At 31.0% G+C, this 144179-nt stretch overlaps 8 protein-coding genes, 2 long non-coding RNA genes and 1 pseudogene across 25 annotated transcripts; 6 read left to right on the forward strand and 5 right to left on the reverse strand.

Annotated features, from left to right (window-relative positions):
* Positions 1–5816: 5816 nt before the first annotated feature.
* LOC149885510 (uncharacterized) lies at positions 5817–6701 on the reverse strand. Its single transcript, XM_090093331.1, has one exon. The coding sequence runs from the start codon at positions 6699–6701 to the stop codon at positions 5817–5819; it is 885 nt and encodes a 294-aa protein (XP_089949457.1).
* Positions 6702–22681: 15980 nt separating this feature from the next.
* On the reverse strand, positions 22682–23888 carry LOC149885511 (uncharacterized; annotated as a pseudogene).
* Positions 23889–28715: 4827 nt separating this feature from the next.
* Positions 28716–32398, forward strand: LOC145184365 (sphingosine kinase 1-like). Of its 3 annotated transcripts, none has more exons than XM_090093072.1 (6): positions 28984–29142; positions 29224–29499; positions 29576–29719; positions 29835–29929; positions 30420–30535; positions 31086–32398. In XM_090093072.1, exons 1-6 carry the CDS (start codon positions 29121–29123, stop codon positions 31870–31872), a joined length of 1440 nt encoding a protein of 479 aa, XP_089949198.1. In that variant the 5' UTR covers positions 28984–29120; the 3' UTR covers positions 31873–32398. The 3 variants fall into 3 exon arrangements, with proteins under 3 accessions (XP_089949197.1, XP_089949198.1, XP_089949199.1); XM_090093073.1 differs by having other exon boundaries at positions 29020–29142; positions 29220–29499; XM_090093071.1 differs by having other exon boundaries at positions 28716–29499.
* A 446-nt stretch (positions 32399–32844) lies between these two features.
* Positions 32845–33299, forward strand: LOC145184151 (prefoldin subunit 1-like). Its single transcript, XM_080059763.2, has one exon. It carries the CDS (start codon positions 32900–32902, stop codon positions 33257–33259), a length of 360 nt encoding a protein of 119 aa, XP_079915889.2. The 5' UTR covers positions 32845–32899; the 3' UTR covers positions 33260–33299.
* Positions 33300–33391: 92 nt separating this feature from the next.
* LOC145184085 (adenylosuccinate lyase-like) lies at positions 33392–37749 on the forward strand. 4 transcript variants are annotated; one of them, XR_016454125.1, is made up of 10 exons: positions 33392–34030; positions 34130–34333; positions 35443–35487; positions 35960–36039; positions 36241–36412; positions 36500–36641; positions 36746–36963; positions 37033–37240; positions 37320–37496; positions 37567–37749. XR_016454125.1 is itself a non-coding variant. In XM_090093075.1 (10 exons), the coding sequence occupies exons 1-10, from the start codon at positions 33896–33898 to the stop codon at positions 37651–37653; spliced, it is 1437 nt and encodes a 478-aa protein (XP_089949201.1). In that variant the 5' UTR covers positions 33392–33895; the 3' UTR covers positions 37654–37749. The 4 variants fall into 4 exon arrangements, 1 of the variants encoding a protein (XP_089949201.1); XR_016454124.1 differs by having other exon boundaries at positions 37060–37240; XR_016454123.1 differs by having other exon boundaries at positions 36500–36637.
* Positions 37750–39646: 1897 nt separating this feature from the next.
* Positions 39647–41795, forward strand: LOC149885512 (uncharacterized). Its single transcript, XM_090092374.1, has 2 exons — positions 39647–40039; positions 41219–41795. Exons 1-2 carry the CDS (start codon positions 39908–39910, stop codon positions 41768–41770), a joined length of 684 nt encoding a protein of 227 aa, XP_089948500.1. The 5' UTR covers positions 39647–39907; the 3' UTR covers positions 41771–41795.
* A 2340-nt stretch (positions 41796–44135) lies between these two features.
* LOC145184556 (uncharacterized) lies at positions 44136–91880 on the reverse strand. 7 transcript variants are annotated; one of them, XM_090092372.1, is made up of 42 exons: positions 91726–91880; positions 91517–91635; positions 88919–88949; positions 83202–83398; positions 82618–82843; positions 81285–81488; positions 80372–80544; positions 79640–79859; positions 75676–75951; positions 75375–75576; positions 69556–71123; positions 68548–69456; positions 66705–66899; positions 66344–66565; positions 65977–66139; positions 65288–65544; positions 64665–64928; positions 63979–64118; positions 63844–63886; positions 63603–63724; positions 63296–63463; positions 62529–62660; positions 62057–62272; positions 59608–59917; positions 59138–59303; positions 58269–58449; positions 57668–57901; positions 57208–57507; positions 54109–54403; positions 48799–48990; positions 48405–48691; positions 48229–48325; positions 48026–48123; positions 47568–47777; positions 47114–47282; positions 46591–46785; positions 46235–46474; positions 45848–46051; positions 45620–45754; positions 44991–45455; positions 44655–44869; positions 44136–44575 (listed from the first exon to the last, which is right to left on the reverse strand). In XM_090092372.1, the coding sequence occupies exons 2-42, from the start codon at positions 91568–91570 to the stop codon at positions 44474–44476; spliced, it is 10077 nt and encodes a 3358-aa protein (XP_089948498.1). In that variant the 5' UTR covers positions 91571–91635; positions 91726–91880; the 3' UTR covers positions 44136–44473. The 7 variants fall into 7 exon arrangements, 5 of the variants coding, with proteins under 5 accessions (XP_089948498.1, XP_089948496.1, XP_089948494.1 ...); XM_090092370.1 differs by having other exon boundaries at positions 48026–48120; positions 68548–71123; XM_090092368.1 differs by having other exon boundaries at positions 68548–71123.
* A 5639-nt stretch (positions 91881–97519) lies between these two features.
* On the reverse strand, positions 97520–100438 carry LOC145194746 (uncharacterized). Its single transcript, XM_080072415.2, has one exon. The coding sequence runs from the start codon at positions 100436–100438 to the stop codon at positions 97520–97522; it is 2919 nt and encodes a 972-aa protein (XP_079928541.2).
* A 14630-nt stretch (positions 100439–115068) lies between these two features.
* On the forward strand, positions 115069–116869 carry LOC149885513 (uncharacterized). Its single transcript, XM_090093341.1, has 2 exons — positions 115069–115518; positions 115646–116869. The coding sequence occupies exons 1-2, from the start codon at positions 115069–115071 to the stop codon at positions 116867–116869; spliced, it is 1674 nt and encodes a 557-aa protein (XP_089949467.1).
* Positions 116870–124560: 7691 nt separating this feature from the next.
* Positions 124561–127455, reverse strand: LOC149885514 (uncharacterized). 3 transcript variants are annotated; one of them, XR_016454132.1, is made up of 4 exons: positions 127052–127300; positions 126853–126968; positions 126679–126714; positions 124561–125641 (listed from the first exon to the last, which is right to left on the reverse strand). It is a non-coding gene; the product is annotated as an uncharacterized LOC149885514 (long non-coding RNA). The 3 variants fall into 3 exon arrangements; XR_016454131.1 differs by having other exon boundaries at positions 124561–126714; positions 127052–127328; XR_016454130.1 differs by having other exon boundaries at positions 124561–126714; positions 126853–127455.
* Positions 127456–127458: 3 nt separating this feature from the next.
* On the forward strand, positions 127459–135027 carry LOC149885515 (uncharacterized). 3 transcript variants are annotated; one of them, XR_016454134.1, is made up of 4 exons: positions 127475–127671; positions 127810–127845; positions 128883–128952; positions 129105–135027. It is a non-coding gene; the product is annotated as an uncharacterized LOC149885515 (long non-coding RNA). The 3 variants fall into 3 exon arrangements; XR_016454135.1 differs by having other exon boundaries at positions 127459–127671; positions 127810–128178; positions 128307–135027; XR_016454133.1 differs by having other exon boundaries at positions 127474–127671; positions 128883–135027.
* Positions 135028–144179: the final 9152 nt, after the last annotated feature.

The following is a 144179-nucleotide window of genomic DNA, read 5'->3' on the forward strand; positions in this document are numbered from 1 at the left end:
GCTATCACTGCCAAGTCGATATCTTCTTTTTAACCTTAACTTATTCTAGATTTTAAACGATTACTTAAAACGATACGATTAAACGAACGAAACGATTATTAGAGGATTAGTTTTCCGTGTCCTTATTTAGTAGAGCTAAAAAATGTTTTTCACTATTTTACCACTTGAAAATCTTACTTCAAAACATTTCCGAATTTTTTTGTCGCAAATTTTTGTAAATTACAAGACAATCTTAGTGCAGACTTTATATAGGATTATTTTGAATGCCTATTTTATAGGATTATTTGATAGGATAACTTGATAGGATAACTTGATAGGATTATTTTGTAAGATTTAGAAAGGGTTCAGAATACATAGAGTTTTGTGAAGATGGTACTACTAGGATATGCCGATTCTAGCGCATTGATACTGTATTATATTGGAGGGTTTGATGTTATCCAAGATGACGCTGAGAATAAAGAATGAGGTTCAAATTTTTTTCCAAGATGGCGTCTTATTTCGAACCTCTTAGTTTGTAGTGTCCATTGGCTAAGGTGTGAATTCCGTCATCTAAGATAATTCTTTTGTCGTCGTTAGCGCTGAGTGCTACTTTGTTGATTTCTTCGGTGTGAATATCGTGAAGATGGGAACGGATAACGTTCATGGTTGCGAGCTTTTCTGTCTTGTTCATTAAGCAGTCGTAATAATCTTGGTGAGTGATTTTCTTTTCAACTACGCATTTCTGAATTCCTTTGCATTTTTTGCGTTCTTCTTTTTCATTAAAGACCTCATAGGAGTAGAGTTTCGGTCTCAGTCCAACAAACTCTTTAATTTGCTTGCCAGCAGCCTCATCCTTGAACATTCCGATAACTTTTTTGTTTAAACCCACTTTGAATCCAACGTTTTGAATGGCAGGATGATCTTTAGGAAAATCACTCGTGTCAAATTTGTTTTCTACATCGTCAGCAATGTCTTGATAAAAATCTTCCGTTTCGATTTCGTAAAAGAGCGAGTCAGTATCAGTCATTAACAATTTCAGCTTATCCCCGTATTTAGGCTTCATGTAGTCGTAATGATGTTCAAACATGAGAGTTTTGCTTATGTCTAGGACGCTAATTCCTAAGAAAATAGGCTTGTTGTAGTAGACACTTGTTCTTTTCATATGAATCGCGATTAGGTTTTCATCAAAAATGGTGTTTCGATCATATCGTGGACTTTTGGATAATTTTAGAGCATCTTTTTTCGTGGTGACGAGTCTAACATCAACTCGTTTTAGAATATTCTCCATGGTTTTTCCAAACATGGAGTTGTTCATGAGTTTGAAAAATTCTTTATCAGATTCGTGTCGACCTGGTTCTGCTCTTAATCCAGTGTTGAGGTCAATGTATGATTTCATGAAAGGTTCTTCTTCAAAGGTGATACCACGATGAATTTTGGTGGTGACAAGCCCCAACCGTTCATATAGTTTTAGGCTTTCATGGTGAATAACATATTTTTCTTTGTTGTTTAAATTGGGAACGAGCTTATCCACTTTTCCAATGGTTAGTCTTTCAGGAGCTAAAGGGTAATCATTTTGTTCATCGTGAAGGTGTGTAGGGTATTCTAAATCCACTTCGAGAAAGCAAGGCATGGATTTCCAATTTAAAAGTTCGTCATCAATCAACCATCAGAATCCTCTAACAGGAAGAGGTTTACACATAGCCCATCCATATAAATTGTTAGCGTCTAAATACTGAATGAATGTAGATGGTTTTGAAGGATCGTAGGAATCGCCCATGTATTTGTTATTGCCAGTTCCATGTCTGTTGGAGATCATGCATATTCCACCACGTACACCTTTTTGTATCATGTTGAGCATATTAATATCGGTTAGAAGCTCTATTACTACTTCAGTTTTCTTTAGCATAGCGTCCCAAGCTAAACCAGGAGAGGTGTAATACCAAGCAGGATCAAGACCGTAATGTTTCAAGCAAGTGCCTCTGAAATCTTCAAAGACATCTGCAAGTATCAACACGTCGGACACGTTGTACAGTTCATGATAATCTTTAAACGTTTCACATCCAAATTCGTTCCAAACGTTTTGAGCATGCGCATAGTCTTCAACTTTTGCTGATTCATCTTTCAGTTTTGAATGGAATGCTTCAATAGGAGGCAATTGTGTTTCAGAGAATTTTTCAATGGAGTCTACCCAATCATAAGGGTAAATACCGTTTTTCCTTAACAGACTGAACTGTTTTTCTTTGTAATATTCAGCCACGTTTTTGCACTGATTATTGGTGAGATTTTTAGATAGTTTGTCTAAACCGAAGATTAAGAATCTGATGCTGTCAATAAACCTTAGCTCTTTCTTTACTTCACGACGTTTACCTTTCTTATCAGTGAATTCTCTCACTTTGATTTTTTTAGAGAAGCTAATATATTTTTCTTCATTGTTGGGGATGCAATTGAGCTCTCTACCTAATTTCTTGATGAACAAATGGCTGTCGTAGCCGGACAAATTATGGAAAATGATGGGTATGAATTTCGGAATTTTATAATCCAAGTTGCATTTGTAATGCGCGGCTCCACGGTACTTTCCAGTCAAATGGCAATGTTCTAAGACTTTATCACCATTAAGATTTTTATTGCAAATGTGACATAGGACTGCATCCTTAAAATTATTTTTATCCTTAACAGTCATCACTCTCTTTTTTATTAAATCAATCTTGTCGAAAATCTTTATAAGATCAGCTTCAAGACTGGTTATAAATTTTTGAGCTACGTCGTCATCATCGCTTTCTGCTGTGTATGTAACAGGCTTTTCTTTATATAGACTTTCGTCGAAGCATTTGATATAATAGCAGAAGGAGCTTGGAATATGCTTTTGATATTGTTTGGTATACGACTGTTTAGAATTTGGGGTGCAAGTGTTGATAGGCTTGACGAAACTTTCAAAGTCTGCGTATACAACATATGGAACTTTCATACCCTTGTTATAGTTTTTAAATTCAACAGTTGCTCCTTCTTTAGGAAGCTCGATTCTCATTGGTGCATTATCATAGCAGTCTTCTCGATGTTTTTGAAGCTTTTCTTCCTGGTCATAATCTTGAAGGCATCTTCTGCAAAAATATCTCTTGTGTTGATGTTTCGATACTGAGGAACCAACAAACCGACTGAAATTTTTAATGAGACAATAATGTTCTGTGTCTTCGTTTGTAATATACAGCAAATCAACACAGTGCTTTCGATCAACAAATTCAGATATTCGCAAAGGGTAAGGTTTTTTATTTTCATACCCAAAGACGTTAATGCTCATAGTTGGATTATCCACTTCAAATTCGTCAATTTTATGATAATCTACAGGAAATTTTACACCTTCCCAATTCAACTCTTCTGATTTTTTAATCAAGTCTTCATCAATTCTTTCGTTGTCTCTATTTTTAAGATTCAACGCTCGAGTGACCGACCATTTAAAGCATTGATCGTCATCGTTTTTCATGTTGATGATCGCCTTTTTGTCTTTCAGCTCTTTAGACAGCTCAATATAGGAAGAACCGCTGAGAGGTACATAATCAATAAAGTTAATATCTATTCTTAAAATCTTAGATATGGTGCTATTGGAACCTAAAGCATTGTATTTGGCACTACTTTCCAAGACTTTTTCTTCCATTTCGCTCATTAACTCTCTTACATCTTTAGCCGCTAGAATAATCTCTGATCTTGATGAAAAGGTTGCTTCCCGAGTCACTTCTTCACCAGTCATGATACTTACGGATTTCATTTCACACGTTAAAATAATTCTTACTCTGGTGTTTCTTTCTCCTTCCATGGTTTGAATGGCAGACTCTCTTACCAAATTAAAAAAGGATGCAAGGTCTTGATATCGAGAAGAAGGTGTGTAAGAAAATAGTTTAGCAGCACGCTCTGCAGAATGTTCAGTCATTTTAAACTTTACTGTAAATGGTTTTGGTGCAGGATGTTTATACACTGTTTTTAATACAAGTGATTTGATAGACTTTATCTTTTTATCGATTTGTTTCACTGATTCGCTTACATTCTTCTTGACTATTTCAGGAACGTAGGGATCTATCCATTCTTTAATATCATTAAACTTATTTGCAACATAGGACGTCACACTTTTTGCAGCTGCCGTCAGACTTGAAAATGAAGGTCTTGGTGGAATGACTGGTTTTGGTGTCATGGCAGGTGTTAAATCTGAAACAGGCTCATCAAGGATGTGTCTTTGCAAATGAATTGGTTTCGGAGCAATAGGAGGTTTTACTACAGTAGGTCTTGGTGGGATGATTGCTGGTTTCAGAGCAATGACAGGTCTTACAACAACTGGCAAAGGTCTCGCCTCAGTCGTTCGTCTACGAGTAGAAGCAGCGACAACTCTAGGAGGAGCAGCAGACTGCAAAGCCATTATAAGTTCCTCCTTTCTCATTTTATAATACCCTTTTATTTTTTGCTCTTTAGCAATTTCTTTTAATTCTTTCACCGTTTTGTTTTCCATTTTATTAACACAAGATTTTTATTTATATCATTTTCAAATTTTTAAATTCAATATTGAATTTAAAAACTTCTCACGCTAAAAATCTCATACTTGTATCCATCATCTACTTTTCCATTTCGTCTCGCAAAGTACTGCCAACCATGTCCCGTCTTTTTCTTCGATTCATAAGCAGACTTGTATTCCACCACCTCACCAGTATCAACATGAGTTATTCTCAAACTTAAAGGATTATTTCTAATTAAACCAAGTCTCGCATATTTAGGATCAAGAGGTTTCTTTTCTTTTTTCTCATATTTTCTAGGTCTTCCAACAGGTCTCACCTCTTTCGAGTTTTCCAAAAATGCATCTTTACTAATCAAGTTGTTTTCAACCGCAAGCATCATGAGCGACATTTTATTGTCAGACGTTTTGGAAACACCATTTTCTTTCAGTAATTTTTTCAAAAGCTTTCTTGTGTAAGTCATCTTTTATTATGCTAAGATTTTATTTAAATCAAATTCGATTTTTTTCATTTCTGACATCTGAAGTATTTTAAAGTTTTCATACACAATGTCTTTGGAACCGAGTGAATGATTTAAAATTGCGCTTTTTAGATTTCCAGAAATCTTTTTTTTCTCCTCGAAATCGCAATCCAAATCAAGCACATACTTGTCAATCATTCTTAGCTTTTCTTCTTTAGCCAAACTTTTCCAAGTACTGAGATGTTCTTTGATTTTCTTTTCCATTCGTGAATATTCTGTCTCACCACTCCATACAAGTCGGTAAAGCTTGTCTCTCTCTCCATCACTGTACTCTTTTGGAATATTAAAATCTCCGTTTTCAGTGACGTAAACAGATTCACCAAAAACACCTGTTTTTCCAAATGCAAGAAGCTCAAGATGTCTTTTTTTATTTGCGTCAGTCTCTTTGATACTACATTCTAGAAAAAACGGAAAAAACTGTTTCATTTTATTCTTCTTGTAACCGATTTAATCCATTTTGGATTAATGAAAATCCTTTTTCGGTCTACCCACAGGTCGCTCTTCTTTCACGTCTTTAATCCATTCGTTTTTATCAATCAAGTTGTTTTCAACCGCAAGCATCATGAGCGACATTTTATTGTTTGACGTTTTAGAAATTCCGTTTTCTTTCAGTAATTTTTTCAAATCCTTTTTCGTATATCTCATTTTTTATTAAAAAAATATTATTTTGAAGAACATCAATAAACAATATTCATTCTGCTTCCATCTGATTTAAGTCTAAGCAATTTATCGGAAATGAGAACAGCAAAGGCTTGAGTGTTTGCAGGAACGTTTGCGTTAAATGTAGCTTTTATTTGCACATCTATCACTGAAGTTTTTAACCTCTAAGCCTGCTTGCTTACATCAAAAACAAAAAGAGGGCAAATGTATCTATAATTTAAGGCAGACAAATTGGGCTGAGCTATAATTTCGTTTGTTCCATAAAGTCTATTGTCAAACTTAGATGCGTCTCTATAAGCTCTTGAGTATTTGTTGTTATTAAAGTCTAAATTGTAATCGACAGCAGGATACCTTTCACTGTTTAAGGTGACATACATGTTTTTCAAGTCGCAGTGATCAAAGACTGAAGGATTTAATTCTTGACTTCCAGATTTATTGGTTTGGAATCCAACAATGACGTACCTCGGTCTTTCACTAGCAGATCTTGCGCTTAACCTCCAACTAAAGTTGTTTGATACAGGAACATCTATGGTATCACATTGTCTAGATCTGAACGAAAATGGAACATCTACTTTTGATTCAATGATTTTGTAAAGATTGTTACTACTAGCGACAGAGGGTGTAACATGAGGCATAAACAAAGACAATTTAGTCAAATCCACTTTTCCTGCAGCTGTTGCAGCTGTTCTAAAAATAGCATCACTATCGCTCTTTCTCACAAGAGTAAGTGTATGCTTAAATCCATAGAGAACTTTATCGTAATCGTCGCAAAATCCAAAAATGTGCTTTAAAGGAATGCAGAACGAAAACGTTCCTTTTTCTTCAGTCTGTGCAATGATGTAATTTTTTCTTTGCTTAAATCCAGTGTTGTTGACAAGATCTGCTAAAGCTGTTATGTCTCTTTGCCACAGCTGGTTCATACCCTCTGAAATTTGAAACTCTACTGGATATTTTAGATATCCAATCATGGTGGTGGCTTGTCCAGGTTCGTAAATGGTCTCCACCTCTTGATTCGACAACTGATAAGAAATCTGACTGAACATGTGCATGATACCGTTGTTAACCAAAGTAACGACGTCTGTATCAGCGTAGGAAGTTCCATCCGCTTTTAAAAGTCTTCCTTCAACCAAAATGTACGCCTCAGATGGAAGCGTGAACAAATCTTGCTGCTCAATATTGATTCTTATTTCTCCATCAACGTTTAGATTCTTATTCACTGGTTCGTATTCATGAAACTCAAATCTCTCAATTTCTTCATCAACAATAATCTCTTCTGTAAAATTTAAAACATCGGAATTTGCCATTTTTATACATCAAAGAAAAAAAAATTTAACTCATGCAATCAAAAGCCCATTTCCCTTTTTTACCAGGTCTTGTATTCTAATCGCTTTGTTCTTCGACAATCCTGATCCAAACATAGAATATTCATCTATAATCGGTGCTGCTCTGTTAACAATGCTTGAAATAATTTCTTTGCTTTTAAGGCTGAGATCATTCTTTGCAGCTTCATGTGGTTTTGGAGTTCCAGTCTTGGAATACAATTTCTCAATGGTCTTTTTACCTTTATCAATAGCCACATCTCTAGCAGTGGAAATGGCTGTAGAAGCTAGCTCTTTTCCTGCTGATTTAGTAGCCATGATTGCTTCTCTTCCCAGTTCGGTTTTTGCAATTTTATTAGCCAAAGTAGATGCTGCTCTTGAAGCGCTTGAAGATGCTGCTCTTCTCAAGAAATTCTTAAGCGTGTCAATTATCCCACTTCCACCCACAATATGCTTCTTAACATATCTATTTCTATAAACGATCATTTTTATTTCCATAGATTTTTTTTATTTCATATCGATATACGCGATCATAGCCTTGTACTCGTCTTTATTAATCCTATTCTGTCTCAACAGCTCATCGCAAATGGAAACAGCCACATTTCTCGACTCTTTATTTCCAGCATGCCATGCAGCGATACTCAAGTTGAGCTTTTCCACAAGAGCATTTGGATCGCTCGGAAGAATAATGACGCCATGACCTTTTTTACCCTTTTTATTCATCATGAATTTTTCCCAAATTGGTTTTATAATCGTGACGTATTTTTCAGCTCTCGAAGCTTTTGGTCTGTTTGGATTTACATCAGATTCCATTGCTTGAGTGTTAATAAGTATATCTTCATAATTTTTAAGGTCGTCATCAGTGTACTTGGTTTTATCAGGCTTGGATCTTGAGATCAGCTCCCAAAGTCCTATTGTTCCATTACACTTTTCTCCACCAATAATGACGTCGTTTTCATCGATGGTTACTTCTTCTTTACCGATATGCAATTTTCCACCTTCTGCATGAATTCCAAAAACTCTATCGCATAATTCTTTTTTCGATACATATTTAGCCATGTAGTAACTCGCAATACCTCCTAAATTCATTCTTTTAATTGACGACGGCTCGCTTTCTGGATAAGTCAAAGCCAGTGGAGTGTTTTCAGCCTCTTTGTATGCGATGCTCTTTAGTTCGTTTTGCATCTTTTCATTGCTTTCAATCAGAGGCTTGTAAAGCTTGCTCAAATCAGTCTGAAGATTAGCATCATAAATATTTTCATTCAAACTATCTTGATAGATTCTTTTTCTTCTTTCAACAAATTCTCTCACAATTTCATCCCTCTTGTTAGGATCTAGTATTTTAAAAAAGGATATTTTTTAAAACACAAGAAAAAAAACGTAAAACACAAACTTATCTATGTTTTTTAAATTAGTTTTTTTAAATTAGTTTTATTAGATTCTTTGAATCCGTGGAAATCTACGATTTCTTAGATTCTTTAATTTTTCTTAGATTCTTTGAATCCATGGAAAATCATGATGATTTTTTAGATTCGCTTACGAATCCGTTGAAAAGTCTAATTTTTCTTAAACATATTGAACGCTTTTATCGCGTCTTCTCTTCCTTTTTGGATCAACGACTCTTTGGTTATCTCGTCAATGTTGATTTTTGTTTTAGTTCTTATTTCTTTCATCAGGCTCTTAAACTTTTGAAGCTCGTCTAAAATCAATTCATACTCTGAATCGCTCACAACGTTGTCTACTAAAGCCTTTGAAATGTGACTGTTGATGGTGTTCAATTTCGACTCTGCCAACACTTTGATGTTTTCATGCTTCTCCGCTTTTAATGCTAGTTTTTTGTTGACTTGTCCTCCTACAATGGATAAAAACCCCATTCCAATAGCCACACCTTCACACGCAATCGCAACAGGGGCAGCAGCGATGGTGCTCAAAGTTCCAATTCCAACAACTCCAAGTGCAACACCACCTGCTTGCAACGTAGTGTCTACAAAAGAAATGATTCTGAAAGCGCGATGGTACTTTTTTCTCATATGTACTCTCTTTTTTCTCTCGTTGTCCATCTCTTTTTGGATTTCACTTATTTTCTGAAGACGGTAACTATGTCCTTCATCTGCAGGAGCTGTTGGAAGAACTGGATAAAGTTTAGATTTAGCATCGTAATTGTATTCCATTTTTATTAAACGAAAAAAAATATTTTTTTTCACTCATTAATGAAATTGACAAAGCATAAACTTTCCCCTTTTTTAATAATGACATCTGACTTGCTGTTATTTAAAATCTCCATGATCACATTATCCACCGACTCTGATATCATCATGCTGTGGCCGAAATAATCCAGTTTTGATTTTAGGCTTTCCCTCAAATTCACTAAAGCTAATCCGCTTTTAAGTTTTATTCCAAACATAAAAGTTATTTTCTGATGACTCAGTTTATTTAGTGTAATGTCTTTTTGAGCAAATATTTCATATCTAGTTCCTACTTTTGAGGGAGGGTGCTTCAAATACTTGTCGAAAAAAAGAAATGATTTATTACACATCTTTCGATCATAATGAAAAAATTTTTTATATTGAGTCTCCATTTTTATTACAAAAAAATTATTTTTTATGCACCATTTTATTCTATACATGCAATAGTGTAATATGAATATATTACATTATTTTCCCTTCATAAGTTTTTGAAATAAATGTATTAGCTGTTCTCCATTTCAATTCTGCGAATATATTCTTGTTCTTCCCAATATTTTTCTTCACAATATTGATCATCAATTTCGTCATAATAATATTTTTCATCTTTTTTTCGTCTCTCCATTTCAAAGCTGTCAACATATTCTTGTTCTTTTTCATCTAGTTTTTCATAATGCTCATTAAGTTTATTTAGGAGTCTTGCTACATAATTAACATCTTGTTTTTTATTACTTAATACTATGTCATGAAATAACAATAAATCGAGCATATTATTTATTCTTTCTTGAGAATTCATTATTTTATAACAATAAAGAATTTATTTAAGTCATTTTAAAAAATTTTTTTTTCATCTGTACATTAAGCGTAATAATAGACTTGTCCGAGAAGAAGGTAAAAGCTTCCAGATTGACCGACTTGTGCATCACAGAGTTGAGCGTGACAACGAGTCTTCTACCAGCTGCGACAGTAGGCATAGAATCTGCTTCTCCAAAATTTCTGTAAAAAGAAATGGTGGATGTAGAGCCGATGGATGAAGTGGATTGATACAACAGCCCAGTGGATTTGTTGTTGAATGAAGTCACATTTGATCCGTTCCACGAGGACAAATAAAAATCTTCCAGTCCTGATGATGAAAAGATGCATGTGCTGTCACCGTCATATCCTGGAAAATACGTGTAATTGTTGGTGTTATACGTCGTCCAAGGAGTGAGAACGGTTCCGTTGCCTGGAGGTAAATCTCCATCGTACATTCTAACTCTAGACTCCCACCAGTTTCCAGAGGAGCCAATGATGTGCATCCTTATGTATTTCAACGACAAACCATTTCCTTTCCCTTTGGTATTCAGCAAAACATATTCGCTGCCGTAAGTGGTGTTCAAATATCGAAACGTTCTGCAGTACAGCTTGTAAAGAGAGATGGTTGCAGGAATAGAAGCAAGTGTGGAAATGAACGGTTGAATCCATACGTGATAGCAGTAGCATTTCCGTTCACGAGTTGAATGGAGATGTCGTTTCTGAAAGGCATGTCCAACGTGAAATATCCTCCCAAGGAAGTGACGTTAAACATGTTGCAACCTTGCAAAGAATTGGTGTAAAAAGGACCGCCGAGAGGAGAAAAAAGCAAGTCGCAGGCAAGAGCAGCGGCGTCCACACCAACAGCGTCAGTGGTTGATGAATAATTCCCTACATTGATCTCCCCGTCTGTAAAGATTCGAATGAAAACATTTCCAGAGACGTTTGTTCCAGTTCCACTAAAAGCCAACCATAATCTTCTCAACACTCCAGATTTTCCAGAAAACGCAAACACAGGAGAAGTCGTTAACGCTGCTACCGTCTGAGACTTTAAGCCTAAACTGGTAAAACTAGAGCTTGGAACGACACTGGTCAGACTCGATTTTTGCAACAACAAGTCCACATAATTTTTTGTCGCTCCATCTTGTGCGCTGGTTGGATCAAGCACGTTGATTAATTTGTGCGAATTCAAATCCAAATCTGCAGTTCCCACAGTCGTTCCACCTGAAGCATGCGTGTCTACGTAATTTTTCGTAGCTGAATCTGAGGCTGATGTAGGTTCAGCTAAATTAATCAATTTATGAGCTGTCATGTTAATGTCTACGTAAGAAATAGTATTGTAAGAGACTTTGGTGTCTACATACCCTTTTGTCGCTGCGTCTTTTAAATTGGTAGGATCGCTCACATTAATCAACTTGTGAGAGTTCATGTCGATGATTCCCATGATTGTGCTGGATCCATCTGTTTTAACACACAGACTCGAGCTGACGTCCACATAATTTTTTGTAGCAGCGTCGTGAAGATTGGTCGGTTCGTTCAAATTGATCGCTTTATGAAAATTTAAATCCAAATCTGTTGTACCTACAGTCGTTCCTCCTGACGCATGCGTATCCACGTAATTTTTAGTAGCAGCATCGTGTGCGTTAGTCGGCTCAGCCATATTGATGATTTTATGAGAGTTGTAATCCAAATCTGCAGTGATGGTGCTGTTTCCATCTTTTCTGACGTAGAGATCACCTGTTATAGCTGTTGATGAAGAAGGATCATAAAAATACCTTCCCAATTCAGTTCTTCCAAATTTGTCAATCATTTTATATAGTCACGACTTTTTTTTCACCAAAGTGTGTTAACAACGCTTTGAAAGTCATCCCCTTCCTGTAATTTTTTCAAGACGTAAAGACACAAGTGACCACAATAAGGCGTATCACCAAATTGAACTCTTTCACTGTTGTAAAAGATAGGACTTTTCAAGTAGTCTACGAGCTCTACAAGAGGAGGCTGAGCATAAGAGTCAAAGCTGTATTTCTTATCACCGTCTTTAAACCAACAGACCCAATGAAACCCATCTGTGCTAGAATCTCCCGTGTTGACAATTCCACATTCTTTTTTTCTTGGATTTTTTGGTAACTCGTCCCTCACAAAAACACCTCGAAAGTTTTTAATTTTAAGCTTTTTAACAGCATCTATTAATTGAAAGTTGGTTAGAGGTTTGTTCGGTAGTACAATTCCTTCAACGTTGATCATTTTAAAATTCAGAAAAATTTTAAAATTTAGAAGAATTCCATAGAGTTTACATTTCATCATCGTCCGATTCTTTAACCTCTAAATCCAAGTCTCCCATCATACTGATATGAGAAAAAGTTACATTTTTCACGATGACTGCTTCTACCAGTTTAACTTGAATAGACATAATAGAGGCGCCTATATACACTCCCTCAATTCTAAGTCCTCCAATGACATAACATTTTTGATTGAGGAAATTATGTCCAGAAGAACATACTAAATTTCTATTATGACGTTCTCCTTTGAGACCATTTTTTATATCAATATCTGTTTTCTTTCTATAAAATACAGAAGTAATGAGTATTTCGTCATTCTCATATTTATTTATAAGCATTTTAGCATAAAACACTGGCGCTGCTTCCGGATGATCAGGCTTATATTTTAAAATACTCAATTCGTCTGAATTAATTTGCTTTTTTCTTCCTCCCTTTTTAAGTTTGGGTGACAATTTATCCACTTCACCTCTAATGAACAAAGTGATCTTTTCCATTATGCTAATAAACTTTTCTTCTGTCTTTTCCTTTTTAGCATCATAGCAAACAAAGGACATGGAATATCCATTCAGTTTTTGCGTCGTAGGATCTTTATTCTCACATGCACCATATGAAAATAACATAGGTGTTACAAGTGGACCATCTCCAGCTGAATAAGAATATTTTAATGGTATTTTTTGATAGACTACTGGTTTGGTTGCTGTGTAAATTTCTCCAACTGATAATTTGCTCTCATCAAAATTTTCAATTGTAATAAAACTCATTTCTTTTCTATATACAAGATTTTTATTTAACTCAAAATCAAAATTTTTTTTTCACTGTATTATTTTTTTTAAATCCGTTTGCGGATTCATGGAAAAATCTTTGATTTTTTAACACCTAATCCGAATTTGGCTTTGGCTTTGATGATGGTTTCGATGATTTTTCGCTCGCTTATTTCTCTCTGAGTTGGATTTTGTATAGAGTCCATTTCTTCAAGCATCATTCAATCTGCTAAATTTCTGTTTTGCTTGTCATTAAAATACTTGTAAGCTAAATCATGGTGATATGCTGCATTGTCTACTCTATCCACCGGTTTGCTCCACTCTTGATACATGTCTGTGGAAGTGAGTCTTTTGTCTAAATTGGTTCCAGGTCCAGCAAAGTTCATACCTGGAACGTGCATTTCTCCTGGAAACTTTGCCCATGGAAGTTTGATTTTGTTTGAGAATTTATTAATCGATTCCACCAAGTCTCCTCCGCTAATCGCATGCGCAGAAATAAATTTGTTCTTTTTTATCCCGCAGATGACGCAAGTTCCTTTAAGCATATTTCTATTGCTTTTGCTTATAGCATGGTGCAAGTTGTCCGTTTCTGTTATTCTTTTGCATTTGACGCAATACATTTTTTTATATTCAACATAATAAAAAATGGAAGTGATTGATTTGTCATGGAATGTAAATAAAAGCAAAAGGAAAAACAACAAACTTTTGCCTAGAAGTATACGTGGAATTATTATTGGAAAATCAGGTTGTGGTAAAACGACGCTGCTACTCAATTTACTTTTAAGACCTGGCTGGCTAGACTATAATCATTTACAAGTGTTTGGAAAATCTCTTTTTCAGCCGGAATATAAAATATTAAAAAACTCGTTCGAGAAGAAATTACCGAAAGAGGTTATTCTTGATTTGTTTAACATTCAAAGCAAAATTGAACAATTAAACGTAAGTCCTGAATGTGTTATTGATGAAATTTCAAAAAAATGGAATAACACAGAGGATATGGAGTGTCAATTTTTCAAAACTGCTGACGATGTACCAGAACCAGAAGATCTTGATTCATCCAAAAACAATTTAATGATCTTTGACGATTTGCAATTGACCAAACAAAACAAATGCGAAAAATACTACATCCGAGGAAGACATTCTAACGTCGACTGCTTTTACCTCGCTCAAAATTATTTTATGTTGCCTAGACAAACCATACGAGAAAACGCTAATTTCATTTGCTTGTTTCCTCAAGACTCAAAAAACATTAACCACATTTACCAAGATCATGTTTCAAGCGATATGAAAATAGAAGAGTTTAAAAAGTTTTGTAAATATTGTTGGTCTCAAACTCATGGATTTGCAGTCATTGATTTATCCTAAAAAAGGATTGTGGAAAATATCGAAGCGGATTTGACAATTTTTATTTTCCCAACTCTATATAAAAAGATGAGCGGATTTTATCTCCTTGCAAAAGCAAAAAAAGAAACTCCAACCGTAAGAAACAGCGTCATTCAAACTGAGTTTGATAACCCCATCGAATTCGAGCCTAATAAAAAGTATGAAATGGCTCTTGTCGGCTTTGACACTGTTCACAGTTACACCAACATCAATTCGACAAATAATGTTTTCAGATACAGTCCCAACGCCGGTTCAAACAGCTACACCATTTACATCGAAGAAGGAGCGTATGAAATTAGCGAGATTAATGATTATCTTCAGAATGAAATGAAAAAACAAGTTGGAAACTTGTATAGAGTGGATGGTGTTGTTATCGGTGCAAACCTAACCACTTTAAGATCTACACTGAAATTTGGAAAACCCGGATCTACAACAAAATATTGGGTGGATTTTAACGTGAATAACAGTTTAGCCACTGTTCTTGGATTTAATAAAGCAGAATATACCTATGTAGAGAAAAAAGAAGATCCGGCAGATCCAAATAAAGTCACAAGTTATATTGACTATTACGAGTCTGAAGTACTTTCGAGAATAGACGATGTAACCATCATCAGAATCACAAACGATGTTATCGGATCATCTTATGATAACGGAAAAAGAACATCTGACATTTACTCTTTTCATCCTGACTCTCCTCCAGGCTACAAAATTAGCGAAAAACCTTTCCACTTGATATACTTACCCATCATGGTGGGTAGAATTTCAAGAATGGAAACAAGAATTGTAGATCAAAACGGTAACTTGATCGACTTTAGAGGTGAAGACATTATCCTTAGATTTCACGTTAGAGAAAGAATAACCTCTGTGCTTCAAGACCTTTTTACGAGCAGCGCAGTTCAACGATAATTTTTTTCTTTTATTTAAAAAATGAGTTACCAAAAAGTAAAAATAAACATTTCACAAAGTCAATCTGACAAAATAAAAAAAGCCATTCAAGAAAAGACTGATGTCAATATAAGATTATCCCATTCAGATCTAGAAGGTGAACATGTTCTCGCTATCACTAATGCGCAATTGAACAAAATTAAAAAAGCGTATGAAGCTGGTAAAGGAGTCACACTCAAACTGAGCAAAAAACAATTATCATACAACTCAACCATTGAAGGTGGATTCATCGGAGCTCTTTTACCGTTATTAGGTATGATAGGCAGCACTCTTGCAACAAGAGTAGTTCCTGCTCTAGCCACAGGATTGTTAGCAGGTGTAGGATCTTCTGCTGGTTCTGCTATGGTTGATAAAATTGCTGGAAGAGGTGTCGTTTACTTGAAAAAGAATGGAAATGGAATGAAAATGACTGCTGCAGGATCAGGAATCTTTTTAAGACCTTGGGTAAAACCTACTATTGGTGAAGGACTCTTTGTTAAAAATGGAAAAGGTTATCAATCTGTTGGATCTGGATTATTGCTCGGACCTAACTCACCCTTCTCAAACATTCCCTTTTTAAATTTAATTTTGTAAATTGTACGACTATTTTATATATTTTTCACTGATATATAAAATCATAGAAAATACACTTTCACCGTTCCAATCTCTCCTATCGATGAAATCATCAACGTCTCTCCTACAAACACATCCAACACGTATGAAAAAGAAACTATTTTTGAAACTTGATACAACTGCTCAGACCGACGCATCAAATTCACCTTCAATTCATCTTCAGTTTCTTCTCCAAACTTAAAGCTCTCAGTAAATACATCGCATGTATCCATTGAAAATATCAACAGCCCTTTCTCTAAACACACTCTAAATTCAGAGACCGGATTTATCATATTACACATATCCCTAAACCTAGAAGCCGAAATTCTTCTCTTTGACTGAAAAGAATAGCGCTCACTCAAATTCACGTTTTGAACGCTTTCTATCACCACCTTAATATTATACGCAAACTGGTCTAAAGATCTCACGGCGATTTCCAAACTTCCCGCATTCAAAATCGACAATGTCAACTCACAACTACTTTTCACCGTTTTAAACACCTTACTCATATAGCTTTCAATTCCGGCATACAACGGTTCTTCAAACGTAAATATGTACTTGTCAAATTGAGAAGCATTTAAATTTACTTCAAACATTAAATCTATCGTTGTTTTTGTTTTCACACAAATTCCTTCTTTACTTATCGTTAAACACACCATCTTCATGTTATTGAACAAAAGATCAAACAGCGCTTTCATTTCACTTGCATGCTTTGTTCTCGCTAAAAACATTTTTTTAAAGAAGAAAATGTTTTTTAAATCATTGATCTTTAATTTTACTCATATTGAAATTTGCTTTCGTATTCTTAACAATATTTTCATTATAAGCACGATAAATTCTTTTTACTGAGTTGCCATACACTAAACTTCTATTCACTGATTTTTTAATTTCAATACAATGATATGAATTAATAACAGATTTTAATCTTATTAAAACTTCTTCGAATGGCAGCATTTGAATCATTTCTATAAACGATATTTTAATACACTTTGGAAGCTTTCTAACGTTTCTTTCTAATTTAAGATATCTTCTAGATTTCTCATTACAATATCTCACTTCTTCACCACTAAGAATATCAATAAGGTCAAATTCATTTATTTCATCCATTTTTAATTACATAAGAAATTTATTTAACTCAAAAATCAATAAATCTTAATCAACAAAGTAGCACTCAGCGCTAACGACGACAAAAGAATTATCTTAGATGACGGAATTCACACCTTAGCCATTGGACACTACAAACTAAGAGGTTCGGAATAAGACGCCATCTTGGAAAAAAATTTGAACCTCATTCTTTATTCTCAGCATCATCTTGGATAACATCAAACCCTCCAATATAATACAGTATCAATGCGCTAGAATCGGCATATCCTAGTAGTGATGGTCATAAAACTATGTATTCAAAAATAATAATAATAATAATAAAATTAACTAGATTAAAAATTTTTGTAAGTTAAAATCCTTAGGTAAAAAATTCGGAACTCATAAAAATTTTCTTCAACTTTCCCATAAGTTAAGTGTAAGCATGTTTTATACTTAAAATTTCTCCAAAGTTCTGATAATAGAGACAATGAAAACTCTGTTGTTCAACACAGGTTTTGCGTAAGGATAATGCAAAATGATTATACAATAGAATAATCTATTGATGCGACTTCTGAGAAACCATGAAATGAAATAAAGATTTTTGATTATTAAATTTGACTTGAAACTCTGTTGTTCAACACAGACTTTTTTTAAAAAATCTTTTTACGTTAAAATAAGAAGTACCCCCTCTATACATGTTTTTTTATTTTTAAAGTTAGTGTAAATTGATTGTGAATTCAAACAGAAATTTTTGTAAATACTATCTTTATAGGGTAATTTTAAACTTACGAAAAAAATAAAGATTCTGGGTCTAAGAACCTTTTTGACTAAATTAATAATTATGTTAATTTATGTTAATTATAGTAAAATAACTATTTATGACTAAATTTCATAATATTTCATTTAAACTATATTTAAGAAAATTTTCGGGTGTAAGAATTTTTTGTTGATTCTCTTCCAGGGAGTCAATTTTGACGGCTGACACGTTTTGATTGGGCCATACATGACCATAACCAATTGTTAAAAACCATTGTTTTAAACAATAACTTTTGAGTTTTTTATTAATCAAAAATTTGATAGTAGATTTTTTTGTTATTCAAAATCGAATCATAAGTGAGAATCTTATTTTTGTTTAATTTTGGTATTTTTTGTAATGAATGTTGGCACTTGTGTGCATTCTATAGAAGTAAGTATATAACTATAAAGCATGGCTTACCAAACCCATGATAAAGATTGCTGTAAATTAACGAAGCTAATTGACACAGCAAACAAGTTCTTAGAGTCTGCCAAATTTTAAGAGTTGTTTTAAAGTATGATATTTTTCGTAGAAGAATTGAAAAAAAATGAGGGTAATATGAGGCAAACTTCCAAGAAAATGTGGACCTCAGCATAAGGTTTACTCCTTTGATAAAAAGTTTCTTCAATTATCTTCGAACAAAAATATTTCTATAGAAAAATCGCAAGATTAAACGTGTTCACAAAGAACATTATTTTTATAAAATATTTTGTAAATAGTAACAAGTTCTTAAGATTTGACCTGAGAAAAAAAAAACCTCAAATAATATTTTTTATGATCTTTTAATAACATACTCTAGGACCACCTCCTTTGTTGTCAGCACTCATACCAAACAATTTTCTGCTTGAAAAAATCAAATATCCAAGAAGTGACAAAGCTGGTATATTTTTTGTAATGTCTACCCAAAAAAACTTTTTAATAAAGAAAACAGTGAGCAGCTGCATCAACAAATACTTCAACGTTAAAAGCAGTCAAGGATGCAGGTTATGTAAAGGATAATGTTCCTGATATAAGCCTAGCTTTGGATTATAAGAATATTGAAAGATCAAAGAAAAGAGTTATGAAAACCTGTGAAGAAAAGAATAATAAAAAAATCAAGGGTGAGGATATACAATAAATAATGTTTGACGGTTGAAAAGATCTCACAAAAGCCATTGTATATCATTTAAATGGTAAGCCACACCAAAGGGAGATCTTAGAAGATCCGTATTGTATTTGTTCTGAGCCAGGCACAAAGTACTTATTTCACTTTGTAATTATTCCAAAGGAGATACAACCACGCCTGAACATATTACTCAAAAGTTATTTAAATGGTTAACAGACTATGAGTGAAAAGAATTTAGTTAAAAACAACGGTCAGAAAAGACATGCATATGATGACTCGTCAACCCTTCATATAAATAGATGATAAAGCAAAAAGAGTTAAGTAAAAACAACAGCTTCGAAAAGACGAACACACAAAGACTTAGTCAACCTTCCATGTAAATAAATGATAAAGCAAAGAGAAGAAAAGTTAAAAACGACGACCGGAGAAGACGTACACACGATGATTTATCAACCTGCCACGTAAGTAAATGATAAAACGGAAAGAAGAAAAGTTAAAAAAAACAACTGAGAAAAGACGTAAACACGAAGACTCATCAACCGGCCATATAAATAAATGATGAATGGGTATCGCAACCGAAAACAACCATAAACTATAAAGCTCAAAAAAATAGAGTTTTACAGAGAGAGGAGGGAGAGGAGGATGGAGAAGGATGGAAGGAAGAAAACGGAATTTTAAAAAAGAAGTAAAAGAGAGTTTTAAGAAAAGTTTTCAAGAAGAATTTTAAAGAGAGAGAATTTTTGTGATTGGAAAATATTGGAATAAAGAAGAAGTTTTATGAGTGAATAAAAGAGAAATAGAAGTAAGGAATTAAACAGAAGTCAGAAGAAATATTAATCAAAGAAAAATAATCAATAGATTTTAGCCGTTTCAAATAAAGAGGAGATATTCGTATAAGAAAAAGGAAGAACAAAATGAATAATTGATAAAAACAGTATCAAAAACTACAAGTAGAGTAAGAGAGTATTATTTGTATTCATATAAACGTAATAAATAAGAGAGCACTAACCATTAAATATTAATAGAACGTTTATTGAGCTATATTGTATAATAGAATATACTGAAGACGGCAAACACAAACTTAACCTTTTACACATAACACTAGACCTATACCTCCCTAAATCCTAAACCTTACTATAGCTACTACAAGCAGACAAACAGTTAAACCAACTAACCAAAAAACATTTTAACCATTTAATAACTTTTAAAAACGCCGCCCTCACCATACTGAATTCTTGGTTTTGGGAACAACTAACAAATTGTTTTCCATCAAATCCAAAGCAATTAAAATTAAACTCGTCAGTCCAAAGGACATTTTCCCAAAAACGTAAATCCTTGTGTATGTACTGTTTTACAAACTTCAAAAAACTGACGAGATTACGTTTTGAGACCAATGGTTTTTCGCGGTCAAACCTTCCAAATAACTTTTTTTTGAGCAAGCGACAATCGACATTGCTGAAGACGGATCGAGTTTTAAATTTTAAGCAATTTGTTCTTTAATTTTTGGTGAGCAACAAAAGGATTCAGCTCAGCGATACGGATAATGGCTTCGTCTTCTCTGAGGGTTGTCTTTCGTTCGCGAGATTTTGCTTAATGAACCAGTGTCGTTAAATAAATTAACAGAATTGATAACTTTCTTACGAGAACAAACTAATCTTCGAGCTATTTTAAAATTTTTCAATCCTATATCTTGAAATGCCTGTACTTGTCCTCGAAAAACATCTGCTCCGTATCTACCTCGTCCCACAGTTGATAGTTGGAAATGTACGGGTCCCGATAGGAACAGAACGAGTCCCGACCCGATCGGGTATCGGACACCGATAAAAGCTAAAAATAATTTTATCGAACTCCGATTACCCGAACGGGTATTACCCAATAACGCCGATAAAATCGGGTAATCGACATTTTTCATACCCAACCCTGCTCAATCTTTCGGGTAATTTAAATAATCGGCATCCGAAAGTTAGTAATCCTATCGGTTTCCGAACCCGATAACCCAAACCGAACCTGATTACCTGAAGGGTTCTGTCGGGTGTTCTGTGAAAAAGGTCCATTTTGTTAAAAAATAATTGATATTTCTAAAAAAGTTACCAAAGTGGAATATAACCGTAATAATCGCAATAATTAGATTTTCACTTGGCCTTTTGGCAGTTAACAAAAGTTTAATGTATTTCCTTATACTTTTCACGTAATCCGTTTGACAAAATTACTTTATCTCACCCTTTATTTGAAATGATCAATTCTGATTGGTTGTTACAAAAAATCCCAGGTAGGCCAAAACCAGTAAAAGCGATCGAAAAGTATCATTGTGTGTCAGAATTGTTTCCTTTTCCGTTTCTTGAAATGATGTTAGAAAGGTTGTAATTTTAAAATTTTAAATTTAAAATCGGGCGTGCGTAAAAGAGAAAAACATTTCGAAAATGTTTGCTAGCCAGTCATCACAAAGTCTAGGCGATGTTGATACTGAAAACGAAGAAGGAAGTGAACCTGAAAAAGAGAATCCAACACTATCTTCAGATCCGGATGACCTGCCTCCCCATGAATGCGAAGCCGAAAAACAAGGTAATAAATTGCCAATAAGTTTAATTTCTTTGTCTAACGCCTGTAAATTTTACACAGGTGCTTATTTACAGGTTGCTACTTACCTTCAAGCATTGTTTAGAGTTGCAAAGTATTCCAGACAAGTTGTCTACCTTGTAGCTAACTACTTGTTACAAATGTGAGTGAAAATCATTTAATATAAATAAGTGCCAGAAATGATCTAAAGTAATGCATTTGCGAGTTATTAAAAGAAATGGGAGGGAATAGTTGCGAATAATTCCAAAAATGCAAATAGATGTAAATATTTGGACACAAACTCAGTAAAAATTGGTAAAAGTATGAAAAAGTCTGACCATCTGCTCTTAAAGTCTGTCTTTTTGCCCATGAAAGTCTAACTTTTTAAATTCTCTTTTATATTTTTCAGACCAATACATCAAGTTCTTGAAAGCCAGGCTCAAAGAAACAAAATTCAGTTTCCAGAATGTGGGCAAGGATCCTGAAGAAGCTGTCAAAGAGTTCTTGTCAAGTTTGTTTGGGAAAAGTGGGGAAGAAAACTCTAAGATTGAACCATTCCTTGTCGATGACAGCCTTCAGCACTCACAATATGGGAGCTTCTCTTTGAGCTTTATCCAGCCAAAGAAGCAGAAAAATAAGCGCGACTGGATTGAAAGGAGATTTTTTTGCCTATGAAAATGATATTGAGGCAATTTCTGCATGGATGGGAAAGCCAAAGCATTCTGGGTGACAAAAAATGGAACATCTATCCAATTCTTTCCAAGGCTGCCTTTGCTATCCTGAGCATTCCTGCAAGTTCAGCATCCTTAGAGCGCTTGTTCAGCGCTGCCAACCTGACAGTCACAGATGGAAGAAACCGTATGGATCCTCTGAAAGCTGAAAAACTGCTCTTCATCAAGACTTCTCTCAGTTTAAGAGAGAAATGTTGCTTAAATTCTGCTTAGAAACCAAAAGCTCTTCATGAATTCCAAATGAGGACCCAAATGATGAAATTGAGGAAGCCCCTGTTGATGCAATTAACGGCGGACATGTAATCAGCGCACCCCCATTAAGTTCAGTAAAACCGACAGTTTACGAGTCTGCTGGTTTAGTGTGTTTTACAGAATCAGTGGGTTTCTATTCATGGTACGGAAGAAAAAACTCACTCATAAATAAACAGTTTCATTTTTCAACTAAATTTTATACAGAAAAAGCTTTTTATAAACTCTGATAAAGTAAAATAAACTGAAAATATTTTTATTTCATTTCATTAGAGAGAATACTTGTCTGTATATGTTACAAATAAAGTGTAAAGTTTTGCCAAAGATTCTCAGCCTTGAAAGCAAAATACTCTCTGTATATAGTTTCATCAAGTCAACTCCACTTTAAATCACCTTGTGATCCGCAAACAAACTTAAATCTTTACTTTATTCGACTCCAAAAGGCCTCAACATGGTTTGATGTTGCTTGGGTCATAGGGTCAATAAAGTTAGTTGTGTGATTTACTGTCAGATGGTTATAGCCTATGTTATTCAAATTATTGTAGGCACCCCATTGATCTGAATGAATGGTAGAACCAACAGCCACCCATCTTTGAATTAAGGGAATCAATAATGCAGCAGATCGATCCTCTACATGGGTTAAATATCCGTTTTTATTTGTTACATCATATACTCCAAATATCAAATGTTATTCAACATGCTCTACATTGTTCTTTCTTTTAAACATTAATGACTCGTCTATTTCAACAACATGGCCAGGGCCACCTAACTGATTTATATTAGCAACATCAATTAATTTAAAGGAACAGATGTTCCTGAAATACTGGCACTACTGAATTGATGTATTGCTGCAAACACCAACTTTATCACTGGCTATTATAACAGGGACCTCTGCAACCCATAAGAACAAAAGTGGTAGAATATCGCTAATACTTAGTGAAGAAGAACTTTGAAAAAAACCATTTCTTATTGTTTTTGCCCTCTTACATTTGCAACATCTCCAGATATATTTATCCTAAATGAAAAGTAAACTTGATAATTCTATTTATCTGATAACAAATATTAATACAAAAAGTTAAAGCTTAAAAAAGCTTTGTTTATCTTTATTATTTAAGTTAAACAAAAAAATCAAAACTTATCTTAAGAAAGTTTAAAACAAAGCAAAAGTAAACAATAACTACACTTATGTAAAGATTAACAAAGTTTATGGACATTATGAACATGTATGACAGTGAAGGAGACAAGGAATTTTTCGAAAATGATTTTTTAAAACTTGGTTCAGAATTCTTCCAATTTATTTCTTGCTAAGAAACTCATGAAAATAGTATACGGAATCAGTACATGTTTATTTGTAATCAGTTTTAGATAAAAATTCTAAGGTGAAATTGCTATACTTGCCAGTGTTTTATTTCTATGATGACTAAAGGAACTAATGTGTTCAGAAAGTTAACCTTTGATACCATAACCGCATTAATTTTCACATCATTTAACCTCTTTCATTTACTCATGCAGTTTATTTAACTATGAGCTTTAATCAAATACTTCATTAATTAACTCCCAGCTTAAGTAAGTTTAATTTAGCAAATTTTTTAAATTTTACATTATACATTTCACAGACTCTTCCAAAGATGCTAAAATTACCGTAGGCAATAACTCGTAGCAAAAATTTAGTGACTTAGCGATTTTCGCAACTTTTAAAAATTAGTTTCTGGACCTTCCGGTTTTCGGGTAAAAAAAAAACGGGTACCGGTGACATTCCTTAGTCGATCGATGATTTTTTTTTTTGCTAAATAAATTACAAGAAAATCCTTAAAATACTGAATGATTATCTATTGATAAACTAAAAGAATTGAGGTTTTTTTAAAACGACCGCAAAAATGTAAACACGACCGACCGTAAAATAGTCAAAAAAATCAATTTTGACAGTTATAAATGTCAAATGGAGTAGTTTCGTTTAAAAAGTCACACCGTTGATGCTTTAAATTTTTTTTTGTTTTTACTATCATATAATATAATATAGTTATATATGATATAATATAGTTATATAAAACTGATTATTGTTTTGTTGATGTTGGTTTTACTTTTTGATACCAAACTTTTTTTGATACCAAAAAAAATTTAATATCAAAAAGTAAAACCAACTGGTCGTGAAAGTGTGCTATTTATGTTCTCTGTATAAATATGAGCTAAAAAATGTTTATTTAAACGTCAAACTACTAGATTCAAGATCCACTACATATTCTTAAACAGCTAGCCCTGGTGATGAAGCAAAATAAGATTGTGTAGGATATTATATAGCCGTATGTCTATTTCTCTGCCTGGAACGCAGACAGTGAAAACATTCTCCAGACAAAGTCATGTAGCTCAGATGAAAGAGAAAGAAGATATACAGTGCAGAAAATCCTCGAAGTGAGAAAAGTAAGAGTATTGGAGATAAAATGAAGAAGTAGAAGAATACTAAGAATAAGTTTTGAAGCTAGAAGGTTGTCTGATCATAAAGTTTATGATGACTGATTCACTGGAAAGCTGAAGAGATCACTGAAAAAAAAAATTGTTGCCTAGAGAAGCCTCTTTTACAATGCATTCAACAGATTAACCATGGTCTTTCCTGACCATTTTCTTGACCATAGAATGCATTGTGAATCTATTGAATGCATTGTGAATCTATTGAATGCATTGTGAATCTATTGAATGCATTGTGAATCTATTGAATGCATTGTGAATCTATCGAATGCATTGTAAAAGAGATCACAATGTCTTCAGTGGTGGTGTATAGGACTGAGAAGAAGAGAGGTTAATAAAGACTACTATAGCTCAAAGAGAACTAATACCTGTGTACCAGTCAAAGAAAGATTTGCTAAAAATGATGTAATAGTTATATAATATAACGTTATTATGTGCCAAAAATATATTATTCAAAATTCACAAAAACTAAAATGCATAAAGTCGTCATTTATCGTCCAATTTTACCATGTGACGGAACTAACAAGAGGTAATTGAGGGCGGTGAATCGATTTAAAACGAAGTTTTTTCCGTAAAACACGATGTTTTTACCGTAAAAAGCGAAGAAAAAAAAAGTCCATTGCTATAAACATTCAAAAAACTCCGTTTTTAAGATAAAAACTTCGCTATTAAATCCAATGCTATAAACGAACAAGGGAATCGCCTTTTCAGATAAAAAATGCGTTTTTTCGAAAAAAAACTTCAGATAGATTTTTGATCTCAATTTTAGATATTTTCTTCGTGATTTTTGGCGGCCATTGTTGGAACAACGTTAGCGCTTCAAAATCATTGAACATTCTTTGTTTGTGTTTTTATGCAGATATTTTATAGATAAAGCTTAAAAGGATTTTGGTAACTTCATAATAAACTAATTACTTAAAATCTGCATTTAATCGATTATTCAGTTCCTTGTTGTGCTTCGTTAACAATGCATGCATGAATTTAAAATTCCATACTTATTTATGAAGGTTTTCGATAGTAATTCTGGTTAAACAAATTTTTCATAGTGTTTGACTAAAGAAAAGTATAAAGAGTTGATAAATATGCCATATAATACACAAATACACAACAAAATAATACACAAATACACAACAAAATAAAATGCTGTTTAAAGAACTTAAAATGTTACTAGCAATAAAGATCAGAGAAAACAAAGAGGTTCTTCTTGGGAAGCTTAGTATGTTTTAATTAGCAAACTATTTAAATAAAAAAATGTATTGCTACATTATATTATATATATATATATATATATATATATATATATATATATATATATATATATATATATATATATATATATATATATATATATATATATATATATATATATATATATATATATATATATATATATTTACAAATGTTATAGTATAAGTATGTAATATATAGTATATATTAAAATAATATAAGTATGTAATCAATCAATCATATTTCTAAATAAAGATTTTACATTCGAGTTTATATACAAATAGTTATAAACTAATGTAAAGTAAGCTACTAACAGTGCTAATGATATATAACAAGGGTAATAATAATGGCAATTTAATCATTCTATTCAAAAACAGCAGAGATATATTACAGTATATAAAATTAACAGTGATAACATGATGTAATGTATAGTATATATCAATTTTATATATATCTAAATATATATATATATATATATATATATGTAAATATATATATACTTCCAATAGTTTTATTAACTTAATACACTAACATTGAAAATAGCTTCTCCTACACTGTATAATACGATAAATTGTGTTGGTAAAGATTCCATGACAGTCTCTGAGAACATGAAAAAAAACATTTGTGCCAATAAAATGAAGAAATGCTTAGTATAATGTTGCAAATCATCTTTAAGCCTAGTTTCTAAAAAATCTAATACAGCTCTTGGGACTCGATACTGCTCTCGAAAAACGTTGTCAGAAACATCTTCGTTAAAAAAGCGACCATTAAACTAAAATGATATTGAAAAACAAAACAAAAATATAATTTCTGCGCCTATTTAGTTTGATTTCTGATTTTGTTCGATAAAAAATCATTATATATATATACATATATACATATATATATATATATATATATATATATATATATATATATATATATATATATATATATATATATATATATATATATATATATATATATATATATATATATATATATATAGTAATTTTAAGTAATGTTTTAAACACCAACCTCTCGAGGCAATCGGTGGCGAAGCTAATTTTCTGCAACTTCGAAATCTAAGTCTTCGCCCGAAAAAATTAAATTCATGTTCCTACTTTAATTTTACACAGCTTTTTTAAACACCAAATACTAGAATGTAAAAATATTCATAAAAGTAGAATAGACAGCACAGCATACTTAATGACTAATAAAATTCATTAATTAGGCCTAATAAATAAAAATTACAATAAAAATTACTATTATATAACTACTATGTACTACGGATAAAAAAGTTCGTGAATTTTAGTGACGTATACGTTTTATGCTTTATAGCAATGGCCGAAAAAAATACAAACAGCGATAAATTCTTCGAGATTACGAACTTTTTTTCGTACGTGAAAAATTGCGTTTTTACGAAAGATTTTTTTTCTCGAAAAAAACTTCGAATTGTTTATAGCATTGGCCCCTGGTTTTAGCATTATCGGAACATTTCCAAAAAAGTTATTAAATTACGCATAAAACTATATTTTTTAGATAAAACGAATATTTTGAGGCTCAAATTTACCTGACCATTTTTACCTGATTAAACATTCGATTTTTAAAATAAAGAGGATCAGCTTTAATTATATAGGTAAAAGATATAAGAAAAATGGCCGGCCAAGCTTCAATTCAAAAATCTTTGAAAAATGACCCACCCTACTGTACGATTTTTCTAATTGTGGTCTAATTCCCTGTAAAAGCAAGGTAGTGACCTTGAGAAACTCAATAGTTAGTTTATAAGATCACATTGGTGACTAGCAAATTTTGGAATTAAGCGTTTTTACATTATACGCTATCAGACTGAAACAGAGCGGTAGCATCTCGAGGAATGCTCGAGTTCTAGCAACTTTTAACTTAGAAGCTAACCTAAAAAATCGTTAGATTTTAAATAACTTATGGAGGAGCTGGTGTAGAGGTGCATAAACAGGAAATCATCAGGATGACTTCCAGTTTACCCAAGCTTTTATTGCAACTTCTGTAGCAAGGAAAATGAGAAAGAACAAGCACATCACAGCTGCAACGAAAAAAGTCGTCTAATTCTATTTTAAAAAGCTCTGTTTACATTATTTACAGAGATGTATGTCAAAATTAATGACAAATATAGTAATTTCAAGAAAAATATATCTGTATGAAAACAATAACTATCAGCAACTACAATTTTTTGACAAATACGCGACAAAACTGGATAGGATCGATTTTTTCTAATTTCCCACAAGTTTGGAGACGTTCTTTAATTGAAATTCCTAATAAAAAAAGATAAGAAAAAAATAGTTCATTAACAAATGCACATCACTTTTGAAAGTAAAACATAAGCTCAAAATGTAACTTCTAATGCAAATATGTGAACAGCTATGGAAAGTAAAGGAGTACTAAATTACGTATAAGTGAATGTACTGCATATATACATATATACATATATATATATATATATATATATATATATATATATATATATATATATATATATCTATATATATATATATATATATATATATATATATATATATATATATATATATATATATATATATATATATATATATATATATATACTTTTAATAGAAGTTCATTTTCAATAGCAGTTTATTTTCTCACAAGGGCTGCTCTTTCTTGTAATGGTATAAGTACTGTGTAAAATTCAGTAGGTTTAATACTAACTGCATAAAAATTATAAAATTTTTTCCTTTTCTCAAATTAAAATGTAATTGGAAGGTGTTCATATTAAATTTGAATTGCCTTTTATTAGTGATTCACTACTGGCAATGATCTGTAATTTGTAACACAAATAGCCTTTTAAATAAACTTTAAACTTCTTTGGATTATATAATTTTTGTATACATTGCAGTTTATCATTTTAGGGCATTCAAGATAAAACATTTATTTTATACTGTTTCCCAGTACTTAGTACCTATTAATTTTTAGGCTTGTTAATATTCTACATACAAACATAGTTTTCTTAGATCTTTATTCAGGAAGAAATGGAGGAGAAACTACTTGAAGGTGAGTTTCAAATGCATCCAAAAAATGGTGACATGTTTTTGGTTCAACTAATGCGTCAAAATATTATTTTTTACAAGAAAGATCCTAAAAGCTCATTGAAAGGATTTACGTCAATTTTACTTAAAAATGTTATTGGCTGTAAAGTTTATGAAAGTTGTGACAAACAAGATCCTTACCCATGCTTTAAAGTTATAACAATGGTTAAAAAGAAAAAGGGAGTAAGGATAAAAGAAAATATAATATTTCGAATTGTTGATTATCATTATAAAGAAGGCAATGTGGCAATTGCTGAGCTTTGGATGCGTACAATACTTTGGTTACTTCAGGAGCCTGACATCAATACTCAGCTATTGAAAGGTAAGTGAAGTCGAATATAAAAATGTTTTTTGTTTTGAAAACCTTTCAAACACTGTAAATGGTGAGGGATTTTTAGAAAAAACTGATTGTCCACAACCAAAAAGATATTTAGTTGTCATCAATCCCAAAAGTGGTCAAGGGAAAAGTGAAAAAGTCTTTCATGAACAAGTTGAACCATTTCTTAATGATGCCAATATTACATATGAAACATTAATTACAGGTTTGAAAAATATGTATTTTTAATTTTCTGTTTGGTTTTGAGTAATTGTTCTAGCATAAAAATGAGATTTTTATTTATTTTTTCTTTAAACTTTTTTTTTATTTTGATTTGTTAGAATATGCAGGTCATTGCAGAAAAATGGCTTCCACATTTGATTATAAAAAGTATGATACTATAGTTGTTTGTTCTGGTGATGGATTACTACATGAGGTAAGCAAAATAAATTACTACTGAAAATTTTTTTTATTTTTTAACATTATTATTGTACAAACAATGATTTCAGAAATCATTTTTCTTGCTTTTATTGAATACTTCTTACTTACCTGATAATTATTCAAACTATAAGAGAAAGAAATATTCATTGATTTCAGATAGAGTTGACTAATCTTGCTTGTAAACAAATTGTAGAAGCCACTTTATTTACAAAAGATGTGCCAAAATTAACATTGCAGGATTTCAATTTTCAATAACACTTCTAGTTCTGTAAAATACTTTCCAGAATCTTTTAGTTACTTATGCAAAGTGTGAAATATGACTTTCAAGTAGTATTTCATGCTTTCATCAAAAAATTCTACAAAGTAAGAATTTTAAAAGTGTGTTTATGAACCAAAAATTAAAATAATATTCAACAGTTTTTTGTTATCATAATATATTTATTTTTCTGGAGTATTAATCTCAAATATATTTAATTCTTCTCTAGTATTTTAATGGAGTGTTTGATCGCCATGATTGGAAAGATGTATTAAAGGTTCCAGTTTCTATTCTGCCAACAGGATCTGGAAATGCTCTGGCTGCATCTGTGATGTTTTTTTCAAAGTAAGTAAATATACAAAGAAAAAAAAACTGACACATTTGTTAGAATAATTAGAATAAATTAAAAAATTGATTAGAATAATAAGAATAATTAGAATAAATTAGAATGAATTAAAAAATGTTCTCTTTCAAGTAAAAAACATTGTGTTTGCAAATAATCTGACTATAGCGTGTAATAATATTTTCATTGGAGCTTTTTAACATACAACACTAACACATTTATAAAGAAATTTTTTATAAACAAAAAATGTTCTGATATTCTTTTCATGTTCTGTAATCTTTCATGTTCTGTAATTTATTTAAATAGTTATTTTAGTCAATAGTCATAAAACACATTTTACTTTTCTGTTTTTATTTGTATTTACATAATAAGGTTCTTCTGAGTACTAATTTCATGTGTTATGAATTTCCATTTTAATTGTCATCATAGTGTCATTGCAATAATTCTCATAAGCATTCATGATTTTAAAGCTTGTTATGGTGTAATGGAGTGATAATGATATAAATTGTTAATGAAATATGTCCTTTTTATTTTATTTTTATTTTGGTTTAGAGAAGCTTTTGAAATCACAAGTGCAGTTTTTATCTTGCTCAGAGGAAAACCTCACCCTCTTGATCTATTTTCCATACAAAATGAAAAAGAAAAGCGTTTTGGATTTCTTAGTGTGACATGGGGAATAACATCAGACATAGATATTGAATCTGAAAAATTTCGAGCTTTAGGCAGTTCAAGGTTTACTCTTTGTTTCATGCAGAAACTTTTTCAAATGAGACATTACAAAGGAAAGTTTGAATATTTAGAATCTAATGAAAGCCTTTGTGATCAAGGTGCCAAAGCGATTGACTCTAAAGATGATGTGCTTAAAGAAGGCGATGTAAAAAGTTGTGACATTAATGAAATAAACACGTCAGCTGATGCACAAACTAACCCAAAACAATATGGACCTCCTAGCTCACTTGTTCCTTTAAACTCTAAAGTTCCTTTAAACTGGAAAGTGGTTGAGGACAATTTTATAATGCTGAACTTAACATCAATTTCACATTTAGGATTAGATCTGCACAGTTCTCCTGGTTCGTTATTTAATGATGGCTGCTTGAATGCACAGTTTGTTTTGCTTGGAATAAGTAAATCTAATATTTTAAAAATGTTTCTAAAAATTGAAAATGGCGATCATGTAAATATGCCAGAACTTTACACTAAAAACATAATTGCTTTTCGATTGACACCATCTCCTGACAGAATTGGTCATATTGCTGTTGATGGAGAAGAAGTGCATTATGGGGTTATACAAGGAGAGGTTTTTCCATCACTGGGAAGTGTTATAGTATGTTATAATTAAATTTTTTTATTACTGGTCTGTTTTAAAGATCAATTTGTTAACTTTGAGATATACCGATTGTTCAATGAAAAAAACAAAAAAAAGTCAATCACAATATTTATTATTATTTATTGTTAAGAATTTTTGTTTTTTTTTTTCTTCAATTTTTTAATATTTGTTTTGATTCATACTGAAATAAATTATGTTTGCATTTTGTATAACTTTTGCATAAATCTTATAACTTTTACATGAATTTTGTAAATATTAATAGCATATTTCCAGATCTAAAGTTCAATTTTGGCTTCATTTTTAGTCTGTTATGTCTTTAAGATATTAAGTTATCTTTAAGATTTTGATAAGTAATTATTTTTTCAGATAACAATGTAATTTGTATTTACTTTTTTTACCAGAAATAAATTTAAGCTGGTGTAACTTATATAAGGTATATATATTTGATTATCTTTAAGTATTTTAATTGTGTAAGCATTTTCTGCTTGTTATTTTTAAGATGATGTATGATTTTTAATCAAATCAATTTTTATTTTTTTAACTCTTGGTGTCATCTTCAATTATTTCATTATCAAATCTATATTTTTTTCTCTCTTTTATATTTTTTAAGGTTTAGTAATGAATCTTTTTTATGTCTTCATTGTTATGTTTTAAAAATAATTTTAAAATATTGTTTTTTTTTAATATATATATATATATATATATATATATATATATATATATATATATATATATATATATATATATATATATATATATATATATATATATATATATATATAATTTAAAAAATTAAGTGTCATGAAAATAATTTGAAAAAAAATTATACTATTTCATGAAAATAGTTAAAAAGTAATTATAATGTTTCAAAAAATATTTTTAAAGGTTTTAAAAACAATTAAAAAGTTGTTAGATTTATTTTTATCAACACAATATGATAAAAAAAAACTAATTGTTGTATAAAATGTTTCAGTTTTATTGAATAACTTTTAATTTTTAACAAATAAAATAGAAAAATTTTACAGTTTAGGTTTCTAAAATGTCAAACTTTGATTCAGAACTGAAAAATGCTTTCCAGCAACTCCAACTAAAAGTGGCAGTTACAACGCAGCAAGTTAAATTAGCAGAAGCACAAATAGCTCAAATCAGTAGAAATATCACACATGCAAAATTGACTGATCAAGAGCTTTCTTTACTTCCAAAAGAAACTAAAACATATCAGTCAGTTGGACGAATGTTTATATTGGAACCGATTGATCATGTTCGATCTAACTTAAAAACAAAAATTGAAGAGGGAGAGTTGAAAATAAAAGCCATAGAGCAAACAAAAGAACGATTGCAAAAAAATGTAAAAGATCAAGAAGATAGTATTCGTGAGATGCTGTCTGCCAGACATTGATTTGTGTAGTTACTGTGTTCAAATAAAATGTCAATAGCAACTCTTCTCGTTTTGTTTATTAATGTAAATAATAGCCTAATAAATAAGAAAAAATTTTCATGTAGCAAGTTAGTTTTCCGTTCTTTCTTTTGTTTAGGAATATAAAACCTTCTTTAACACATGTTATGTAATTATAAAATATTTCATAACACATGTATAGTGTTGGGGAGTTAAACATTAATGTAAAGCTATTACACTTTTTAGTAACTCAAAGTATTAATGATTTCTTTTTTAATAAGGTGTACTCCATATATGCTCCATATATGCTCCATATATACTCCACTATTACAATGATGTATTATCTTAGATTTTGAGTACCATTTTGTGGAATTTTATTAGGAACTTAACGTTTGTTCACTATTACACTAAAGGAAATAGGTTGTCTCTAAAACAATAAAATTACACTTTGGAAAATTTAGAGTGTTTTTTTAATAATTAAGGATTGTTATAGTATAAAAAATGCATGCTTGTTATTGGTAACATTTACACTCTTCATGTTTTTTGTCCAAGTTTTGTATTTTGAAATATTGTAAAAAATTGATAATGAAATTGAAATTTTTTTACAAAAAGTAATTTTGAAATTAGTTCTAACACGTCATGATGAGTCACATGACATATCAAAGTCAATTAACTACACGATATGCTAGTAAGGAAATGGGTTACAACTTTTCTGATCAAAAAAAATTTTCTACATGGCGAAAACTGTGGGTCATCTTGGCAAAAGCAGAGCAGGTTGTGTTTTTTTATTGACCAAGTTTTATAAATATTCACTAGAATTTTCGTATATACAGCAATATAACAACTCAAAATACTTGTGTTTTTCTTCCACAGAAATTAGGTCTAAATATTTCCGATGAACAAATAAAGCAAATGGAAGAAAATGTAGATAAAATTGACTTTGAGATGGCTGCTAAAGAAGAAACATTATGTAGACACGATGTCATGGCACATGTACATACATTTGGACATGTTGCACCACTGGCTGCTCCAATAATACATTTGGGTAGTACCTCCTGTTATGTAGGTGATAATGCTGTAAGTATTTTGGATCAGTTGCAACATTTTTTTCAAATTTTTTGCCAAATATTTGATTGTTTTTTAGATTGATTTTTAGATTTTTGCTAAACTTTGTTTTGTTTTTTTTCCCAAAGTGCGATAAGTTATAACTCATGGTAATTTTTCTTGCTAAAGCACCATAATAAGCACCAGTTTTTTTTAAAAAAACCAGAATCAATAATGTAAATTGCAATAACAAAGGTCTTTCTAAAAAAAAAGGTTGTTTTTGCAGTATACAAACATTCCATCAACAATATGTTCAGTACCTCATGGAGAAGGGCTGCTAGCTCTAAAAACACCTGAATCTTTCATTGTTGAGTTCAGCGAGGAAGAATCTCAGGAAGCTTGTAGTAAACCAACAACCTTACATGAATCAAATTATCTACCATCTACATCTGATGAACTGTAACAATCTGATGAAATCTTGGTCTGAATTAGAAGAATCCTGGCAAGTGATGTTTATACATCTCTATACTATGACCATCAGAAAGATCATATTCCATTCTTTATTCAGGAAGGTGAAATTGTTGTTTGTAACAACATCTTTGGTTTAATATCAGTTATCAACATTAGTTATAATCCAGCTAAGTGGAGATAATTGTTGCTTCTACAATCAACATTGTTTTCAATTTGTGGTATACTTAAAGTGGTTGGTCACTGCACATTATTATTAATGTTGATCCTAAAAGAGACTGTCAGCTTCATCAAATATTGTAAACAGACATTAAAAATGTTAAGTGTACAAAGTTGTAGCCAATTATTTACTTATTAACTGTATTTGGAATATGTAAACTTTCCATTTACACAAAAGCCAAGTAACAAATTTCGTTGTTATGTTTGAATTCAGCATGTAAAGTTCTTTAAGAAGTGGCACATTTCATGTGAAAATTTGTAGAACAGTGTTATCATATTTGGATCTTTTTTGTTTATTTTACATACTATATTATGTTGTAATTTTGTTGTTGTTTATGTTCACTTTGTTAGTTTGGTATGGATAAATTTAAATTATTTGCATTATAACTACAATTTGCAAATTGTTGGACATAACTTTTCACAATTATTTCTTATAGTTATTTGTTTTGTCTTAGGATTTAATTATAATCAAGGATGCATTTGATATTCTCTTACCCAAGGTAACAATAAAATGTTGAAATTTTCTTTGAAATATTTCTAATAAACAAAAAAAAATTAAAAACTATATATAATTATAAATTACAGTAATTATGATTATAATTTTAGTTATGTAATAATAATTTTAATTATGCTATAAGATAATGATTAAATTTTTAAAATTTTTGAATGATTTTAAAAATTAAAATGCGTTCAAAATGATGCACAACATTCCTTATTAACATCCACAAAAGTAAATAACAGGTTGATGAAGTGAACCAATGAAGGATCTACTCTCTAAAGTGCACAAATTTCTTTAATCATCACTATCGTTGTTTTTTAATTGTGTGCATACTGTTTTTATATAGCTTAAAATGCCTTATCTCAATATGTTTTTTCTTTAAAGTCGATAGTTTTAGTTTTGAAAAAATGGTTTTTATTAGTGCAGTCTCCATTCATCGCATCTTTTTTTTTTATTATGTCTATTTTTTAAAGCTTGCTCGATGTATTGACAGGCTATCAAAGTTTGCTATGGAGTATAAGGACCTCCCTTGTCTTGGTTTTACACATTTACAGTATGACTTTTCTTTGTTATGATCTTTCAAAGGTTTAAAAATTTTTAGTACAATCGATAAAAACTTTCTGTAACTTGTTTTTACGACATTATGTAATATCGATATGGCATGGTGTTAAAACTATTTGATGATAGTATTTTATTTTTGCTGGTTTTTTTAAATTTATACGCAATGTGTTGGTTTAAGTTCAATTTTATTTAGACCAGCTCAATTAACCACGGTCGGTAAACGTACAACTTTGTGGATCAGCGATCTTTTGATGGATTTGGAAACATTAACCAGTTTAAGAAATAACCTCAAATTCCTCGGTGTTAAAGGTACAACCGGAACACAGGCTAGCTTTTTGACTTTATTTGACGGCAGCCATGAAAAGGTTCGTTCTTTAAAATTTTGGTGGACTTGAAATTCTCTTTTTTTTGTTGTTGTTGTTTCTAAAACTGTTGAATGACTTTTTCTTAAGGTCGAGGAGTTAGAAACCTTGGTGACGCAGTTGTCTGGCTTTGAAAAGTCTTTTTCTGTAACTGGTCAAACTTACCCGAGGAAAGTTGATTATAACATTCTAGCAGCTCTCGGTGGACTTGGAGCCTCTGTTCATAAAGTTGGTCAGCTTTGCTATAGAGCTCTTGTCTCGATTTTCTCTTTGTTACCTTAATAAGCTTATAATTTTTTCAAATTAGAATCTTTATCTATTTATTTATATATACAGCTATGCACAGATTTGCGCATCCTTGCCAGCATGAAAGAAATAGAAGAGCCATTTGAAAAAAACCAGGTTGGTTCTAGTGCTATGGCTTACAAACGAAACCCCATGCGAAGTGAGCGATGTTGCGGGCTAGCAAGGCACCTCATGGCACTTGTGTCAGATGCCCAAAATACTGCAGCAGTGCAATGGTTCGAAAGAACTTTAGATGACAGCTCGAATAGGTTTGTGTTCATGTTTCACCAAGTTTTCGTTTGAATGTATTAATTTCCTATATGTTCCTCTCTTATTAGTTTGTTCAACATATTTGATATTTAAAGACGGTTGTCTATTCCTGAATCGTTTCTAACTGCTGACGTCATCTTAAATACGTTACAAAACATAAGCGAAGGATTGGTTGTTTATCCGCGTGTTATCGAAAGGCACGTGGCTCAAGAACTACCTTTTATGGCAACAGAAAATATCATAATGGCTATGGTCAAAGCTGGGGGTAGCAGACAGGTAATGATAAAAACGTATTATAACTTTTCTTTTAAGTGCTCTTTAAAATTTGTATGTTATTATTCTTTTTTTACTATAGGAGTGTCATGAAGAGATCCGTCTGTTGTCTCAAATTGCTTCAAAGGAAGTCAAAGAGCATGGAAGAGATAACAATCTAGTCTGCCTAATAAGAGAGGCCAAATATTTTTCATTAATTCACGATGAGTTAGATCAATTGCTGGACGCTAAAACATTTATAGGACGAGCTCCAGAACAGGTAACACTTTTCTTGATCCCATCCTAATAATTTGGAAACTTCACGCTTGATATCTTTTAGCGTTTTTTAGGTTTTGAAGTTTCTTGAAACGCACGTCCGTCCTGCACTTCTGCCTTACGCCGATAAACTTGATGGAGTTGCGGAAGTCCGGATTTGAACATTTTGATTTTCTTTTTCGATTCCTGATAATCTTTGGTTTTTTTTTTGTTTTTTTTTGATTGGTTAAAAATATAGACTCTTTTGATTGGTTAAATCTTGTTTGTTTTAAGAAGGAATAATAAAGGAATAATGATGTTAGACCCATCGTTGAAGAGTTTATTCAAAAAGATTGTATATTAAGCAAGTTTTGATTGGATTCCTTACTTTGAAATCTCAAATGTATTCAACCTTCTCTGGTGGTATCCTCGTCATGCTCTCACTAATCTTCACAAAAGATGATTAATTAGAGCATAACGTTTATGTTTATTTTAAAGAAACGGCACCGAATATAAACGAATACCTTTCATTTAAAGTTTTCCGTTATCTAAAAATTCGTGACTCTCATGATGACGTTGTTTTTATTTATTGTTACTTGCTAATCATCATGTTTTAGCAGCCATTATGAAACCTGTTGAAATAATACTTTTTCAGTGTCTACAGGGGTGTCTATAAGATAGAGGCATAAAAAACTTAATCATCTTTAAAAATAAAAAATTTGGTGCGCTCTTCATCTGCTGCCTTAGCAGCCTAGGGGTCTCATCCAATAGATTCGATTCTTTGGTAATAAAGTGTTAGTGTGCGTGATACACACAATAAGACTTTTAGAGCGTTATGGTCTTGATAATATTGCTGATCTGACCCGGTTTCTCGCCTTAAGTCTGAGAATACTGTTAATTAGATTGCGAAGGTGCTGAGTTTTGTGGCCAGAGTTTTCCTCGCAACTTGTTATAAATTTTTTCAAGGTAAAGACTACCCAAGGTAATGGATAGGCTATCTAGATGTCCTACAGTCTGGTCTGAACGTCTAACAGTCGATATTAAAACCCATCCCACGTTCATGCGGTCATTTAGGTAGCATGTACTTCAAAAAGATGGTAAAAACCTGCAATTAAATCTTAAAAATCAAGGGCTTAACTATCTATAAAATTTTTATGTCTCGCCTAACCTGTTAATATCAATAGCAACTTGCCTATGATCTTTATTCTTATTTTATGAGAACTGTTTCTGTTCATTTGTTTTTTCGTTATCATGAACTTCATTTAAAGACTAATCAGTTTTCAACTTTTCCTCTTTTTACATGAACTCGGCGAAGAAACAGAGACGATCTGACTTTAAGATGTTTAATGCTGAAAGTTAATCCTATAAAAACTTGTACATTTTCCGGTTAGGAGAATAGCATAACTGGTTATTTGTATTATTGTATAAGTTACTAAACAACTTTGTTAAGAAATAATTTGATTCAACGTGGATCCCAAGTTTCCTAGGACCAAAAAAATAGCATATTTGAAACTTTTTCAGGCAATAATTTGATAGTTAATTTTTGTTTGCTTGGACTTAAAACCATATTTATGCAGGAGATCATCAACTTAATGTTAGAAGTTAATCAATTGGGCGGATCTTCTATCAACCCTTTCCAGTCCTTTTAACTGTTGACTTCACCTGTGTTGAAAAGATCGTAGAGTTTTTTAAAAAAAATTCTTTTGTATTCTATTTTGATTTCTGATATTTTTATTTTATATATATATATATATATATATATATATATATATATATATATATATATATATATATATATATATATATATATATATATATATATATATATATAAATTCATATCACACCAATTTACCTACCAAATCATTTTGTATTAAATCTATAATATATATCTTTAACCAATTCAATAAATATCAACCAAAGTTATTTCAATAAATATCAATAAAAAAAAAAACAGCACAGAAAATTGCTCTTTTTTTTTTATAAAAGCTTTGTTTAAATCAATAGGATATAGATGTATCATTCCGATGGTGTCTACATTTGTTAAAAAAAAATTGTAATGAAGAACAATTTTAAATGACATGCGCTCGATTTATAAATAACTTCAACAAAAAATAACTGCATAGGATTAAGTGTACTTCCGCGTTTACGTGGAAATGATTTTAATTATTTTAGTTATGCTAATTATCTAGCCATTTAAGATGAAATCATAACTCCTAATGACTTTTATTGCAAAGAACAAGAGGCTTTTTAAAAAAAAAGATTCATTTCTAATTTTGGAACTATTGTGGAAATTGTATAGAGCGGCTCAACTATTAAATGACTTTATCAAACGTAAAGTGCACCGTATTCATTTTATCCAAAGACCATCACCAACTATTTTGAACAGCCAATGACTATTAGATGCAAGATTTAATTTTGTACATTTATAAAGAAAAATGGACCTCAAAATTCCAGAATCAGTTTTAATGAAGGATGAAACAACCATAGACGTGGCACAAAACTTGGTTACTTTTATGACGGACGCCACATTTAAAATAAAGACGATACTGAATGAATGTCCGTATTACGTAAGTACCTTTACTTGAGGAGACTAAAAATTAATTTTAATGCATCAATTTCTTAGTTAACAGCCTTTAAGATTAGTACTAGACTTTTTCCTGCTGAATATAAAAATCCAAATCTAAGTTAATTAGGGAAGTTTATTTTACAATTTTTTTCACGTTTCATTTTAAAGAAAATGATAAACAAAACAACCATATTATGTCACCAAAACGAGTTTTAAAGATATTTCTCATAAATTTTCTTTCTGTTAGATAATTTGAATTATTTTTAGGTGACATTCGATTCCCAGCAAGCACACAACGTTGAAACAACGTTGAAATAACGTTGATCAACGTCGATCAACGTTATTTCAACGCTGTTTTTAATGTTATGGTGCTTGCTGGGTAATTTATAAAAACAAAAAAAAAAACAAAAAAAAAATAAAGCGAAAACCCCGAAATGAACATGAAGTTTGAAACGGGCATAAAAATTTTTCTTTATCTTTATGGCTTTTAGTAATGCAAATATCGATTAGCTGAACGGTCATTACAAAACCCGTTTTAAAAATTACAGTTTTTAAACTTCAAAATAAGTTAGAAAATATTCAAGTGATTCCTTTTTTTTGAATATTGAAGCAAGACAATTTAGCCCATAAAATATTAAATTTCCTCATTAAAAAGCAATATTGATAACTTTTCTTTACAAATAAAACTATATATATTGTATTGTATTACATTTTATACATTGAAAGCTAATAATCTTTTCCTTTTTATGATTACTTTAGTATTTTATCGAACTTCGGTTAATTTCAGTAGCAAAGTTAAAATTAAACGGCAGGAAGCCACTAAACAACAACATACAAGCAAAAAAAGATTCTTCTAATGAAAATGGAATGATAATTCGACTACAGCAAATAAGCCATAGTTGGTACATACGTGGGGAGGTGTTTCGAATGACACCTTTTTCACAATGAATTAACAACAAATGTTCATTCAAAAATTTTATTTCATTTTCAAAATACAACCATTTTCTATATAATTTTTACATAAGTTTAATATAAGTTCTATATAATTTCTATATAAGTTTTATAGGCATAAGAAGTTTTTTGTTTCAATATATATAATTTCCTTTTTAATATATTTGCACAAATCGTATTTATAATGTATTATTATGTACATAAAGAGGATTTTGATTTTTGTAAACAGGCGAAAGTAAAAAGACTCCAATCTGCAGAATTAACACAAAAGGAAATAAAGTCAATTAAAATAAACGATGCGTTGATTATAAAAGAAGAAAATTTAGCTCCACCGAATCGAAAGCGAAATATAGATAATTACCATCGCAACTCTCTTTCTTTTGCCAATGACCTGAAAGATTTCCATCCGTGCATTGTTAAAAGCAATCAGAAGTTGCTGAAAAATGATTTTATGATAAAAAAAGCAAGAATGGAATACCCAATGAAAATACCACATTCGAAAAAGGCTACCAAAAATTTCCTGAAGTGTGTTGACGTTCTAAAAGAAGATTTCTCGTTTTCCTCTTTTTATGGTTCAATTAGATGTGGTTCGAGTTCAGAGTCTAAACAATATAAATCCGAACCATCGAACGAAAATGCACTTTTCAAAACCTGGAAATCGAAAACTGTAAGCTTTCCCAATATCTTAGCAACTTGCGAAGCGAACTTCGACGAAATAACTGATTGTATCTTATTGACGGAGGTAATTCCGCAAAATGAACTTAGAAAGTATTTATTATGAAAGAATCAGTTTAACGCCAAAAGAACTTTGGTTGAGCCTTCTTTTTCCCTTTTATTTTATGTAAGCGCGTTTTAAAATTTGATTGTTTCCAGGACTCCTTAATAATAATCTTAACTTTAAAAACTGAGCTGTGGTCGGATGTACTAAAAATAGTCTTTACTTAAAAAAGAAATTACTATATAACGTTTTCTACACGTATCTTTTCGAAATTTAATGACATTGTAAAAAAATTTTCAACAAGAGAAGTTGCGTTACTTGAGCGAACATGCGCAGTAAAAAGATTTGTGGCTTTTTGTGATTAAAAACTTTTTATTGCAGCCGTAAATGTAACTGCAAATCGAACAAACCTTTGATGTCTTATTATGTCGCAACAGATGATGCTGCTTGCGTAATATTTTATGTTTAAATTAACTTTAACAACTTTAAAGTTCTAAAAAAGGTCAAGATCAATAACCTCGAGCAAAAACAACATGGTTACATGGTTACAACTAGAACAGATTACGATGTTCAAATAAATGAAAAAAGCTACACTGTAACTGTGATGTAATAAAAACAAGTCGAGTTTATTTACATTAAAAAGAACATAAATTTTAAAAGAATATACGTTTCAGCTGATCAGAATTTTCCATATAACTCAGCTGAAGAAGATTTGATTTTGATATATAGCCTAAGCTAAAAAGCTGGAAAAACTTATGAACAATCGAGACTTCAAATATTTCATTGGCAAGAATTAGAAAGGAGCTTGGTTTTTATTAATATTCCGTTAATAACGAATACTCCGTTAATAACGAATTTCCGTTAATAACGAATACTCCGTTAATAACGAATAGTAACAGGTAAAATACAAATCTCTGCTCAATGTCTTGAAGGGTTGAAACAAAATAATATGAGGGATGCGAGATATCGCAATTTGTTTTCTGGAATCTTATCGCGTTTTATGTCTAAAACGTAAATTATTTTAAACTCAATTTATTTCAAATGACTTATAAAGAAATTTTTTACTTTATTTGCTATTATTCGTTATTATTATTTGTGGTTAAGTATGCAGTATTATAGAGTATATGCTATTTGGTGCAAGTAATGGTCAAAATGTTGCTTACAGTTGAAGTTTCATGCAATAAGAACCCAACTACAATAAAGGAGGAATTTTACAGGTTTGGTCAGAAAATGAAAAATATCTTTTTCATTTTCTTCCCATAAACAGAAAAAAGAAAGCAACATTAAGTTTCTTGATACTAGAGATATTTGTGGTTCACTTAATGCAATAGATGGGGATTCTTCTGTGATGGATCCTGTGATGACTGTCAACACAGGATGGAAAGAAGGACAAATGCACTATTTGAAATTTTCACTTGCAAGAGAATCAGTTTGAATTATCTGTACTGTTCATATCGAAGAATTTAGAAGCTTTGAGAAGCAAGCTTTGTGATAGAACACCAGTTGATCTGAGAGGGAAAAAAATGCCGTTTCAATGTAATGGCCGCCCATCAAGCAAATTGTTCACTATTATACTTCATCATGCAGTTCTCTAAATTGTTGCAATTTGAAGAACTGCATGATGAAGCCACGAATCTTTCTTCACAAAGATTGACACAAGTAAATTTCTGATTAAATTGAGGAATATTGTGGCGAATGGTGATTTCCCCACTGATCAAAATTATCACTTTCTTTGAACTTCTCATCTTGTTCTGCAAAAAAAGTTCTTAAGAGCTTAAGAAAGTTGGCTCAACTCATTGAGTTTACTTCAGTCCAATTAGATTATATTGTAACGTGGTTTGAGATGAAGATAAAATCCACTCAAAGAACGAAGAAAATTTATCAATTTAAAGAGTAGGGCTACGGGGAAAACGTTGACATTTAAGAAAACCGAAAGTTTTGGTTTCTGGACATTTGCATACTAAACCAAATATTTTTTTTTTTTTTAAAGTATACCTATATAAACTGTATAACAGTACGAATTTCAGCCTTTTCAGCACGGTTTATCCTCACTACTAGAGAATTTATTAACTCCTAAGTCGTAAATGCAATCAAATCCAATTCGCGTGTATTCTCGTCCACAAAGCACCTTCAGCCTTGGGGCAGTTTATGTAAAAGTGTGCGGCATACTGAAGCTTCCAATTTCTAAACAATAGTTTCAAATTTATCATATTTAATAATTGCAAGGTAGTTAAATGCTAATTGCAAAAATAAGTCAAATGTGAGTTTTTTTCTTTTTTTCCTCATAGGAACTTTTTAAATCAAAAGTCTGTTAAAGAAATTATAACTGAATGTGTTAAAATTCAAAAAGTCTATTTTTATCATGTTTCTAAGATAATATAAGGTCAAAAGTTTCAAATAGACGGCGGTACAATAAAAACTCAAAACAACAAAAAAAAAGTTAAATTTATTGATAACTTGTATGCGTTACAATTGTTGTAGATAGGTAAATAATATTTTAAATTAATTTTTTATTAAATATGTACAGGAGTTCCCTTTTCATAATATCGTTATAAAAAAGTTCATCGATAACAGCAAAATAAAAAACATTAAAAAACTTCTACGCGCAAAATGAACTTCTGATGTCAACGCACATCACTGATACAATTCAAGTTCTACATGCGAATCCATATTTATCTACTCGTTGCGTTTAATACCTCAATAGTACCGTCAGATTTGCAGTTGACATCATTGTAGTTGTTGCCCGGAATAAAAGTATCATTTTGATCAAGATGCCTTTATCAAAGCCGCTTTTAAAACCAAAATATTTGCTTCTTCCAAAGAAATTTCTTTCAGTTTTCGTTCTAACGCAACTATGCCGTCGCAGAACTAAATAATCATCACAGATTTACAAATACAAAAGTAAAAGAAAAGAAAAAAAAAAAAAATCATCATTTTATCGCCTTACATCATTTTCGTAGACAAAGTAGTCTAAACCTAACACCGCTTTTAACAGGTTTATTTTCTTCTCATCAACATTCTCAAAGAACTTAACATGACGTGTATCTTCGCCCTCGATGTTTCGCATTATGTACACACAATTTTCACAAAGATTAGAAAAACCCATCATCATGCTGTCCCAGTCGTCCAACCAGTCCGAATAAATTGGATTCTGAGTAACTTCTAAAAATAACGAAAAAGCAATTTAATTAGATTTGCAAACATAAGTAATGTGGATAAACTAAAAATTATCAGAGAAGATGAAATTGAAAAATTCGAAAAAGAAAAAAAAACAAAAAAAAACCAGCTCCAGTTGCGATAGTTTTGACACGAGTGGATATGAACTCCATCACATCAGCAGGTTCTTCCACTTCTTCTTGCTTGCCTATCTCCACAAATCCATCACAAATTACACCGACGAACAAATTAATCATCACCATTTGTATCAACAACATGTACGAGGCAAACATCAACGGCCCAAAAAAAGGGGCATTGTCAAAATAAGCATGAACGTCAAACTTCCCAAGAAACATTGTTGTAAGGGTAACGAAGCTTGATAGTATACTATCGAACTCCTGTAGCTTATCAACATACAAAGTGTATGCAAATGAGACGTAAGCCATAAAAATGACCAGAAATATGATTGCAAATGATCCAAGAGGAACTCCAAGTATACCAATTGTTTTTATTAACATAGATATTTGATAGTTGAAACGCAGGATTCTTAAAAATTCCAAGTTTACGAAGAACAAAGCGAAGCCCATGGAACCTATGCAAAAACTAAAAGTCATCATCATAATCATGATGATAATCATAATCATGATCATTATGAAAATGCCGATCTTAATGAACATGATCATGATAGTTAAGATCATCATTTTCATAATGATCATGATATCGATCATAGTCAAACTAAGTAAAGATTAGACTCGCCTGTGATAAGATATTCCATAGTACCGACAAATTGGAAACTAACAAACACTTCCGGATCTTCAGTGTAAAGTGCCACTGCTGCATTCACTGCAAGCATGCGTCCAATTTGCACAACAATGGCAGTCATCGAAGAAACTAAGAGGAGATTTTATAAAACATTTTCTTCGAAAAATAAGAACAACCAAGACGAAAAACTAACGTATAAGACGAAAAACTTAAAAAACTTACCAGTTACAACAACGTGCAAAAGATTCCAAACGTTAAAAATATATGTTTTAAAACCATTTCTTCGAATTGCTTTGAACATTTTATAACAACCAACCAGCGTCACAAAACTGAAAATAATGTCGAACAAAATACTTAGTTGCCCCATTCCTCCGATGTACCGATACAATCGCAAAGACTGAATATTTGAGTAAAAATTCCAACCGCCTAAAAAATTATAAAAACAAACAAAAAACAAAAACAAAAATATATATTTTTGTAATTTACAAAACTTATAAATTTTTGATTGTGTAATGGATCATATAAGCTTAGTCAAAACTGCTAGTCTGTTCATCTGTTCACAGTTTAAAAAAAGCACCTGTTCATCTGTTCGCAGTTAAAAAAAAGTACCTGTGGGAAGGATTTCGTGCAAATAGATCACAATCAACATCATGTTCGTGTTGGCATTGTATATATTAATTTCAGTAAAGAGGGCTCTTGTGTATCTATCAATCCAAAAGTTGTCTTTCATATCGTTTAAAATACGTTTTGCAAAACGTTTTGCTGGGCCAATACTAACTGAATACGACGCACCATTGTAAATTGCAAATTTGCCGGTAAATGGAAATGGATTATTTAAAACGCTTGAACCTGAAATGATCATTTAAAAAGCTTCCTATAAACATTAACGATAACAAAATGCTAAAGAAATTATAAGAATCTCAAACATAAATTTAATAAAAATATCGAAAAAGAAAAAATATTACTTTGGTACAACCAAGGATCCTCAAGACCCTTCCATATTGCCTTCCTCTTTCCTCTTCTTCTTCTAAACCTTTCGCTTTGATTTAAAGGTGGCAACCAACCTGCTTTAAAATTGAAAGTTTCTTCAACATACCAACTGTATGCAGCATTGCATTGTTCAATCAAATACTCAAAGACAGGAGCTTTTGTACATGAATCTGCAAATAGAATTTTAACTAAAAAAGTTACTAAATAAAATAAAACATTAAACTAAACTATATTAATACACTTAATTATATCGAACCATATCAAGACTTATCAGCAACATATTTTTAAATATAATTCTGCAAGTTAAAAAATAACTATCAAATTGATAATTTAGTTTCGGCATCAGTGAAGTTTAAGAATTAAAGATTTTTTTATTATACTTAATATAATAATAAACGTACCTTTCAGAAATATCTCTTCAGAATACCTTATTTGGCGGAATTCATTCACATGATAAAAAAAATATTAAAAAATAAATAAATGAAAAAAATAATTCACTTGGTTTCACTCTAATTTGTCTAATTCTGGCCATAGAAAGAACTTTTGAAGCAGAGCTATCAGCCACAAACCCTTCATCATACTTCATTTTATTGTACCAACCATCAGGAAATAAATATTCAACTACTGAATACATAATCCAATCCCACCAATCAGAAACAGTAGCTATCTAAAAAAAAACGTCATTCATTTTTTTAGAAACAGTTGATTTTACACTAAAGGTAGAAAAAAACGAGCATTTTGTTCTTAAAACGTCTTCTACCATTACGACTACCATAGCAACTTACGACTACCATAGCAACTTACGACTACCATAGCAACTTACGAATACCATAGCAACTTTTTTTGTTACTATTTTCAAAAATTTTAAATTTCTTTAAAAAAGTTAAAAAAAAACAAAAAAAAAAACGAGTATTTGAAAAAGTGTTGAAACAAAATAAAAATAATAAGAAACCCCATCCGCAGTTGGAAACGTGGTGGAACCGTCAAGCGACTTTGGACCAAAATATTCTTTTCTAATACCATTATTAGTGCACAATTGATTTACAGAACTATAAAGCTGGTAAGCAGATGGATCTAATGCTGAATATGCAACAACTAAGAATAAAACCACCAATGAGGCATGGATCAACGCTTCCTTTATAATTATCTTAATTTCTTTTTCCTAAATCAAAAAATCAAGTAAAAAAAAAATTTTTTTTTACAAAATTTTTAACAATTTTTCTGAAGGAAAAAATTTTTTTTGAAAAAAAAATATTAAACTAAAAATAAATTTCAATATAACTTAAGTCAGCTGATCCTTGTATTTCAATCATTTTCTATTTATAAAATTCCTTTACATCAGACAGGCTTTCTGTCCGTCATTGGTGCATTGACATCTGCCTACATTAACTTTAATGTGAAAAAAATTACCTTGAGTCTGGTTTTTCTTGCTTCATCTAGTTTTCTGGAATCTGGAACCTTGTATTCATTATCAAATTGATCAACTACCTCTTTGTAAATAACTCCTGCTAAAATAACATAAATAAAAAAAAAAAAAAAAAAGTTTAAAAACATTTAGTTAAAACAATTAGTTTTAAGAACAAAATCATTTGTAAAGAAGCAATCGTAAGTACCAGTGTTTTTAGATTTTTTTAATGGGTTGATAACAGAAGGCTGCATTTTTGGAGTACTCTTTAACAGCAATGCAAAAAATATTGAAAGAACAACAACCTAAATATATAGAAAGAAGAACCTGTAAAGTATGAACAACAAAAAGCCAAACAATAAATAATCAAAATTAGCCACTCACTTTTATAGTTTCAATGATAAAAACAGATTGCAAAAAAGCAAAAAGCATTGAAACCATCCATTGTTCTGCTTTAACTTTTCCAAAAGAAAAACTGTAGATGACAATAAAAAACGAGCAGGTTACAGATACTACAAATGCAACAAAATAGCCAACATATATCAACCAATGAGGTAGAGGTTTACTTTTTATGTGTATTTTTGCTTCATGACTATCTTCTTTCCCCAAAAACAAAATTGATTGGAAAAATTTTATGACTCTTAATCGCAGTGAGATTTTTTTGGTTGGACCTGTATCAAATAATATATGAAAATGATTATATAATTAAGGGAAAAAATCATGATAAAAAGAAAGCCTTTATATTACAATATATAAAAAAAAATATTAATGAACGCACTGTGATTTTTGATATTGTTGAAGACTTTATACTCCTCAGAGTTATTTCGATATGGACTGGCTTGTTTAAATAATGTAATAACAAGAAGATTCACAGGAGTGACAATTACAATACTTGTGAATGCTACTTTCAGTTGATCAACAGAGAATGTTATAAACCAAATTGTAATTGATTCTGAAGGCTTTCCAGTATCTAAATATTCAAACATTAGAAAACAACCAACTGTTTAGGTTTCGATACATTCTATACAACTGGTTGAATTTGACAGCAACACAGAAGGTAAAGATGAACACCAAAAGAAGTTAAACGCTGACAAAAATTTTCTTAAATCAAGCAGTTTAAGAAAATTTTTTAAAAAAATATTACTTATAATATTTTTTAAAAACAGTTAATATGTTTTAAATTTAGAGAAACATATATAAATAGTTCTATTCAATATCCAGACAAAATTCATTATTTTTGTAATATCCGTGTTTGGCGGAATACACACATGACTTGTATTATTAACAGCATGACTTAAAATAAATATGGCGGTCAACACATTTCAAACTTTATGTTATATTCTGTTATTTTCCTAACATTATCCTCAGAATATTACATGGTACCAGAAGTAAACCTGTGTTTAAAATAAAATGGAACAACTTAGACCATTAGAGGCATTGAATTTAAATGGCAATGTTTCAGAAAACTGGTGAAAATGGAAGCAGAGATGGAATCTTTATAAAGTAGCTTCAGGAGTCAATGACAAAATGAAGATATTCAATGTGCCATCTTTCTCCATATGATTGGCGAAGACGCCTTAAGAGTATATGATACATTCATCTTCACAAGCGAAGAAAACGATAAATTAGCACCTTTAGTTCAAAAGTTTGAATGTTATTTCAACCCAAAAAAAAACATAACTTATGAACGTTATTTATTCAATACATGTATGCAAGACAACAGACTATTTACTGACTTCTTGATTGATTTACCAAATAAAACTAAAACATGCGAGTTTGGAACCCTCGAAGAAAGCCTTATACGAGACAGAATAGTCTGTGGTATCGACTCTAAAGCTGCCAAAGAACGACTACTTCGAAACACTGATCTCACTCTAGAAAAAACAATCAACTTTATGAGAGCATATGAAACATCAAAAATACAATTAAAAGCCCTCAAAAATACAATCCAGGCAGATTCTATAAACAAACATGGAAACAGAACTAATTTTAACAGCGCTTGTCTGGTTTCGCACCCCCCCCCCTTTTTTTTTTTTGCAGATTCTGGAAGATCTTTGTCTGAAACGGAAAAAAAATGGTATTCATTTTTGTTTTTGACAAAGAAAAAGTACTCGAATTCTTCACATTTGAATATTCCATTTTTCCGTTAAAAACGACACTGCTTTTAACTCCATTTTGAAACTTTTTAATGATAATTTTAAAACCATAAATTCAAACTGCTGAAAATATTTACCTGGTTTTTACAAGCGTTAAGAAATACAAAGAACAATGATAAGTGAAGCTGTCTTAATATGAGGGGTCTCATAGCAGTTGGTATGACTATTTTATTTTCTTTTAGGATTATTCCCTCTGCTAGGTGTAGGTTATTTCTGATGGTCCAATATTTCTTTTCTTCACCGCAAAGCAATTGTCGGTGTAGGGGCCAACGATGAGTTATATAGTTTGTTATTTGAGAGAGCGCAGGGTCAAGTTTAGTGTCGTGTTGCAATTGCTTTAGTCTATCTATTGATATTGGCAAATTTTGAACTAAAGTGTGGATCATAATGTTGCAGTCCTCATTTAGGCTATCATCCTCATCAAAAATGTTGAGGTGGGCACGTGATAGAGAGTCAGCAATGTGTAGATCTTTTCCTGGAACATATTTTACTGCAACTTGATATTTTTGAAGTCTTATCAGAAGTCTTTGTATGCGAGGTGGTGCTTCTGATAGAGGCTTGTGCAAGATATATTCAAGAGGTTTGTGATCACTTTCTATGGAGACCTGTTGCCCATAGGTATATTGGTTGAAACTTTCACAAGCAAAAACTATTGCTAAAAGTTCTTTCTCTATCTGGGCATATCTCTGTTCTGCTATGGTTAAACTACATGAAGTATAGCTGATCGGGTGATCTTCTTGCATAATACAGGCTCCTAATCCATGTGAAGATGCGTCTACCTGAATCTGGACATCTTTTGAAGAGTAGAAGAATGAGAGTACAGGAGAAGATGAAAGTACTTGTTTAATTTTTTCCATAGCACTGGTCGTTCATGGTTCCATGACCAGAGTATGTCTTTTTTAAGCAGCTGGCGGAGGGGAGCTGTTATCTCTGACATATTTGGGATGAATTGTTGCAGATAGTTGACCATTCCTAAAAGTCATTGCAAATTGCAATCAAATCAATTCTTATGTCTTCATGGTTAATTATGTTGCCAAGATACTTGACCTCAGATACTCGAAATTGTATTTTTTTAGGTTGAATCTGATGTTTCTCTCACAAGCTCGTTGTAGGATTTGTTGAAAAATGATATCATGCTTGGCATTTGTTTTAGCTGCAATAATCAAGTCATCATGGATAGCCAAAACATTGGGGATATCACCAAAGTTAAGTTCAATCATCTCCTGTGCAGCATCTGATGCGCATGATATGCAGAATGGCATGCAATTGAATTTGTATCGACCATATGGAGTGTTAAATGTACATAGCTCTGAAGAAGGTTCATCTAGTTTTATATGCCAATAGCAATCAGCCATGTCTATAACAGTGAAAACTTTGTTGCCGCAAAGTTTGCTAGAAATTTCTTCTGTAGATGGAGTGGTTTTGTATTGTCTTAAAACAGACTTGTTTAGTTCTTTCGGATCAATACATAATCTTAAGGACCCATCTTTTTTTTCTATAATGAGCAATGAGTGTACCCAAGGTGTTGGTTTAGGAATTTTTAAGATAACAGTGGCTTTTACTAAATGGTCAAGTGTGCTTTTAAGTTTAGGTAGGATAGTCATTGGTACTTTCCTTGGTGAATGAACGACTGGGATTGCATTTTTAGCAACTGCAATATGATAGTTTCCTTTAACTAAACCAAGGCCAGTAAAAACGTCACCATAATATTTTAAAATGTTAGCTTTATCAATTTCAACATTGTTAATGTTTAGTATTTCAAGAGATTTGCAGGAACTTAGACCAAGAAGTGGTTTTGCATCAGACAGAGATACAACAAAAAACTGGCACACTTGTAAAATGTTATTATTTTTAACAGTTAGATTGCAAGTTCCTAGTACAGGAATATTGTTTCCTCCATATGATTTTAGTCTAGTTATTGTTTTTTTGAGAGGAGGTCTTCCAGGAATAGAGTTGTAGACATTGTATGGAATGACATTACATTGGGCTCCAGTGTCTAGTTTAAATGTTATATTTTTGTTGTTGACTGTAAAATTTGCTGTTAAATCGTTAGCACATTCCATTGATGCTGCAACATGATGAATATATAACTCTGCGACGTTGAGGTTGGTTTCCTTTTGATCAACTTGGTCTACACGAGTAGTATTAAAACGGTTAGTTTTGGATCTGCATACTTTAGCAAAATTGTTTAGTTTTCCACATGTTGTGCACTTTAGGCCATATGCTGGGCAAAACGAGGTAGTATGTTTCGATCCACAGCAATAGCAATGTTTTTGTAAGGGTCTATCAAACTTTAGGGAGTTAAAATGGCGCTTGTCTGGTTTTGCACCCCCCGTTGTTTACTGGCCAGGACTTACAAGTGACATTGATAAACTAATACTCAACTGCCAAAAATGCCTTAAGTACCGTAATAATAACAAAAAGGAAAAAATCATTCAACACGACATTCCTGACCTACCGTGGAGTAAAGTAGGATCAGATATATATGAACTGCATGGAAAAATCTATGTGATTGTTATCGACTATTTTTCTAAATTTATAGAAAACAGTGTCAATCCAGACAAAACGGTATTCTCTGTTATCAAGTTCATGAAAACCATTTTTACTCGTCACGGAATACCCTCAAATCTTATTGCCGACAACAACCCCAACAACAGCGCAGAGTTCCTTAACTTCTCAAAAGAATATGGGTTCAACTTCACTCCATCAAGTCCTAACTTTCCCCAATCAAATGGTCTCAGTGAAATGGGTGTGAAAATTATGAAGAAAATACTAAAAAAATGAGATAACCCTGAACTTGGTCTTCTAGAATACCTCAACACGCCTCTTACAGGTATGGAATACTCTCCATCCCAACTTCTCATGAACAGAAGAACGCGAACAACCCTACCTGTCCACCATGACTTACTTATACAGCAGTTCCATTAAATGGTTATAGCCAGATCATCAAGTCCAGAAATCGTCAAAAACAATACTATGATCGGAACGTATCTGAACTCCCAAATCTCGTAGCAAACGACACCGCCCGGATGAGAAAAGATGGAATATGGAGGAAAGTGACAGTTAAAGAAAAACTAACACTACCCAGATCATACAACGTGGTAGATAAGTACGGAAGAGTATATCAACGCAATCGTAAACATCTGATTAAAACCAATGAGCAACCACTAGCATATCAGCATGAGCAACTTGATTTACCATATGATTTACCAGCAGTTATCACACCTCCTACATCAAATGAGGAAACAGCAAATAATGAAATAGAAGAAGCTATAAGTATTCCTGAAACTCTATCAACTGAACCGCAGCCTGACGTGCAAAGATCGTCAAGGACTAAAAACAGACCTGCCTACTTGAAGGACTTCATTCAACTGTGTATATTATGAAGAATTTATTAACTATAGGTATATACATAGATCTCTAAAAAAAAAAAAAAAAAAGTGGTAGAAGGAAGATGTAATATCCGTGTTTGGCAGAATACACACATGACTTGTATTATTAACAGCATGACTTAAAATAAATATGGCGATCAACACATTTCAAACTTTGTTATATTCTGTTATTTTCCTAACATTATCCTCAGAATATTACAATTTTTTTCACCAAAATCCAGACACAAATGTGCATCATAAACTACATATTTAGAAACAATGGGCATTATCAAACATATACTATCTGTTCTTCACCTTTGAAATGCAATGATTAAACAATATTTTGTAATAACAAAACCGAAATAATAATAGTAATGTAAGTAACAATAAAAAGTAACAAAAAAAAAGTAATCATCAAAACTGAAATAGACTTAAAAAATAAATGTGTAAAGTCATAAATAAAAAATTACCAAAACTCTGTTTAAACAGATGCAAAAAAAAGTCATAAGAGTTTTTTTCGTTATATTAAACATTGACCAAAACAATGTATTAAGTTACTACCTCCTCTATAAAACATGCAGTTTGCCATCATTGCAGTCATCAGAAATGATGTACAAGTTGCTAATCGCTGACACCGAGTGAATGTACTAAGTGTGGGTTTTGTAAATAAAGACAACCATATGTGGCCATCATACAAATTTTGGATCAAATTAATTGGAAACAAGAAACGGAAATTTTCTTTTTCTTCTTTTTCTGCAGGGCGAAGTTTTTTAAAAATAAGACCATCGCCCTCTACCAAGTCAAGCCAAGAATTGCAAATAAAGTCTGTAACTGTTTGATTTTGCAGATCATGTATCTAAAGATTTTGATTGATGCATCATCAAAACTTGAGGTTTAATAATAAAGTTACAAACAACTTTATGGTGTTAAAATAGCCTATTCATAATTTAAAATTGTTTAATACTTGATTTTTCTGTAAGTTCAGAAGGTAATAAAATATTACAAAAATATTAGACGTGGAAGCAATTGCCTCTCAAAACTGTAGTTTTATTATTGAAAAGAAAGCAAGCTTCTGCTTTTCCAGTGTTGAAGTATTTTGAAGCTGAAGTTTTGAAGCTTACATTTTTGACTTTGAAAATAAGTCAAAGTTTTAGAGTTTATAATGCAAACTTGAAATTTAAAAACTTCTAAAATTTATTTTGAAGTATTTTGAATTTTTTTTCCAAAGTATTAGAAAGATTTTCCAAAGTATTTCAAAGTTTAACAAACCTATTTTTAGACCATTAAACGCATAAACTTACACATACTGCAAGCTTACATGTTTCTTAACTTTATATTGTTGCCAACAGAATGAAAGAGGCACAAGTTATAAAAAAGCCATCAAAAAGATTGATGGCCCCACTGCTTGTCTGATTTCTCTTGCTTTTTGGACTGGAGTCTGGAGTCTGGAATTTGGATTGGAGACTGGAGCAGATTGATTTTTTCTTTTTTGTGATCCTTAGATTCTCTTTTAACTTTCTCTTCTTCTGATTCAATTATCACAGCAGATAATGTACAATCTATCTTTCAATATTGATTTGACGGCAGAAAATTTTGTCAACATTTTTGGGTACCAATCTAGAATTAGAGACCACACTAGCTGCTGCTTAAAAAACCTTCTCACTTGAAGCAGAAGATAAAGGAATGACCAAGCAATTATTTGGAAAAGCAGTGGAATCATTTTTTTGGATGTCAATATTTTAGGAATCTGGACAGTGAAGTCCTTTTTATGTGTCAATATTTAATTTTTTGTCCCTGAAAAAAAACTACTCAGACATCTCTAATTTTTCAGTTTCAAATTTTTTATTCTGCAGCTTATAAATTGCTTTTTAAGCTTTCCAAAAAATTCCAAACTTGGGCAAAATCTTTTGTGGCAGGTTGAACATTTGATTGTACAATGGAGGTAAGTTTTATGTCAAGATTGACCAGTTTGCTGCAGGAAAGATGAACTTTGGATGTTCTTCAGCTGAAAATGTTTTTCTGACTTTCCTGATTGAATCCAAGACAGGTTGAATATATGCTGAAACTGACTCTATGGGTGGATAACATCTGCAAACTTGGATTTGTTGTCTTTCATTTCTTCAAGGACTTCCCTCCATGACAGAGTTGATCATTATTGACTTTGAGTTCCATCTGGTCAATCAGTCTGAGATGATTATGATGCAAGTAAGTAAAAACATAAGTAAAATATTACATTAAAGTTATTCTTGGAAGGTAGTTGGGGAGAGGGACCATAAAGCTTTTATATAGAGCAGAGTTGCTGATAGTGGTAAGTGTAATATAGCTGGGAAATATTGTCAAATCAAACATCAAACTTTTGACTTTAATCTTTCAAATATAAAAACCCATCCCCTTATATCTTGAATTAAAAATTTGTCCAAAGTTCTTTGATTTAGGAGTTGTAAAAAAAAAAAGCAATAGGAGGGAGTCAGGTATTATCAAAATAAATGAGACATAATCAATGGGCCCTACTTAAAGATATACCCTAACAAAAAGTTGTTTATGTAAAATGTAATTTAATAGAATATTAAAGCAAACGTGATAAATGCTACATTTATTTTTTGACTGTTTTTTCTAAATATCATTCTGACAATTTGAGTTTCTGTGAACCTCTGATGCTGATACATTCTGTGCTTTTATGATTGTTATGGTATCATTGTTATTTTGCTCAGAAGAGTTTCGTTGCACTGCACACAGATATTCTACAGACTCAAAAATTATCTTCTTGCAATATTACACACAAAGTTGATCAACTGATCAGGAAAAATAAGAGAATCTGTAACCTCTGGCAACAACTTTTTCTGTTTGTATGCTTTCAAAGGAGTGTTGTTGGATTTAAATAAGATAATAAATTTTGAGTGTGTTGAGTTTTCTCACTATCACAGCTCTTCTTATATTCAACCACATAAATTAAATTTAGGTGAAATTCTAGTGGCACCTTTTTGCTTGTTCATCAGGAAGAGCTTTGCCAGGAGCCTTTTATTGTCATGCTCTTTCCATAATGACTTAGTTGTTGGAGCCATTTCTTTTAAGCTTCAAAAAAGGCTTTTTTTTCTTGTTTTATTCATCCAGTACAAGTAATTGTTTGATGTTAAGTAAATTTAACACTTTATTTTAACTACTATATTAACTTAAGAAACATAGAAAGAACATTGCTGTTGGGATTTTTAGCAAAATGTTCATATTTTCCAAATAAACTAAAATTTTTTTTTTTGATATTAAAAAAGTAAATTATGCAAGTTAAAACCTGTTTTTAAAAACTTTTTTCACGCTTTTAACTTGAAGAGTTTTTGAAAAATTTAAGAACTTAAATAAACTTTGAAAAATGAAAACTTTGAAAACCAAAGCTTAAAAAATCAAAAGATTGAATTAGGAAACTTCAAAATACTTTAAATTATGCATTAAAAAAGGACATTTTTTAATACTTTAAAAAAAAATTAAAACCCATAGTTTCGAAATCTGAACTTTTCCTACTTTGAAATTTAAAAAACCTTCAAATTTTAAAGTTTTTGAAGTAAAACCTATGAAATGCAGAAAAAAAATGGATTAAAAAACTAATAGTTGAGCAAAAAACTAAAATAATATTATATGTATATAACCTCTCTAATAAAATCATCTTACCGAAATTTGAACACAATACCAACCTGGCGAAGGACCAGCATTATTATGCCAAATTTCAATTTCTTTTATTTCTCCTAGGCTCTCAGGAACAGACATGAGAAAAATGTCAGTCTCGCCATTTTGAAAGCATTTTTTTGTGTTACTGCACAATCTTCTTGGTGCTGATTCTCCCTCTTCCCCAAGGATCATCAAAGAAACATCAGCAGTTGTAGAAGATCCTCTTTGAAAACCTGTCTGAACCTTTACTTCAAAGAAATATGTATCTGTTGGATGATTGCAAGGTAACAAGTTCACTTGGGACTAGAAATGAGTAAAGACAAAATAACTCTTTTTTTTCTTTCCTTAAGACTCTAACTTAAAATATATTAATACAAAATATTATGTCTTAAATTATTTACACAGCATATACAATAATTTAAAAAGCAATTAAGAATAAAACCAACACAACATAACATCTGACCTTTATTTTATCTTGGTTATCCTTTTTTCTTGCCCACACTAGCAAAATAATATATAACCCTAGGATGCTTATCATGACTGAAAACACTGCTGGATTACTTGCAATATTAATGTGAGCAAGTGTGGCACTTAGATTTATAGGCTCTCTTGTAGCAAATGGTCCACCACCACCAAAATCTGTCAAATGATTACAACCACATTTTGTTTGGTTGATATTTGTTTCATATTCAACAATCTATGAAAAACCTTTTAAACAATGCAGTTATGTTTCTCAGTGATGTATACGTAGAACTCAGTAATGAATACATAAAACTTAGCTATGTATACGTAGAACTCAGTGATGTATATGTAGAGCTCAGTTATTTATACGTAGAACTCAGTTATATATACTTAGAATAAATTACTCTTAATAAGATAAGAATTAAACATTAAAAAGCAAGTCTTTAATTTATAATAATATAAATAATATTTTGTTAATTAATTTATTTATGCATATTTCAAACAAATCTAAACTTTGTGAGTTGAATTTTAAAATCATAACTTTGCAAAAAACTACAATAAAAAATGAAACTACAATAAAAAGCAATTCAAATAACACTAACAGTGCATCCTTCCCCATCCCAAGTGCTTTTTTCAAAACTCCAGAACAAACAGCTTCTTGTATATGCCTGAAAGTAATACTGTATAGGAGTACTACAGTTATCTTCAGAAGGAGAAGCAGACAGTGGTAACAGTTTTGTAGTTAATGAGTTGTTGTAATAAAATACTACTCCAGCGCACCAACTTAAAGAAAAAAATTTTCATCAGTTAGATTCTACTTTAAATCTAAAAAACTTTAAAACTTTAAATTGAACTTAACTTTTTAAGTCTTGTCAGGAAGAAATTTTCTTCTTAAAATCATTCAACTTTTGTAAAGTGTTTATCTTGTTAAATAATCATAATAATAATAATAAAAAAAAAGAATTAAAGTACACAAAAAAAAAAAAAGCAAAGCGTTAATATCAATTTATTTTTATATTTGTAGTTCTACAAGTAGCAACAATAGCCTTAACATTTGGATGAACAAAGATTTGCATTACATGTTTAAAAACCTCATTTGTAATGGAGAACAATTATACACAGATACAAAAGATACAGAGAATTGATGATTATTAGAAATCAAATTGTTGTATTTTAATGTTTTTATGAAAAAGTGCTTCCTCTTTATATCATCATAAAAATAAGTTTGAATTTCCAAAATGTTTTCGTCTTTTGTACCAATTTAATTCTAAAAAAACATTTTTCATTTCTGAACTCAAGAATCATCATTGTTTGACACAAGGTATATCATTTTTTGTAACATTTTTTTGTTACCAAATTTTGTAGATCATCGCAGATTGATTTATGTGATACTTAGCATGCATATGTTCAGGCAAAATGACATCAGCAATTAACAAGCACCCATCAAAATATAATAAAGTAAATAACATACATTCCAACTGCTGTTCCATTTAGATCTCTTTGATCCCAAAAACAGGTCCATTTTTTTTCCACATTCCAATACAATTTTTCTTCAGCTGTCATACTATCCCAATTCTCAGGATCTGGATTTGGCAGAGTGCAATTAAGTTGGTGATCTACCAACGAAGGTGCAGTTCCTAATCCAAAAATCAATTAAAACTTTTAAAATTTGATTGGTTATAATGTTTTGTAAAGAAGAAAGAAGAAGAAGAAAAAGAAACATCATTTTTTGTGCGTTTTTCATATTTAACCAACAAATAATTGAAAAGAGAAAAATTCACTAATTCTTTATAAATGTTGTTGAGACATTATTTAAAAGTTTTTAAAAGGTTATATTTTTGCAAGATTTGCAAAAAGATTTTTGAACTTCAGAAAAAAATCAGACAACACAAAAATAAGTAAAACAATCATTTATTAAAGAGAAAATTGGCATATGCTTACCTTTGTTTGCAAAAATAAAGAAATTTCCAGTAAAACTTTTGAACACTGGTTGAATATAGGCAACAATGATGGAAGAGTTTACAGTGGCATCTATCCTGTGTACATCACGCATAAGTTGACAATATGCTGTAAAATTTTTTATAGGAGGTAGAGGTTCTGTATTATTTAAAACAATATATATAGGTTTTGTAAGATTAGCAACAGTTTTTGCTTGACCACTTTTATCTGAAAGAGATAGTCCTAGCACTGATCCTTTAATATTATCAGCTGAGGATTTATCAAATCCATAACGATTGTCACCAATAGAATTCTAGAAAAAGTTAAAAATATAAATTACTTGATCATATATTTAAAAGTTTTATAACATCCTAAAAAGTGTATGTGTATATATATATATATATATATATATATATATATATATATATATATATATATATATATATATACACATACACAAACACTAGGTATCCGTTGAATAAGTGATTCAATTAGCCTCATTTGTTTTTCAGTGAGCATAAATCTTTTTGCTCTTTTTTAAGACTGGTACCAGCTTCCTTCACCACCTTTCTGACAGGGAAAATCAATTACTCCAAAATCTTGTGCCATGCTAAACAAACTTGAATATACTGTTGGATAAATTTCCTGAATGCACTACATTAGATTCAACAGTAACAGAAGCATTTTATTTTCTTAATATTTTGGTCAAAAAAAAAAACAAAGTAAGAGAACTTAAAATAATAATAGGTAAGAAAATATATTTTTAATGTTTTGGTATGCCACAAAATACTTTTAAAATATATGTATTTTAAAACCTTGCATCATTTTTTATTACACTTTTACGGGTCTTGCCTTAATTTGCTTCAAAAAAGATTACTTTGTTTGAACTTGTTTCAATTAACGCACAAACTTAGATTAGTGGGTGTTACAATCTTTTTTGGGTGGCTAAATGCAAATCAAGGTTTAACATTTTTGAAGATTTCTTAAACATTTACTCCTATCAACCATTATCATATTCTTTTTCAAAAAATATTAAATAATGCAATTAGTCATAGCTAAAATAATTTCCATTATAATTGATAACCTTTTGCCAGCTTTCAGGTAAGTCTTAGATACCATCCTTATAGAATGATACTGACCTAGACTCAAAAAATAGATGCAAGGAGATTTTCAACATCTTGCTGACTTGTAAGCAATTGCTTTCTAAAAGAATGCTCAAGTGAGCAAAACCAGTGGTAGTCTGATGGTACTTAATCAGGTGAACAAGTAGAATGTAGCATGATCTCCCAGCCTAGTTCAAATATTGTATTTTGTGTTTCCATAGCAACATGTAGACAAACCTTATCATGTAGCAATATGACATTTCACTTTTCATGACCTGGTCTAGTTTATTTTTTCTAAGATGACTTCATTCAACTGTCTTAGTTGTTGACGATAAGATTGAGCATTAAATAGCTTGCTTAGATTTCAATAACAAAGTAAAAAATGCCTTTCTAACCCCATCAAACACATAACATCACTTTAACACAGCAGTAGTCTCTATTTGGAGTTGCAACTGTTGTTTGACCACAGCTTAACCACTGTTTTTTATTATTAGGGTTCTCAAAAGAGATCTATTTCTCATCTCCAGTAACTATTTTCCATACCATCCATTTCTTCAAGAGCATCAAGCCCAGAAACAAAAAAATTGCAGAGCATTTCAGTCATTTAATGCTTCACCAAAAAGTGCTCAAATGTTGTATTTTAGGTTTCTATAAATTCATTATTTTTGTTGACTTTTTGAACCCTCCCCCCTAAAGAATAATGTTTTTGGTTCCTCAGTTTTTCTTAGTAACCAAAATAACCAAACATGAAACAATCAAATTATTAGCAATATTTAGTAACTTTTTTTTTTTGTTATCAAACTTTTAACTAAAGTTTTTAAAATGCTCAACAACTTCTAACTACTTCTAATTTCTAACTATTTCTAATTTTAACCACTTCAAAAAAAAAATTTTATAACTTTTTTTTAAATATGTTTAACAACTTGTATCCTTTTTAGCTTGTAACTTTTTCAAAAAATACTTAGTAAATTTTAGATTTTGGAGAATTACAACAACCAAGTTTTCAATATTTATGTTAACAGTGGTGACCTAGATGACATTTTATAAGATAATAAATGAGATAATATTGTAAGAAAAATCTGAAACAAGATATAATAAAAATTAATGCAGCATTAATTAAATCTATTGAATTGAAAAAATATATTTCTTAACTAGCTCTGAAAGAATTATAGCATGAAACATAATTACATAAGGTTACTCAAAATGATATCACAGATCTGGTTAACTAATTAATTAGTTAACTAACCAGTCAGAAACTTGTTTATCTGAGCATTCCGTAAAATACTTAAAAGTCTAAATCAATTCTAGACGATTTAAAAAATTGCTTTTAAACAGTGAACTGAACTTACAACTGATCCTGTACAACTCTCAGAACTTTTTTCTTCAATACTATTAAATGAAAAACCATCAAAGTTCGCAGGTTTGGTTGAATCAATACACCTCATATTAATTACACCATGTGGACTAAAAATTAACTGTGGAGGTTCTCCTAAGCCCATCTTTGCAGCTCCTAGACCTGCAATTTTTGCTTCAATCTCCATTGCCTTTTTAACAATTTCAGCAGCCTGTTTAAAACAAAGTTGTTGACTCACTTAATAAACAGGTTTTTAAAATCTTACATCATCATTTCAATGAAAACTGATCTTGTTTATTAATTCAAAAAAAACTCCACAAACCATTAAATCCAATTGCCCATGCTCTGTAAAAGGTTAACTTTTAACCTGAGCATTAAGTATTTACTTGATACAAATTGCTTTGTGATTTACAGATGATACATAATTACAAAAATAATCCATAATAAAAACACAATAGTTTTCCTACCTTTTCACCTGTTAAAGTCCCTGTTAGCATTGCAGTTGTAGTAAAAACTTTACTTGCAAATGTTGTCAACTGCTCTGGAGTAAATTTATCAAGAACTTTTATTGTGTCCATCATTACATTTAACATTTTATCCTAAAAAGTGTTCTCAAATAAATAATTTTTTGGTAAGTTAATATAAGATAAATATTATTGTTCATATTCATGTAAGCTATATTAATTCCCAATTTTCAATCCACTAACAAAATGATAAATTTCATTAATAATATAAGATATGGGTTCTAGAAAATCAAAGTTTAATGAAGGTTGCTTCTATCTAGACAACAGGAATTTTCACTATAACGGTGATTTCCTAAGCAAGCAATCGTTTTTATTGAAAAAGAAAACAATAATTTCTTAGTGTTTTATGAAAAACACCAAGAAATTATTGTTTTCTTTTTCAATAAAAATGATTGATATAAAATGATATCAAACTAAATAACTATCAAATAGCACTTTTTTAAACTCACACACTCAAAATTTGGACAACAGCTTTTTTAACAATCAAGGAGACTTTAACATATATGTTGACTTTGACATATATCTTAAAGTCACCTTGATTGTTAAAAATACTGTTGTCCAAATTTTGAGTGTGTAAGTTTAAAAAAAGTGCTAGTTTGATAGTTATTTAGTATGATATGGCTACATTCACTCTTCTTCTCATCCGGGAAGCATCAATAAACATTTACACTTAATGGAATGTTCAACAGAAAAGAAAAATTAAAACTCACTGCAAATTCTATTTTAGCTTTTTCAACAGCTTTTTGATCAGCATATGGTTGGATAGTGTTATTGGGACTTGTAGTAGATGGTGTCCCAATACTTGATAACAACGAAAAAGCACTGTCTGGTGAGTCCACTACAATATTTAGCACACTGTCATGTAATCTTTTTTCACACTAGGAAAAGCAGATAAGAAGCTTTTATCTAACTTGATGCTATTTTAATCTATAAAAAGTATTATATGAGAAAATTAAACATATTTAAGTAGATGAAAAAAATGAATTAAACACAAATAGGAACTGAACCATGACTTACAACATCTTTAGCTTTTGGACTTAGAAATGGAAGCATTTTATTTAACACTGCCATATAGTTACTCAATAGCCATTGATCCATTTGAACAGCTGTGCTGTTTATGTTGTTACACATAGGGACCTCTAAACAGCAGATAAAAGTATCATGTTAATAGTGTTATTTTGCAGTCTTTTTGCAGTGAAAGTATAAAGTGTGAAACAACACACACACACATGTATGTGAACAACAGTTCTTTTGTTACCTTCGCTAACTTCTCTACGATGAATATTTGAAGGGCATTTCACCTTTTAAAAAAAAAAAGAAGCTATTTTTACTATCTAATTAAAAATTATTTCCTAATTTTACACTAATCAAATTATAAAATGAAATATGTTACATTAGCAATCATTGAAGGTCCAAAAATAGGCTCTGAAGTCATCCCATAACTATCTTTTACAACAACTTTAATTTGACAATCTTTACTGGAAGAGGATGTATTACAAGGTAGTTTCAATTTGCTTACAACTGGTGGGTATACTAAAATAAAACTGTAAATTATAACTGATTTTTTGACAGCTGCTTTTTTTTTTAAGTACTGTATATCTTAATATATCTTTGAATATCTAATGTAGTGTAAGGTTATATTTTTTCTTTTAATTACGTTTTACAAACCTATTTCTATTCAAACAAATTTCTAATCATCTAGTTTCACTTTAATCTCACATTGCATTCAAATATACAGATTTTTTGTTTAAAAACAGCCAATAATATCTTTTGTATTTGCCACTACGAAAACTGTTTGAACAAATTGAAACAACTTAAATTTCAATCTCATATCTTGTATTAATACAATATATATTAATGTTAACACAACAAACCCCTTTTTAAAATATAGCAAACTAAAATGACCTCTAGTGTTTCAAAAAAGAATCAGTTGAAACTAAATGAGGTTGTATTAAATTGTGATTTTTTTATTTAACATTTTGAAATTTTATTTAAAAAAAAAACTTATACAAGGATGATTACTTTTTAGCAAATGTCATTTTAATATAGGTTTCTGACAAATCATTAACTTGAACCTACCTGAACTTCCAAGGGTCCAATCTTCCCATACTGCATCATCATCTCCACATCTATACAAATAGTTATACACAAGGGGCAAATCAGAGTCCTGGGCATAAAAACAGTTTATTTCAAAATCTGTATCCATTGCAATACCCATTTGTGGGCTCAGACTGCATTTTGTTGACACAACATTTGGTGGAGAGTTCACATCTTTATTGATTTCAGTAGACCCAACGGATAACCCTTCACATGCAGCAGAGAGTTTAAACTTGTAAGAGAAGTCTGTTAAGTAAGAAAAACAGAAAAGAATTTCACAAAAATAACACCAAGTTAATTTTCTGTGTTGTAATTAAAGCTCTCAACATACTGCAACATTTTAAGTTTCCATTGAAGCATAAAAATTGGCAATAATAAAAATTTAGATAAAATTCTGAAAAAATAAATAAAATATAACCCTTTAAACAACAAAAGCTGGAAATCTGCTTCTTTAAAACCTTATTGTCCTTTATGAAAAGATGATTGATCAATACCTATTTTTATCAATAACTCAAGCAGTAATGACGATGGGTAAAGCAGTAATGATAAATAGGTGTTGAAAAAAATCTCATTATAATGGTGGTAAATTTTAGAAACATACTTACTATAAGAAAGAACATTTCCCATCAGCACTAATGTTTGCTGATGAAACCCAGTAGAAGATTTATTAGTGAAACTATCTGTAACATCTTCATAAAGGTTGTCTGTGCCAAAAAGCTTTTGCAAAATTGTCCAATTAAATTGTGTGGCTGCCTCACTTTGATTTAATAACACAGAATGACATAGTTCCTTATTCAGCAACACTGATTCAAACGTAATTTTAGTGTTAGGATTGATTTTCTCAAGACAGTTTAGGATGCATCTATTATTATGTAACAACAGCATAAAAATTAGTTAAACCAAATAAGAGTATTTCCACTTTGCTATGAATTTTGCAAACTCAAAAAAATCCAAATAAAGTCACAGAATTTGAGTAAAAAAGCTAACTGATTTTATGCAAAAGTAATACGGCATACAATAAGTCTTATGACTGACACTGTTTCAAACCCTTTAGAACTTTTTATTTGAAATTAAAACATTAGACTTTTTTATTTCTATAAATATTGCTAAATGTCATCTAATTTTTTGAAAATAAAGATTTGAAGATCTTGTAGATATACCCTGTACTTCACATTAGAACTATGATAGTTATGAACAGGTACAAAGCTCTTTATTAATATGTGATCTTTAGGTATAAATACTTCCTAAATACTTAAATTTTTTTTATAAATAACAAATAAGCACAAACAGTTACTTGATTTGAGGTTTAAGTGGCTCCTGATCTGTTAAAACTAGTTCAAATTGCTCTGTCTTAGTTCTTCCAGTTATATCTCCTTGGATATATACTAATAAACGCAGTTCATAACATCCTACTTTCATAAAACTAGTATCCAATTGCAAAAGCAATCCATTGTGACCTAATAAGTAATGAAAATCAATAAAAATGAATTTTTTTTTTTTCATAATCATTCCATAAAAATAACAAATATAGATATATATATATATATACATACATACATACATACATACATACATACATACAAACATACATACATACATACATACATACATACATACATACATACATACATACATACATACATACATAAAAAAACAACAACCTTTGTCTGAAAGTTTTCCAATAATTGGCTCTTTTCCAAAACATCCTACAAAGTTGGAATCCTTTGGGTCAACTTTTGAAATTGGGTATATTAATCTATCGATTGTATCATAGTTCATAGTTTGGTTCATTACTTTGCAAGGTGCGCAGAACCACTGAGCTTTTAGAGAAGTTTTTGTGTTATCTGGATCAGAGCTGTTAAGTGCATTTATGTAAATCATACCTTAAAAAATAAAAATACATTCGTATGGAATTACTTATTTAGGTAAAGTAAGATAATTGCAAAAGCAAACAGAAAGTAAATCTCTCATATAAACTTTATATAAAATCTTTAAAGAGCAGCATAGGGGAAAAGGTTTTACCTCCTTGTTTTGCAGTAAAACCATTTCCTTCATTTATTTTTATTCGTAAAGGACAAGCCTTGATTACAAAAAAACCACTTATTGAGCTTTGAGTTTCTGCAATAACATGTTGGTCAATTAAGTCTTTCATTGTAGTTTTGTAATCAAGTTGATACCATCCATAGTCCAGATTACCATAAATAGTAAGAGATGATTCTGCAATAGGTACATATACTATTTAGCAATATTATTTATATTAGACTCACACAGCAAAAGATATTGCTTTTGCAAACTACATGTATATACATGTGTATATATACATGTATATATACACATGCGTATATGTATACAGTAGTATGCAAAAGTTTGGGAATAGTTGTATTTTTTTAAATTTTTTAACTTTATTTTCTCTTTGGCTTATTGAACTAAAACTTACACAGCTATTAACTTGCAGTTAATTATATATTGACTTTATGTAAAACTTAAGCTTTATTTAATGTTTTCAAAATAAATAATAACTTTCAATTAATTTAAAAATATATTTAAAAAAATTGTAAAAATGCAGCTATAAAAGTTTAAGAACAACTTTTGGTACTTTTCAACTTTTGGTTTATTTATTTATAGCTGTAAATTATTAAATTTTACTAACAGTTTTTTTAAACTTAATTATAATTTTCTAAATTTATTTTTGAAAATATTAATGGCTACATCTTCTTATACAGATGATTATTTAAACTGTTAATTGAAGGGTTTCTCATAAAAACCAATATTATTATGAAAATGGGTAATTTTGTGTGTATTTATATGTAAGAAACTAACTTCATCAAAGGATTTGCTTACAGGCAATTAATAATTAATTGTTAATCTTTAATAAGCTCTGTTAATTGCAAAAAATATTCTTTTAGTGAATTAGTATTAAAGTTAAAAGTATGAAAGTCTACAGTTTGTTAAACTGTGAAGATATTTTAATCAACTGGAAGTTATAAAATAAGAAACATTTAGGAAGACAAAATACTGAAAGAGAAGAAACAAAATTCATTTACTTAAAAGTTGATCTAAGAAAAAATCCATTAACTTTAAAATCAGAAATGTCTTTGAATTAGTTAATACAGTCAGTACAACAAAACAAGACCTATGCCATATATATTTATATCATTTATTTTTCATAAAATTCTTTTTTATGTTCACATATTTTTTGCCTAAGAAAAGTGAATTTATATAGGTGTGTGTGTGTGTGTGTGTCTGTCTGTCTGTCTGTCTGTCTGTCTGTTTAAAGCTTAGAAAAATATTGACACTTAAATGTTTATTATACTGTTGTAAGTAATTTTTGAGGAATTGTAAAACTTACATTTAAACTGTTGATATGGTTACTAGTTGCTCTAAAACCTTTGCGCAAAGAAATTTTACAATTTTTTCTAAATATATTTTTGAAACCAGAATGATGTTTAAGGTTTTTTTTAATAGCAAAGTATGTGTTGCAAGTTAACTTCTGTAAAAATTTACTTATATCACAACTCATTATAATAGAAATGTAAGCATATATGTAGAGATATAGGTTTTGATTTACAATATGTGTATAATTAATTTTATTATCACAAAAAATGCACTGATAGAATTTAGTTAACTAAGACCATTTTTTGTGGTCCAAAATTTTTTTAAGTATTACACAAAAAACAAGAGAACTTTGAAAACATATTTCTAATAATTGCATTCAATAGTTATGAAAAATAGAATATAATATACATAAAAATATATACAAAATGTAAATAAAAACACTATATAAAAGAAATTCTCATATAAAACAAAGCAGCATTTTAATTTCATATTTTACCTTCAAAGGATTATTTAAATAAAATATACCTACCATTTGTTTCTAATATTTGGCTTAAAACAGACATTGTATTATTATCAATCTTTGAAATTGTTATGGATTTTGAGATGGTTGTATTTGGTCGTAAACAAATTGGTATTGATTGAAACTTAAAAGTGACATTTTCACATTTTGGAAATTGTGCCACTTCTAATGCTTTTTGAAGAGTAGAACCAAATGGAGTTAAAAAACTTATGTTAGCAGGGGAACATGGATAGTCTTCTACTTTGACGGGTATTATTACTTTGTACTGTGATACTACGTTTTTTACTTCAACTATTACTTGATATAAATTTGCAAAGGTGTATTGATGAGTTAATTCAAGAATGCCTCCAGTGACTATTTGACTTTCATGATAACTATGAAACACGTACTCTTCCAATTGTTGACAAAATTGATTTCCATACACTAATAAAGTTGACCCAACTTCAAGTTTACTTGAGACATCCCCAAAGTTAATAGAAACACAAGCATCCCCAGGTGTGTTTGAGTAAACAATTTTAACTTTAGCCGGTACATCGAGAGAAGGCTTCTCACTGTTTGTCAAAGTTACATTGAAAGGCATCACCATTTCCAAAATACTTGCGTTAAACTGTACTTGGTTTTGACTGACAGAGTTTTTAGAAAGTATATCAAAACTTAAATGGTATTTTTCTCTGCCAGAAAGAATCGGAAACTTGAACTCCAAACAAGTATTTGTACTTTTTTCTCCTTGTTTCAACTCACTTCCAACATAGACACCATCAACTGACATGCTTACATTTACTGTCACATTAGTTCCAGTCTGATCTTGCATGCAAATCCAAAAGTTGCATCCTGAAGAAAATATTTTATCAGATCCAATTCCATTAACAGGAGGCTTATCAACAACATTTGATCCATCAATGCACCTTGATTTAATGTCTAGAATAGGTTTGGTAACGTAGTTTTCTGAAACCACTTCAGCAAAATATATATCAGTATATAGTCGACTAACACAAAGTATTGTTAAATTGTAAATACCTGGTGTGTCATATTGATGAGAGATATCAACTATTCTCCCAACAATAGTATCTGATGAAAAAACATTTGCTTCACTACCATCATTGTAATCAACACTACAATTAAAAAAAGAACCATTTAAAAAACTAAAGTTTATTTTCATTTTTTCAGTTGAGTTCTCAGGTGAGTTTGCAATTATTGTTCCATTTAAAATTCTAATGATAGGTTCATATACACAAACATTTGTTGAGTTGGAAAGTGTTGACACAAGATTCCAAGCAGTTACTTGAAGGGTATAGCACATTTTCCATTTAAGATATGAGTATGTTATAAAAGAGTTCGTTGTGTTCATGATTGTGCCATCACTAAAGTTAAACATGTAAGAGACATTTTGGCCGACTTCATATGACAAAATTTGTATAGTAAAATTTTCATTTTCTTCAAAATATGAAGTAACATTGTTATAGGAATTAATAATTTGTAAAATTGGAGCTTTCACTTTTTCTTGCACAGTGTGGTTAGCACAATAAAAACCATTGTTAATATTGTTGGTTACATTCAAACAAACTTGGTGAACACCAGTGCTTAAGTTATATAAACTTGACACTCCCATTACATTTTTAAACTGATATGACACATTTAAATTTCTTGATTCTTTGGGATTTATTCCAACAGCTGATTGGGTTTGCATAATTTCACCACCGGCTAAGTACCAAATGGCTGTAATAGTAAGGTTTGTACCAACATTAATCCAGAACAAGGCTCTGGACTCAGAAAAAGGTAAAACAGCAGGTGAAATTATGAAAACATCAGGTGGATCTTGTATGTGGGCTTGAAAGCTGTTATTGCATTGACTAAGTTTGTTCTGGCAAAATATTTTAACATAGTATGTTTTTGGAAGACTATAAGACAAAGTAACAGGAATCGGAGAAACATCTGAAAAACTGTTTCTTTTGTAAAAAGCATTAGTTAAGTTTCCCCAGTCAATTGTACAGTTATCCTGTGTACCTTCTGTTACTATTAAGACATCCATTGATTTCGATGTCTCTAAATAGATATCGCTTATTGGAGAACACAATAGTGGAACAATGCTTTCCAAATAGAATACAGATTTTTTAATTTCGACAAGATTATCAAAAAGCACTTCAGCAGTTATATTTGTATAAACAGAAAAACCATCAATTTGTACAGTAAACAAGGATGCGTTGCCAAGAAACACAGGTAGTGATCCTTTAATAATAACATCAGGCACGTTAAATTGGACTGCTGTTATTGTGTAGTTTATATATCCAAATCCACAGCCTGACAAATACACATTAATAAATATTGGTTGAAGAGATACTACTATGCTTAATGGTGAATATACTTCATCTACAGTACTTCCATTTATATTTAAAAGTGTCAACTCACTGTTACAGTATACAATAACATCAACTGAAATCTGTTGCGAAAAGTACTGAGAATAAGCAAGAAAGTTGATAGTGTACAAGCCTCCATTATCAAAAGAATGAGTTGTTTGATTTAGGTCAGTTGTTTCATCACAGCTTGTTAATGTTTGGTTGTATGCTTCACCCCAATTAATGCAAACTCTTAAAAGAAAAGTAAATCAGAAGTGAGAATACAACTCACAAAATGATTGACTGTCTTGTGTAACTATCATATCAATTTTGTCAAATACTGTTTTAAAATACCATGTTATAAAAAATATTGCACAATTTAAATATATACACATATATGTAAATATATACACATAAAAAATTCAGAAATTATAAAGAAGTTTCTTATGTAAAATACAAAACCAATTAAAACAAATAATAACCTTGCAAATACTCATTTAATTTTAAAAAAATATTTTAAATTTAAATGATATCAAAGAGGATGTTTCAAGTTTTTAATAATGTCAAAGTGGATATTCTCTAAAAGAAAATATTCTTTACAAATAGTTGATCTATAAGAACTATACTTTTAAAAGTTACCAATTCCCAATTGGCCATTATTTCAAAAAAAAAAAAAATGGCCATCAACAATTTGGTCTCAACTCAACAATTTTTATTGTATACAAGGTTAATAGTATTGAGAGATAGGTTGCCTCTTTTGTTGTACATAAATGCCATCATCTTTTCTGTATTAATAAGACTCCTTTTGAGTAATGAACTCTTATCTGATGTATGTGATTTTGTTAAAAGAAACTTAACATTCTTGATTAGCATGACAAGCAAGGGTGTGAGTCTACCCAGCTTTTTCGTTGTGTACAGTTAGTCCAATTATATTTAATAAACTCCAATTATTCTTTCACTTTGAATTTTCAAACTATTATTTTTAAATAAAATAGTTTTGTAGTGACAACTGGTCTATGTAATTTCCTTATTCTCTTTTCCATAGTTAAAAGAACAAACACTTGTAACCATAGTTAAAAGAACAAACACTTGTAACTATAGTTAATCAATTTATATACCATGAAGATGAACACTCTTTAATGATTTTTGGTATTTAATTTTTATAAGTTTTATAAATATTTTTATTCGGTTTTGTATTTAAGAAGCAATTGAAAATCAAAAAAAGGTCAATAAAAAAGATAATGAGAGAGCAATAAATAGTCATAAAAGTCTCTCATATACTAAAAACCTACATTCATTAAAGTGTGAATTAAAAAAGTGTTTTCATAAAAGAACTCTTCACTTTAAAAAACTTTGCCAACATATTTACAGAACTGTATTATACAGTGGGTTGCATAAATATAGAGTCAGTTGATTTATAATATAGTTTTTGTTATGTTTTTTTTAAATTTAAAGCAAACAAAAAAGTTAATATTTAATTATTTTAAATTTTGTTAACAGTAGTATTATAAACAAAATAAGAAAAAAAAAATTTTCAAAAAAAAAAATTTCAGATGCTTTTTATGAGAAATATATACAACTGTTTAAAAAAAAAAAAGCAAAAAAACAGAGCAAAAATATAGATCCAGGGTGCATTTTAGTATTTTGTATGTGCACCACAAACTTTCACACATGCACAAAAACTTCTAGGCATAGATTCTACTAGTCTGATGCTTAATTCTCTTGGAAAATCTTTCCAAAGCTTTTTCAAGGCCTGCTGTAAATGCGCACACTGGTTATGCTCTCTTTGACCAATCTCTTGTCTATCCAAACCCAAATGTTCTCAATGGGATTGAGATCTGGAGAACGAGCTGGCCAAGGCATGACTGTAATGTTTTTCGATCAAGCAAATCTGTAACCAAGATTGCAGTGTTAGCCATTATGCCATTGTACTGAAAAATCCATTGTTGTCATCTTCTGTAAAAAGCTCTGGATGCTGGTAAAGTTTACTTTCAAGGGTCTCTTTGTAGTTGTACTGGTTATTTCTACTGTTATAAATGTTGTATGACCCTATTCCTTTATGGGAGAAGCATCCCCATATTCCAACTGATCCTCCTCCACCTTTTATCCTTGGGACACTAAAATGCTCTATAAACTTTTCACCTGCCAAGCTCATGATGATTAATCTTGACTTGCAATTTATCACTTCAAAATTGGATTCATTGCTGAAAATGACTATGACCCAGTCTTCTATAGACCAGTAAAGTCTTTCTCTACACCACTTTAATCTTTTTAGGCTATCTGAGACACGCAAAAGTGGTTTTTGAGCAGCAACAAAGCAATCTAAGCCTTTCTTATATAGGCATCTTCGTACAGTTCATCTACTAACACAAATGTTACCAGGCATAATTGTGAACTCTTCAGCAAGTTTGCTGTAAGAAATTTTAGGGTCTTGTCTAACTTTTTGATAGAGATAACTTTAGTCTCTTGAAGTTAGCTTTAAAGTTCTACCAAGCCTTGGTAAATCTTTGACATCATTATGTAGTTCGTGGTTTTTCAACGCTGTTTGTACACATTTAAGCAAAACATTGCACATTCGAGCTATGTCTTGTTGGCTTTTTATTTTATCATTCAGCAGACCTACAATTTCACATTGTACGGTGTCTGAAACATCTTTTCTGCACATTTTTGGCTTTTTACTTTACCAAATAGCTACCAATGCAAAAAACTCAACATATAAAAATTATAACTTAGTTTTGTTTTTGCAAGAACATTTATATAGTTTGAAAGAAATCAACCACTAGATTTTAGACCATTCAGATAACATTTTGTTGAGATATTACAACTTAAGTTGTTAAATTTTAACTGACTCTATATTTTTGCTACATTAGAAATACAGTTATGCTCTGATTGGATTAATATTTACTCAAGACTGGTAAATCTAACGAGCTCAAGTTATATACCATTCAATAGAGAATCAATTAATTAACACATTTAATATGCTTTTAATCGTATTAATTTGTTGGTTTAAAAAATAATTTTGAAAAAAACAAAAATTCTGCATAAAAAATGTGGTGACTCTATATTTATGTAACCCACCATAAAATAAAAATTTGGAATTTTTTATATCCATCTATAATAAACTAAAACTTTTCCTGTTTCAAAAATTTCTTTCTTTTCTGATATGGAAAACTGTATCCTTAATATTTAACTCTGGAGTTATAAGGGATTATCATTATGTTACCACTTTAAGTGAATTAACCAGTACAGCTATCCTTATGACAATTAAAAGTTAATATTTGGTATATTTTTATCTAGGAAAATGGGTGTTGGAAAAGTGAGACAAATGACATTAACTGTGCCAACAAAGTCTTGGTCTATTTACTAATAGTTCTTTATATCAGTTAACACAGTACCTTAATATAATAATTTCATATATATTTTAGGTGTTTTCTGAAGTTATGCAAACTTTGCTAGTGATGCTTTTTATTAGTATCATAGGTATTAGTAATCTTTATATACTTCATCAGAGCTTCAAAATTATTTATTTCAGACTTTAAATCCGCAATCCATGCTCCACATTTGGCATTAACACACCATGTTGCTTTTAATTAAACTAGTGTTTTTTTTTCAAATTAAATTTTGGGGTGAGAATGAAACACACCTTTTTCCTAAAATTTTTGAACCTGAGATTTTCATTTTCATCAGAGAGAAAGTATGATTACCACCTAAAGTAATCATGGTTTAAAAAAAAAAAACATACTTAAAAAAAGTCAATAAGTTGGTCACAGGTTTCTCTATAAATTTTTTAGGATACTCACAAAACAAAAAAAGGTTAAAACATATCTGCCCATACCCTACCTCCCCCTCTAGCCCCTCCAGGTTTAGATAAGATTATAGCTTACCTTGATTTTCAAAAATGAGTTTGAAATTGAATAGCAAGGAAACAATCATGCAAAGAGGTGGAAAAAATTGATGTTACATAGTTTCCTTATATTAACAACTTTTAACTAGAAACCTTAGTAAATGAAATTTGAACATTTTTTTTATGATGTTTGAGGATTTTTCGTGGATTATAGGCAAGTACGGATTGAATGAATAATTTTGTAGGAGGACTTATTAATAGAAAAGAAGATTTGATATTTGCTGCAAGAAAACTTTATATCCCAAATAGTCTTTTAAGTAAAATGCAGTGTAGAAACAAAACGGTTGTGCTAATTTAATCTGAAGACAACCTGCAAACAGTTGCTTAACAATTGATTTCTATGTTGAATAGAAAATTTTATAATTGAGTTTTCTAAGGGACATGTAAATAAGAAATTTGTATTTTATACAATTCTTTGTATTTTATATAAATGATTGTAATTTCTAAAATCCATTCTATTTTACATTTAGCAGTTAAACTAAGGTACTTTAACATAAACAATGAACTTGATATAATTTTAGAAGATATTCAACCATAATATTTTAAGTGTTGAAAAATATTACAAAACAAAAAAGTAACATAAAGCTTCAACTTCTTACTTGGCACCCTTCCCACCAGTTGCAAATGTAAACAAAAACTTAAAAACTTCATCTTTTAGTACAAAGGGTTTTGAGGTAGCATTAAAACCAGTAATAGGAAGAACTACATTAGTGACATTGCTAATGATAATCTGAGAACTTCCATTTGAAATCAATTTTGCACGAGTTACTAAATCTCCTCCAGTGGAATAGATTTTTGGTGCTATTTTAAAAATACTTTTTAAATACTTTTTAAGAGTTAACAAAATAACAGAAAAGAAATAAAAGTAGCAAAATTAATAAAAACAAAAATTGAGTTTACCAATCAAAATTTTGTATTTTCCTTTCACTTCTACATGCATCTTTACCATGTGCTCAAAATTTTCAACAACTACTGATGTAACAACAGCTTTGTTGATCACATCTCCAACTGATACTTTTGTGATGCTTTTAAAGTAAATAGTAGGGTTATTGGCTTTGCTAACAAGATCATATCTCCCAAGTACTCCAGAATCAGAGTTGGGTGATAACCAGCCTAATATCTGCCCAGCTGATGCAATAAAATTGGTAGTTTTTGGAATTTGAAATACTTGATTCCCTAAGGTTTAAAGAAGGCATTGATTATTTTACATATATGTTATTTTATAAAAACAAGCACACAAGCATAAACTAGATACATAAAATAGAGTGTTAAGAAAAAGGCAAAATTTTTTATAATTTATTTTTTGCTTTAATCTAGATAAAAATAGCACAGTAGATTATAAAAAATGGAAAATTTGCTGGACATGCTTTTATGATTAAGTGGAATATGAATTAGAAGCTTCTAGACTTAGATGACAAAAAAATAAAGAATATGATTATGAGGCTATGTTTGGGGTGAGGGTCAACAAGACAATGGTTGAACAACTTAAACCATGGCATATAACATTACTTCATTATATATATATATATATATATATATATATATATATATATATATATATATATATATATATATATATATATATATATATATATATATATATATATATATATATATATATTTCATGGCTGATGATTGCCGCTAGGCATGAAACTTTAAGTACCATACATAGTTGTTGTTTCTTCGTTTATATATATATATATATATATATATATATATATATATATATATATATATATATATATATATATATATATATATATATATATATATATATATATATATATATATATATATATATATATATATATCAATGTGAAAAAGTTGTATTAAACAAAAAATACACCTAGAAAGTTTTATAGCATAAAAAAGATGACCTACTAGCTGAAAACTATTTTCTCCTATCTTTCTATTGCTAGATACTGTACAATTTAAGGTAACACAGCTTTAATTTATTGTTGGTGTGAGTTTGCTAATTACATGTATGCTTATTATGTAATCTTTCATATCAAATAATATATTTGTCATTATCACCTGACTTTTCATACTTTATAAACAGTTGGAATCAATTTTGGTTGAGAATGCTAAGAATGTGGTCCTGATCAATGGAAAAAGTGAAACAACACTCAATGGAAAAAAAAAAAGACTGCTTGATGAGTAAAACCTACAATGATTGCAAATAAGATAATCATTTCTGATACAGCTTCTGCATATCAGGAAAATCTGTTTGCACAGTGACTCAACTGCAGAAACATTTTGTTAAACTTGGATTAGACTTATCTGTTTCCATTTGATGTCAACATTATGTTCTTGATACAGTATTAAAACATGTGATTATTTGTAATTATTTGAAATGGGCAATTGCCTCACCTAATTTCAATTATTGGTTAATTAGTAGAATAACAGAAAAGTACAAATAGCTGAAAGCATTTTTTTACAATTCTGGAAATGTCCTGAAAGCAGTAAAATAATATACTGGAGAGATGGTTTTCCTTCATTAATTGATTGTTTGTTACAGGCAATTTAAGAAAACAGGAAATTTCTGTAAATTAACTTTGCCAAATATCAGCAACACAAGATGGAATAGCTGAGCATGTCTGTTTTGTTAGCTAACATTTTACTTCCAGAATTTTAACAGTCAACCAAAGGTCAGCCATCATCTGACTTTATTAGTGTCACATGGAGTGATATCTGGTTTTTCGGCCAGTTTTATAATTAGGATACAGTATTCTGGGAAAGGTTTACAAAAGATCACTCAAAGGAAATGAAGACTTTTAGGAATTTTTAGTCTGTAGAGCTGACACGGATGTATTTTAACAGTTGCTTTGTTGTCATAGCAATATTGATATTTTCTTGATTTTTGCATGAAAACTCCACAAAAAGAACAGATCACACCTATCCATAAATGGTCCCAATTTCAATTTTGAGGACCAAAAAAACGACCGATGGAACATTAATTTGCAAGGTCTCAGATATCACCAGATGTAAAAATTAAAATCTAATCTCTATAGCCAAAGGAGAAAAACACATTTAAAGTTTTATAGCACTTTGCGCTACTGATTGCACTTGGAGCCCCATTGTAAATCTATTTTTTTTTTTTTTTTTTTCACTTTTTGGTTATGGAATTTTTAAAAAATATAAAAAACTCTTTATATATGTGTTGGCTATAACCTGACAAAAAATTTTTAACACTTATGGTTTGTGTACAGGGGCCTAAAGTATAGGTTATGGCACTAAAAGCCTCTTTAAAAAGAGACAACGGATGCTTTACATTTTTATTCTAACCTTATTATCGACTAAGGAAGTTTCCAAATTTAGCAGAATAAAGCCTTGGCATTTATCTTTTAGGCAAAAAAAAATAGAAGCAAGATATCTTTTATCTGAACAAAGATATAGCTCTTAAAGTAGGAATCTCACCTTTGAAAAAACGCTCAAAATATAGCAGCTTTTTGTGGTTTTTATGCTTTTTAAAGATTCAAAGTTACATCAAATAACTAATTTAGTAACAACATCATGTGACTAGTGGATATGGGATTCTATGGTTGTTAGACTTCACATTTGTGTGTACTTTGTCTGCAAAAAGAGTGCTTTTTTTGTCCAAGTTTGTATAAAATATGGGGAAGAAAACACATAGTTAGAGGCATTTTTTCTAATTATTCTGAATTTAAAACACATAAAAACCTCTTTATATTTTAGTTGTTAAACTCACAGTTTGCTTTGTTGTTTTTGTTTAAAATGATTGAACAAAAATTGGATATAATAAAAACTTTTTTTCATATTGTAAAAATTACTCTAGAATTGTAAATTCAAAATTAATTGATAATTTATAAAATAATTTCAAAGTTAATGCTAGAATCAAACTTTTTTTATTTAAATCAAATATATATAACCTTGTTTTGCTTTTTTTCTTGTATTGAAGTATCTCCTAAAATCTTTCATTGCTTTGACCAAGTAGTAAAATCTTTTATTGCTTTGACCAAGAGTATCATCCCACCCAATAATACTGATTTTTTAAATGAAAAAAATTTGTTTATGCAATAGGGCTTGACAGCCTGAATAACTTTTATTCAATCTCAAATGATGAACTACAAAGAAATAAACAAGGAAGTTGATGATGTTATTCTTTCTAATAACCACCAACAAATATTTGAAAAAAGAGATAGTTCCATTTGCTTTCTTCAGCAATCATATTTGTTTTGGTGTGAAACAAGATATAGTAGCCAAACTCTTGGAAGTTCCAGGATCCAAGAGTTTCATTTGATAATTTTGTTCTTAGTAAACCATTTTTTCAAAAAATCACTTATCAACTAGGACTGTCAAATCTTCTGGGATCTCATGCATTGTTCAACATAGTTGATGTCAACACAGAATAGTTTTTACTCCTAACAACCAGTAATCCAGAACAAAGACATTCATTGCTGTAAGGTATTGAAAATCACAGGCAACCTGATTTTGGTGAAAAAACATTTGGGAAATGAAACAACTTTCAGAAAGACAGTAATTAATCTTATCACTATTATTATTTCAGTTTTGGTGTTCCCCCTTGCCATTTTGTCTAGCATGACTTAACTTAATGTTTTAGCATATAATTTATAAGTTGCTTTTGTTTGGATTAATTTATTTGATTTAATTTTAAAATACTGGCATAAATGTGACTCATAATTATGTCTGTGTTTTAACTAAAAAAACATTGTTTTAAACAAGAAATTGGGGCTTGTCTTGAAGGAATTTGAGAGGCTCTAGAAAAATTATTGAGATTCAATAAATGTGGTTTGAAAAAATTTGGATTGTGGATAAACGTAAAATAGTGCATTCATTCTACAGAAAAAACCCTGAATTGAATTCTTTTAAAAAGGACTCTTACCATACATTGTTGCAGTCACTGGGTAAACAAAAACAACTCTCAAATCAGTGAGCACATTTGTAACAGTACCTAGATCTTGAGTGAACCCCATTGAGGCAGGATAAAAAATACTATTACTGGAGCCAAAATAGAAATACGGATTTTGTGTCCCATTAGAAGCACATAATTTTTGTGTAAAATCAACTTTGAGTTTTGAATCTAAGCAAAACAACTCCAATACCTGTACAAAAGAATATATTTAAAAAGTAAGTACAACATAAATACAAAAAGAGAAAAATCCAGAATAAAGAAAAATGTATCAGCAAATTAATAAGACCCATGTTTATGTTGTAGTTAAAGTGACTGAATCAATACTCATAACATTAAAATATAAAAAGAAACTTTAAAAACATTTTCAACAATACCCACCCAGTTCATGTTTTCTCCTGCTTCTATTTTTTAACAATATTTAAAGTTATTATTGCTTAGTAAGGTTTAATGAAGACATCAATTACAATATTTCTGACTTACAAATACTTTGCTATAATTTGAATGTTAAAAAACTTTATTTTTTTGACTTAAATTACTAGCTAAGATTTTACTAAATAATTTGGAATAAGACCTCATAAAACAACTTTAAAAATATTTCTCACTTATTCTATATTTGATATTTTTGAAAAGGTAAACATTTTTACAACTCATGAGACACAAACAAGTGCTAAAAGTTTTTTTAAAAGGGAAAAAAATATCTACCACAAATGTTATAGCTCCCAATTTTGTTACATGGCCTTCAAATGACAATACTTTTCCATCTTCTAACACTTCATGATCCAAATTTATGGAAAGATAAGGGCCAGCTGGGTCAGTCCCATAGTCCCGGAACCGGTCTGTCTCCATCACTCCTCCAACTGGTAGATATATTGATCCTGACAAAAAATAAAGAAAGCTATTATTTTACAAACTGGGTGCATAATAAAGAATCCACTATAATGACTTTTAAACTTGACTTTTTGATACATGGAAGCGGTTTCTCATTCTGTATAAATGTGAAAACTGAGAACAAATTAATTGATATTTGCTTAATAAATTAATTTAAGGTTATTAAGTTAATTTTTTTAGTTATTAAGTTATTTAAGTATTAAGTTACTAAGTTATTTAAGTAGTAAGTATTTAATTATTTAGTTTAAGTTATTAAGTTAAATTATTATTATTATCATTTTTATTGTTGTTGCTTTTGTTGTAATTGCTACAACAGGCTGTTGCATATATATATATATATATGATCAACTATAATTAGTAATAATAACTTACATTTAATTATAATTAAAATAATAACTTACATTATGATATAGTTATATTTATTCAAAAATAAATAAATCTTATTTTATTATTTTTTTTTTTACTAGCTTTGTTTGGTTTGCAATTGCAAATCAATTCTAGATGTCCTTCACCATTTGTTTTGAATCATCTGGAACAGCTTTTTCTACCAATATCAGCTATTGTTTTTATTATTATATACTATTATATTTTTTATACTTTCAAATTAACTCTTTTTTTAAATTTATTTTCTGTTTGCTTTTCTTCTCTATCTTGTGGTTAAAAACAAGATAAGATACTAATGAAGTAATTTATCAAATTCAGGAGAAAGTATTCATCAAAATTTTACCTGATGCAGGAGAGTAACTTATGTTATTAGCTACAGTAGCATTAAAGAACACTTCAACAATCAAACTTAATATATCTGTTCCTCCAACATAAACATCAACATATATATTTGTTGAATTATAAGGCATTTCCTGGGGTGCAGATACTAACAAAACAGGAGCTGCTTTTACAATAATTGATTGTTCTGTACTTGGACATTCTGGACCTTAAACAAATTAAAACTAAAAATGGACTATTTATTGCAATCTAAACATTAAAGAGATATATGTCTATAATAAGGTCAAGTCTAATTTAACTGTTCCTTTTTTATATTAACCATAAGAAATTGAGTAAATTAGAATGAGAAACATCACATGAAAAATTATTATTATTTTATGCATAATAGGGGAGACCGGGGCTAGTTGGCTACAGGGGTAAGTTGACACTCTGCATTTAACTTTGGAATTTTCTACCAGAAATTTCCAAAATTCACATGGAATCTTCCCACTTAACTAATTCATCTTTCAGTGTAGTATCAGGGCTATAAGCGCATGCGCATAAAAGTTGTAACAATTTTTGTGTTTTTTTTTATAATTTTGTAACTATATTACTTTTTCAACTTTAAAAAGCAATAGCATTAGCTACAAGTAAACTTGAATCGATGTAGGTGTTGTATGGTTCACGCTTTTTTGGGGATTTATAAGCCATTTTGTGAGCAAAAAGTTTTTGGGGTTAGTTGGCACAATGATCACAGGGCTAGTTGGCAGCATGAGCCAACTTATAACTTTTCACATTAGCCGTAAATTCACTTAAGTTATATAACACTACAGATCTACAGACTTGAGAAATTATAAAAGAAAAGTAGATAAGCCTGTAAATTCTAAAAATGTTACAAAAAATGCTCTGATGATATTTTTTTCGAAGAAAAGTCTATTTGATCAACTTAAGGGCAATAAAAATTAATGCTAAAAAATATTGTTGGATAAAAGTTGTAAAGAGTTTTCATAAAAAAGATGTGCTTGAAATAGATGCTTAATGTTACTAAACTTGTTTCTTTTTATATGGTGTGCCAACTTACCCTGAGAGTAAAAGCAACTTACTCCAAGCTGGGTTAAGTTAGCACTTAAAAGATTATAAATAAATATAATTGGAGGCCCTTTTTGGGCCACCAATTAAATTTTTTTTTTAATCTTTGACACTTAAACGTGTGCCAAACTCATATTCTTTTGAACTGCAATTTGGTAGCCTCAAAAAAGTTCACCCAGAAATGCACAGAGCTCAAAAACTAAAACTGTAGCCAACTAGCCCTGGTCTCCCCTACCCAAAATTGTATAGAAAAGTTTTTTAAAACCTACCATTCATTTCAGTGAAAATTGTAAAGTTTCCAGGGTATGGAAATAGAAAACTGCCACTATTTGTAGATGTATTCGTGACCCGCCTATTTATGACAAATGAATTTGAAACAGTTTTTGGCAGTTTATTAGCAGTTAACTCTAAACTACTGTACATATCAATTTTTGATGGAAGAGAACTAGCAAATGAACTATTGTAACCCTGGGCATTAAGCTTCTCAAGTACGTCCTTTAGAAAAAAAAAATCAAATCAGTTAAATAACTATTCCATGATAATACAATAGTAACCTGAAATATTATGTTTGAAGGAAATATCATCCACATCATAAAAACAAAATAAAAGTTTTAACTAAAAGTAATCATATTTATTGTCTGAAAAAACCTTTTAACTGCTTTTTATTAAAATTTGAAACCATTTTTTTTGGTGAGTTTTTATTTTTAGTAATTTTTAATTAACATTTTTTATGATTGGTGAAATAGTTAAAAATTTAAATTTTACAATGCAAGTTATTTACACAAGTACATTTACAAGTGTATATAGCATTGTGCTATCGAAATTTTGTAGTTAAAAATTTAAAATTGCATACGTCTGAGCAGGTTGAGCCACAAACTGTTATGTCATTCCCACACCAACACTGATCAGATTTAACATAGGCATAACTATAACCTTGACAACCACAATAAAGGATACAACTACTACTACTCAGTGACCCTCCCCAAACACTGACTTGACGAGACAAGTAACCCTGGGAATCAGCTTTATAAACATCAATGTATTCTAAAGCTAAAAAATTTTTCAAATAGTTACACACAATTACTACCTTACACAAAATATAAAACTTAATATTTAAATTTTCTAAATGGTTCTTTTTATATAACAGTTCTTATATTTATACTCTTGTTTACTTATATAATAGGTACAATCCTTTCTTTAAATTACTAAACCAAACAATTTCCAAAAAAATTTATAAAGGCAGAGAAGCTGTTCCTGTTGTAATGATAGAAAACCAATTTTTACATTTAAAAAATAAATTTTAGTTCTAGATCTAAAATTTCATTTTTGCAAGATTTTACAATTTATGCTTTTTTTTTAAATCATAACTTTTCCGTACTCAATACAAATATCTTATTGTTTTAAACTTTAAGCTTTTTTTAAATCATTACTTAGCCACAATCAAAACAAATATTTTGTAATAATATAAATATTTTGCTGTTTTAATCTTGAACTTAACATTTGTTCTGATGCTTTTTTTTTTTTTTTAGATTTAGGAAGAAACTTTTGGCTAAATTTTAGGTCAGTTTAATATTGTGCTCAGCTCCATTTTTTAGCACAAAAATGTTTCTAAGTAAATTTATGAAATGTTTAAACTGGTCATTGAAAGTTTCTCAATCCTCACCCAACCAAACCAACTCAACCCAACCCGACCCAACTCAATCCAACTCAACCCAAATTCTCATTCCTCACCCAACTTTCAATATCTAGCTCAGTAATATTAAAATCTTGAGCACATAACTGTTCTTATTGACTAAATCTATTAGTTCTGTGTTTTCAAAAATGAATTTTTAATGGTTTTTTGTAGGTAGCAAATATTAATAACTAATTTCTTTAATAATTCACTTTATTTTCAATTTAAATTTAAAAGTCTTATTGCAATAATTTAAAAAAACTTCTTGAACAACCTGTTATTTTAAAGTATCATTTTTGATCATCTATTTTAAAAATTCTCTGTTAGTTTTAACATTTGAATTATGGAACTCGTGCATAACAAATATATGCACATAACAAAGAAGAAACTTGAGTCAAGCAAGAACTTAATGATTATGCAAAAAATGTCTTCGCAAATTATTTTATTATGATTTTAATTAATAATTACATAATATTCAACTGATAAAATATCAAACTGGGTTTTTCCTTCTCAAACTTTCTAAAAATCTCCTATTTGAACATTCTTTGCAAAAAAAAAATTCTTGAATATATATACTTTTGTTTCCCAAAAGTTAAAATCACTAGTTGCGGAGGCAGTACCATGTCTGCAACTCTAAATTCTGAATTTAAGATTGTCCTATATTAATCTTTTTGATGCTATATGTTATTGATTCCTAAAATGCTATCAGCTGGGTGCTTGATACTAATTAAAATTTTTAAAAAACAGAGAATGTAAAATTTATCCATAAAAGTACTTGCCATCTTTTAACTTTGAGTACTTTCTTTCTCAGTTATTATTTTATTAATATTTTCAGTCAAGCACTAGGTTAATATATATAACATGCATCAATTAGAAATACAGCCTCATGACAGGGAGCTGGCTTAAAACTGAAGGGAGCTGGTTAAAACTAAGGATAGGTATAGGTTCCTCCCAATAAGAACGCTGTTAGTTCATAAACATACCCATAATAATTTCATGGAAGTTTCTTGCCTTCACATGCTTTTGTACAAAATTGAGATTTTAGTAACATTATAAAGAACAAGAGCCAACTGCAAACTTTTGGTTCTCCAAATCAAATTTAGACAAGTTTTCTCTTTTGTTTACTCCTTGGCAGAAATTCATTTCTTTTTTTAAACTTTGCAGTTATTTTTTTTGCCCTTTAGTTTTCTCTCCTGTGAGCACAGACATCTAGTAAGTTACATGCACCTCATGTCTCCTAATCATGTCACATGATCCACAGTATTGGGGTTTTCTAAATACCAGATTTGCCCCGTTGCCCCAAATACCAGACTCGCCCACTTGCACAATTACCTGTATCGTTGGCTGTTTTGTCATAACAGATTGCAACAACCTGAATTATGCAATCATAATATTCCTGTAAACATCAACTCCTTTAGAAGATTGACATACCACGCTTAATTAATGATCTTCCATTGTAATTGATAATTGGGCTAACAAACTTGTTGCCGAAATGAACTATAAGGCTTCTACTTTTAAGATCATTTTTTCGTTTCTTTCAGAATCTCCTTCATGTTTATATACTTAAAGCATTTTTTTTATGAAGATTTTTACAATTAAATATTGTTTAGATCTAAACCACCACCAGCTTTATTAGAAGCAGATTAAAGTTAAATATGGACTGGAATTGAACTATTCTCTATAGCTTTTTTTAGAACAGAGCAGAATAAAACTGAATGTGGACAAATACCAATCTTCTTGTTTCTGGAATTGAACTATTCTCAATAGCCTTGTCAACACTTATAGGGAAATTTATGTCAAAAGAATTGTACCTAAAATACAAGAAAGTTTTTAAACATTTTTTGACAAGTTTTAATGCTAAAGAACAACGTATTGTAACTACTAAAAAAAATCATCCAACTTTTGTGTTTAAATTTATCATCATCATACCTTCAGATTCGGAAGAGTCAAAATGATGATTTCCTGTTCTTCATCATTACATTTATTCAAAATTGAATTTTCAAACTCTTGAATGTCAGCCATATCTTTTTATTTTTGCTTTTAATCTCTTTTTTTCTTTTTTTTTAATTTTTGTAAATGCTCTTCTACCCTCTGTTTTTCTTGTCTTATTAGCATGACTTTTATTTTTAACTTTTATCTAAACTTTCTTTTAGATCTTTGATCATGATAGAATATAATGCCGTTGGCTTTAGTTTTATTATTTCACATTTTGTAAGCCCTAATATCTTTTTTTAAGTTTTTACTATAGATATCAAAAAGTTTAAAGGAATGTTCAAAATATTTATTCTCTTATTTTGAAACTTTTCCTGGACAATTGCCCTAATTAATACATGATATTTTTATCAGATGATTGTACTGACGATTGAGATTTTAACAGTTTGTCCTTAATGGAGTGCCAGATATAAAGGATTGAACTGACTATGAGATTTTAACAGTTTGTCCTTAATGGAGTGCCAGATATAAAGGATTGTACTGACTATGAGATTTTAACAGTTTGGCCTTAATGGAGTGCCAGATATATAAAGAATTTTATTCTGAATCTAGGCATACCCCATAATTGAGGCAGATACATTCTCCACTAAAAGTTGCATCAGAACAAAAAAATTATTTTTCTTCCTTTTTTAGCTTGGAACCAATATTGTGGAGATTGTAATGTGGAAATTGTATTGTCTAGAGGAGATTTATATCTGTTATTATTATTACTAAGCAAAAATTGGTAAAATATTGTATAACATCATCATTTTTAAAAAGTTGTCTGAAAGTTTAAAAAAAGGATACTTAAAAAGCATACAGTGTTTAGTTTAACTTAAAACACTGCTCCTTATTATTGAAGTTGGCCTAATCTGGCAGAAAAACCTTAGGTGGGGTGATACCCCCTGACTTCAAAAATGTAACTCCCAAAATCAGACATTAATAGATGCCAGAGAGAACTGAGTTTAATATTTGGTAAAATTTTTGCAATTTTTGATTATGCTATTGATGACAGCCATTTTCAGCATTTTTACAGGATGAACTTTTCTTATAATAAGTGAGGAGGTATAAAAATTAAGATTAATATGCACCTTTGGAAAATTTTTATTATTCTTTAACCAACATCTGAAATATTTAATAATGAATTAAACGTTGCATCATTAATGCTTGTTATACTGACTCATGTCAGCTACAATGATGAGCTAATAAATATTTTCTAAACCAGATAAATAATGAAGGACAATAATTCTAGATTTTAAAAATCAAGTTGAACATAATATTCTTATCAAAATAATTGCTTTGAATTGAACTCAACAAGACAATTTTTAAATTTTTCTCTATATTCTGGATTGTTTCTGGAGCATACCTTAACCGCATTGTTAAAAGCATTATTGCTCTCAGCACAAAGTTGAAGGTGATCAACACTCTTAAGAATTTTTCTGCCATCAGGTTGAGGTGAAATATGAATATAAGTCAACCATTCAATAATTTCACACCATTTATCTTTAAGGCCTTGAGGACATGGTTATTTTGAGGACATGGTTATTTTCAGGTTTCTTTTTCATGACTCCAAGAACTACTTTCAAAAACCCACCCCTACCATATCTTCCAATCTTTGTGATGAGGTCCACAGAAGAATTTGATTTTTTTTCCAAAAGCAGCTCATGGATGTGTTTTAATTTTTTACAAGAAACAACTTGTGGTTGTTTCAGTTGAATGGTGCCCCGGGGAGATAATGGTGATGAAATTTTTTTCAGCTAAATTTTTACAAAAAGTAGTTATTTTGCAGTTGTGAGGTTTTCCTCTGCTAATTATCAAAAAACAAGAAGAGCATCTGTTTTTGTCTTCAGATGATGGTTTTGGGCTCTCAAATAATGTGTTAGCTAATGGATGCTTGGATTTATTTACCCGTGCTGCTTCACATTTAACACATTCGCAATGAAAAAAAGACTGAGTTTGTTTAGAAATAATCATTGTTAAAAAGTTCTAAAATTCTGGTAAATTGAATTGATTTCCATTGATGGCTTTTCTCTGTGATGCTCTACAACCCTCAAAAATTCCAGAGAGAGTGCAAGGGTATTCAAAACCGACCTATTTTTTGATTACTTCTGCAATTTTTTGTGTCAAAAATTCAGTGAGAACTCTTGATTACTTTTCTACTTACTAATGCTTGATTATATACTATATACTACTTACTAGTCCTTATGATTTCATTGAGGAGACATTTTGAAAAATGAGGAAAAATGCACTTTTTTGTTGTTTTTTCGATAATTCATCAGAATTTGATTTTGACCAGTACCTTAGTGTTATGCTTGGAATAGGGCGGTTTTTTTAGAATTTTTATTTTTATTAAAATTTGTACAGTTTATTGCTATAAAATAGCGTCTTTATGTAAATCTAAGCCAATTCATATTGATTTAGTTGTTTATTATCAAATTAATAAACATAATAAATTTATTTTAAATGTAAATGAATTTATTGCATTAATTTATCAAATATACTATAATATTCAATATTTACATCTAGCACTCATAATCACAAAGAACAAAAAGATATTTGGTCCTCAGAAATTTTATACATTTCTGGAAAAAGATCAGAAAAAGTTTCTCAGTACTATGTTTTTTTTGTTGTTTTTTTTTTTTAATTAGTTTTTGGACACCCTATTAAAAAGAAACAGTGTTAATTTAGAAACAAAATAACAAAAAACGAAAAAATAAACAAAATCATCAGTAGTTTTATTTCATTTTTGTATCCACTTTATATTTAATTTTTTAAGACTAAATCATTTCTCATTTATTTTCAGCTGTTTTTCTTTTTTTGACCCTTACCTTCCTTTGCAATGTTTTTCTCTCTTAATCAAAATACCATAAAAAAGTAAAATACCATAAAGTCTGCTAAAAATTTTGAATAAAAAATTGTTGACTTACATTTAACATATTGAACACCAAAATAAAAAACCTAAATATATAAATAAAAGATGCATTAAAAGTATGAAAATAGTTTTCATAAAAAAGAAAAGAATATAATGTGTATAAAAGAAATTAGAAAATTTGGCAATATATGTTAAAAATGTATTTTAAAAAAAATTATGATATCCTTAGCATTCAGCAAAAAGTTTTATTTAGAAAATCTTAAACTTAGAGAAGCAATTCTTAAAAATTATTTTGGCTTTTGGAAAATTACTTAGGTTTTAGGGGGAAGTTTTCTTTCAAGACAAACACTTACTGATCCTCATAAATAATTCATAAGAAAAGAAATAGCACCATGCAGGTGAAAAATATAAATTGCAAACAAAAAATTAGATAAAACTTTAAGCAGCCACATAGAAAAAAAAAAGCAATATATACATTTCATGATATGATTGCTAGATTTCCTTAGAGTAGAAATTAAAAGAAAGAAGTAAATAGTAGTATTTTTTGAAGTTAAAAAGTCATTGAAAAGGAAATTTTCAACATGTTGGAGAAAGTAATACAAACAATATTAAAAAACGTGTAAAAAGTTTACAATAAATACATAGAGAAACAAAAATGTAAAAGCTTAAATAAATTTGTATTTATTGCAAAAGTAAATAATCTATGTTATGCTCTATGAGGATAAACAGTAGTTCAATCAAGAAAACAGTAGTTCAATCAAGAAAAGATAGCATAACACAAATGGGGTATTCAATAAGTCAAGTTACAAGTACACTTTTCAAAAAGAAAAAAACTACTTTTCAAACAGCTTCAGTATTAATGAAACTCTTAAAATTTTAGGTCTAATACCTAATGCTATTTACTCAGAATACAACAAATATTAAGATGAAAAAGAGCCGAACAAAACTAAAGCATAATTATAGAGATGCAGAGACTTAATGCTTAAGTAATAATGGAAACTTTAACTTACTTTTACCATAAGCTTTTTGGTACTAAATTAACTAAAAATTAGATTTAATATTTGCACATGACGCAGTTAGCAGGCTTGAAGAAATATAATTAAGTCAATATGTTCAACTCAAGTAAAAAAAAACATTTCAAACTTTCTTATATTTGCTAAAATTGTTTTTTTAAATTTTTATTCATAACTAGTTCGAACTAACAAATGATATCGGAATAGAGTTTAATTGAAATTAAAAATAGCGTATATAAGAATCTGTCATTATTAGACGTTCGAATTTTTTCGGAATATTCCTTTTTTTTTCGTGTTTCAAGAGATTAGATAGTATTTTTATTTTATTTGCACATAATTCTACGTTCTACGTTTTCTTAGTTTTTGGGTTTTTTCATTTTTGAGAAACGTTCAAGAAATAGTTTACTTATAAGAATCTATTGCTGAATTGCTCCCACGTTCCTCTTTCTTCTCTTTTCTTAATAATGACATAGAACAAACGAAGACAAAAAATCTCAGAAAATCAGATTTAAATGACCTATATTAAAATATTATAAGCAGCGTTTTGACATGTGGCAGGGACGTATAAATAAAACTAAGAAACTTAAAAAACTCTTTTCTGTTTTTACTTGTTATGCTTTAAATAGAGATGGCAAGTTATTCGAGTACTTGGAAGAGGGGTTTGTACATATCTAAGATGAAAAGTTGAATCCAGTGCATTCTTGGTACCTTTCACAGAGTTAATTAATAACACAAGTTTCAAATTAAAGATAGCTACTATGGAGGGAGCTGTCTGCTTGAAATACATTAGAGCTATACGTGTTGAATCTTCGTCTACAAATCGGACTATTCTGGTTGGCTACGAGTTGGCTATGAACTATATGAGTGGCATAACGAGATGCTTGGCAGCATAACGAGTTTCAAAATTAATACATGTAACACGAATATGGAAGGATATAACTTTGTTCGTCATTTTGCAGACGAGGCTGGTTAAATCAAGACTTAAGTGTTAATGTTCATATTGAAGCAATAGAAATAGTGTTCCTATTCAAAAAGTTAAAGTTGGAATAACTATAACACTTGCTAAGATAGCTATAACACTTGCTAAGATAGCTATAACACTTGCTAAGATAGCTACAACACTTGCTAAGAAAAACGATGTTAAACACCTGCTTCAACTTTGATGACGGATGGAAGGAAAAACCAAAGTTCAGTTTCTACAAAAATGTTATAAAGGATGAGCGAATTCCAGAAGAAGAGATGAAAAACCGACTTTATAACTATAAAAACTGACTTTAAACCGACTTTACGAAAAACCGACTTTATAATTATAAAAGTCGGTTTTTCATTTGGTAATTATTTATTTAAAACTTTCAAACACCTTAAGTTGTTTAATAATTTTAAGTAAGTAAAATGTAGGAACTAAAGTTGTTAAAAAATATTCTACTAGCAAGTGTGCTGAAGGAAATTTTGATTGCATTAAGAAATGTTTGAAGTGGTAGAGACAGAGTTATCAGAAGCATGTTACCTATGCTCAATGTCTCAGAAAATTGTAAAATTTATCTTACCTATCGTATTAATCACACATTTAATGCGCATGTAACGAGGAAACATTTTTGCTTGTACAAAATGGCGAAAAACGTTGAATTATGATAACTTACTGCGAGTAATGCACTAATGTGAAAAGATTTTCTCTTTCGCGAATACCACTCCATCTTTTTTTAAGCTTTTTTTTAAAGTATCTCGTTCGTTCTGATCATTGGTGTCGTAATTTTTGCCACTTGAAAAATCAATAATTTAATTCTTTGATACTTTATTCTTAAAGTTTGTAAATTAAAGAACAGAAATCTTCAATAAAAGATGAATTTACCTCAAGTAAACCAAAAATTCAATTGAATTTGAAATTGATACTGGCAGACGAAATCGACTTTTTTTTTTTTAATTAACTGAATTTTATTCAAAAGATCATTTCGAACGTTAGAAAATAATGACGTCAAACGTACAGTATGTGACATACACTGTGCTAACATTTGATCTCTTCCATCACAATCCATTTGTTTTATGGATCATCAAAAAAATGCTTATATATTTTTAATAAAACTTATTTAAAAGATTTACAATATTTCTTGTCGCTATCAACTGCAAAGTGGAAAGAATATAAGTGATTTTAGATGAATTTTTTGTTTGAAATTCACATCAAAACTTTTAAAAGTAAAATTTAGTCGACGTACATTCACGTGACAATCCACGTGAAGAAGCTCTTTTAAGATAATTAAATATTGAGATGAGACATATTTACAACTTATCATGAGCTTGGTGCTCAATGCGTCCGGGAAATTTTGATTGTTCTCTCGTCTTTTAAACGAAACACTGATAAATGAATAACACTTACCTAATTTTTTATTAACAGGCTCATCGTGTTTTTGTTTTCGTTTTTGCTAATTTAATATTTTGGTTCCAACTTATTTGGAAGAGAATAAAAAACGATGCATTTAAAACAAACAAAAAATTCGATGAAGTCTTTTTTAAAAATGCCGAAATTTTATTATTTATAATCTTATATTTAAAAAATTGAACATTGAAGATTTTGATTTGAACTTTGCATTGCCCGGGTAACTTATCTAAGTAAATTACCCTGGTGATACTAATCTTTACAGAGTTGGGTATTAAGTTTGACACTAGACTTCGCTTAAAACTCAATCTTGATGTAGACTTTTGTGGCGGAGATTTGCATTAAAACTTCAAAGTTCTTTCAAACTATTTTGACGTCATTTTAAATTGTAAATTCAATTCCTCTTTATAAATGCACAGTAAACGTTTATTACTTCTGTATGTTTTTTTTTTTTTTTTTTACCAAACTGTATCTAAGCTGTACAGCTATTCACGGAAGTTTAAACGATTACAGAATTTTTATCAAGTATGTTTGGTTTTTGTTTAATAAAAAGAAACTGTAAAATGATATCGACTTAATTTTTTTTATTTATTAAAGAAAAAGTAATTAGCTTTAAAATGAATTTGAACATATTATAAAAATTTTAATATTTAGTTAGAAAAAAACAATTACAAAAAATCATATAGGAAAAATAAGAAGCACAAAAGTTTAAACGAATTGCAACATTCGAACAAAAAATGAAAAAAAAAGCAAAATTAATATTTAAAGTGTCCTCCTTTGCTTTGATAGCAAAGATAAACTCGTTTATGGATTGATTCAACTAATTTCATGCACATCACGCGAGATTCCTTCAGCCAGTACTCATTCAAAAGTTGCTTTAAATGCTGAGTTGATTGAATTTCATGGTATGTCAGTTGATTGTCGATCCAAGACAAAATATTTTCAATTGGGTTGAGATCAGGTGATCTAGAGCACCAGGGCATCGCATTGAACTTTTTTTTCAAAAAGCATTCTTTGATTGAGTGAGCTGTGTGAGCTGAAGCCCCGTCTTGTTGAAAGATGAATTGCTTGCTTCTGCCATACAAGTTTCTGATTGATGGAACTAAACACGTTTCCAATGTGTTCTTGTAGGTGTATTGATTAATTCGGCCTTCGCACAGCTCACAGAAGCCTATACCTTTGTGAGAAAAACATCCCCAGATGCTAACCGAACCTCTACCGCCTTGTCGACAATGTTGCAAAAAACTGTCTGAATATTTCTCAGTTGCAAATTTTTTGACATAGATTCTTCCCTTGCGGTTTTCAACTTGAAAATTAGCTTCATCATTCCAAATAACTTTTGCCCACTGTTCTACAGACCAGTCCAGCCTTACTTTGGACCACACTCGTCGTTTACGTTTATCCGTGATTGAAAGAATAGGTTTTCTAGCAGCTATGTACGTTCCAATACCTTTGTCCGACAATGTTCGTCTCACGAGCTCTCTGCTAACTTTCGGATTATTTTTTGACTTGTTGAAGATTTGTGCTAGCTTATTGTAGCTGAGTCTGGGGTTTTCTCTGCTCATTCTGAATATACCATTTTTGTCACGGTTGCTGAGTTTGGATGATCTTCCAGTACGTGGCATGTCGGAGACGTCCTTGGTAAGTTCCCAGGTTTTGATGGTTTTTCTAACGCAATATTCAGAAATGTTAAGTATTTTGCCTATTTGAACGTCTGTGTGATTTTTTGTCCGCGCCATACAAATAACTTGCCATTTGATATCACTAGAAACTGATTTTCGACCCATTTGCACGCAATTTCAATTAATTTGAAATTTACAATATTTCAAGTTGATTTTTAATGAATTAAAAGCTGCCTGATGATGTTGTGATGAATTTTTTGATTGTAAAACTATTTATTTTAACTTTATTTAAAAATAAAAAAAATTTCGCACCGGATTTATTAAATAAATAGCAAATAATTGATCCTAGATAAAATCGTTTAAACTTTTGTGACACCTCTTAATTTGTATCCCCTACCTTTTAATGAAATTTCTGAGTAAACAGTGTTGAGTTGAAACCTACTTTTTTTTATTCTTTTAACAAATAACCTCTTTACCAAATTGGAAAAAAAATTATTTTGATATCTATTTCCGTTAGATTTTAATTCAAGAAAAACCGAAGATTAGATCTGAAAATTCTGCAATCGTTTAAACTTTTGTGAATAGCTGTATATCTATCTATCTATCTATCTATCTATCTATCTATCTATCTATCTATCTATCTATCTATCTATCTATCTATCTATCTATCTATCTATCTATCTATCTATCTATCTATCTATCTATCTATCTATCTATCTATCTATCTATCTATCTATCTATCTATAGGGAGCTTCGGCAATTTTTATAGCCAATGTAAATCTTTTTTATTTAAAATGCATTGGATTCCTTAATATATTTTATTTTCAAAATGGTTTCAACCACTTCTGTAGCTTATTTAGTTCCAAAGATATTCGTTTTTTAATATTTTCAATTCATATACATTTTATGAAATATTTCCTTAAAGTTTCTCGTTAAGCTTTTGGCACCGAAAAAAAAAACTTTATCTTTTTTTTTTCTTGCGTAAAAAGTTGCGTTAGCAATAAAATATCTAAAGACGGGAGAAATTTATAAAATTTCCACTTAGAAAACAAAAAACTCACCCTATTAGACTACCAAAAACAAAAAAAAAACTGATTGACATAATAAATAGTTGCAGAATCTATTTTTATGTGGGGACGAAAGAATTAGCTTAATTTACTTGTATATAAACAAAACTGAAACATTTAAAGTTAAATAACTTTATCAATTCTAAAGCAAAACGTTCCCAAAAAAATTATTGTAGTGCGACCTTTTCTAAAAAAAATAACATCTATATATACATATATACTACTTATTTTCATGGGTTCATTCTTCGACACCTACATAAAATCATTTGTTGCGTTTTTTGGACGAAGTTTTTCAAAAACGTTCGATATATTTTTTTCCGCGATAAAATGTCACGTGACAAAACTCCCTACTATCTATCTATCTATCTATCTCTCTCTCTCTATATATATATACATATATATATATATATATATATATATATATATATATATATATATATATATATATATATATATATATATATATATATATATATATATATATATATATATATATATACATATATATACAGCTTAGGTAGGGATGATTGAGATTGGTCACTGTACATACTTTCTGTCATTCAACGCATGCGCATAACATTCTTTACGACAATCCTCATCATCAAGCAACCGTAATTTTTTATGTTGGCTTGTTTGCAACTATTTAGAGTGCACGAAAATCCCTACGAAATGTAGTACTCAATAATAAAAAGCTTAAATAGCTTAGATATCTACACTTGTCAAAAAGTAAGGCAGAAAATTCGATCATTGCATTAAAAATTTAGGTCTTATGAAGAGCTTCGTTCTTCGTCATGATTCTGATGTTCTTCAATACATGAGCTGTTCAGTGCACAAATCGGTTAACTCCACTAAACATAAAGAGAAATGCGATGAAATTATAATATTAAATAAATGTTATCATTTAATGATGTTATATTTTCAGGAAAGATTTTTTTTTTTAATATAAAAAGTATTTACTTTACCACGTGCTTTAAGACTTAAATTTAAAATTTTTTCAAAAAGTTAAATTTAATCTATTTGCGCACTGAACGACTCATATGAAAAAAATCTTCTGTCTGGAGGACAATTTCTGACCGAACAAGCGCAACTTAAGACTGTAAGATAAAGCACAACTAAAGACTAAAAAATACAAAAAAATACACATTAAGATGTTAAGATTATTAAACTTGAAGATATTAAGATTAAAATAGAATAACAATTTAACAAAATTTTTGTTAAATAATAAATATATTTAAATAGTTTTTTTTATTTAAACAGGTTTAGTAATTAGCTATCGAATGTTTTTACTTTAAAACAACAGCACATGTAAAAATACATAATATATAGTAAGGGTAAATATAAAATATATAATATTTGCAGTATTTATATAATTTTGTAGTATGTTTCATAAAGTTTACTTCAATGCTAAACAAAAACGTTCTAAAATACAGATTATTTAATTTTCTTATGTTGGGTATGATTAGCAGCAACAACTAATAAAACTCGAAGATGTTGGATATTGCTGCTTTTACAAATAAATATTTAATTACTGCATAAATGGAGAAACTTGGAGACAGAAAAGCGACAAGTTAACAAGATATATTTAGTTATTTTTACTTGCTTAAAAAATTTTTTGTAGTTTTATCCATGTTAACGAACAAATTCGTAAAACTTTAAAACAAAACAAAAAAAAAGTAAAACAGCGCTTATTCTGACTTTGCTTCTGGTAAACTCTGATTACTTCGGTTACTCTTCGGTAAACTCTGATTACTCCGGTATTACTCTGTATGTAAAATTATTCCGATTACTCTTCCGGTAAACAGTTTTTAAAACCTACCGCAAGTTGAACAGCGGAAATTTCTTCGACCTAATCTACGCAATCTTTACAGATTTTAAATTTTACAGATTTTTTCACAACTTTAAATTGATTTAACCTTTACTCATCCATAGTTTTGTCCATAATAGACAAGCACTAATGTTGTAGGCGGATTTAAATTCTATTTTAATGATGTGATAATATTATCACTAGCACTCAGTAGAAGTTCTACTGGGTACAGAGTTTATTAGAAAATACAAGATTATCGAATGCTAGCTTGCCAGACAAGGGAAGTATGGTCTCGTTATTCTTCCACTATTTTAATTGATTACCGTTAACATTTTCAACAAGTGTTTGCAAAACCAAAAACTGGTGCTTCAGTTGTAATTTTCCAGATGATACCAAACGCTAACGAAGTAGATCTCTTTAAAATTGTCAGCTATGTCATTTCATGTCAAAAAACACACACAAAAAAAAACCGCACCCTACCTCACCAAAACCGCTGAAATTTAGCACAAGTGTTTTGAGGCATAACTTAGTGTAGTTTTTTCTCGCAATCGACAAGTCACTAAATAGCAATAATTTTCTCTTCTAACTAACTCTCCCTTTTTACAAATTTTCTCCTTTATATATACCCCATGCTTTTCCCAAAATATCCTTCCACAAACCGTCATAAATCACCACAAACACATATTTACAATTCTTATTGGTAAATCTATTAAAGCTATTAAATCCCTAACGTCATCAAATGTTCTAGAACTTTCCGAAATTACACTCCTCCTTGATCCTTAAGGATCATCCAAATAGTAATTAAGGTATTTCGAAGGCATGCGCCGTTCCCGACCACTCCGTCGCAAAAGCATGTCGATTTCTTGGGGTCTATCTTCAGCGTCGATATTTTCCTCGTTCGTCTCTAATACATCTTTAATTGGATCTCCTTGGTTTTCAGCGTCCACTTGATCAGTTTCAACATTCATCTCTACTTCCTCATCAGGGATAATGTAGGGCTGAGTATCAGTTCGAGGTCTAACATGTTTCACATGACGCGGAATGCCGTTCACTTCTACGGTTTGGTTTAACGCATTCCGAGTTACCGTAGCTGGTTGCCACTTTGTATGGCACCTCGCATTTGGTGGTTTCAGCCAGACTTTATCGCCAATTCGAAATCTCTCGTTCAGGACATTTCGTGCAGGAAGATTCTCTTTTTTCAATCCTTTCACACCAATGGGGTAGCTGCATATTTTGCCCATCGGGCTTGCACCATTTTTGTCGGCTGAGACATTGTACCAATATAGTGCTTCCGGTATCGACATTTTTGATCGTTCTGCTATTCTCTTGATCGTACGGTGGTTTCTTTCCACAATTCCATTTCCTTCAGGACAATAAGCGGCTCTATATCTAATTTGCACTCCCCAACTATCAAGGAAACTCCTTATCTCTTTAGTCTTAAATGTTGGCTCATTGTCAGTTAATATCTCAGACGGTGCTCCACGTTCACAAAAAACAAGACGGAGTATTCGGACTATGGCAACACTTCCGTATGAGCTCGATAATTGTCGCCACAACGCGTATTTTGAAGGTCCACAATCAATTAGACTCAAAAACTTGTCAGTGCCATAATGCGTGATATCCATGGCCAATCTCTCCCAGTTTCCTTTAACATCCAATTTTCCTTTTTCCCACCGTATTGGCGCTGGATCTATTGACTGACATGGTTCGCAATTTTTTATCACACTTCGAACATCGTTTTCAGTAGCAGTCGGAATTGTTTTACGAACAAAGTTTAACGTTCGATTCACTCCAAAATGTCCAGTTCTTTTGTGTATATTGGAAATAGCTTCAGCCTTCGTAGCTGCGACTCCCATGCAACTATTCCGACACTCTGGCACAGTCAGTTTGTTGAGCCATCTGTTGCGAACTCTAGTTAATGCGTCGGCCAAATTATCTTTAGAAGGAATGAGTTTCACTTCGACGCTAACATCGTATTCTCCAATTAGTTGTTGCAACACGCTCAGTCTTCTTCGAATCAGCATTTCCCCCGTCGCTTTTGATCTCAACCTTGATTTTCCCGTAAGGGCGTCAGAAACCCAGTGGTACACAGTCACGGAATCGGTAAAAACAGTCACTTTCTTCAGCTTCCACATCAGAGCCATATTCATTCCCCGTATCACAGCGTCTAGTTCTGCCATGTTTATATGAACATCAGACGTTTCTTTTCGCAGCCATGTTGCATCCTCCACAGTAGTCTCCCCAACTTGAATAAGAGCACCAATCGCTAAAGAACTGGCATCAACCCACACTTTTCCCTCATCACCACGCACAGCCCAATCACCACAAGCAGGCTCGCAGCGTTCCACCTCAGCAAATACTTCCTGAAGCACCCACTTAACGTTCTCATCACAAACATCATCGTCCCAACCCGTCGTCAGACTGACAGCTTTCCTCTTCAAGAGACTACAAATCACTCGCAACCAACCACACACGGGTAAATGTCCTACCAACTGTCCACAGATTGAAAACACAACTCTCCTGGTTAACTTTTGCGAGATAGCATCAACTCGATTCCCTCTGGACCACATCAGTTTGTTACCAACCTTGCGCACACACAATCCTAACACACGAACTCCATTATCATCAATCTGCTCACCATCTTTACTCTCTAAACCATATTTCAAAAAATGCCTCTTGACATAATCAAGACTCACCACACTTTCGTCTACGAAAATGTCGTCTACATAAGCGGACGTTCCCCTCTTCACTAATTCGTCTTGATCAATGACGGCACTCACAACGGATTTCATGATCATTGGCGCAACATTCAATCCGAAACCAAGTCGTGTCAAGCAATACCTTTTATTTCGAAACACCACTGTTTGGAACGGCCAAAGAGATTTATCAGTTTTTAGTTGAAGATAAGCCTTGCGTAAATCGATGATTGCTGGTTTGTTACCCATCCTTCTCCATTCTCTAAGCTTTTCGACACACATATCTGCATCTCTCGTGTATGCCTCAATGAAATCGTTAGCTTCTCTCCAGTCTAGAACAGGTTGGATTTTGTTGTCTTTGTTTCTCTGAATGACAGCCATTAACGGAATCTGCCCTTTGGGCGGCCCCAATTCATTTTCGTTGTACTCTAACAGCCATTTCCGATCAATCCATTCCTGTAGTTCGTTTTCATAGTCTGCTCTAGCGTATTGTGGAATTCCGTACTGTGCCACTTTATTATACAATCGGTTGGGGCCTTCTCCATCTCTCCATTTCCATTTGACTCTCCATTCAGCACCATTAAAAACTGCTTCATGATCTTTCTTTTTTATTTCGATTTTCTTGACTTTGTTCTTGTTCAAAGCCGTTGCTCCACAGTAACTTAATCCGAACTTCGCTTTTCCCAAAGGAGAGATGGATACTCCTCCTAGTAACTTAATGGAACTCATTCCAAGCATCATATCGACTCCAAACGGTTGGAAATCCACTAAAATAACCTGATCACGTGCTTTAATGCCATCAACCTCAAGAATCACGACCGCTGACCCAGTGCACTGATGAACCTTTCCTTCAAACGTTACTACCTTTTGATAGTTTGAGTACCTACATTGACTTCTGGGCAGGAATTTTTTATTCAAAATTGTCTTCGAACACCCTGTGTCTACTAACGCTGTCGCAACCATACCGTTAACTTTCAAACGAATAACAGATAATGCGCTCATTCCACCGATGTTCAGGAGCGAGGTAGCGCAGATGCCTCGCTCCTGCAATCGTTTCCCTGCAGCTTCCAGCATTTCGATGCAATGTGTCCTTCCTCACCACATTTAAAACATCTAACAGTCTTCGGAGACAAGCTCTTTGCAAGCGAACAGTTCTTTGCAATGTGATTCAAACCTTTACAGTTGTAACACACTAACGCAGTTTTTGTAGCATGGCGTCTAGACACAGCGCCAACAGCATCACTGTCAATCACATTTGCACAGTTCATAGCAGTTCTCACTCTGGGTAACATTTTATCAATCGGGTCCATTACGGCTCGAAATCTTGATGATAAGACTTCTGGCAAACCCACAACAAACGCCAAACGCACAGACTCCTCTGGTAATTTAGCTAGATAGGCTAATCGTCTTAAATCAGCTAAAAACACGTCAACTTTTTCTTCGTCACATAATTTTCGTTTTGTGAATAGTTCATATGCAGTGTAGGCATCTATAGAAAACGCCGCTAATAACACACGCTCGACTTCCACTACATCTTTTTTGACTTCCGCGGTTAAAGCATCGTACACTGCATAAGCAGCTTCTCTGAGAAGAATCGGAAAAAGTAGTTCAAGCTTTAAGTTCTGAATTTCAGCAATCACTTTTGTTCGTTGAATCCAAACAGCAGCATCCGAAGTGCCATCATACGTTTCAAACATATCAAACAATCTCATACTTGGTTCCATGGCCCGGTTAGCTTGTAGTTTTTTCTCGCAATCGACAAGTCACTAAATAGCAATAATTTTCTCTTCTAACTAACTCTCCCTTTTTACAAATTTTCTCCTTTATATATACCCCATGCTTTTCCCAAAATATCCTTCCACAAACCGTCATAAATCACCACAAACACATATTTACAATTCTTATTGGTAAATCTATTAAAGCTATTAAATCCCTAACGTCATCAAATGTTCTAGAACTTTCCGAAATTACACTTAGGAAAGAAGGTGAATTTTTTTCCTAAAATTCTTATTCGTTTAAAATTTATAGTTACTTGAAGTCTAGACTTTCAGTCGAAATTGAATAGCTATTCAATTTCGACTGAAAAAATTAAGGGAGGGGGGGGGACGAAGGGAAAAGAGCCGAAAATGTTTCCTTTTACTGTTATTTTATAATATACTTGTAGCAATTCTGCAATCCTCAAATTCGGGACCAAAGTACTTTAAAGCCTGCTGAATCCGAAATTTATAGTTTTGTATCTCTCAACAAAAGTTAACATAGTTTGTTTTACGATTGGCATTGTTATTGATTTTTATACCTGCAATTGTGATAACAAGTTTGACCACGCAGTGTAATTTAAATCTGAAAAACAATTAGTAGCGTCATGAAGACAACTATTAAGCGATGTTTGAAACTATTTTTTCAAACTAATCGAGCACAAATTTAGCTCAACCCTTGATACTTGTGCTTACAATTCAGGTAATGACTGCTTCTTGTGTTAGGCGAAAATCGCTTTTGCAGTTTTTCACGAAGGATGTGGCATCGTCTTCCGTTAATATCTGTCTTCTTGTGCCACTAAACAATGATGGCAGCAAGAATTAAATGGTGAGTCGAGTCTATATTTGAAAATGCGTAAAAAGAGTTTGTACAAATCGTTGAGTGCTGTCCCAAGATACCCATTGGGTAATGGAGTTTCCGCGTTATTTGCATGTATGCAAATAACGCCTTAGAAATCTTCGAGCGCACGATACAAAATGGCGAACTTGTCAGGATACCTGGATTCTGCTGATATACTCTACGAGTTGTTAATTGATCTAAGAAACCAAAATCTACTAAAAATTTAAATGCTTCCACAACAACGCGAAGACCGAATCGCTACCCTATCAAGGATATTGAAACTAACGTTATCAAAAGCTAAAAGGCTCGGTCTAAAAGTGCGCATATTATTGGATTGGAACCAATCAAAATTTGATTAATATTTTTTAACTAATAGTGGAAGTATTGATTTTCTTTTATTAAATTTATGTAATAAATGTAAGTGTAAATATGATAATGTGAGTTATTATAAAGTTCTATCGTTAGCTTGCTTTACCAAAATAAGCAAAGCTATTCAAGTTTAAAGTGATGACATGAAAAGATTTTGTTTGTTGAAGAATTTTTATTAGAGAGTCTCACCGCTTTGAATAGTGAAAAAGTTAAATTTACTCCTAGAAATGCTGTCAAAAACTAATAGAATTGTTTATTAAACATCTCAGAAAGAGAAAAAAAAAAAAAAAAAAAGTTGCATAAAACTAAAAAAACTTCTGATAAATAAAATTTCAAAATAAATAAATGATAAACTGAAGAGGATCTTTTTTGAAGAGGACCTTTTTTGGAGATCTTTTTAGATTTTCCTAACTTGCAGAAGAGCGTGAGGAAAAGAAATGACAGATATAATTAATATCTTTCTAACCTAGGATTTCCCAATCCTGTATTGAAGCCTTACTACAGTCAATATCAAAAACATTGAATGAAGTAGGACATATACAACTTACATCTTTGATGACTTCAGATTTAATGAAACGTTATCTATTAAAAGCGGAAAGTATTTAGAAATGAAGAAAATTATTGCGTTTTGAAGAAACCTAGACTTTACATCCGGATTCGGATATAAAAACTGTTAATTGTTCTATTAATGCTTTATCTGCATTTTGAGTTGACTTTTTTGCAAACACTGAGCAAAAGGGAAAAAAGCCAAGCAATATCCAACACAAAGAAGCTTCAAAAAGTGTTAAGATTGTGAGAAAAAAAAAGACCGTTTAAGCTACAAACAAAAACTTCTTTGAAATAAGAGGTTGTCTCTTCGGTTAGGATAGTTTTCATTTGCGGTATTATCATTTTAGTTATAGTATATAAAAATTTATATTGCAATAATTACCATATATGAAATAACGGTAAGTAACGTTACTATATATTCAGGCGCGGATCCAGGAATTTGTAGCTGTTTGGCTAAATTTTATTTTCATGGGTGAAACTTCGATAAAAGATCGATACTTTAATATTTTTTCACACCGTTTATTGACTGAATAAAACGTCGGTTATGTATAATAAGAACCGTTGTGGCCATGGCAGGAATTTCTGTAGCCAAAATCTGTAAATTACGGCAGACAAATTAAAATTTTTAGGGATATTCCTTAAGCGAAAAAACCCACAACTAACGTGACTGCTGTTAAATTTAAACTATGTGGCCTTTGCCATAATGGCCACACTACTAGGACTTGCCGATTCTGGCGCATTGACATTTTCTTAATACTACATTGATACTTTTCCATAGTTAATGAATTCAAGATGGCGTCGTGTTTTTAATTTTCTGCAATCATGAATTGTGAATTCTAACGAATTGTCATTTTTGTTGACTTACCTTTTTGTGTCCTCGATAATCTTTTTGCATCTGTCTCTACCTCGTGTTCTGGACCAAAGAGTTGATCATAGTCCATAAATGTAAAGCACGGTTTTATAATTAAAAGGTTGGAGTGAAGTTCCACCCGAGTTTCGCAAACAGATGGGAGCAAATGTCGTCGTAAAATCTTTTCTTGTCGATAGTCTTTAAAACTGAAAAATCTTCCAGACGACACGGGTGACTTCTATTTTGGAGCAGCTGAAACAAAATGTACTGCGCGTTCATGAAACTCTTTCTTTTTAATTCTTTCGGCTTGTCTTTTCCGTACACCAGATCGTACAAGAAAGACAAATCTTTAAAACCTTTGATCAGCTGTTCTTCGAGGTATTCTATATCGTCTCGCTTGCCGACGAGCACGTAATAGATGTAGTTAACGTTTTCATACTGATTCGTGTAGTTGAGTTGTTTGAGAAATATTAAAATGTGTTCTTTGGTGATGCGAGAATATTTCACGTTGGTGTTTTCCGAATCGATCAACAAGTTCAGCGCCTTGAATTTTTTCTCCAATTTTTCAAAGACTTCTTCAGGAATCTTACATTTTTGTTTACCCTGATATTGTTTGATGCATTCTTGAAAGTGGATGATACGCGAATAAGTGTATTTGTTCATCGAGTTGGATCGATCGTTGTCTTTATACGAGACAGCTGTTTCTAACATTTCTTGCTGCCCTGAGCACACGAGACAGAATTTTTTATTGATGTTGTCCATTTCAAACTGGCTGGGGTCATCGTTGATGCAAAATTTACACTTGGTGCGTGAGACGAGTTTCTGAGTGATTTTAATATCTGCCCACCGTCGTTGAGAAAGCGTTTCTTCAGCCATGGTAAAATACTGACATTGAAGCTGGTTTTTTTCTTCATCAAATTTGGCACGGTCTTCATACGAAAGTTGCGTCTGTAGGATGTCTTGATATCGCTGAATGAGGTGGTTTGTCTTGGCGATAAAAGTCATTTTCTCGGTCTTGCGTTTATTCAATTCGTCCTTGATCTCCATCAGATGTTTTTGAGCTTCCTCCGACAGGTCGTGTTTGTTTTCCAAAAGAAGAAATATGGATTTTAAGTGCTCTATATCGTCGATGTTATCCTTGTCAAACTTATCCATAATTTTCGTGTTTAATAAGACAATGCTCATTTTTTTAATGAGAGCTAGTTAATTCTTTTAATTCGTCATCGTATTTGTTCTATTACTGTTGACGATAGTGAAAAAAAAATTTTTTGAAATGACTTAAATAAAATTCTTTTTATATAAAATGGATACAATATATAAATATGATCTTATTAATATGCTTAGTGGTGAAGAAGTGAAATGTTCTACTGAGAAATCTAGTCGATATATTAAATTCGAAAAAAACGTTCGAAAGCTTCCAAAGTGTGTTAAAATATCGTTTATAGAAATGATTAAAACAACACCATTAGAAGAAGTTTTAAGAAGATTAAAATCTACTTTTGATACATATAATCGTATTGAAATGAGAAAAACAAAGGTTAAAGGGTTATCGAATGCTTTCTCAGCAAAAAGAATTTATCACCATTATAATGGAGAAATTGTTAGTCATGCGAAAGCAAATTTAGATACAAGTAAAGAATAATTTTATATATCAGTAATATATATATAAAATTTACAAGAGTTTATTCATAGAATAGCACCTAAAAAGGGAATGCTATTAAAGGGTGAGTTAGGTCCGAGCAATAATCCAGATCCAATAGATTGATATCCTTTTCCATTTTTAACAAAGAGTCCTTCACCAATAGTAGGTTTCACCCAAGGTCTTAAAAAGACTCCTGATCCTGCAGCAGTCATTTTCATTCCACTTCCATTCTTTTTCAAGTAAACGATTCCTCTTCCTGCAATTTTATCAACCATAGCAGAGCCAGCAGAAGAGCCTACTCCTGCTAACAATCCAGTAGCGAGAGCTGGAACTACTCTTGTTGCAAGTGTGCTGCCTAACATACCTAATAACGGTAAAAGAGCTCCGATAAATCCACCTTCAATGGTTGAGTTGTGTGCAAGTTGTCTTTTGCTTAATTTGAGTGTGACTCCTTTACCAGCTTCATACGCTTTTGTAATTTTGTTCAATTGCGCATGAGTGATAGCGAGAATATGTTCACCGTTCAAGTCTTGATGAGATAGTCTTATATTAACATCAGTCTTGTCTTGAATCGCTTTTTTTATTTTGTCAGATTGACTTTGTGAAATGTTTAATTTTACTTTTTGGTAACTCATTTTTAAAATAAAAAGAAAAAAATTATCGTTGAACAGCGCTGCTCGTAAAAAGATCTTGAAGAATAGATGTTATTCTTTCTCTCACGTGAAATCTGAGAATAATGTCTTCACCTCTAAAGTCGATCAAGTTACCGTTTTGATCTAAAATTCTTGTTTCCATTCTTGAAATTCTACCCACCACGATAGGTAAGTATATCAAGTGGAAAGGTTTTTCGCTAATTTTGTAGCCTGGAGGAGTGTCAGGATGAAAAGAGTAAATGTCAGATGTTCTTTTTCCGTTATCATAAGATGCTCCGATCGCATCGTTTGTGATTCTGATGATGGTCACATCGTCTATTCTCGAAAGTGCTTCAGACTCGTAATAGTCAATATAACTTGTGACTTTATCCGGATTAGCCGGATCTTCTTTTTTCTCTACATAGGTATATTCTGCTTTATTAAATCCAAGAACAGGAGCTAAACTGTTATTCACGTTAAAATCCACCCAATATTTTGTTGTAGTTCCAGGTTTTCCAAATTTCAGTGTAGATCTTAAAGTCATTAGGTTTGCACCGATAACAACACCATCCTTTCTATACAAGGTTCCAACTTGTTTTTCCATTTCCTTCTGAAGATAATCATTAATCTCGCTAATTTCATACGCTCCTTCTTCGATGTAAATGGTGTAGCTGTTTGAACCGGCGTTGGGACTGTATCTGAAAACATTATTTGTCGAATTGATGTTGGTATAGCTGTGAATAGTGTCAAAGCCAACAAGAGCCATTTCATACTTTTTATTAGGATCAAATTCAATGGGGTTGTCAAACTCGGTTTGGATGACGCTGTTTCTTATGGTTGGAGTTTCTTTTTTTGCTTTTGCAAGGAGATAAAATCCGCTCATCTTTTTATATAGAGTTGGGAAAATAAAAATTGTCGAATCCGCTTCGATATTTCCCACAATCCTTTTTTGAGGATAAATCAATGACAGCGAATCCGTGAGGTTGAGACCAACAATATTTACAAAACTTTTTAAACTCTTCTATCTTCATATCGCTTGAAACGTGATCTTGATAAATGTGGTTTATGTTTTTAAAGTCTTGAGGAAACAAGCAAATGAAATTAGCATTTTCTCGAATGGTTTGTCTAGGCAGCATAAAATAGTTTTGAGCGAGGTAAAAGCAGTCAACGTTAGAATGTCTTCCTCGGATGTAATATTTTTCACACTTGTTTTGTTTTGTCAATTGCAAATCGTCAAAGATCATTAAATTGTTTTTGGATGAATCAAGATCTTCAGGATTAGGCACATCGTCAGCCGTTTCGAAAAATTGGCATTCCATATCCTCTGTGTTATCCCATTTTTTTGAAATTTCATTAATAACACATTCAGGGCTTACGTTTAATTCCTCAATTTTGCTTTGAATGTTAAATAAATCAAGAATAACTCCCTTTGGCAATTTCTTCTCGAACGAGCTTTTGAGTATTTTATATTCTGGCTGAAAAAGGGATTTTCCAAAGACTTGCAAATGGTTGTAATCTAGCCATCCAGGTCTTAAAAGTAAATTGAGTAGCAACGTTGTTTTCCCACATCCTGATTTCCCAATAATGATTCCGCGTATACTTCTAGGCAAAAGCTTGTTGTTTTTCCTTTTGCTTTTATTTACATTCCATGACAAATCAATCACTTCCATTTTTTATTATGTTGAATATAAAAAAAATGTATTGTGTCAAATGTAAAAAAATAACAGAAACGAACAACTTATACCATTCTATAAGCAAAAGCAATAGAAATATGCTTAAAGGAGCTTGTGTCGTCTGCGGAAGAGGCAAATGCAAGTTTGTTTCTGCAAATGAAGTCAATGGAGGAGACTTGGTGGAATCGATCAACAATTTTTCGAAAAAAATAAAGCTTCCATGGGCAAAGTTTCCAGGAGAAATGCACATTCCAGGGATGAATTTTGCTGGACCGGGAACCAATTTAGACAAAAGACTCACATCCACCGATATGTATTAAGATTGGAGTAAACCGGTGGATAGAGTAGACAATGCAGCATACCACCACGATTTAGCTTACAAATATTTAAACGATGTTAAAAGCAGAAATGTAGCAGATCAAATGATGCTTGAAGAAATGAACTCCATTCCAAACCCCACTCAAAAAGAGATTAACGAAAGAAAACTGATCACTCCCATCATCAAAGCCAAAGCTAAATTCGGATTAGGCCTAAAAAAAAAGCACCGGAGAACCTGAAATGGACGGATCAACTTGCAAACGAGCTTCATAAACCAGTGATACATCATTTTAAAAGAAGAAAAGTGTTTGTGAACGACATCGACGAAATATGGGCTGCTGATTTGGTTGACATGCATTCGTTTTCAAAATTCAACAACGGGGTAAAATATTTGCTCATGGTGATCGACGTGTTTTCAAAGTATGGATGGATCGTTCCGTTAAAGAGTAAAACTGGAGTTGATGTAGCTAACGCTCTAAGAAAAATATTTGAGGAGAGAAAGTGTACAAAGATGTGGGTGGATAAAGGTAAAGAATTTTATAACAAGCATGTACAAGCTCTAGGTGTGCAATTATACTCCACTGAAAATGAAGAAAAAAGTTCTGTTGTTGAACGATGGAATAGAACGATGAAAGAGAGAATGTTTAAATATTTTTCAGCCAACAACACTCATAAATACATTGACGTATTGGATGAGATGGTGAAAAATTACAACAACACCAAGCACTCTTCCATCAAAATGACTCCAATGGAAGCTAGCGATGAAAAGAATAAAGGTAGGGTATGGTGGAATCTGTATGGAAAGGATCAAACATTACCAGCAAAACCAAAATTCTTAATGGGTGACAAAGTGAGGATCGTAAAAAAGAAGACTCATTTTGAAAAGGGGTATACACCGAGATGGACTGAAGAGGTTTTTACCGTGTTAAATGTTCAGCATACTAATCCACCCACGTATAAAATCGTTGATGCTAACGGTGAAGAAATTAAAGGTACCTTTTACGAACAAGAAATGCAAAAGACTAATCAAGACATATTTAGAATTGAAAAAGTCATTCGTAAGCAAAAGAACAGATCCTTAGTCAAATGGTTTGGATATCCAGACTCTTTCAACTCATGGGTGAATAATGAAGAATTGATACGTTTGCAAAAATAGTCGCGTCGTTTTGTACGGCAAGAAAAAAATTTTTATTTTGAGTTAAATAAAAATCTTGTATATAGAAAAGAAATGAATTTTATTACAATTGAAAATTTTGATGAGAGCAAATTATCAGTTGGAGAAATTTACGCAGCAACAAAACCAGTCGTATATCAAAAAGTACCAGTAAAATATTCTTATCCAACTGGAGATGGTCCTCTTGTATTACGAACACCTATATTATTTTCGTATGGCGTATGCGAGAATAAAGAACCAGCAACACAAAAATTGACTGGTTATTCCATGTCCTTCGTTTGCTTTGATGCTAAAAAGGGAAAGACAGAAGAAGAAGAAAAGTTTATTAGCATAATGGAAAAGATTACTTTGTTCATTAGAGGTGAAGTGGATAAATTGTCACCTAAACTTAAAAAAGGAGGAAGAAAAAAGCAAATTAATTCAGACGAATTGACTATTTTAAAATATAAAGATTGCCATTCTGAATTAGCACCAGTGTTTTATGCAAAGACATATACTAAAAATTCGAAGAATTTTCATGGATCTGAAGGATCTAAAAATAATGAAGATGGTATACTAATTACTTCTATATTTAATAGAAAGAAAACAGGTATTGATATACAAAATGGAGTCAAAGGAGAACGTCATAATAAAAATTTGGTTAGATCTTCTGGACATGATTTTATCAATCAAAGATGTTATGCTATTGGAGGACTTCGAATTGAGGGGGTGTATATTGGACCATCGATTGTGTCTATTCAAGTTAAACTAGTCGAAGCTGTCATCGTAAAAAATGCATCTTTACCTCATAGCATCATGATGTGTGATGACTTGAATTTAGAGGTGAAAGAAGATGAAATAGAACAGGATGATGAAATGTAAAAACCCATAGAATTTCACATGTGAAATTTTTAAAATTTTTCTGAATTTTAAAAAAATGATCAACGTTGAAGGAATTGTACTACCGAAAAAACCTCTCACCAACTTTCAATTAATAGATGCTGTGAAAAAGCTTAAAATTAAAAACTTTAGAGGTGTTTTTGTGAGGGATGAGTTGCCAGAAAAGCCAAGAAAAAAAGAATGCGGCATTGTGAATACAGGAGATTCGAGCACAGATGGATTTCATTGGGTGTGTTGGTATAAAGACGCTGACAAAAAATACAGTTTTGACTCTTATGCTCAACCTCCTCTTGTCGAGCTAGTTCATTATTTGAAAAGCCCTGTTTATTATAACAGCGAGAGAGTTCAATTTGGTGATACGTTTTATTGTGGTCACTTGTGTCTCTACGTCTTGAAAAAATTACAGGAAGGGGTGAACTTTCAAAGCGTTGTTAACACACTTTGGTGAAAAATTTTTTCCCTCATTAAAAAATGATTGACAAATTTGGAAGAAGTGAATTAGGGAGGTATTTTTATGATCCTTATTCAGCAACAGCTATAACAGGTGATCTCTATGTCAGAACAGATGGAAACAGCACCATCACTGCAGATTTAGATTACAACTCTCATAAAATCATCAATTTGGGTGAACCCGCCAACGCACACGATGCAGCTACGAAGAATTATGTAGATACGCATTCGTCAGGAGGAGGAACGGTGATTGGAACTACAGATTTGGATTTAAATTTTCACAAAGCCATCAATTTGAATGAGCCAACTAATTTGCATGACGCTGCCACCAAAAACTACGTTGACGTCAGCTCAAGTCAGTGTGTTAAAACAGACGGATCCAGCACCATCACTGGAGCCTTGGATTTAAATAGCCACAAATTGATCAATGTGAGCGATCCAACCAATTTAAAAGACGCAGCAACAAAAGGGTATGTAGACACCAAAGTCTCTTACAACGCTATTTCATACACCGACATCAACATGACAGCTCATAAACTAACTAATTTGGCTGAACCAACATCAGCTTCGGATTCAGCTACGAAAAATTATGTAGACACGCATGCTTCAGGTGGAACAGTCATAGGTACAGCAGATTTGGATTTGAACTCTCATAAATTGATCAACGTGACTGATCCAACCAACGCGCAAGATGGATCGACAAAAAATTACGTGGACTTGCTGTTGCAAAAATCAAGTCTGACTAGTCTCGTTCCAGGATCCGGTTTTACCAGTTTAGGATTCAAGTCTCAGACCGTAGCAGCGTTAACTACTTCTCCTGTGTTTGCGTTTTCTGGAAAATCAGGAGTGCTGAGAAGATTGGCTTTATACAGCACCTCTGGCACGAATATTCCTGGTCAAGTTTTTATTAGAATCTTCACTGATGGAGAAATCAATGTAGGGAATTATGCAGAAACCACGGAAGGAATTGGAGTGGATCAAACAGGACTTGCTACTGATTTGCTTTTTTCACCATTGGGAGGAGCTTTTTACACCAATTCTTTGCAGGGATGCAACATGTTTAACACCACTTCCTTGGGAGGATATTTCACATTGGACATGCCTTTCAGAAACGACGTCTCCATTCAACTCGTCAACAGAAATAACACCGCCATCACGAATTGGATTCAACCGTTCATTTCCACACTTGCTTCCATTCCTGCGACCATCCCTCTTTACAAGCTGTACTGCAGAACATTTCGATATTTGAACACCACTTACGGCAGCGAATACGTTTTGTTGAACACCAGCGGGAAAGGAAATGGTGTCTCGTTGAAATACGTCAGGATGCACGTCATTGGCTCTTCTGGAAACTGGTGGGAATCAAGAGTTAGAATGTACGACGGAAATCTACCTCCAGGTAACGGTACTGTACTCACTCCTTGGACACCGTACAACACCAACAATTACACGTATTTTTCAGGATATGACGGTGACAGCACATGCTTCTTTTCCTCATCCGGACTGGAAGATTTTTATTTGTCGTCGTGGAATGGATCAAATGTGACTTCCTTCAACAACAAATCGACTGGACTGTTGTATCAATCCACATCCTCCATCGGTTCCGCCACCACCATCTCCTTTTACAGAAATTTTGGAGAAGCAGATTCTATGCCTACTGTCGCAGCTGGAAGAAGACTCGTTGTCACGCTAAACTCTGGTGATGCTCAAGTCGGCCAATCCGGAAGCTTTTACCTTCTTCTAGGACAAGCCTATTATTACGCTTAAAAAATCACTAGTGATTTCCATGAATCCGCAAACGGATTTAAAAATTCGAAGAATTTACATGGATCTAATGTACAGATGAAAGAAAAAATTGAAAATGACTTAAATAAATTTCTTTTCATATAAAAAATAACAATGAGTATGTCAGATAATGAATTTTTAGAAGATCAGTGCGATGAACTCTATGAAAGCGAAGACGATGATAGTTATGATGCTGAGGATAGGTCTTACAATTGGCATATGTTGGTTGATCCTGAAGATGATGATCCAGAGGATATACCTAACAATAATATTGAAGCGAGTGCAAACTCATCACGTATTCTGTTTGCTCCTCGCAATAGACTTATATTAGTTGACCCTGAAGATGATGATGACCCTGAAGATTTACCTTACAATGGACCTTACAATGATACTATAGTTTTAGATTACAATTCGATGAGTGTTGAAGAACAAAATGAATATGATGATTATATATATAATGAATTGTTACAAGATATGCGTAATGAAACGGGTGGAAACAACTTTATCATTTACATCAATGATGAGGAGGAGAAAAGAAATAGATTAAAGATTGAGGCGTTGATTGAAGGTTTTAAAAAGGATGAATATAGAGTGTGTGCTTCTGCTGCTTAAAACGATAATCATTTTATTCCTCACATATAAAGAATAAAATGGTGTATTATAAAAATTAATTTTTTTGTGATAATAAAAATGGAGAATCATGTGCATAAAAAAAATTTTTTAATAACGATCGAAAGGCTCGCCATAAATCATATCTTTTTTTCGACAAGTATTTGAAGCATCCTCCTGTAAAAGTGGGAAGTAAGTATGAAATATTTGCTCAAAAAGACATCACATTAAATAAACTGAGTCATCAGAAAATAACTTTTATGTTTGGAATAAAGCTTAAAAGCGGATTAGCTTTAGTGAATTTGAGGGAAAGCCTAAAATCAAAACTGGATTATTTCAGTCACAGTATCATACTATCAGAGTCGGTGGATAATGTGATCATGGAAATTTACAATAACAGCAAGTCAGATGTCATTATTAAAAAAGGGGAAAGTTTATGCTTTGTCAATTTCATTAATGAGTGAAAAAAAATATTTTTTTTCGTTTAATATAAAATGGAATATAATCACGATGCTAAATCTAACGCAAAAGCGCATGGACTTTATCCAGTTCTTCCAACAGCTCCTGCAGATGATGGAGGACACAATTACCGTCTTCAAAAAATAAGCGAAGTCCAAAAAGAGATGGACAACGAGAGGAAAAAGAGAGTGCATCTCAGCAAAAAGTATCATCGCGCTTTCAGAATCATTTCTTTTGTAGACTCTACGTTGCAAGCAGGTGGCGTTGCACTTGGAGTTGTTGGAATTGGAACTTTGAGCACCATCGCTGCTGCTCCTATTGCGATTGCGTGTGAAGGTGTGGCTATTGGAATGGGGTTTTTATCCATTGTAGGAGGGCAAGTCAACAAAAAACTAGCATTAAAAGCGGAGAAGCATGAAAAGATTAAAGTGTTGGCCGAGTCGAAATTGAACACCATCAACAGTCACATTTCAAAGGCATTAGTAGACAACATTGTGAGCGATTCAGAGTATGAATTGATTTTAGACGAGCTTCAAAAATTTAAGAGTCTGATGAAAGAAATAAGAACTAAAACAAAAATCAACATTGACGAGATAACTAAAGAGTCGTTGATCCAAAAAGGAAGAGAAGATGCAATAAAAGCGTTCAACAACATGTTTAAGAAATCGTAGATTTTCCATGGATTCGCAAGCGAATCTAAGAAAGGATCAACGTAGTCGTAAAACGCAGATAAGTTTGCGTTTAAGTTTTTTTCTTGCGTTTTAAAAAATGTCCTTTTTTAAAATACTAGACCCTAACAAGAGGGATGAACTGGTGAAAGAATTTGTTGAAAGAAGAAAAAGAATCTATCAAGATAGTTTGAATGAGAATATTTATGATGCTAATCTTCAGACTGATTTGAGCAAGCTTTACAAGCCTCTGATTGAAAGCAATGAAAAGATGATCAAGAGAATCGAAGAAAGTAGCAATGAAAAGATGATCAAGAGCATCGAAGAAAGTAGCAATGAAAATCGACTCCCAGTTTTGATGAGACAAATCATTTAGGAGACATTTCATCCGTTTATTTAAATATGTATAATAAGCGTTTTGTAAACGATGTCAAAAGAAATTTCGAAATTAGTAAAATTAGTAATAAATTGTACTTTGGAAAAATGGAGGTGGAGGTGGATGGAAATGATATCGTTGTTGGAGGAGAAAAGTATGAAGGAACAAAAGGTCTTTGGGAGCTTATGACAAAATCTGGTGCTCCAGACAAACGGAGCGGTGTTAACGATGAAGATTTGGAAAACTATTCAAAAATTATTTTAAACTCTGGTGCTATTTTTTCTAATGCAAATCCAAACAAGCCGAAAGCCTCCAGAAGCGAAAAATACCGAAAAATTATAAAACCCATTTGGAAAAAATTTAAAAGCGAATCTAAAGTCAAAAAAGGTAATGGTGTGATTATTCTTCCAAGCGATCCAAATGCTCTCGTGGAAAATCTGAACTTGAGCATCGCTGCATGGCATGCTGGAAATAAAGGATCTAGAAATGTGGCTGTTTCCATTTGCGACGAGCTGTTGAGACAGAATAGGATTAATAAAGACGAGTACAAGGCTATGATGGCGTATATCGATATGAAATAAAAAAAATCTTTGGAAATAAAAAAATGATCGTTTATAGAAATAGATATGTTAAGAAGCATATTGTAGGCGGAAGTGGAATCATGGACACGCTTAAGAATTTCTTGAGAAGAGCAGCATCTTCAAGCGCTTCAAGAGCGGCATCTACTTTGGCTAATAAAATTGCAAAAACTGAACTGGGAAGAGAAGCCATCATGGCTACTAAATCTGCAGGAAAAGAGCTGGCTTCTGCAGCTATTTCCACTGCTAAAGACGTAGCTATTGATAAAGGTAAAAAGACTATTGAGAAATTGTATGCCAAGACTGGAACTCCAAAACCGCGTGAAGCTGCAAAGAATGATCTCAGTCTTAAAAGCAAGGAAATTATTTCAAGCATTGTTAACAAAGCAGCGGCAGCAGCACCACCAGTTATAGATGAATATTCTATGTTTGGATCAGGATTGTTAAAGAACAACGCGATTAGAATACAAGACCTAGTAAAAAAAGGAAATGGGCTTTTGATTGCATGAGGATCTAAAAAATTTTTTTCTTCGACATATAAAAATGGCAAATTCCGATGTTTTAAATTTTACAGAAAAGATTATTGTTGATGAAGAAATTGAGAGATTCGAGTTTCATGAATACGAGCCTGAGAGTAAAAATCTAAATGTGGATGGAGAAATAAGGATCAATATTGAGAAACAAGATTTGTTCACGCTTCCATCTGAGGCATACCTTTTGGTTGAAGGAAGACTTTTAAAAGCAGATGGAACTTCCTACGCTGATGCAGACCTCGTTACTCTTGCTAACAACGGCATCATGTATCTGTTCAGTCAGATTACTTATCGTTTGGCAGGTCGAGATTTAGAAATCATTTACGAACCTGGACAAGCTACCACCATGATTGGATACCTCAAATATCCAGTAGAGTTCCAATATTCTGAAGGAATGAATCAGCTGTGGAATAGAGACACATCAGCTTTAGCAAATGAAGCCAACACTGGATTTATCCAAAGACGAGATTACATCATCAAGCAAAGTGAAGAAAAAGGATCGTTTTCGTTCTGCATTCCTTTAAAGCACATTTTTGGATTTTGCGATGATTACGATAAAGTGATCTATGGACTTAGGCATACACTTACTCTTGTGAGAAAGAGTGATAGTGATGCTATTTTTAGAGCAGAAACAGCAGCTGCAGGAAAAATAGATCTTAGCAAATTATCCTTGTTTATGCCTCATGTCACACCCTCTATCGCAGCTAGTAACAATCTTTACAAAATCATTGAATCAAAAGTAAATGTTCCAATTTCATTCAGATCTAGACAATGTGACAACATCGCTGTTCCTGTATCCAACAACTTTAGTTGGACGCTAAGCACAAAATCTGGTAGTGAAAGACCAAGGTATGTCATTGTTGGATTTCAAACCAATAAATCTGGAAGTCAAGTAGAGAATCCTGCAGTCTTTAATCACTGCGACTTGAAGAACATGTATGTCACTTTAAACAGTGAAAGGTATCCTGCTGTTGATTACGATTTAGACTTTAATAACAACAAATACTCAAGAGCATATAGAGACGCCTCTAAGTTTGACAATAGACTTTATGGGGTAAACGAACTTATATCTCAACCTAATTTGACTGCCTTAAATTATAGATACATTTGTCCTCTTTTTGTTTTTGACGTAAGCAAGCAGTCTGAGAGGTTAAAATCGGGAGTGATAGATTTGAAAATAAAGGCGACATTCAATGCAAACGTTCCTGCAAACACTCAAGCCTTTGCTATCGTCATTTCTGATACATTGTTTACACTTGAATCAAATGGAAGCAAATTGAATTTTGCTTATTAGATGCAGAGCAGCCAATTCATTGAAATGTTTTCAAAATAATATTTTTTAAAATAAAAATGAGATATACGAAAAAGGATTTGAAAAAATTACTGAAAGAAAACGGAATTTCTAAAACGTCAAACAATAAAATATCATTATTAATGCTTGCGATTGAAAACAACTTGATTGATAAAAACATATTGATTAAAGACGTGAAGGAAGATCGACCCGTGGGTAGACCTAAAAAAATCAAAAATGGATTAAATCTGTTAAAAGAAGAATAAAATGATTCAGTTTTTTCCGTTTTTTCTAGAATGCAGTATCAAAGAGACTGACGCAAATAAAAAAAGACATCTTGAGCTTCTTGCATTTGGAAAAACAGGTGTGTTTCACGAATCTGTTTACGTCACTGAAAACGGAAATTTTAATATTCCAAAAGAGTACAGTGAGGAAGAGAGAGAAAAGCTTTACCTACTTGTATGGAGTGGTGAGACAGAATATTCACGAATGGAAAAGAAAATCAAAGAGCATCTTAGTACTTGGAAAGTCTTGCCTAAAAAAGAAAAGCTACGAATGATTGACAATTATGTGCTTGGTTTGGATTGTGATTTCGAGGAGAAGAAAAAGATTTCTGGAAATCTAAAAAGCACAATTTTAAATCATTCGCTTGGTTCCAATGACATTGTGTATGAAAACTTTAAGATTCTTCGAATCCATGAAACTTCTTCAGATGTTAGAAATGAAAAAAATTGATTTAAATAAAATCTTGATATAATAAAATATGACATACACAAGAAAGTTTTTGAAAAATTTGTTAAAAGAAAATAATGTTTCCAAAACGTCAGACAATAAAATGTCGCTCATGATGATTGCGGTTGAGAACAACTTGATTGATAAAGATGCCATTTTGGAAAACTCGAAAGAGGTGAGACCAGTGGGAAGACCTAGAAAAAATGAGAAAAAAGAAAAGAAGCCTCTTGATCCTAAATATTCAAGACTTGGTTTAATTAGAAATAATCCTTTACGTTTGAAAATAACTCATGTTGATACTGGTGAGGTGGTGGAATACAAGTCTGCTTATGAATCACAGAAAAAGACTGGACATGGATGGCAGTACTTTGAAAGTAGAAATGGAAAAGTAGTAGATGGATACAAATATGAGATTTCTGGAGTAAGAAGTTTTTAAATTCAATATAAGAATTTAAAAAATTGAAAAATGATATAAATAAAAATCTTGTTTTAATAAAATGGAAAACAAAACGGTGAAAGAATTAAAAGAAATTGCTAAAGAGGAGAAAATAAGAGGATACTCTAAAATGAGAAAGGGAGAACTTATAATGGCTTTGCAGCCTCCTAGAGTTTTCTCTGCTCCTGCTACTCTTCGTAGACGAACGACTGAGGCAAGACCGCTGCCTGAAAGATCTACCGTGGTTAGGTTTGTTCGACCAGCTGTAAAAGTTTCAATAAAGCCTACAAAAGTTTCTGTAAAGCCTACAAAAGTAAGGTTTGCTGTTGGTTCTGAAAGACCTGTTCCAGCTCCAAGACTAAGGTCTAGCGACTTGATTTCATTCGAGCCTTCTACTCTCTTGCAAAATCAGACGACAAGAGATGAACCCTCTATTCTTGATACATCAGTCGAGGATTCAACAAACGTTATTACACCTAGACCGGTTCCAGCACCAAGACCTGGTTTATTTTCAACTCTGACGAGAGTTACAAAAAGTGTGGCATCCTATGTTAAAACTAAGTTTAATGATGTTAAAGAATGGATAGAACCCTACGTTCCTGAAGTAGTCAAGAAGAAGGTAAGTGAATCAGCAAAACAAATCGATAAAAAGATACAGTCTATCAAATCGCTTGTATCAAAAACAGAGTATAAACAGCCTGTACCAAAACCAATTAAAGTAAAGTTTAAAATGACTGAACATTCAGCGGAGGGTTCTGTGAGACAATTTTCTTATAGACCTTCTTCTCGATATAACGACCTTGCAACCTTTTTTAATTTGGTGAGAGAGTCTGCCATTCAAACCATGGAAGGGGAAAGAAATACAAAGGTAAGAATTATTTTAACGTGTGAAATGAAATCTGTAAGCATGATGACTGGTGAAGAAGTGACTCGGGAAGCAGGCTTTTCATCAAGATCAGAGATTGTTCTAGCAACTACAAATGTAAGAGAGCTCATGGGTGAAATGGAAGGAAAAGTCTTGGAAAGTAGTGTCAAATACAATGCTTTAGGATCTAATTGCACTATATCTAAGATTTTAAGAATGGACATTAACTTTACTGATTACGAGCCTATCAGCGGTTCTTCCTATATTGAGCTGCCTAAAGAGCTGAAAGACAAAAAGGCAATCATCAACATGGAAAACAAGGACGATCAATGCTTTAAATGGTCAGTCATTCGAGCGTTGAATTTAAAAAATAGAGACAACGAAAGAATTGATAAAGACTTGGTTCTAAAATCAGAAGAACTGAATTGGGAAGGAATGGAGTTTCCTGTCAAGCTTAATAAAATCAATAAGTTTGAGAAAAATAATCCAGACATTAGCATCAACGTCTTTGGGTATGAAAATAAAAAACTTTACCCTTTGAAAATATCTGACTTTGTAGATCGAAAGCACTGGATTGATTTGTTGCTTATTTCAAACGAAGACACTGACCATTATTGCGTGATTAGAAGTTTGAGTCGGTTATCATCTACACAAACATCAAATCATCAGCACAAAATGTATTATTGCAGAAATTGCTTACAAGGTTATGACCAGGAAGAAAAGCTTCAACAGCATCAACCTTATTGCTATGACAACGATGCAGTAAGAATCGAACTTCCTAAAGAAAGAACGACCGTTCATTTTAAAAACTATAACAAGTCTATGAGAGTTCCATACGTTGTATATGCAGACTTTGAAAGTTTCATCAAACCTCTTAACACTTGCACACCGAATTCTAAAGAGTCGTACACCAAACAATATCAAAAGCACGTTCCAAGCTCCTTCTGCTATTATATCAAATGCTTTGACGATAGCCTTTACAAAGGAGAACCAGTCATGTACACAGCTGAAAGCGAAGAGGATGACGTAGCTCAAAAGTTTATAACCATGCTTGAAGCTGACCTTATAAAGATTCTCGACAAGATTGATATAGTAAAAAAGAAAGTGGTAACGGATGAGGATGAAAAGAATTTTGAGACTGCAACTCTATGTCATATTTGTGAATCAGATCTTAACAGTGACAAAGTGTGGGATCACTGTCATTTAACTGGAAAGTATCGATGAGCTGCTCATAACAAATGCAACTTGAATTATAAACTTCCAAAATTCATACCCATCATTTTCCATAATTTGTCCGGTTATGACAGTCATTTGTTCATCAAGAAATTAGGTGGAAAGCTCAATTGCATACCCAACAATGAAGAAAAATATATCAGTTTCTCGAAAAAAATCAAAGTAAGAGAATTTATTAATAAGAAAGGTAAACTTCAGGAAGTATGGAAAGAGCTAAGGTTTATCGACAACTACAGGTTCATGAGTTTCAAGTTAGAAGATCTAGCTAAAAATCTAAACAACGACCAATGCAAAAACGTTGCTCAATATTACTCTGGAGAAAAGTTTGATTTATTAAGAAAAAAACGTATTTACCCTTATGACTGGGTGGACTCGATTGAAAAGTTCTCCGAAACGCAATTGCCTCCTATTGAATCATTCTATTCCAAACTGAATGATGAGGGAATAAGCTGTGAAGACTATGCGCATGCTCAAAACGTTTGGAATGTATTTGGATGTAAAACGTTTAAAGATTACCAAGAACTGTACAACATGTCTGACGTTCTGATACTTGCTGATATCTTTGAAAATTTCAGAGACGTGTGCCGTACCTATTACAAGCTTGATTCTGCTTGGTATTACACCTCACCTGGTTTGGGTTGGGATGCCATGTTAAAACTAACTGGAATTCGGTTAGAGCTTCTGTCTGATATTGATATGCTTAATATGATAGAAAAAGGGATACGCGGTGGAATTTGCATGATCAGCAAACGACATGGAACTGCTAATAACAAATACATGAGTGATTATGATCCTTCACAACTTTCGAAATTCCTTCAATATTTAGACGCAAATAATTTATATGGATGGGCTATGTGTAAGCCTCTTCCTTTTAGAGGATTCAGATGGATGACTGAAGATGAACTTTTAAATTGGAAATCCATGCCTTGTATTCTCGAAGTCGATTTAACCTATCCTGAAAGTCTACACGATTTACACAACGACTATCCTTCAGCTCCTGAAAGACTAAAAATTAATAAAGTGGACAAGCTCGTTCCTAATTTAAACAACAAAGAAAAATACGTCATTCATCATGAAAACCTAAAACTCTATGAACGACTTGGATTGATCACTACTAAAATTCATCGAGGTGTTACCTTTGAAGAAGAACCCTTCATGAAACAATACATCGATCTCAACACTGGATTAAGAGCAAAAGCTAAAAACGAGTTTGAAAAAGAATTTTTTAAACTCATGAATAACTCTGTCTTTGGAAAAACCATGGAGAATATTCGAAAGCATGTTGATATTAAACTAATCACCACAAGAAAAGAAGTCTTGAAATTGTCAAGAAAGTCTAATTATGATAGAAATACCATTTTTGATGAAAACCTTACTGCAGTTCATATGAAAAGAACAAAACTCTTTTACAACAAGCCTGTTTACTTAGGACTAAGCGTTCTAGACATAAGCAAAACTTTGATGTTTGATTTCCATTACAACTATATCAAACCTAAATACGGAGATCGCGCGAAATTACTCATGACTGACACTGACTCGCTCATCTATGAAATCGAAACGAAAGATTTTTATCAAGACATTTCTGGCGATCTTGAAACCAAATTTGACAAGAGCAACTTTTCTAAAGACCATCCTGCTATTGAAAACGCTGGGTTTAAAGTAGGGTTAAATAATAAGATTATCGGTATGTTCAAAGACGAAGCCGGTGGAAAACTAATTAAAGAGTTTGTTGGGCTTCGTCCTAAGCTCTACTCTTACAAAACCTATGAAAAAGAAGAGAAAAGATGCAAAGGGGTTAAAAATAAAGTCGTTCAAAAACACATCACTCATCAAGATTATAAAGACTGCTTATTAAGTGGAAATGAAAAGCTTGCAGTCATGAACGTTATCCGATCTCATCAGCATAACATTTACACCGAAGAAATCAACAAAGTCGCACTCAGCGCTAACGATGACAAAAGACACATCTTGCAAGACGGAATTCACACGCTAGCCATTGGACATTACAAACTAAAACCGTGCTTTACATTTATGGACTATGATCAACTCTTTGGTCCAGAACACGAGGTAGAGACAGATGCAAAAAGATTATCGAGGACACAAAAAGGTAAGTCAACAAAAATGACAGTTCGTTAGAATTCACAATTCATGATTGCAGAAAATTAAAAACACGACGCCATCTTGAATTCATTAACTATGGAAAAGTATCAATGTAGTATTAAGAAAATGTCAATGCGCCAGAATCGGCAAGTCCTAGTAGTGGCCACCCCTTAGATCTGCGCCTGATATTGTATAATAATACGTTATTTCACATTATGCTAAATATACAAAACGTTATTTACTTATACGGTATATAATTAAAACTATGGGAAATAACCTATCAACTAATATACCAAAATAATGGTAGATATTTATTCAATCTATAGACAAAAAGTTCATATTTGTTCCATCTATAGTTAAAAATGGCGTAATGATTTTCAACTTTTGTTTTACATCCTTAATTGAAACTTACAATCAATTATTATTATGAACTACTTTTTTTTTTTTTTTTTTTTTATATAACTTCAATAAATTTACACATCGTTACATTAAAACTACATGACATCATATAATGCAATGTAAATAAAAGGAAATATATAACATAATATTAACACGTATAACATCATAATAAAAAGTGGTTTAGCAAGTATAACACATCATAATAAAACGTGGATTAACAAGTATATTTAAGTATAACGTAAATTACTAGAGTTTCTTATCATAAAGACTATCAGTATTTTTTAAAAATAATAGAATAAAAATATGAAAAAGATAAAAAGACAAGAAATTTTCTTGAAACTTCAAATATATATATATATGTTGTTGTAAAGGAAAACTCGTAGAAGTCTATGAAGACTTATCATGGAGTACCTTTTCAAATTGTTAAATAAAGTCTATTTCATATTTATATATAGTCAAAATACAGTCAGTGATACACATAAATATTTCAGTATAGATTCTGTTGTTAAGTTTAATACATATCAATATAATTGTTGATATTAAGTATGAGGTGTTTTATTTTATTTTTTAAGTTGGCAGGATTATTTAATACTTTAAGTTCTATATTTTTTGATATTATTTTGTTATACAGGTACGGACCCCGGTAGGAAATAGAAAACCGTGAGAACTTTGTTGTTCTTTTAGGCAGTGTGAAATTGCCTGTTGCTCTTGTTATATATCTATTTAACTTGAAAGAAGTTATTTAAAAAATGCGATGGGACTAGTCCAAGTTTGTCAAACTATAACAAGTCCAAAGTTTAATTGCGGAATCGATTGTCTTTGTATGCCAACGATGCATGCTTTCGGTGTCTACTTATCACGGTTTTGTCCTCATAAATAAAAAGTTGAAGGCAAAATTTTTAAAAATAGTTCTGCACTTGATGAGTTGATTTTTTTAAAGGATTGTTGATATTCAAGGGCTCGCCAATTGTATTTTGTATTATCTAACTAGAAGCGAAGTAGTTTAAAATTCTACGAAGGATCTAGTTTTATTTCAATAATGAACTTTGTTTTCACTTAATATTTTCCAATTTGTACGCGCATACAAATTGTAAACAGATATTTGGAAATACTTGGAAAAACAACCCAGCAAACGCACAACGTTGAAATAACGTTGATCAACGTTATTTCAACGTTGTGTGCTTGCTGGGACAGCTGCCAACAGTCATGGTTAGCAGGACTTCATTAATTGGTCAGGCTTCAGAGCTGGATACTTCTAAATATTTTGAACTATTAGTAAGTTTCGCATGAAGGTGGACCCAGGGTAAAAAAAAACATGAAAGATTTTTTTATTAAATCTTTTGATAAGATAAACTATTCAGAGGAAAGTATTTTTTATTCTTTATACGTATGATAAAAAACTATTAAAAGTACTAGATAAAACTAAAAAGTTTTTTGTTCTCTTGTTTTATAAATAAACAAGTCTTAAATGCTTCAAAAAAATATCTAGCATGTTTGTTTAAAAGTGTTTAAAATCACTTTTTTTAACAGCATGAAAAAGAGAATTATTTTGCTCGAAGTTGATGAGGCTTACAGGTGTGTTTTCCAAAATTGTCCAAATAGATGATATTAAATGGTCTAACATAATCTCATTTGAAATGTTTTGTTAATCTCATCTAAAGACCACAGAAGAAAGAGCACACTTGTCAAAATTGTGACACTCGATTTTTCTTCTTTGGTCTTCATTCCTGAAAGTCATGTTTATTTTCAGTTACAGCTAGAGCTTTTTCCCTAAAGAGAAACCTTGCTGTATGCTAAAAGATTCATATGGATATTACAGGCAGAAGTTTTTCTTTACCCTATGAGAACTCTATATTTGCACTTATTTTTTAAAATATTAATTTTCTCTGTTCAAGTTGGAATTAAGTTGTAAACCCAGGAGTGATGACCTTTGCATAAAAAGATTTTTCAAAAAATCACACAAAAAAGAAAAATGTCTACAAAACTACAAAAAAATACTTCTAAAATTTTTACAGGTTTTCCTTTTTGTTAATAATAAAAAAATGATCAACAGTGACGTTTCTTTTAAGATACAATTCTTGAGATGTTGTTATTAACATGTCCATTAGGTTTAAAAATAGAAGCCACTGTTGAAAATATCCTCATCATGAATCTAAAAATGGTCAAATGATTACATTTAGATTAGATTATTTTTATTGTTGAAGCTAATTAATTAGCCAATACAATCAAACACAAATACACACACAAAATGCATAAAAATACATACACATATGTAAATAAATACACAAACAAGTGTATTTATTTACACATGTGTATGCAAGTGTATGAATGCTAGGATGTGTGTGTAAACACACAAAATCTGTACATAATTAAAATACACATAAGAATATCTGTATGACCTACCAACAGAACTTGGCTTACATCTATTTACACTTGCTTATTAAAAAAAGTTATACTTGCTGTCTTTATTATACCCTATAACAATGGAAAAGATAAGCAACATTATATAACATGCCATTAATCATTTCCAAGAAAAGGTTACAAAGATAAAATGCATCTATTCTTATGTTCTTGATATATTTGGTTAAGAACCAATGAAAACCTCAGGAAATATATTAGAAAAATTCAAAACAGAGTAAATAGAAAAAGTTGAACAGACACATTAAAATCTAGAGCCTTTACATATAATCTTTACTCAAATAAAACACAAATACCCAAAGAAAATGGCCTTCATCAACTTACACTTTTTGGTTATTAAAAAAGTTATACTTGCTGTCTTTATTATACCCTATAACAATGGAAAAGATAAGCAATATTACAGCTTCAAACAATTTAAAAACTTTAAGCACAATTAAAAAGAACTTCTTCATCTTACCAAACTATTGAAAACTAAATTTCAAAATAAACATATGGAAAATCAAAAAGAAGCAAACTCATTACTTGCATGGTACTGCTGCTAGTGTCAGATGCTTCTGCTTCTCATTTTAGTAAATGCCAACTCATCATTTACCTACAATTGGAAAAGTTCCATGAAATGATCAATATTTGACCACTTTTAGATCAAAAATATTTTGAAATAAACCTACAAACCTACCTTGTGCAAACAACAAGTGTTTTAAAACAAACTCAGTGCTAGCATGCAAATAGAAAAATTCATCTTCTTAGAATGACATGTTAAAAATTAAGAAGGGAAAGAACTCACTTTAGCATTGACATCAAAACTAGGGAATTAAAATTAAAAGTTGTTACAGCACATTGAGGTAACAGAGGTATGAAGAATACATGAGGAAAGTGATAACAAATGGAGCTTGTAAATCTTTAATAGAAAATGAGACTTCAAAGCTCAGATTTTTGTTTGTTTGTTTATTTTGAAGATTCAGAAAATGAACCAACATCCAAAATCTTAAATGATTTCCTCAGTTTTCCTCTTTGTATTTATTTCTGAAATGTATTTTTACAATACTTACATTTTTTCACAAACATATTAATTGAAACAGATTAGTCTTTACACCTTATTGCTTGTAATTGTTACAGTGAACCATCTCTACACTTTAAGCTAGTCTTAACTACTGCAGTGAACATAAAACTGGCAAAGGCATACACAAATCCATACAATGCTGCAGTAGACACTAAAATAGTAACACTTGGTGTAAAACTCAAAAGAAAGATTTGAAAGCCAAACCTGATGAGATTTTACACAATTCAGCCAAAAGCCAAGAGCTACTTAAACACTCTAAGTTAAACATTAAGTTGTTACTTTTAACAGAACAAAGGACTATCTTTTCTAAACATCACACATTGTCCCAAGCCATTGTCATGTGCTGGCTGAACTTTTTGAAAATTGCAAACAAAATACAGTGCAATTACATGCACTGTATTGTATGCATCAAAAGAATAGAAACAATGACAAAAAATCTATTAAGTACATTAAACAACAAAAAATCAAAAAATTGGTTCTGTTTTAGCACACCTAAAAAAGCAAACATGCAAGCCAAAAGCTATCCTAAATTTCTTATAACTAATCAATCAATAAATACAAATGCATACTTAAATTCTTCCACATAATCAACCACACTAGACATCCTATGAAACAATACAAGAAAAAGTGAAAACATTTTAACGCAAACTTATATATAAAGTGTTTAATTACGGTTCAAAGAATTCTATCCGCATTAAAAAAAAGTGTGTATATTTATATAGAAATTTAAATTAAATTGTTACCTTTCGAAAATAGTACATAAAACTGTATCACACCCAAAGTACATATTTTCAGAATATTCAACGAGTCTAAGGTTGAACACGTGCAACGTCCATTTACACACTGCTGCTTAATCACCCTGTAAAGATTTAAATTAAGTATATCCGCGTGTTGATAAAATTCCCAAGAAATTTCCCTTTTTTATTTTGCTTTTTTAAACACCTTATTGATTTAAACTGACGTATTTAAAAAAATAATCCTTGAAGCTGTTTTAAATATACTAGCAACTTTTTAACTCCAACAAAATAAACTTTTGATTTATTATGATGTTAATGTTAAACTTTAAATCAAATCAAAAGTAACATTCGAGATGGGAGACTCGTCTGTTTCAGTACTCTTTTTTCTGTAGTCGGCTGAATCGCTGCCGAAACTCAGCTTTCGGCAAGTACTAATTTTAATCGATCGAGAAATAATAAAACTTTATGCAAAAAAAAAAAAAAAAAAAAAAAAAAATAGAATTACGAAAAAAATAAAGCAACTAATAGTTAAAAAAAAAAAGAATAATAATAATATAACACAATTGTAAATATATTTACAAAAGCTTCATAGATATATTTTAAATACGTCAGTTTAAATCAATAAGGTGTTTAAAAAAGCAAAATAAAAAAGGGAAATTTCTTGGGAATTTTATCAACACGCGGATATACTTAATTTAAATCTTTACAGGGTGATTAAGCAGCAGTGTGTAAATGGACGTTGCACGTGTTCAACCTTAGACTCGTTGAATATTCTGAAAATATGTACTTTGGGTGTGATACAGTTTTATGTACTATTTTCGAAAGGTAACAATTTAATTTAAATTTCTATATAAATATACACACTTTTTTTTAATGCGGATAGAATTCTTTGAACCGTAATTAAACACTTTATATATAAGTTTGCGTTAAAATGTTTTCACTTTTTCTTGTATTGTTTCATAGGATGTCTAGTGTGGTTGATTATGTGGAAGAATTTAAGTATGCATTTGTATTTATTGATTGATTAGTTATAAGAAATTTAGGATAGCTTTTGGCTTGCATGTTTGCTTTTTTAGGTGTGCTAAAACAGAACCAATTTTTTGATTTTTTGTTGTTTAATGTACTTAATAGATTTTTTGTCATTGTTTCTATTCTTTTGATGCATACAATACAGTGCATGTAATTGCACTGTATTTTGTTTGCAATTTTCAAAAAGTTCAGCCAGCACATGACAATGGCTTGGGACAATGTGTGATGTTTAGAAAAGATAGTCCTTTGTTCTGTTAAAAGTAACAACTTAATGTTTAACTTAGAGTGTTTAAGTAGCTCTTGGCTTTTGGCTGAATTGTGTAAAATCTCATCAGGTTTGGCTTTCAAATCTTTCTTTTGAGTTTTACACCAAGTGTTACTATTTTAGTGTCTACTGCAGCATTGTATGGATTTGTGTATGCCTTTGCCAGTTTTATGTTCACTGCAGTAGTTAAGACTAGCTTAAAGTGTAGAGATGGTTCACTGTAACAATTACAAGCAATAAGGTGTAAAGACTAATCTGTTTCAATTAATATGTTTGTGAAAAAATGTAAGTATTGTAAAAATACATTTCAGAAATAAATACAAAGAGGAAAACTGAGGAAATCATTTAAGATTTTGGATGTTGGTTCATTTTCTGAATCTTCAAAATAAACAAACAAACAAAAATCTGAGCTTTGAAGTCTCATTTTCTATTAAAGATTTACAAGCTCCATTTGTTATCACTTTCCTCATGTATTCTTCATACCTCTGTTACCTCAATGTGCTGTAACAACTTTTAATTTTAATTCCCTAGTTTTGATGTCAATGCTAAAGTGAGTTCTTTCCCTTCTTAATTTTTAACATGTCATTCTAAGAAGATGAATTTTTCTATTTGCATGCTAGCACTGAGTTTGTTTTAAAACACTTGTTGTTTGCACAAGGTAGGTTTGTAGGTTTATTTCAAAATATTTTTGATCTAAAAGTGGTCAAATATTGATCATTTCATGGAACTTTTCCAATTGTAGGTAAATGATGAGTTGGCATTTACTAAAATGAGAAGCAGAAGCATCTGACACTAGCAGCAGTACCATGCAAGTAATGAGTTTGCTTCTTTTTGATTTTCCATATGTTTATTTTGAAATTTAGTTTTCAATAGTTTGGTAAGATGAAGAAGTTCTTTTTAATTGTGCTTAAAGTTTTTAAATTGTTTGAAGCTGTAATATTGCTTATCTTTTCCATTGTTATAGGGTATAATAAAGACAGTAAGTATGACTTTTTTTAATAACTAAGTGTAAGTTGATGTAAGCCAAGTTTTGTGGGTATGTCATACAGCTATTCTTATGTGTATTTTAATTAAGTACAGATAATGTGTAAAGGCTCCACCCCTAAAATACTTTGCAATCTTGACAACCAAAAAAAACCTCGAAAACTGTTTGGTGGTTTGTTAGGGTAGACCTCATTGAACAAAACAGTACCTTTGGCTAAATCTAATTTCTAAGGAGGAAGGAGAAAATTTAAGTTTTAAGTTTCCTGATACTTTTACTACTTTGGCCTGAAAATGAGTTTTTGCATTTTTACAACATTCTTTATTTGAGTTTTCAGACACATTTTTTGGAGCAATGTTATGTGTACACAAAATAGTTGAAAATCAAATACTTTCAAAGAAAAAAAATAATGTAATGTGTGTTAAGTTCAATTTTTATTTAAGAGCTTGAAATAAATGATAAGAGCATGAAAATCAAGTAAGTGTGATTTTTCCTTTTTTGACTAGAGTTTTAAAACAGTTATGTGTTGTCACAAAATATTTTCTTTTAAAGAATAAAAATTATCCTATCCTTATAAAACTAAATTAACATCTAAATAACGAAAATCAGGACATTATTTTTAAAATGAGTTTTTTAATTAGAGACTTTTGCTGTTGTACTCAATAACATAGCTTTTCAGCATAAAGTGAATGAATGTTTGAATCTTTACCATTTTGCTTTAAACTGGTAATGCAAAGCTTCAATGGCTTGTTCACTCTGTATCCCTAATCATGATCCACATGATGAAAAATACCATTTTTCATTGGTGTGATGAATCCCCCAGTGGCAACAAAGGAATTTTGAATTTCTTTTATTTTTGACAAATACGTTGGATCATTTCCGTAACATGATTCAAATTCATGGTTGAAATTGCTCAGTGATTTGTTTGTTTCAAGTGGGGATCTTTTTTTTTGTTTCTCAACTTTTTTAAGTTTCTTAGTTTGTTGCTGTTTTAACATATTTCTTTCTGGAGTTAGAATAGCAGCTTTTTTTTTTTCTTCGTTCAGGTGAATTTATTTTTCTTGAGGTAAGGTTGCAGAATTTCTGGAGAAAATGAAATAGGAGTTTTAAGAACAAGTAACGTTGTCTCTTTATTAATACAATTTTTGACAGATTGACCTGAAGATATGTTAAACATGCTTCAGAATAAGTTGAAAAAGACAAATGCAGACTGCTTCAATGCAACTATTGTCATTTCTAAAAGCAAGTGAGGCCACTTTTCTTTAAGAAACTTAATTAAATAATTGACAACTCCCATCATCAAATAAAGTTCCATGAGTGGAACCACATCAAAAACAAGGAATTTTTCTTCATTTGAAGTGATAATTGGATCATGTACAACGTTTTTAAAATCTCTTGCTTTCTTTAGATCAGCTCCTGGCCTGTTTGAATAAGATGATTAGAGTCAATTTTGCACCAGCAACATGGGTGCATGCTAGCATGTGATAGTTTTGGTGATGATTTTGCAGTTTAAATTTCTTAACACCCAAAATTTCCTTCAGTAAGCCTCTCCATCAATTTCTAATTTTAAAAAATAGTTTTATTTCTCTCTTTTCAATCATTTTCTCAAGAATTTTTTTCAAACTGATACAAGTGCAACAGTTTTATTTTTTTTCACCCCAAGAGAACTAATTGATGTTGTAAAGTCATTACTGAGGGTTTGATTGATTGCTTGTGGAAAATTTGGTTAAAAAATTTTGTGCAAAGAAATATTTTTCAAACTTGAGGCCAACTTTATCATTTTCAAATTTCAGAGGCCTGTGTTGACCTGTAGTTGGACTAAGTCTTTACCAGTGGGTGGAGGATTAATTGTTTGATTTGATGATGATGAGGTACCTAGATGAACTTGAAGTGGATGACCTCCACCAGGCTGACTAAAAAAGCTACGCCTGTAAGTAAAGAAGTTGGATTTGAAATAAGTTTCTTTCCGATTGCTCCAGCAGCTAATTCGTCTCTACCAGAAATTTCTATCAAAATCTGAGGAAGAGTTGCTTTGAGTAAGAGAGTCCATCTCCAATAACTGAAAAACATGTTAAACATTTTTTTTAACTGATGGCTGTTGAACTACTTTTTCGCCTGTGCCTGTTTCAACTCTCTTTGACCAGCCTTTCAGTCTTACAGTTTGACTGATTTAACAATCACAGACATTAGAACTCTAGAGTAATTAAAGATTATTTCTTTTTTAAGTACTTCTAGAGTTTTCTGCTTAGTGAAGGCTATAAGCTCTTTGTTTGCTTTGTGAAGACAAAGAAAATAAACAAATCTTCTGTTTTCATCATGAGAATGGTACTGGTTTGGTACTTAATTTAAATATATTTTTTATGCAAAGAAGTACTTCAAAATATACTTGTTGTGCTAAAATCTTAAATGACAACTGATTTTGATTTTTTTTTAAAATTAGTTGATTTTCAATTCTTTTGTGTACATATGTAATTGCTCCAAAAATGTATGCGAAAATTCAAATAAAAAATGCTTTCATTGCAGGCCAAAGTAGCAAAAGTATCAGGAAACTTTAAACTAGATTTTCTCTTTCCACCTTAGAGGTTAGATTTAACCAAAGGTTAAGATTTAACCAAATCAGAGGTTTGATTTAACCAAACGTACTGTTTTGTTCAATGAGGTCTACCCTATTTTTTGGTTGTTAAAATCACAAAACATTTCAGGGGTGGCTCTAGATCTTTGTCTCTAACAATGTCTCTAACTAATTTTTCATTTACAGTTTTGAATTTTTCTATTATATACCCTAAGTTTTTAATTGATTGTTGTCTATATATATTAAGAGTATAAGAATAGATGCTTGCTGTTGTTCAATACAAACTTCTCTATTATCAGTAAAAAACATGATTAGCAGTATATTTCTTATTCCAATCCAAAACAATATTCCTAATAATATTTCCATCAAAATTCTTAATATACCAATTAAAATCAATTATAATCAATTATAATCAATTATAATCTTACATTCCAAAGGATCTCCTTTACCATCCTTATACAAATAACAAGGCTCAATATTACTAGTCAAAAAAAATACAGTTTGAGAAAAAATTAACATATCTTCTTTTAACTTGAGTTTTATAAGGATATCTATCACATAATTTATATGGATATCTATTGCATGATTTATATGGATATCTATCACATAATTTAAATAACTCTTGCGGTTCATAACAATCACCGCGAAAATCATCCCATATAATTGCTTTATGCTGTAAATAATAATCCCACCAAATACCTTTAAATTTATAATATGACACCTCTTTAAATAAAGCAAGTGCTATTTGATAAGCTAACCTACATTTACCGCAACCTGGTAAACCATAAAAGTTAAAAGCTAAACTTTTAAACAATCTACCAACACCTTTACTATTAACATATATGTTTAATGCACGATTATATGTACACAAAGATGAAAAAAAACTTCGTCATCTGCAATATCCATTACAGATTTACCAGAATCTAACATTCTCTTAACTACAGATTTACCAGAATCTAATATCTATTATTTTCACGTTTGCATACTGGTGGCATCTAATTATATTATATAACATAAAATTAATCCTTAATCTTTTCTTGGAAATTATTGGTGCATATTTTATATATATATATACTTTTGTCTTGTGTTTTGAATGTAATTGTCTTGTGTTTTGATGAGTACACCAGCTCATAAATTTTACAGGATCATTTAAGCCAGGTTTTCCTTGATAAAGGTGTGTTAATATTGACCATATGCTTTTATTTTATCTATGATGTCTTTAGGGTTTTAGCACTTAATATTGCTTTGTCTGTTTGACTATACTTATTTAGATTTTTTGACAGTAAATGTAATGGACTAGAAACCTTTGAGTTGATCAAAGCCAAAACTTATGTTTTTTAAAATATAACTAACTATTTCTCGATCTTGTGTCTCAATCAATTTCACTTCTCGTCCTTCTCGAAAGATAACTGTCACAAATATGGTCACAATATGGTCTTTCACGAACTTCCCCTGCTTAACGGTTTGCTTTGTATTTTCATCAAGGGTTCTTTTAAAGTCTAAACGGTAGCACATTATGCCAGTTTAAGTTCTTATACTATATCTTTTTAACTTTGACGTCTAAATATTTCCACGAAAAAAGCAAAAAAAGTTCATAAATAGATTGCTCGTTGCTTGTACAAATCCATCGTTTTAAAGGTTTGACAGTAATTTTTATGAAGAGGAAAACGTTGGACTTTAATACTCAAACTTGAAAAGTTATGTTTTGCTGAAATAGGTGGGGATCCAATTACCGTTTGAAACTCCTCGCTCGTGTATAATCTAAAAAAGATGGCACGAAGTTTGTTGAAAGTGTTTTTATTTTTTTCATTAAAGTTTTTAAGACAACTTTTTTCTTGCGTCGATAAATTTCTCCATGAAATATTTCTGTAACGATGTACGGTCTCCATCGGGTTTTCTTCATCTCTCGGCTTTCTATCATTCGCTTCAAACTGATCGAACCGTTAAATTAAAAAAAGAAAACATGCTTCAAAGAAGTCATAATTTAATCAAAACCTGAAAAAAAAGGTAAGAAAAACTGAAGCTTACAATGCTTTATGTCCGTATTTGTGTCAGGTTATCGAAAAATTGCTCTTCCTAGATTTTAAAAATCCTCCTTTTAAATTCCGAATGCAAGAAACAAACTTGTTATTTCAAGTCATACTTTAAATCTAAAGTTTGATTTCAAGACATTTATCTACTTATCTTAAAATCAAACTTGATACTTGAAATATGACTTGAAATCTAAGTTCGATTCATGGATTCGGGAAAAAATTCTAATTAAATTTTTTTACATCTGCAATGATTTTTTCTTTTTGCTTTTTTATCATTTTATAAGATAATGAAAAAGTTATTATTTAAATCAACTTGAAATTAACTTATTTTAGATATGATTTTTTAACTTTTTTAAAAATAGAAGATAATGTATTCTCATTAACAGCCTCGATTAATGAATAACGTTTTTACTCTTTCTTATTACCAGGCCTCAAAGAATCGAAGCCTGGTAATAAGAAAGAGCAAAAACGTTTGAGAAGAGTTTGTCATTTTTTTGTGTTATTCATTCATTTTAATCTCCTTTTTTTTTTTTAGCACAAATTTTACTTTAGCACAATTTTTGAACACAATTTTTCTTTAGCACAGTCTTTTTTTTTTTTTTAATCGTTTTGATTGTTTTGCGCCGTTCGATTTGTTTGAAATGATTATTTTTTTCATGTTTTTTAAAGTTTATATTTAAGTTCAAAATGAGAAAGTAAATCATGGGAGCATAAATAACTTACACAAAAATATGTATCGGTTTATGTGAATATTAAAAAGTTAAATATTTGATTGAAAGTACATCTATTTGAATATACATATATACACGGCTGTAACGGTTCAATTTAAGACATGTAACAGAATATGTATGTAATATATATAACGGATAATACACACACACACACACACACACACACACACACACACACACACACACACACGCACACACACACACACACACACACACACACACACATACACACACACATACACACACACACACACACACACACACACACACACACAACCAACTGTTACGGTATTTAAGAATGTTTATTGCTTAAATATTTTTTAATTTGTTGGAAACACAAATCAATCAGTATTTAAAAAAAAGACTCTATTGAATCAGAAATAAAAGAAAGCAGCCATTAGCTTGTTCCAATCAGTTGCTTCAACGCTCGACAACTTCTTGCTTGAACACCATCTTGATACGTACTACTTGCCACACGTCTTCAAACACCACTTTGTCCAATGTATGAACCATATAGAATTAAAAATTGACAATTTTTGTCGAAAAATCTGATGAAAAGAAAAGAAAAAGGGAAGAGAAATAAAATGACAAAAGTTCATTAAATTCGTAGCTAGTCATGAAATCTAGTCATGAAATGATCGAGACTACCAATCGAGACTACCAAAGACTGTACAGACGTTCACTCCAGGATAGTTGAAATAGTCACAATTAAATTTTATTTCAAAATGAAAATCTCAAATACAAAAATTCTTCCGTCACTAAGACAACAATTCTGTTTATGCGACATCATTGAAGCTTAATAATAAATTTAAATGAAAGGAAACAAGAGAAATTTATTGAAGCATAACAAAGGTAAAGAGAAAAAGAAGAATATATACTGGGAGTGGTTCCGCACATAAATAGACATTCAAAGGAGTTGTCGCAGGGGTGTTACAAAAAAGCTTTTTGAAATCCTATTCTCATGACCTGGATCTTCTTATAGAGATCTTCATACACATTTGATTTTAAAGCTCTTGATGCATATAATTTTGTGTGCAATGCAGTGTTCATGCAATACGTTATTCATAATTTTCAAATTTGTACACGCGATATTAGTTTTCAAAAGGGTGCCATGAACGAAGTAGAAATAACAGGTTCAAGTGTCTTTGAAAGTTTTTCATTTAAACAATCAATCCTTACCAGAAGATCCAAATTCTGATATTTTAACATAACCCACTCGAATCATTAAAAAAACGAAAACTGCGTTGAAGCAAAGGTGTTTTTTTGCTTACATCTGAAGAAGCACTGGATAAAAAAACATGCAGAAGTTCAAAAAAAAAAAAGTTAAAGGAAAAAAAAAGGGAAGAAAACGTTTAATTAAAGAAACAAAAACAGAAGTAAAAAATGGCTTAAAACAGGTTTCCCCTAATTTATATTTAAACAGCTCTAACCAAACTGCAAAAAAAAAAAAAAAAAAATATGTAATAACTGTGAACACTTATTTATTTTTACTTTGTTGTTTTTATTTTAACATGAATATTTATGTTATAGTTTCTTGATTAAATAGTTTGGTTCTTATTTCAGTTACACTTTCTTTTCTGATTTAAGTACGTAATTTACAAAAGAAATTATATTAATCTTGTCAAAGTATTTCATCAACTTTAAAATATTTATGTGGTAATTAATTACTATTACAACTATTTTTTGTAAATAGATAAATATATTTGAAATAAATGTAAATGATAAAAATTTAAATAATGTAAGTAAATGAACAATTATATTTTAACATATTTTTTTGTCTATTTACGAAACCATTCAAGTGAAAATAAAGCTGTCTCTCAACAAAGTTTGTTAATAAAGTTGCCATCATCTCTGTGCTGCTCTTGAATACAGACACAATACTTTAGCCATACTTGATGATCCATCAGCATTTGCTCCTGTAATTCTGTCTGATATAATCTCATTTGAAGGAAGAAGCAAGTTCTTGAGAAAAATGGATTTTAAAGTTTGACTTATTTTTCCAGTGCTTTTCTTATTTTAATTAGTATATGTTTAATCTCCTTTAAGTACAAAACGTATTCAAATTTTTAAAAAAATTTTTCACATAAATTGAGCGATATGGTAGACTAAATTCGGGTCCAAGTTCACCCGGCTCCGAAGGGAATATTATAGGCCAAATCCAAACCGGACTGCCCAGTTTTCTATCTTACTGAAGATGGTACACCCCCATTAAATCTAACTTGTAATCTATATTGGTTCAAAGCTTATTGTCAATTTTTATATATGGAAATTCTATTAAAACTTTAACTTTTAAAAAGAAAAATGAGATTTGCATTTTTTGATGCTGAGTCAGCATAGCTTGACTAAAGTCTTACCTTAACAAAAACAAGGATATCTGGAGTGAAATTTGCACTAAATGCGCCATATTTTACTATATGGTAGCAAAAGAGTTGCTCTAGGGCACAAACTAAAATTTTTTCAAATGTTGGGTATATCCAAAATGGCAGCATTAAACGTATTGATTTATTGCCTGTATTAGTCTGACAAACTATATTCAAAATAACTTACTTATTTTTTAAATTTTTATAATTCTAGTTCCAGCCCTCATAGATATAATAGTTGCGATGGAGTTGCAAAGGAGTAAGAAATGGCATTTATCACTATAAATCTTTTTCTATTTACTTTTAAGCACATAATAGTAGAAATATAATATGGACTTTGTACTTCAATGTCTGAAATAACAAAATTCAAAAAAAGAAAATTTTTTTGGGTTTTTAAAGGGGACGTACCACCAAATGATTCGTTTAATGTATTTGATTATAAATAGGGTTTTTAAATCACGATTCTCGATAACCAATGAGGAAATTGCTAACTGTTAAAAGAAAACTTTCTTCGTATTTTCAAGTGTTTAAAAAAGAAGGAAGAAACTCACTTCAAATTGACTGAATAATTTTTAGAGCGTTCTAAGAAAATAACTTTATGTTTTTAATTATGTTTTTTTTTCATTAATTTTTTTCTATTTTTAACTTAACCCTTTAAGTGTTGGTGGCTAATAACATAGGCTAACAAAAAGATTTATCGGACTGGTTTTTACAGTTGTTCTTACATGACTTTGTTACGCTAATTCAAATCTGAAGTCATATTTTTATGGCAGGCCACAGATTTTTTAAAATGTAATTTTCTTTGGTTTTTTTCAAAATTTACGAGGTTTACAAGTGTTTACCAAGATTTTAAAAAGCAGATTTGAAAACTCATAAGGAAATGCTAAAACATGTTTTGAACGGCTTTATTTTTTAGAAAATTAAAAAAAGAAATAGACAACAGATATAAAATGAGTTAAAAATATATTTAAAATGAAAATTTTAGAGCGTAAATATCATCCTGTCAATAAGCATCCGTGTTAAGGTGGCCGTTGGAAAACGTTACGTAACGAAACGTTTTTAAAAGCTGACTAATCGTTTTATCGTTAATAACTGTTATGAAATGAAATATAACATCCTAACATTATGAACCGTTGTTAAGCGTTATCCAGTGTTTTTAAATGTGATACACCATTTTTAACGATTACTATGAATGAAAATGCAGTAAAATAGTTTTTTAGTTTGCTCTTTAAAAGTCCTATGACTGACTATGGCCGAATTTTCTTTCATTGTGGTACATGTCTTTTGATTAATATAAAGCCTCAGATTACTATTATTAAAAATGACTTAGCTTAGTGCTTTGAGGAATAAAACTACATTTTTTCTACCAAAGCCAGATACAGTAAACAAGAGAGAAATTTGTACAAAACTTTTCTTTTGACGAAAAGTTTCTTTATAAATATTTTGAAGCCAAAACAAAATACTTGAAAATTAAAATAATAGATAGACTCAGTAGTTAATATTTTTTCAAGAGAAAAAAGTATATCATAAAGAAAAATTCTTAGATTGGCAAACAATGAACAAAAGGGAAAATAATCAGAAGCGTAGCTAAAAGTTATCTTTTTGTTTTCTTAACCTAACCTTAATATTCAAAAAACTTTGAAATTCTGTTGTTAAGGAAATTTAGCACAACTTTAAGAACTTTTTTTATGCTTCCAATTAATTTATTTAATTTCAATTTCGGTTATTAACTAATACGATTATTTTCCTTTTTTATCAGTTAAAATTACTTTATTTTTCACAAATGATGAGGTATATTTTTCCTGATCTGAGAGATTTGTTAATAAATTGATTAAAGCAAGTTTAACAACAGTCAATCACAGCTGGAGGTAAAATGGCTGCTACTTGTGAATTGATCGAACACTTACATCAAATGAATCGACGTAAATTTGTCACATGGATTTTAGTAGTTGCTCCTTTTAAAACAAGGTATCGAGCAACATAAAACATGATACAAATTTATGTGGATGTTTTTTTGGATTGGGCCCTATTCTGAGGCAATTTTTCTTCTCGCTGACTTGTGCTGTTTCAACTCTTCTCTGTTAAAATAAAATTTTCGGGATATTTATCCTTTGTTTGTCATAATTCCACCAATAACGGTCAATATCGGTCAATAACGGTCAATAACGGTCAATAACGGTCATTATTAGTTATGAGCCAGCTGTAAATTTTGATAACGGTTATTAACCGTTTTTTAATCAAAGTGAATAACGTAACATGACGATCGTAAAAACAACATTTTACATCAGTTTTTCGTTACTAAACGATGGCGAAGGAGCTTAACGCCGATGCTTACCTGTCAAAGTCTCAAGTCTTTTATCGATTTTTTTTTTTTTTTTTTTTTTTTTTTTTTATACAACTTCAATAAATTTACACATCCGTTACATTAAAACTACATGACATCATATAATGCAACGTAAATAAAAAAAAAAAAGAATATAACATAATATTACCACGTATAACATCATAATAAGAAGTGGTTTAGCAAGTAGAACACATCATAATAAAACGTGGTTTAACAAGCATATTTAAGTATAACGTAAAATAATAGAGTTTCTTATCATAAAGACTATCAGTATTTTTTAAAAATAATAGAATAAAAATAAGAAAAAGATAAAAAGACAAGAAATTTTCTTGTTACTTCAAATATATATATATATGTTGTTGTAAAGGAAAACTCGTAGAAGTCTATGAAGACTTATCATGGAGTACCTTTTTTTAAATTGTTAAATAAAGTCTGTTTCATATTTATATATAGTCAAAATACAGTCAGTGATACACATAAATATTTCAGTATAGATTCTGTTGTTAAGTTTAATACATATCAATATAATTGTTGATATTAAGTACGAGGTGTTTTATTTTATTTTTTAAGTTGGCAGGATTATTTAATACTTTAAGTTCTATATTTTTTGATATTATTTTGTTATACAGGTACGGACCCCGGTAGGAAATAGAAAACCGTGAGAACTTTGTTGTTCTTTTAGGCAGTGTGAAATTACCTGTTGCTCTTGTTATATATCTATTAGAGTTAACTTGAAAGAAGTTATTTAAAAAATGCGATGGGACTAGTCCAAGTTTGTATTTTAGCATAAATAGTACATTTTGGTAGATGTTGATTTGGTAGACATTTAGTGCATTTAAGGTTTTTAGTAAGGGTTCAGCATGGGTGAGTTTATCTTTATCATAAACTAGTCTTGATGCATGTTTTTGACTTATATAAATAGTACTCAATTTGGATTTGTGTGTACTTGCCCATGTAATATTAGCGTACGTAAGATAACTTTGGATGTAAGAAAAATAAAGCGATTTAAGGTTATGTTGGGATAACATAGGTTTAACTTTGTAGAGTATCCCAATATTTTTCGAAATTTTGGTGTTTATTGTACTTATATGGGCTCTCCAAGATATATTTTCGTCAATAAGGATCCCAAGAAATTTAGTTGTTTCTGTTCTTTCAATGTTTACCTTATCTATTTTTAGTGAGGGAAGGATAGTAGGTATATTATTTTTTTGTTTTTTGGAGTGAAACAATATGTATTTTGTTTTTTCTGTGTTTAGTGATAACTTATTCAATTTCAACCATATATTTAATCTTTTAAGCTCTTTGTTCATACATTTGTAAAGGTCTTTGATTGAGTTCGAGGAATAAAATAAGTTTGTGTCGTCGGCAAACATAATTACATCAAGTTTATCCAAGGCTTTTGTAAGGTCATTTATATATAGAAGAAACAAAAGAGGTCCAAGAATGGAACCTTGGGGGACACCGCACTCAACTCGAAGTAGTTTTGAGTGTTTATAACTATCTAAAAAAACACATTGTTGCCTGTTGCTAAGATAGTTTTTGAACCAGTCAAGGGTTATGTTTTTTATCCCATAGCTTTCCATTTTTTTAAGTAAGATATTATGATTTACAGTATCAAACGCTTTTGACAGGTCTATAAAGATGCCTAGAACATACTGTTTTTTGTAAAAAGAATCACTTATAGTGTTAACTAGATCTAGGATTGCGTGTTCAGTTGAATATTGTTTTTGGAAACCGAATTGCTTTTTATTTAGAATTTTATTTTGGATTAGGTACTCATACAATCTGTTATAGATTACTCTTTCGAGAAGCTTAGAAAAGGTAGGGAGTACCGAGATAGGTCTATAGTTATTAATTAAGTATGTTTCACCTGATTTAAATATTGGTACTACTTTAGCTACTTTAAATTTGTCCGGTACAACTCCTGTTTTAATCGAAGACTTAAAAGTTTCATATATAGGTTTATTTATCGTTGTAAAGACATTTGCCACTACCCTACTACAGATATCATCTATACCTGGAGTTTTATTTAATTTTAAGGAATTTAGAGCAACATTAAGTTCTTGATAGTTTAGTTCTTTGTAGCTTAGTTCGCTCTGGGTATCGCTTAGGTATGATTTGAAAGAGTTATTAGGGGACTTAATTTTCGAGGCAAGATTAGGGCCAATGTTAACAAAAAAATCGTTGAATTTTTCAGCAATCGTATTTTTGTCACTGTACACTGTATTGTCAATGACGATTTGAGCAGGTAAGGTATTTGATTTAAATTTTTTGTTCCCAATTATTTCTTTTATAGTATTCCATGTTTTTTTAATGTCACCTGTTGCATTTTTTATTTGATTCGAGTAGTAAATTTTCTTCGATTTTTTTTTTATTTTTTCAAATAAATTTTTGTATTGTTTGTAAGTGTTTAGATTTTTTTCATTTCTGTTTTTTAAATATTTGATGTAAAGTCTTTGTTTTTTTTTTGAAGATTTTTTTATACCTCTGGTAATCCATGGACATTGTAAGTATTTTACTTTTAATTCTTGTTCTACAATTGGGAAATGATTATCGTAGTGCTTTAAGAATATTTCTATAAATTCATTATAAGCAGAGTTGGTATGCCCAAGGTTGCATTCTTGGTAAATCCTATCCCACCTTACTGCCGATAGTGATTCTTTAAACTGTTGAATAGTAAAATTATTAATTTTTCGTTTACAGACTTTGATTTTAGAGTTATTATTTTTTGTGTCTTGAGAAAAGGAAAAGTATATTGGAAAGTGATCGGATATATCCGTTTTGATAACACCTGCTTTTAATGAAGAATCATAAAATGAATTAGTCAATATGTTGTCTATTGCAGTGATTGAATTAAATGTTACCCGGGTTGGTTTGTTTATTATAGGAAAGATGTAGTGTCAAAAAAAGTTTTGGTAACAGCATCTTCATTGTACTGTAGACAGTTTATATTTATGTCTCCAATACAAAATAAAATTTTGTGCTCTTTGTTATTTTTTAGAAATATTTGTTTTAGGTGATTTGAAAAATTTTTTATATCACCTTCAGGTGGTCTGTAACAGGTGGGCACCAGTATATTTTTTAATTTTTTGTTCATTATTTCAATCGTAAAGACCTCACCATCGGCATCGGAAACCGAAAGATCGTCTCTAATTTTAGTTGTCAGATCATTATGAATATAAGTCATAATTCCACCTCCTCGTTTTTGAACTTTTCGTTCATAAGATATTAGCTTGTAGTTCGGAATTAACAGGTTTGAATTTAATCTGGATGATTCGTCAGAACACCAAGTTTCTGTTAAGCAAATCATACTGAACAAATAATTACATTCTATAAGAAAATGTTTTAGTTTGTCAATATTGTTAATTATACTTCTTATATTTATGTGTATCACCGTAAATTTATTATTTAATGATTTTAATTCATTTTTAAAAGTTCCTAATTCAAAAAACCGCGAGTTAAAATTATTTTCATTAAAAAAATTCAAATCTGGATCGTAAGAGTTATTAAGTAAAGTTATTTACCGATTTGAAAACATTAAAGTGTTGCGTTTCATAATCTATTGTTTGTTTAGCCATTAGTTAAGATAATCAACTTCGCTACGATCGCTTAAAATTACGTAAGACTTTTTCTTTATCATACGCAAAAATTTTCTCATTTTCTAAATTCGCGACAAAAAACTTTATTAAATTTAATTATAGCGTATTTACCTTGATTACGAAGATTTTTAACTTCTTCCCAAAGTTTTTTTCTCTCTTCCATCGTCTCTTTAGCAAAGTCTTCATTTATATATAGTCCACTACCTTTTAGGTTTTTAAGTGAACTTAAAATTTTAATTTTATCTTGGTAGTTTAAAAGTTTCACTACGACAGTTCTCGGTGTTTTGTCTTCTTTATACGACCCAACTCGATGCGCTCGTTCCACAATAATTTCAGTTGAAATTTTAAGGTTGTTTGTAAATATTTTTTTCACAGATTTTTCACAATCACTCCAACTTTCTCCTGGTGAATCTTTTAAACCATCAACTCTAATGTTGTTACGACGAGAGCGGTTTTCTAAGTCAGTATTTTTTTTATTTATATTTTTAATTTCAAGATCATATTTCTTCCTTATTTGTGTTAATTCTTCGTTTATTTTCTCTTCTTGAAAGTGGAGACTTTCTTTCACATCATTTAAGTCTTTTTCAATATTTCGCATATTTACTTTGTTTATCTTCAATTCATTTTCTATTTTGTCGAGTCTATCAGAAATTATTTTTATATTTCCATGTCGAGAACACGTGCGTTAGCGGCAAAAAAGTACAACGTTCAACAATTTTTTAAAAAAGTAATGTACACTGTAGTGAGTAAAAGCGATTGAAGATAATATCATTTCCTCAAACGTATATATATTTAATTGGACAGAAACTTTCGCTTATATTTCTTACGGCTGTAAACTTTTTCTGAGTTATCTTGATTGTAATGCTCCAGCAGTAGTCTGTATAAAAATTGAATTAGATCAACCCTACCCAAATTGCATTGCTGGGTGGTATTGGTAAATGAAATTGCCTTCGCATACACAGTTTTAAAAAAAGACCTCTATTTTTTAACTATCTGATAAAAGCACCTTTCGGGTATCTATTTTTGGTTTTGGACACCGATAGAATTGGTAGAGGTCTGTTATTTAAAAATTTTATTTCCCTAGGTATCAAGTTGTTTCGAGTATTAACAGTTTCAAATGTCCCATGGTATAGATGGTATGGTGTAATACTCGATCGGGAAACCAGGAGTCGACAGCTTGAAAACTAAATAGCTATAAGTAAGTTAGTGAATCTCGGGGTCCTAAAAATGACCAAACCCGTCCCAACCCGGAAAGGTATAGGAGCCCAAAAAACAACAACAACAAAAAAACATTTACTCATGTTTCATTATTTTTAAATAATAACTAGATAATAAGTAAAAATAAAAAAATTATTTTTCGCAAACTTTTTTTTAAAATATATATCAGGACTTTCTTACAGCATAGGACTTCGTTAGGT

The sequence above is a fragment of the Hydra viridissima genome, unplaced genomic scaffold (genome assembly GCF_058129835.1).
Source record: "Hydra viridissima isolate aposymbiotic clone 2 unplaced genomic scaffold, HvirCarnegie_v1 scaffold_7, whole genome shotgun sequence".
NCBI lineage: Eukaryota > Metazoa > Cnidaria > Hydrozoa > Anthoathecata > Hydridae > Hydra > Hydra viridissima.

Excerpts from the sequence above, each read along its gene's own strand:
- LOC145194746 (XM_080072415.2), bottom strand. The coding sequence starts at position 100,438 with ATGAGCGCATTATCTGTTATTCGTTTGAAAGTTAACGGTATGGTTGCG.
- LOC149885512 (XM_090092374.1), top strand. The coding sequence starts at position 39,908 with ATGGACCTCAAAATTCCAGAATCAGTTTTAATGAAGGATGAAACAACC. Across the intron at positions 40,040-41,218 it reads TGAATGAATGTCCGTATTAC|GCGAAAGTAAAAAGACTCCA; the intron begins GTAAGTACCTTT and ends TTTTGTAAACAG.
- LOC145184556 (XM_090092368.1), bottom strand. The coding sequence starts at position 91,570 with ATGGAGTGGTATTCGCGAAAGAGAAAATCTTTTCACATTAGTGCATTA. Across the intron at positions 63,725-63,843 it reads TCGTAGAGAAGTTAGCGAAG|AGGTCCCTATGTGTAACAAC; the intron begins GTAACAAAAGAA and ends TCTGCTGTTTAG. Across the intron at positions 48,692-48,798 it reads CAACAATATCAAAAATCACA|GTCCAACCAAAAAAATCTCA; the intron begins GTGCGTTCATTA and ends TATTTGATACAG.
- LOC145184365 (XM_090093071.1), top strand. The coding sequence starts at position 29,121 with ATGGAGGAGAAACTACTTGAAGGTGAGTTTCAAATGCATCCAAAAAAT. Across the intron at positions 29,720-29,834 it reads ATATGAAACATTAATTACAG|AATATGCAGGTCATTGCAGA; the intron begins GTTTGAAAAATA and ends TTGATTTGTTAG. Across the intron at positions 30,536-31,085 it reads TCTGTGATGTTTTTTTCAAA|AGAAGCTTTTGAAATCACAA; the intron begins GTAAGTAAATAT and ends ATTTTGGTTTAG.
- LOC149885510 (XM_090093331.1), bottom strand. The coding sequence starts at position 6,701 with ATGCACATGTTCAGTCAGATTTCTTATCAGTTGTCGAATCAAGAGGTG.
- LOC145184151 (XM_080059763.2), top strand. The coding sequence starts at position 32,900 with ATGTCAAACTTTGATTCAGAACTGAAAAATGCTTTCCAGCAACTCCAA.
- LOC145184085 (XM_090093075.1), top strand. The coding sequence starts at position 33,896 with ATGATGAGTCACATGACATATCAAAGTCAATTAACTACACGATATGCT. Across the intron at positions 34,334-35,442 it reads GTTATGTAGGTGATAATGCT|GATTTAATTATAATCAAGGA; the intron begins GTAAGTATTTTG and ends GTTTTGTCTTAG. Across the intron at positions 36,638-36,745 it reads TTGGAGCCTCTGTTCATAAA|CTATGCACAGATTTGCGCAT; the intron begins GTTGGTCAGCTT and ends TTATATATACAG.
- LOC149885513 (XM_090093341.1), top strand. The coding sequence starts at position 115,069 with ATGATCGTTTATAGAAATAGATATGTTAAGAAGCATATTGTAGGCGGA. Across the intron at positions 115,519-115,645 it reads CGATTAGAATACAAGACCTA|AGATTCGAGTTTCATGAATA; the intron begins GTAAAAAAAGGA and ends GAAGAAATTGAG.